This window comes from Triticum urartu, chromosome 6 (genome assembly GCF_003073215.2).
Source record: "Triticum urartu cultivar G1812 chromosome 6, Tu2.1, whole genome shotgun sequence".
In the NCBI taxonomy this organism is placed as follows: Eukaryota; Viridiplantae; Streptophyta; class Magnoliopsida; order Poales; family Poaceae; genus Triticum; species Triticum urartu.
In genome coordinates, this window is record NC_053027.1 from 96,481,288 (window position 1) to 96,608,350 (window position 127,063).

At 46.0% G+C, this 127,063-nt stretch overlaps 4 protein-coding genes, 3 long non-coding RNA genes and 2 pseudogenes across 7 annotated transcripts; 5 read left to right on the top strand and 4 right to left on the bottom strand.

Moving 5' to 3' along the window:
* Positions 1-2,344: 2,344 nt before the first annotated feature.
* On the bottom strand, positions 2,345-5,040 carry LOC125515750 (annotated as a pseudogene).
* A 43,055-nt stretch (positions 5,041-48,095) lies between these two features.
* On the bottom strand, positions 48,096-49,317 carry LOC125515759. Its single transcript, XR_007287112.1, has 3 exons — positions 49,184-49,317; positions 48,770-49,079; positions 48,096-48,550 (listed from the first exon to the last, which is right to left on the bottom strand). It is a non-coding gene; the product is annotated as an uncharacterized LOC125515759 (long non-coding RNA).
* A 641-nt stretch (positions 49,318-49,958) lies between these two features.
* Positions 49,959-51,895, top strand: LOC125515757. Its single transcript, XM_048681260.1, has 2 exons — positions 49,959-51,578; positions 51,698-51,895. Exon 1 carries the CDS (start codon positions 49,965-49,967, stop codon positions 50,841-50,843), a length of 879 nt encoding a protein of 292 aa, XP_048537217.1. The 5' UTR covers positions 49,959-49,964; the 3' UTR covers positions 50,844-51,578; positions 51,698-51,895.
* A 667-nt stretch (positions 51,896-52,562) lies between these two features.
* Positions 52,563-56,201, bottom strand: LOC125515755 (receptor-like protein 2). Its single transcript, XM_048681258.1, has one exon. It carries the CDS (start codon positions 54,660-54,662, stop codon positions 52,563-52,565), a length of 2,100 nt encoding a protein of 699 aa, XP_048537215.1. The 5' UTR covers positions 54,663-56,201.
* An 8,770-nt stretch (positions 56,202-64,971) lies between these two features.
* Positions 64,972-65,634, top strand: LOC125515760. The gene is made up of 2 exons (XR_007287113.1): positions 64,972-65,332; positions 65,414-65,634. It is a non-coding gene; the product is annotated as an uncharacterized LOC125515760 (long non-coding RNA).
* Positions 65,635-65,910: 276 nt separating this feature from the next.
* LOC125515754 (receptor-like protein 2) lies at positions 65,911-68,584 on the bottom strand. Its single transcript, XM_048681257.1, has one exon. The coding sequence runs from the start codon at positions 68,153-68,155 to the stop codon at positions 66,020-66,022; it is 2,136 nt and encodes a 711-aa protein (XP_048537214.1). The 5' UTR covers positions 68,156-68,584; the 3' UTR covers positions 65,911-66,019.
* Positions 68,240-116,609, top strand: LOC125516608 (annotated as a pseudogene).
* Positions 68,592-73,345, top strand: LOC125515758. The gene is made up of 6 exons (XR_007287111.1): positions 68,592-70,023; positions 70,115-71,599; positions 71,781-71,882; positions 71,952-72,140; positions 72,253-72,360; positions 73,317-73,345. It is a non-coding gene; the product is annotated as an uncharacterized LOC125515758 (long non-coding RNA).
* LOC125515756 (protein FAR1-RELATED SEQUENCE 5-like) lies at positions 73,744-78,853 on the top strand. Its single transcript, XM_048681259.1, has 7 exons — positions 73,744-74,498; positions 74,586-74,942; positions 75,752-76,016; positions 76,115-76,804; positions 76,888-77,349; positions 77,422-77,709; positions 77,829-78,853. The coding sequence occupies exons 5-7, from the start codon at positions 76,930-76,932 to the stop codon at positions 78,546-78,548; spliced, it is 1,428 nt and encodes a 475-aa protein (XP_048537216.1). The 5' UTR covers positions 73,744-74,498; positions 74,586-74,942; positions 75,752-76,016; positions 76,115-76,804; positions 76,888-76,929; the 3' UTR covers positions 78,549-78,853.
* Positions 116,610-127,063: the final 10,454 nt, after the last annotated feature.

The window sequence follows — 127,063 nt, forward strand, 5'->3', positions numbered from 1 at the left end:
AGTGAGTGGTCATTGCACATAGTTTCTTGTAACTATGATCTGCAAGTGACCAGTGCAGTTGGTTGATGACATAATGGGTTGTAACTATCTCCATATGGCCTTGCGTAGCCTGTTTATACTGCTCAAAACCTAGTTCTTCTTCTCGGCATCCGGACTACCATCACTTCTATTGGCAGGGTAGATGCCATGCAAGCTAACTTGATCACATGATTTCCCCAGAAGTCCTGTCCTAGCTTTCTAATTTCATCTAATCAGTGTCATGTCGTTATCTTTTAACACATGTATAAAGACAATGCTGAAGCTATGCACACCTACCCACAACATCAACATCAGGTATATTGTTGGGGTTAATTGGGTTTGACTTGTTCTGGCCTGAACTTTTCATAACCTATTTAATGAGAGTTACATCTTTTTCTTAAACACAAAGAATAGCATCTTAGTAGTTGCAACTGAATCTGCTCGAGGTTAAATTTCCGCGCCATCTATCTAATTGTGTATAATAAACAAGTGGTGTTTTACTTTTTTTTCTAAAGATTGAATGAGAAGCAGCCTCATCTATTCTAATCCATGATAAGGACAAGACAATCTTTAATACACCTAGTGTTTTCTTTAGATTATAATCATACGAAGCAAATAACCAGCATAGGAAAATTTCCTATGGGTTTGAAATTGCTTTCAAGTGTTTTGGTTGATAATGTTTTGATGCTCTTCAGTATGTGTAGAGTCACTTCAATTCATTTCCAGTTGTTAATTAGCACAGAGGTATATGCAGTTAACCCCATCAAATATCTTTCTCTTTGCCTGGAACACGACGGGCAGGGCCGGAACTGACATTTCGATGGCCCAGGTGTCGTTGCTAAAACCGGCGGATCTCGGGTAGGAGGTCCCAAGCTGAAGATCTAAGCTAGATGGTGACACGAAGAAGGGGGACACGGTGTTTATCCAGGTTCGGGCCCTCTCAAAGAGGTAAAACCCTACGTCCTGCTCTTGTTATATTGATTGTGATGGGTACAAAGTACAGTATGATCTACCTCGAGATCGTATGAATGAGTTTCTAGCTCCAAGACCTTGAAATCGTGCCTCTATGGACTAAACCCCACGGTTTATATAGCCACCGAGGGTATCTAGGGTTTACACGTGGTTGGTTACCATATAGGGATAAACATAACTTTTATTTAAATACGCCTTGAAGTGTATGCTAGGTCTTCGGAGAACTCGATCTTGATCACGCCGAGGGCCAGGGAACAACTTCGTCATTTTAAGTCTTCGGCTTAGTGGACGAGTTCCGTTTCTTACATCGGCTTCCGATTCCGAGGACATGCTTGGTTCCGAGGTCCTTCTGGCTTTCACTATTGTAACCATGTGTTTTTATGTGACAATTGACCCCAGAAAATAGGGGATATCTTTTAACAAGAGCCTCCTTGGCCTAACTTATCATTCAATGGGATAGAAGTCTCCGTTAGCTTAGCCAACAAGAACACCTTAATCCACGCGTGCATATACTACATGATGTATTGGGAACTGGTGATTTTTTTGCGAGGCAAGGCGACCCTTGGCCTTTTACTGGCCTATATAGAGGGAGAGGGTAATTGATTCCATTTATGCTTCCATTCTCCTCCCCACCGCCCAAGCTTCTCGAGAGCTCAAACGTTCCAAGATTCACCCAAGTGCCTGGTAGCCACTTCGAAAGGGTGCTACTTTGAAGATTAACTCCTCACTTCAAGAGTTCTCGGGCGTGCCGAATACTACCTCCAATGTAATGCTTCCCAAGCCGCGTGCCTCCACTCCTAGCATGACACCTTTAAATATGGTACTACTGGGTTTGATGTTTGTCGGATAGATATGCATTTCCTTGACGATGTCGGCATAGATCAGATTGAGGCTGCTGCCGCAATCCATCAGGACACAGGTTAAATGAAACCCGTCCACAATGGGATCCAGAACCAATAATGCGGTCGTGCCTTGCTGACGGGGGCTTGCAGGCTGACCGCCGACGGCCAGGCGGCACATCCCGTGACCTGGCTCCGGCTGCTCTCCTCTTGGCTTCTGAGGTAAATGCCTCGAATTAAGCTCTTGTACAAATTACAGAGCGACATTGTGTACCAATTCGAGCATCTCCATTTGATAACTTTGTGTACATTTCTGAAATTTTCTCTCAGCGCGCGTTGTTTGAGTTCGATGGCAGCTGTATTGAGTTATAGGGTTCCACCCTGTTTTTTCCATGATGAATTAATTAATCTATTAAATTGCTAGTCTGCTTAATTGGTTTAAGTCTCAACTGCATGTTAGTATGCTAAACTGCAATTTTCTCATGGTTGTATGCTGTCCCTGGCGATTTTGCATGATATGTATTCATCACTGATCCTGGATGAACATTCAATCACCTTTATCAAAGTAAATAATGAAAGACTGGTTATATATTCTCTACAAAAAATAGTAGGATTACACACTCTTGATATTTCCTAACTCGCTAACTATTTTCATTTACATGCAGTACAGATTGAATGCCTGTAACTCGAGATACCGGATTTACCAGGGATGTTGATCTTGCTGGGGCAGGAGCCACTGGCATCGTCTTGCTGAACTGAGAAACACTTGAGCTCACATGGTTTGGGCAGTGAGAACAATCACAAGGCTTTAGCCAAAATATCTCGCTAAGACTATCTGATCATATAGGACTCCTACTCCAAAGAAAATACCAAAGGCGATCGCAAAGATAACCTCATTACCAATGTGTTTTGTGGAGACCGGACCTGCTTCTGCTGAACCACAATGGTTTGTGATCATAGGGCTACACAGTTTTGGGTTTCCACCAAAGCTAGAATCCGGAAATGTGCTGAATTGGCCCACGTTCGGAATAGGGCCTTCCAGGTCATTATTAGAAACATTGAATCTGGAAAGGAAATGCAGATTCTTCAGTGCAGCTGGAATTGTACCAGTGAGTTGATTACCAGACAAGTCAAGCACCTGCAGGTTCGTGAGGTTGCATATCTGCTCTGGCATCTCTCCAGATAATCTATTAGAGCTCAGGTTGAGTTAAATGAGTCCTTTTAACTGTCCGATCTCCTTTGGGATCACACCAGTGAAATTATTGATGGCTAGATTAAGCACCTTAGGAAAAGCACTGAGCATGAGGTACTGCATAAATGTGTTCTCGTTCCAAACAAGCAGCTCAAAGAAGACCTTTGGTGCAGTCTTGTCTGATCTCAGCATTGGCATCTCCATTAAGGCAGTTGGAATTTCCCCTGTAAAGCTGTTGTTTGATATGTCTAGATAGAAAAGCAAGTTCAGGCTGCTGATCCAGTCAGGTACCGGTCCAGTTAGTTGATTGCTTTGCAAAAATAGCATCCCCAAATTTGTGACCTTTGATAACCAATCAGGTATTTTTCTAGACAATGAACAATCACTCATAGAAAGAACCTGAAGATTCTCAAAACCACCAATATTGTCATCTTCTGGCATGGTCTCATGCAGGAAGTTGCACCCAATATAAAGGGTAGTGAGGCTCTTGGAACTACTAAGGATCTGAAGTGTTCTTGTGATATTTGTAAGAGAGTTGTTAGCAAGTGATAGGAACGAGAGGGACTTCAGATTGCCTATTTTTTCTGACAATTTACCATGGAATCGGTTGTAAGATAGTCGTAGTGCAGTCAGATTGGTGCAGGAGTATATGCTTTCTGGAATTATGCCGGTGAAGTCGTTGAAGAGAAGATCTAATTTTCTTAGGTTGGACAGGCTCGCGAACTTGACCTTGTTAAGTTCTCCACTGAAGTGGTTGGTGTTGAGGTCAATTGTTATGAGATTTGTGCATTTGCTTAGAGCTGTTGGCAGCTCCCCTGATATATTGTTGTGTTCCAAATGCAGCTCCTCCAATCTCTTCAAATCACCTATAGACTCTGGAATGTTGCCACTGAAACCATTCCCCCCAAGATCAAGGGTGACCATATTTGTGAGCTTGCCGATGCCATTGACAGGTCCGTCTAACCAATTGTTAGGCAAAGAGAGGTGCTCTAACGAGGTGACATTGAAGAGCTCGCCTGGAAGAGTCCCACAGAGGTTGTTGTAGCCAGCGCTGAGCATCTTCAGCACGGAGCAATTGCCGAGCCCTGGAGGGATATTTCCACTGAATTTGTTAAAATTGAGTTCAAGCACGGCTAAAGATGGCGAGCTCGCTACATGGCGTCGTTGGTATCTGCCCGGTAAAGCTGTTGTTGCTGGCATTGAGTGCGACCAAATTCTCCATTGCTCTCCATGTGGTCGATGGAAACTGTCCTGTGAATAAGTTGCTTGAGATGTTGAGTGCCTGCAGAGGCCGCGCAGGGGTTGAGGATGGCAGCTCATGCAGCGCTCCTGTCAGGCGGTTGAAGCTGACGTCAAGGACGATTATGCTGCCGGACGACACCAACTCCAGCGGAAGGCGCCGGACAGGGAGTTGCGCGACAGGTTGAGGCGCAAGAGTCCGGTGAGTTTGCCGAGGGACGGCGAGATGGACCCCTCGAGGCCTTGAGAAGCCAGCGAAACGTCGGTGACCTTCCCATCTTGGTTGCAGGTGATCCCTTCCCATGTGCAGCAGTCGGTGTTGCTCCGCCACGACGCGGCGAGGCCACCGTCCCGCGAGAGCCCGGCGAGGAGCTGGAGAAGGGAGCTCTTCTCATGGTCCGTGCAGGAGCTGGTCGGAGAGATCAAAGAGGCCAGCAGCATCAGAGCCAAGCCAAGGGAAGGCATGTGGAAGGAATTTCTTGGTGTGGTCGCTCTGTGGAGAAGTAGAACAGAGATGGCTGCGTGGTGTTGTGGTGAAAGCTAGCGTGGAAACCGGATTCTTGCTGCGCGGTGTGGTCTACTAATGAAGAAGGTAGAGCATGCCAAGTTGAGAACGGAAGTGCCATAGATTTTGTGATCCAATCAAACGTCGTGGGCGATCGGAACTTGCCATTTCTGTTGAATAGATTTTCCTCGGTGATGTCGTCTTTGTGGTGGTCGTGCCCAGGTAGGAAAGTCTCCCGTGGGTGGGTGTGGATCACGTGCAGATATGAGAGCGGCGGCGCACGTTGGTCATTGGTTGTGGCTGTTGCTGCTAGCCTCCTTCCTACTCGGATGCGATCTTCTCTTTCAGGATTGCAGATGCTCACCTACCACTCACACTCGCTGTCATCGTTCCATTTTAGGATTTTTTGGAGGCCTGAGAGCCCTCGTTATCTTCTACTCCTACAAGAAGTCCACCTCGCGCTTCCCCACTTGGCCACTTGGAAGGAGACCATCCTCAGTTGACGGGCTCCTACTTCTCTCCGTGGCCGCAAAGTCACTTTGCGCGCTAACGTTACCTTTTTTTTCAGGGTGCGTGGATTACCTTTTTTTTGCCGGGGAAATAGCAATGTATTACTCAATCACATCATCCTTACAATCCATCGATGCTATCTCCACTACTTGAACTGGACCAGCTCCTATCCAAGTCATGGTCCTACCTTGGGATCTAGCAAAACTAGCTAAACAATCACTAGCTTTATTTTAAGTTCTATTGACATGAGAAATACAAGTTTTCCGAAGACCCAATAAGTACTTAATCTCTCTAACAAGTGAAGCGTAAATAGAACGATCCATGTCCGGGCTTGATATGAGAGAGACCGCTTCGAGAGAATCCAACTCCACAGCAATTGGCAAATCACAACGCTGCAATGCAAGGGACAAGCCTTCCATGCATGCACACAGCTTCGCTTCAAGGGGGTCTCTGCACGCGTACAAAACCCTACATGCAGAAAAGTTAATAGCTCCAAGATGGTCATGCAAGATCATACCAGCACCAGCTTCATTAGAATTAACGAATGACCCATCTGTATTCAGCTTGCACCACCCTGGGTCCGGTACCATCCATCTCCGTTCCTCTTGAACAACGTTGCTTCTTCCCCTTCTTCTTGTGTCTCTCAACTCAATGTATGTTTTGCCTTTCGCTGGGTCAGCATCTGGATTCTGTTTAATACCGATCAAGGACTCTACGTAGCTTTGAAGAAATCTTGTCGAAGCTTCCATCGGTGGCGCAGGCTTAGCATGAACTAGCTCATTCCGAACATACCAACTCCTCCAGAAGATCATCAATAACATAGTACGTTCAAGAGCGGTAAGAGGACTGAGCACATGGAGCAACCATTCCTTTCCATTGTTTTGTATTGAGCTAATATCAGGCAGCCTCCACACTTTGGCCATGGCCAAAAACAGGTCGCGCCCAAACTGACACCAAACAAAAGGATGGAAATTATCTTCCTCCTCTGAACCACACACCGGACAAATACCTGCAGTTTCTAGTCCAATTCGATGTTTTCTCTGCCAAGTGGGCAGTGCATCGACGCCAAGCAAAATGCTTCACAGAAGGTGGAGCGTCACACTTCTAAATGTAGTCCCAGCAAGTGCGGCTCCCCGAGGGCGATGAACTGGACGCGGAAGCTGTACTGCGGAAGGCCTCGTCGAAGGCCAACTCGTATGCTGATTTAACTGTAAACATGCCATGCCGTCCAGGGCCCCATGCAATCACATCTTCCTCCTGTCTAAGTGAAGCTCTTATCTTCATTATCTCATGTACGTCTGCATCGACAAAGTAAGCCCGAAGGAGCTCAACATTCCAGGATCCATTTGTGTTTAGAAGTCCCGAAACGAACCGGATACGACATCATCCTTGTGGGGAAATTGGCTTATATGAAAAAGATCTCGGAATCCAACTATCTCGCCAAACCCTTATACTTGCTCCGTCTCCAACTCTCCACAGCAGTCCCTTTTTCAGCAGTTCCAAACCATGGCATATAGCAAGCCAAGAAGATGAACCATTACCAGAAAAAACTGCGTCTACCAACTTGCCATCTGGATAATACCGCGCTTTTAAAACCCTAGCACAAAGGCTATCCGGCTTGGTTAGCAGCCTCCAAGCCTGCCTAGCCAACAGGGCTTGGTTAAACATCCGGAAGTCGCGGAAACCAATTCCTCCCTTATCCTTGGGCTGCATGAGGTGATCCCAGCCCTTCCAATGCACCTTCCTCTTGCCCTCTGCCGAACCCCAATAGAAATTCCGAACCATGCGTGTAAGATCATCACACACCAAGAACGGCAGCTTAAAGACACCCATGATGTACGTTGGGAGCGCTTGAGCAACTGACTTGATTATCACTTCTCTCCCCGGCTGCGCCAAAAGGCCATCACCCCACTGAATCAGCCGTTTGGTGAGTCGGGTCTGCAAATTTTGAAAACGCCCTTTAGACATTCTACCCTCCGGTGTAGGCAGTCCCAGATATTTTTCCTCGAAGTGCAGGTTTGTAATCTGTAGTACCGATCGCACTTCCTCCTGGACCGTGGCGGGACAAGCATCACCAAACAAGATGGAGCACTTGTTGGGATTTAAGCTCTGGCCCGTCGCTCTACCATACATATCCAGAACACCTTTAATCTCTTCTGCTTGCACTCTCGGGGCCTCGAAAAATAGCAACGTATCATCAGCAAACAATAGGTGCGAAACACCCGGTCCTCTCCTCGAAACCTTCACTGGGGTGATAACACCCGTAGACACTTTACTTCTTAGTAGAGCTGATAGACCATCTGCTACAAGCAAAAATAGAAACGGAGAAAGCGGGTCTCCTTGCCGAAGCCCTCGCGTCGGCGCAAAAGAATCCAAGAGGGTTCCATTAAGTTTGACAGAATATCTCACCGTCGTGACGCACGACATTATCCAGTCAACCCAACGCTGAGAGAAACCCATCTTTTGCATCATCTGCCTCAAGAAGACCCAATCCACTGTATCATAAGCTTTTGAGAGATCCAATTTATACGCACAAAAACTTTTTGTAGGGTCTTTCTCCTGCTTGATGTAGTGGATACACTCAAAGGCAACTAGTGCATTGTCCGTGATCATTCTCCCTGGAATAAAAGCACTTTGCTCAGGCGATATGAGATCATCCAGTAGTGGCCTCGTCCTATTCACCAGGCACTTGGAAATGACTTTATAGATAACATTGCACAAGCTAATGGGTCTATAATCTGTGATTTTTACCGGGTTGGCGACCTTGGGAATAAGTACAATAGATGTAGAGTTTACCCCCTCTGGCATGATACCCGTAGTGAAAAAGTCCCTTACCGCTGCCAAAACCCCCTCCTTTAGAGTGCTCCAGTTCCTCTGAAAGAATCTAGCTGGGAAGCCGTCCGGACCCGGAGCTTTCAGAGGCCCAATTTGGAAGAAGGCATCCGAAATCTCTTTATCAGTGAAGGGTGCACATAACTTGACATTCTCCTCATCAGACACCACCGGATCAATTAGATCCAGAATTGGGGTAGCATTAAGCACGGGATCTGCTGAAAAAATATTATGAAAATACGCGTTAGCCAGTTCCCCCATAGAAGTAAGGTCGGTGTGGACTACACCCACGCTATCTGTAAGCTCACGAATCTTGTTCTTCCTCGCCCTCCATACTGCTTTACTCTGAAAATATTTCGTGTTTCTGTCCCCTTCCTTCAACCATGTGATACATGATCTTTGCGACCAAAGCATCTCCTATTGATACAGTAGCTCGTTCATTTTATCAGTCACCCTTGAAATATCCTGCCGGTCGGCGTTCATATTCATCAACTCCTCTAGCTGTGTGCGCGACTTGGCTAACTCCCGTGTGATATTACCAAATTTTTTGCTCCATACCCGTAGAGCTGTCATCATTTTAGTCAGAGCATCCCGCAGTTGTGCCATATTATGCACCTCCCCCACTGCCTCCCATGCCTCTCTGACCACCTCCGATAGCGATGTATCCCGCTCCCAGAACACCTCATATCTTCTCTGCTTTCCTCCCTTTGGCCCCGAATCGGCCTCTCCCTTTAGTACAAGAGCTACGTGATCCGAACACGGTGAGGGGACATGTAACACCGATGCATAGGCGAACAAGTTCCTCCATGTATTAGTGACAACTGCCCTGTCCAGCCTAACTTTGACATTGCCTCCTCCTCTCCTCTTGTTATCATAAGTGAATGGAACCCCCACAAAGCCTAGATCTACCAGGCCACAAATCTCCAAGGCATCCCTAAATGCAACCATTTGTGACTCGCCACGCTGTGAGGTAGACAGATGCTCAAAATCCCACATGCACTCATTGAAATCACCGACAACAAGCCAAGGCAGGTCGTTCATGGTTTTTAAGTGCGCTAGTTTCGTCCACATAATGTGCCTATTCTCAACTCGTGGTTCACCATAGACACATGTAATCCGCCACTGAACTGCCCCTTCCTGAACACGGACAAGTGCATCAATATAGTGCTCCTCCTTGTCCAGAATTTCCACTTCATAACTCTCATGCCAAAACAACGCCAGACCACCACTCATACCATTACTATCAACTCCGGCAAAACCCCTCAACCCAATTCTTCCTCGCACCTTTTTTCATTTTTTCTGCCTTCTGTCTTGTTTCACACAAAAACACCAGACTGGGGGAATGCGACTGACATATAGTCGCTAGCTCACGAACTGTCCGGGTATTCCCCCTCCCCGGCAGTTCCAACTTAAGACATTCATTGGGCTCGGCGGTCCTCCTCGAAGGAGGCCGCCTCTTCAGTCATTGTTGTATCACCATCATCTCCCTCTTCCCCTTGCTTCCTTCTCTTCACAATGGGCGCCTTACCCGGCGTAGACGTCGAGGGCTGCGCATTTGTCCCTGTATCATTCCCTCCTTCAAGCAACAGGACCGTACTTGGGACTTTGCCAGCTAGGTTTGGCACTGGTTGCCCTCGCACCATAACAACTCCATCCGCCCCCATGAGCCTCTTACGGGCCGAACGATTCTCATCATCACCAATATTTATATTCCCTGGGTTTGCATTCACCACCACATCCGTCCTACGCCCATCTTCATCTTCCTTCCTCGCTTGCTGCACTTCCTCTCCACCCCTACTTCCTGGACCCCCGGCACCTCTCCCTCCTCCTCTACCAGCCCACCTCACACCTCCCAACCCCTCACCTGTTGCCGTCCGGCCTCTTCCTCGCCCCCCACCACCGCCTGGCATAACCGGCTCGCTGCTCCAATGCAACCAATCCCCCCACTCACACCCTGCGGGATCATGGATACCGTCCCCGCATTCCTCTACCACATGCCCCATACAACCACAAAAGAAGCAGAAATCGGGCAGCTTCTCATAAGTAACAGGGTACCTTTTCATCTCCTTGAGAGTAATACGAACAAACCTCACCAATGGTTTCTGGACATTCACAAACACCCTAACCCTTAGATGGCTAGACGGGTTAATCCTCCCTTCATTAACTACCACCGTGAACGGCGGCTCTCCCACTTTTTTGGCTACCTTCTCTGCTAACTCCCTCTTTCTTGTAAGACCATCCGGCAGTCCTTTGATCCTCGCCCATAGCGGGTACATAACCAAAGCATAATCAGAAACAGTAGTGAAACCATCATATTCCACTATGACAACCGGATCTCGTCGAAATTGCCAAGGCCCTCCCTCCATGACACGTTTCCAATCACCCAAGCAGTGACACTGAGCCAAGAACAAGTTCGGCCCTTTAATGTTGAAAGTGACTCCTTGGGCACAAGCCCATGCATTCCTCATTGAATTCAGCAAAGCCGCGTGACTAAACGGCCTCATGGTATGAACCCGAAACGAGCATAACCAGCGGACATCCTTGATCAATTCATCAACCTCCCCAGATAGGTCTAGATCCTCCTCTTCCTCGCCATGAAGATTCAACCCCTCAAAGACGTCTTCCAACTCTGGATCTGGACCAAATTGATCCCATCCACTAGCAAACTCCTCCCGATCTGGATTTTCATCCTCCGGCCCCGTCTTCTCCGTGGATCCGCCTGCTACCGCACCCAAAGATGCCCCATCCTCCCTCCGTTTCCCTACATCAAACCCCTCATCTGCTCTAAACCCTACTTCGACTTTTCCTCCCTTCTTACCGCCCCCATCTTCTTGAGTTACCAGGTCTGCCATGCAACACCACGGGGTGGTTCCCGAGGGCCTGGCCTTGCGATTCGCCGGTCAAGAACGCCGATCGCGACGTTAGGTTTGTTGGGTGGACTCCGGCGGCGCCCGCCGAAGGAAGAGGTGGACTCTAGGGAAACCCTAGAGGAAACTGACTCCGGCGGCGCGGATTACCTAGCAGTACATCTTTCATCATTCATTTTCTCTAAGACCTGTGCGATTGGGGTCCCCTGTATATACATGTGTTGCACATTTCACCTTGTACGTATTTCAAGTCAAATCAGTGCGCGGCTTCTATCATAGTCAGGAAAAAGGACACATGCATAGTACACATCTTTCTCTCTTTTTTGACTGAGGCACATACTCTCCTTCTCTCTCTCTCTCTCTCTCTCTCTCTCTAAAATCCATCACTTTATTTTTCTTTATCATATTTTGGATGATTCGTATCTCTCTTAAACAAAAAATATGTTTATGATTTTATATATATATTTGAACTCCATGCGCCAAGACCTTCAGAATAAGGTCAATCCTTGGTACATTTGAAACACGTTTAATTTTTGATTTCACATTCCATCTGTGAAACAAACCTATTTCACTAGAAAAATGTAAAACTAACCTCTTTTTCGCTAGAAAAATGTGAAACCAACCTATTTCACTCGAAACCTATTTACCCCAAATGTGAAACTGAAATGTCAATTTGTGAAATTGATTATTTGAAAATGTGTAACAGTTTTTTTCAAAAGAGTGAAATATGTTATTTTAAAACATGTTCAATTGAAATAGGTGTGATTTTTTGTGAAACAAGCAGTGAAAAGTGAAATGTGGGTTTTGAAAATGAAAACAATATCAAATTGAAATATCAAATTTGTGAAAGTTGTGTGGAAGTTTATTTTAAAAGAGTGAAATATATCTTTCAAAAATGTGCAATTGAAAGATTAAACTCCTCTATGCTAGATTGCTAGGTCCTCTGCCGATCTCGCCCACTCGCCATTAATAGGAGCCAGCATGTCTGACAAGACAATCGGCGTGGTGCAGCCGGTGCTTCTATTTAGCATAAGAGGGGCCTCCCCTCCGATTTCCATTGATGAACCCATATGGTTCTCCTAATATAACAAACTAAAGAATAAAAGAAAACAGCAGCATCCAGTGTTTTAACATCCATTACATCAAATAGCCTGAGGACAAGATGAACCCAAAAGCTAGACTAGCCCCAGCAAAGCCAAGCGGGGAAACCGACGACAGCGAAAGCATAGTTTATATACATCACCAAAAGATAAGGGTGAAATTGGGAGCCCTTATGGCCTTATCTTCGATCTTTAGACACCAAGCTCGCGGACACCATATCTCCATCCATGCGACGCCTTGTACATCTCACTTTACATCATGAAAACATAAGCATCGTTGGTTGTATCGGTGTTGTTGCTTTGTAATACAAAGCGGGGGGAAACCCTTTTCGGTAAACTGGGAGCCAAACAAACACTACAAGCAGCTTCCAGCATGAACATAAACAAAGCTTCATCTTCGATCTTTAGACACCAAGCTCGCGGACACCATATCTCCATCCATGCGACGCCTTGTATATCTCACTTGCTACATGCTCGACAAGTTTTGTCCCCAACATCAATGCCTCTTTTTGCTCCTCATTTATCTGCAATATTGGGGGGTAATATTTACTAATGTTCCTGAATTCAAAAAATATTCATGAATTTAAGTCTCGGATTTCAAAACCGTTCCCAGATTTCCCCAAGGGTTTAGGGTTTTAAAAATAAAAAATGCTCCAAAACCTTCGCAAAACTAGTGGGAAAAAAGATACAAAAACGTATGAGCAAGGCCCCCACGACGCCACATATATTCTCTGCATGGTGGACCAAAACTGGCACAATTGGCTGATAAGGCCATAAGTGTGTGCATTTCTTTTATGGGCCACATGGTATCTACCTGGAAGGAGGATTTTGGGCATTCCATTGGGGACCTCCTATGTGTCGTGTTCTGCGACGTATTGTCGAGCAAACGCATAGGGGAGTCCACCCTGGGCCATTCTCTGCATGGTGGGTCAAAACTGGCATAATTGGCTGATAAGGCTCCACGTGTGTGCATTTCTTTTATGGGCCACATGGTATCTACCTGAAGGAGGATTTGGGGAATCAAACGTTTCTTTCAATGGATGCAGAGTTGATCTTGGGCATTCCATTAGGGAGAGATTCGAACCCACGTGCTTTTGCTCATGTAGTTGGGGCTTCAACCACTGCACCATGACAACATTGGCGTGTTATGTACGAAAACAGTTTTATTTGACCCCGAGTTCCTGCGGCAGTACAAATTATTTGGAAAAAGGGAACGAAAAATTGAACAAAGAATTCGCGAAATTTTAAAAACAGATCATCGATTATGAAAAGGCCGCGGACTTCAAAGAAATGTTCACAAAAAAGTTCATCATTTTTTTAAAAGTTCATCGGATTTTGAAAAAGGTTCATCGATTTTGAGAAAAAAAAAGTTCATGAATTCTCAAACAGTTCATGAATTTGAAAAAAATTAATCGATTTTCATAAAAAAGACCACAAATTTGAAAAAAGTTCATAGATTTAAAACAAGTTCATCACTTTTCATAAAAAAATTCATGGATATGAAAATAGTTCATCAAGTTTGAAAAAAAGTTCATCGAGTTTGAAAAAAGTTCATCAAATTTGAGAAAAAAGTTCATGGATATGAAAAAAGTTCATCGAGTTTGAAAAAGGTTCATCAAATTTGAGAAAAAAGTTCATGGATATGAAAAAAGTTCAACGAGTTTGAAAAAAAGTTCATCAAGTTTGAAAAAAGTTCATAGAATTTGAGAAAAAAGTTCATCGAGTTTCAAAAAAGTTCATCGAATTTCATAAAAACGTTCATCGAGATTGAAAAAAGTTCATCAAGTTTCAAAAAAGTTCATCAAGTTTCAAAAAAGTTCATCGAATTTGAAAAAAGTTCATCGAATCTGAGAAATTCATCGATTTTGTGTCGAACCAGGAAGAAAGAAAAAAGAAAAAGGAAAGAAGGAAAACAGAAAACGAAAAAAGGAAAAATGATAAAAGAAAAGTACAAGGAAAAAAAGAACTAGAAAAGGTGCACATAAGTAGAATAGGCTTGGTGGCGTGTTGGTTTGTGTAGTGTACGATGAAACAGCAGCTACCCATTTCGATTCCTAACGCACCTGCTTTTTTTTTTTTGCTTTTGCGCTTTAAAAACAGAAATAAAAGGGCTGGCCCATATAGCGACGATGTGAGATCGTGGGGTGTGCGCCCTGTACGAGCTGGCCTATATTCGGCGCTTAAGGCGCCGAATAGGATTTGGCTTCCATTAGGGACCTCTTCGAGGTATTGTCGAGCAAAAACGCACAGGGGAGTCCACCTTGGTCCGGCCCAGTAGTGAGTATGCACTCTAGCATGGTATCAAGACCCAAAAAAGTTGTGCCCTTGTGCGGTATCGAACCCAGCAGTCGTGCGCACGATGCTAGCCAACAGACCAAACAAACTTTGTTGACGCATAAGTAGCACTTTCCTTTAAGAACTATCTACTCGTACGGACATGATGTAGCTAAGTAAAAACATTTAGGAGTACTGTGGCTACTGCATCTTTTAAACACTTTTCTTTCAAATTTCGAAATGTTTCTTAAAAGCAAGTCTTTAAAAAATAATTTTTTTAAAAAATAAACATTTTTCCGAAAATGCGAAAATTTGTTCAAAAAAATTGAACATTTTATTTATTTTGAGAACATTTTTTTTAAAATTTACGGACATTTCTTTGAAATTCCCAAACATCGTTTGAATTTATGAGCAAATTTAGATGAACATTTTTTGCAAACATGAGCATTTTTCTAAATCTCCCGATCAAATTTGAACATGGGAACAATTTATGGAAACATGAATAGTTTTTTAAATTTGCAACAAATTTCAAATACACGAACAATTTTTGTTCATGTTTATAAAAAAAATATCAGTTTTTCAAAAAAAATGAATGTGTCACAAAATGTGCACACTTTTCAAATTTTGTGAACAAGTTTTGAAATAACTCAAACATTTCTATTAATATGAACATTTTTTTGAAGATAGAAACATTTTTTGAAATTAGAGCATTTTTGGAACTATTAACAAAATATGAAAACGTGGTTTTTTTTGGAAACATGCTGTGACGCCCCAAGACCGTTGCGCTAGGTGTCTTCCAGTTATTCGCCGACGTTGCCATGTCTTTTGTTTGCGTGTTGCATTTCATCATGTCATCATGTGCATTGCATCATCATGTTTTCAAAACCTGCATCCGCCCGGGTTCCCCAGTTCCGTCTGTTGTCCGTTCTGAGCCCAGACACCCTTGCACGCGTCCGCGGCACGTCCGAAATATTATTTTATAAGTGGCCGGGAAATGTTCTCGGATTGGGTTGAAAGTTGGCGTGTGGTCTTATTATAGTGTAGATAGACCGCCTGTTAAGTTTTATCACATTCGGAGTTCGTTTGATAACTCAACCGTTAAACTATAGCGGCATTATAGCCGGTCTTATCGTCGGACGTTTTCGGTCTCCGGAAACCGTGCCGGACTGCATCTCTCCCCTCTTCTCTCAGACAAACCCGCTCTCCACAGTCCACCTAGGCCCAGCCTACCCCTCTTTGCACAGTGCATCGACCCCTCGCGCGTGTCCGAGACTTACCCGGACCCGACTCGGACAGTTGTCACTGTTGGACCCGGATCATCCTCAAACGTCTACAAAACGTCTCCGTTTTCTTATTTGGGCCCTCTAGCTATTTTTTTCGCGACCGTCCGATTACGATCGGAGAGACCTAACCGCCCTAAGCTGATCTGACTTACTATTTATAGTCCACCCTTAGTCATTTTGGACAACCCTAAAAATTCTCCACCTTGTCCCATCCATCCCATTCCCCACGCCGCCGCCATTTTCCTTGTATTCATCGTCGATCCAACCAGCAACCCCCACCTCTCCCTCTCAGATCGACCCCGCGCTCGATCCCGATTAGATCGAGAGCCTCCTCCTCCCTCTTCGATCCAGAGGAGTGGAGATCCTCCTCGCTCTCCCGAAGCCCCTGCCTCCTCTCTCGTCCACCAGGAACAGTGTCGCCCCACTCTTTCCCGTGCTTCCTCTCCTCTCGCCCGTCCCTGACCTCTCTCTTCCCATTCGCAGGTGCTCTGTTCGCCATGGCCCCGAGCTCCGCCGCACCAAGTCCGTCCCCGCGTCGTCCCTGCACCGGCGCCGTCCAAGCATGTTCTCCGGCCTCCCTCATTTTCCACGCGTCACCGGAGATGGCGCCAAGTACAGCGCCGCCTCGTCCCTGTGTTGCAGCGAGCCGCCACCTGCGTTGACCCGCTGCTGCTCGTCTTCATCGAGTCGGCCAAGCCCCAGGAACGCCATGGCCGCCCCTCTTCTCCTCACGGGTCCTGGACCCCTGCGCCCCGTCACCGGCGTCTGGCGCCGCCATGGATTCGCGCCAAGGATTCCTCACCTCCGCCCGGTTCCTCTCACGCCGTCGCGCACCTACTCCCGGTGCTTCGAGGACGAGGACGACCAGCGACCAGTGCCCGAGTCGACTCCCCTGCATCGCCTGTTGCCGCGCCGAGACCCGCTGCCGCCTCGCCGTTGACCTTTTGTGCCGCATTCTGTCTCTATCAAGCAGAGGACGAAGGAGCGGTTCCTCGTTATCGCATTGACTGAGGCCCAGCAACGATCTTCGTTCCCCGGGCCGGCCCTTCTTCCTCAATCGGGCCAAGGCCCATGGTGAGGCAAACCCCCTAGTACCTCTCTTTTTTTTCCTTCCTTTGGCCCAGCTAGTTTCGGCACGTGTATTTTTTTTCCAGCGCCTGGGTTTTTGCTAATTATCAGAGACTGTAGGTTTTGCAGAGAACCCTTCCATTTTCATGCATTTAATAACTTCTAAACCGTGCATCGGATTAAAATACTTTATATATGTAAAATGCTTAGAATTATGTGTAGATTAATAATATGCCATTTTCATCCATGTTTAAAATGTTTAAAATGCTGTTTGTTTAAATTTTCTCCTATGTCATGTTAAAATGCTTTAATTCATAACTAATTAACCGTAGCTCCGAACTTAATAAACTTTATATGTAAATGGGGTGGAAAAATGCCTAGTTAAACATGGTGGCTTTACTTTGCATGTTTAACAACTCTAAAATATTGTTTAGGGCAGAATAGTAGCAAATCTATAATATGCTCATGAGATTTTTTCCGGACTTGTTGTTTTGTTGTTCCGGCCTCATTTAAACTTGCCTAGATAGATAGTTTCATCATGATTCACCTCTTGCCATGCTAACAACATTGAATATTGTTGGGTACATAAACGAGATCGAACTAAATAACTTGAATGTGGTGTTTCGTCAATATGCAACGGAGTCATACCTGACTCCTTACCTTCGTCGAGGTCCCAATCCTCAGAGTTGCGTTTAATTCTATCCAATAAATTCCATTTAAATTTAATAGTCTTCATCATAAAAGAGCCAGCACAAGAAGTATCGAGCATGGTGCGATTGTTTTCAGAAAGCCGAGCATAAAAACTTTGCATAATTATTTCTCTCGAGAGCTCATGATTGGGGCATGAATATAACATTGATTTAAGCCTCCCCCTAGCTTGAGCGATGCTTTCTCCTTTGCGAGGCCATAAATTATATATATAATTGCGATCACGATGAACAAGATGCATAGGGTAATACTTTTGATGAAATTCCAGCTTCAATCTTTTATAGTTCCATGATCTCATATCATCACATAGCCTGTACCATATCAATGTGTCTCCCTTCAAAGATAAAGGGAAGACCTTCTTCTTAGCAACATCATCGGGTATACCTGCAAGCTTAAATAATCCACAAACTTCATCCACATATATTAAGTGCTCATCAGGATGCTTTATTCCATCACCTGTAAAAGGGTTAGCTAGCAGTTTTTCCATCATACCCGAAGGAAATTCAAAAGGAGTTTCATTTTCAATAGGTTCAGTAGGTTGAGTAGCAACTCTTTGCTCTACTGGACGGGGTGAAGATACCCCGAACAAGCCCCTCAGAGAATTACTTTCCATAGTAACAAGTGACAGTAAATTTCAGCACACTATATAAATTTGTCCTTACCAAATTCCACCTACCAAAGGCGCTACACTCCCCGGCAACGGCGCCAGAAAAGAGTCTTGATGACCCACAAGTATAGGGGATCTATCGTAGTCCTTTCGATAAGTAAGAGTGTCGAACCCAACGAGGAGCAGAAGGAAATGATAAGCGGTTTTCAGCAAGGTATTCTCTGCAAGTACTGAAATAAGTGGTAACAGATAGTTTTGTGACAAGATAAATGGTAACGAGCAACAAGTAACAAAAGTAAATAAAGTGCAGCAAGATGGCCCAATCCTTTTGTAGCAAAGGACAAGTCATAACAAACTCTTATAATAGGCAAAGCGCTCCCGAGGACACATGGGAATATCGTCAAGCTAGTTTTCATCACGTTCATATGATTCGCGTTCGGTACTTTGATAATTTGATATGTGGGTGGACCGGTGCTTGGGTGCTGTTCTTACTTGAACAAGCATCCCACTTATGATGAACCTCTATTACAAGCATCCGCAACTACAACAAAAGTATTAAGGTAAACCTAACCATAGCATGAAACATGTGGATCCAAATCAGCCCCTTACGAAGCAACGCATAAACTAGGGTTTAAGCTTCTGTCACTCTAGCAACCCATCATCTAATTATTACTTCCCAATGCCTTCCTCTAGGCCCAAATAATGGTGAAGTGTTATGTAGTCGACGTTCACATAACACCACTAGAGGCTAGACAACATACATCTTATCAAAATATCAAACGAATACCAAATTCACATGACTACTAATAGCAAGACTTCTCCCTTGTCCTCGGGAACAAACGTAATTACTCACAAAGAATATTCATGTTCATAATCAGAGGGGTAATAATATGCATATAGGATCTGAACATATGATCTTCCACCAAATAAACCAACTAGCATCAACTACAAGGAGTAATCAACACTACTAGCAACCTACTAGCACCAATCCCGGGCTTTGAGACAAGAATTGGATACAAGAGATGAACTAGGGTTTGGAGATGAGATGGTGCTGGTGAAGATGTTGATGGAGATTGCCCTCTCCCGATGAGAGAAGCTTTGGTGATGACGATGGTGATGATTTCCCCCTCCCGGAGGGAAGTATCCCCGGCAGAACAGCTCTGCCGGAGCTCTAGATTGGTTTCGCCAAGGTTCCGCCTCGTGGCGGCGGAGTCTCGCCCCGAAAGGTTTCTTCTTTTTTTTTCTCATCGAAAGACTTCATATAGGAGAAGATGGACGTCGAAGACCCACCAGGGGGCCCACGAGGTAGGGGCGCGCCCTAGGAGGGGGCGCGCCCCCCACCCTTGTGAGCAGGGTCTGGACCCCCTGGCCTTCATCTTTGGCGAGGATTTTTCTTTATTTATTTTAAGATGTTCCGTGGAGTTTCAGGACTTTTGGAGTTGCGCAGAATAGGTCTCTAATATTTGCTCCTTTTCCAGCCCAGAATTCCAGCTGCCGGCATTCTCCCTCCTTATGTAAACCTTGTAAAATAAGAGAGAATAGCTATAAGTATTGTGACATAAAGTGAAATAACAGCCCATAATGCAATAAATATCGATATAAAAGCATGATGCAAAATGGACGTATCATGGTCCAACCTGTCAGCTGCCAGTGGCCACCAGGGGCAACTCTGGGCTGGCATACCGGAACCTTGGACAATCCGATGTGCCGTGAGATCGAGATATGTGCAGCTCCTATTGGGATTTGTCGGCACATTCGGGTGGCTTTGCTGGTCTTGTTTTACCATTGTCGAAATGTCTTGTAACCGGGATTCCGAGACTGATCGGGTCTTCCTGGGAGAAGGAATATCCTTCGTTGACCGTGAGAGCTTCTGATGGGCTAAGTTGGGACACCCCTGCAGGGATTTGAACTTTCGAAAGCCGTGCCCGCGGTTATGGGCAGATGGGAATTTGTTAATGTCCGGTTGTAGAAAACCTGAAACCTTAACTTATTTAAAATGCATCAACCGCGTGTGTTACCGTGATGGTCTCTTTCCGGCGGTGTCCGGGAAGTGAACACGGTGTTGGAGTTATGCTTGACGTAGGTTGTTCTAGGATCACTTCTTGATCATAGATTCTCGACCGCGCTTTTGCCTTCTCTTCTCGCTCTCATTTGCGTATGTTAGCCACCAAATATGCTAGTCGCTTGCTGCAGCTCCACCTCATACCTTTTACCCTACCTATTAGTTTATATAGTCTTGATCGCGAGGGTGTGAGAGTGCTGAGTCCCCGTGACTCACAGATACTTCCAAACCAGTTTGTTGGTGCTCGATGATGCCGTACAGGTGACGCAACCGAGCTCAAGGAGGAGCTCGATGAAGACCTTGTTCGTAGTGTTGTTTCGTTCCAGTTGATCAGTAGTGGAGCCCAGTTGGGACGATCGGGGATCTGTGTAGAATTTGGGGTAGTCTTCTTTTATTTTGGGTTCCGTAGTCGGACCTTGTTTGTATCTGGTTGATGTAATGCTTTATTCATGTATTGTGTGAAGTGGCGATTGTAAGCCAACTATGTATCTTTTTCCCTTATGTATTACATGGGTTGTGTGAAGATTACCTCACTTGCAACATTGCTTACAATGCGGTTATGCCTCTAAGCCGCGCTTCGACATGTGGGAGATATAGCCGCATTGTGGGTGTTACAAGTTGGTAATCAGAGCCTTCCCCGACTTAGGAGCCCCCTGCTTGATCGAATCACTGGCGTTGTTGAGTCTAGAAAAATGTTTTTTGAGTCTTTTAGGTTTATATATATATCGGAGAGTAAGATTCTTTTTACTCCTCAGTCCCTTCGTCGCTTTGGTGAGGCATCCTGACGTAGAGTTTTGACTCTTCTCTTCTCAAATTTCACTAAATTGTTTTAGGATCACGCGGGTATCTTGGAATTGTTCTGATGGTTTTGTGATGAGAACATTGTTCTTGGTGCCTCCTGACATTTAGGGGTTGTGGCAGTGTCCCGGGGAGTTGAGCTCCGAGGTGTTGTCGTCACAATTTTATCGTTGCAGTTCTGGAATACCTGAGTTTCGCCGACATCGAAAATCTCTTTTATGCAGTTGTTGGTGAGATAACCTCGACGCCACCCAGTACTGGGGCGGGAGTTCGGGAGTATTGCCATAACTCGTATAACGGATGCTTTTTGAAGGTTGAGGTAAATGATTTCCGAAGGTTTCTTGGTTATGTGTTGAAGGATGGATATAGCTGGATGTAGGATTTGTTAGTTTTGGGTGAGATATTATGCTTCCCCTATATCCCCAACACCTGATTGCATAAACGAAAAATTTCGGGAGTTTATAAGTGGGAATTCAAGTAGCTCTTAGGATATCTTTTCCGACAGATATATGATATGAAATTGGGGTTCGACGTCTAGTGGTCCGCCTATCCACGGTTGGTTTTACAGTGGTCTCGTTGTGTCTTAAAGAGTCCTTGGCTATGCTGACTCGGGGACGCTTCGTATGTCATGTGCACTACCTTGTACATGATGGTGCTGTACGATCGAGCCCGTGTAGGCCCCACCACAAAAACTTCGTACGAAATCTCTATCATATGTTTGTTCCGGCTTATTTTGCAAGCCAATCCTTTGTTTTGTTTTGAGTTGTGGTATTCGAGTTTCTTCGAAGTCAAGTGTTGATTCCATACCTTTCCTAAACGGTGTTCTCATACTCCGATGTGAATACTAATCCTTCCTAATTAATCGAGATTGTCATGTCAATCCTTTCCAACCGGTGTGATGCTCTTCAAGATGATCCTATCATTTTTTCCCCAAGATCTATTCTAAGCTCTCTCTCAACAGTGTTTGTTTCATCCTTCCTAAGTTGCCTTTGTTTTCCCACCCTCCCACCCTTTTCCCTTCAAGGACTACGATTTCTTAATTCGTTATCCATTTTAGGGATGTGAAGTCTCTTCTTTCTTTTCAAACAATGTTTTATCCGGTGATTCTCAGGAAGATTCTAACGGAGTTTCAATTTCGTCACTCTTCACTCATTTTCTTCCCGGTGGATTAAATTCAAGCTTTTGGTGTTGATCATATCCTTTCCTCGTTTCAATGCTTTCTCATGCCGGTGAACCTCTTAATCATCCACTTCTCGCCATTCATTTGTTCTGAAGTGCTGAAGATATCTCAAAGATTCATGTTTCCACTCCGCATTCAATCAACTTATTTCGAGAATGTTATCTCATTCAAGCCATTTAATTCAACCGGTGCAATCTCTCTTTTCAAGCAATCGTTCAACGGTGTTTCTTTTGAGTGGGCCCATAACCCACAGGTCTTTTCCCAGGATCTTACCTGACTCTTCTAATTTTTCCCGGAGTTACTCCCAAATTCTTTTCGAAGTTTGACGTAAGAATGATTCATCATCAGTCATATGTATTCCTCCAAGATTTTTCAAATTCTTTTCATCGTTGGCTCAACCTCTTCGCTTTTCATTCTCCTGGAGTATCTCAACAATTCATGGTGGTGTTTCTCGTCGTCATTCTCGGATTTTGAAGACCGAAGAAGATTTTTCTCTTAAATATTGCTCCATTCTCTTAAATATTCGTGATTCTAGCTTGTTGTCATCCTCCCATAATTGTATTCGATTGTGAGAATTCTTTCACCCATCCGGAGCAATTCAGGAGTCTTTTCAGTTTGTGCCTCCGAAGGCCATCATTTCGGATTTATTCATTCTCAGCTTTCAGCTCTCGTTCTCCAAATCTTACCGGTGCTTCATTCAAGTATCCCCTAATCAGCTCGGGCTCTCTTCGTTCACTTGTATGTAAATCTCCTCTAGTATCTTCATTCATTTCCCAAATTCTTCCCAGTGAATTGTGACTTTGCTATTTTCAATTTCAATTCTTACGGTGGTTTGCTCAAGATTCTCTTCCATGGTTATCATATTAATTTATTCGTTGTTCCAATCCTACCGGTGGTTCGTCGAAGACCTTCTCAAGATTACGCTATATCTATATTAATCCTTTCTACGAGAATAAGTAGTATGCCAAACCCGTTGCTTGTCATCAGTTTAAATTGGTGAAGGATAAGCATAATGTAATTCCTATTCTTGTTTCATCGAGTAAATGCAATTCCTTATCCCGGAGGTTCATCATGTCACATACTCGGTTCGAGATGCTTTATCTTTTCTATTCCCGGAGTTCCTAGCTCTCTCAATTATCTCATCGCGAAGCTCCATCTAAATCATTGCAAGGATTCACCTTGTGTTGTCAACTTCTCTTTCTTTCTATAATCATTTTGTTTACCGGAGTTCTTCATGGAGGCTCTACATGATGTTTCATCAAGGATTTAATTCCTTCTCGAAGTGTTCATTGAGATTCTTTTCAGAGGAGCTCAAGCATTCTTCATCTTGAAATCCGGAGTGAAATTGTTCTCCCTTATCTTTTGAGGTGGTAATATATCATTCTTCATTCACAAGAATGAGGTATTTAAACCCATCACTTTCTTCCATGGAGTTATGTTGGTATAGTTTTCACCTAAAGCCTTCCATTGGGAATGTAGCTCTTTGTGGTGATTATCTATGATCCAAGTTCTTCATCTATCCTCCCGGTGATAAGTTTCTCATCTCCTTGGTGATATAAATCCAATCTAATGTTTCGTTAGTGGCAGAGTTTCACCTCATAATTTTGGGATGTTTTCCAGAAGCCCACTACAAGCTTACTCTTTTCGTCGTTGGTTTTCCAACAACTCCGTTCGACCCTTCTCCTAAGGATGCCTTTTTCAAACTCTTTTGTGGCAGAAGTTGGCATTTTCTTCTCTATTCTTTTATTTCAATTATCTATCTTCTATTCTTTCTTCCGGAGGCATTGTGTTGTTGCTCTTTTCAACCCATCATCTTGTTTTGTCAAGATCATGTTTCTTTCTTTTGCTTATCCATTTAACTGGAGTGTTCTGTCCTCTGCTCAAGTTCTTTCATCTTATCAAGTCTTTCATCTCTTTTCAACCGGAGTACTACCCGAATCGGTTCTTTCTTATTCCTCTTTCTTAACGGAGTGCTTTCAACTTCGTTTATCCCCGTTGCATTCTTTCTTTCAATTTGTTCAACTTTTCAAGGTTCTTTGGTTTCACTCGTTTGTCAAAGAAGCAACTTAGTTTTACTGCTGCTCTTCCTCTTCCTTTTCCCTCCGGTGCCATTCTAGATCTCGGGACGAGATCCTCTTGTAGTGGTGGAGTGTTGTGACGGCCCGAGACCGTTGCGCCAGGTGTCTTCCAGTTATTCGCCGACGTTGCCATGTCTTTTACTTGCATGTTGAATTTCATCATGTCATCATGTGCATTGCATCATCATGTTTTCAAAACCTGCATCCGTCCGGGTTCCCCCAGTTCTGTCCGTTGTCCGTTCTGAGCCCAGACACCCTTGCACGCGCCCGCGGCACGTCTGAAATATTATTTTATAAGTGGCCGGGAAATGTTCTCGGATTGGGTTAAAAGTTGGCGTGTGGTCTTATTATAGTGTAGATAGACCGCCTGTCAAGTTTCATCACATTCAGAGTTCGTTTGATAGCCCAACCGTTAAACTATAGCGGCATTATAGCCGGTCTTATCGTCGGACGTTTTCGGTCTCCGGAAACCGTGCCGGGCTGCATCTCTCCCCTCTTCTCTCAGACAAACCCACTCTCCATAGTCCACCTAGGCCCAGCCTACCCCTCTTTGCACAGTGCATCGACCCCTCGCGCGTGTCCGAGACTTACCCGAACCCGACCTGGACAGTCGTCACCGTTGGACCCGGATCATCCCCAAACGTCTACAAAACGTCTCTGTTTTCTTATTTGGGCCCCCTAGCTATTTTATTCGCGATCGTCCGATTATGATCGGAGAGACCTAACCGCCCTAAGCTGATTTGACTTACTATTTATAGTCCACCCTTAGTCATTTTGGACAACCCTAAAAATTCTCCACCTTGTCCCATCCATCCCATTCCCCGCGCCGCCGCCATTTTCCTTGTATTCAGCGTCGATCCAACCAGCAACCCCCACCTCTCCCTCTCAGATCGACCCCGCGCTTGATCCCGATTGGGTCGAGAGCCTCCTCCTCCCTCTTCGATCCAGAGGAGTGGAGATCATCCTCTCTCTCCCGAAGCCCCTGCCTCCTCTCTCGTCCTCCAGGAATAGTGCCGCCCCACTCCTTCCCGTGCTTCCTCTCCTCTCGCCCGTCCCTAACCTCTCTCTTCCCCTTCGCAGGTGCTCCGTTCGCCATGGCCCCGAGCTCCGCCGCACCAAGTCCGTCCCCGCGTCGTCCCTGCATCGGCGCCGTCCAAGCATGTTCTCCGGCCTCCCTCGTTTTTCCCGTGTCACCGGAGATCGCGCCAAGTACAGCACCGCCTCGTCCCTGCGTTGCAGCGAGCCGCCGCCTGCATTTACCCGCTGCTGCTCATCTTCATCGAGCCGGCCAAGCCCCAGGAACGCCATGGCCACCCCTCTTCTCCTCACGGGTCCTGGACCCCTGCGCCCCGTCACCGGCGTTCGGCGCCGCCATGGATTCGCGCCAAGGATTCCTCACCTCCGCCCAGTTCCTCTCGCGCCGTCACGCACCTACTCCCGCTGCTTCGAGGACGAGGACGACCAGTGACCAGCGCCCGAGTCGACTCCCCTGCATCACCTATTGCCGCGCCGAGACCCGCTGCCGCCTCGCCGTTGACCTTCTGTGCCGCGTTCTGTCTCTGTCGAGCAGAGGACGAAGGAGTGGTTCCTCGTTATCGCATTGACTGAGGCCCAGTAACGATCTTCGTTCCCCAGGCCGGCCCTTCTTCCTCAATCGGGCCAAGGCCCATGGTGAGGCAAACCCCCTAGTGCCTCTCTTTTTTCCCTTCCTTTGGCCCAGCTAGTTTCGGCCCGTGTATTTTTTTCCAGCGCCTGGGTTTTTGCTAATTATCAGAGACTGTAGGTTTTGCAGAAAACCCCTCCATGTTCATGCATTTAATAACTTCTAAAACATGCATAGGATTAAAATACTTTATATATATAATGCTTAGAATTATGTGTAGATTAATAATATGCCATTTTCATCCATGTTTAAAATGTTGTTTGTTTAAATTTGCTCCTATGTCATGTTAAAATGCTTTAATTCATAACTAATTAACCGTAGCTCCGAACTTAATAAACTTTATATGTAAATGGGGTGGAAAAATGCCTAGTTAAACATGGTGGCTTTACTTTGCATGTTTAAAAACTCTAAAATATTGTTTAGGGCAGAACAGTACCAAATCTATAATATGCTCATGAGGATTTTTCCGGACTTGTTGTTTTGTTGTTCCGGCCTCATTTAAACTTTCCTAGATAGATAGTTTCATCATGATTCACCTCTTGCCATGTTAACAACATTGAATATTGTTGGGTACATAAACGAGATCGAACGAAATAACTTGAATGTGGTGTTTCGTCAATATGCAACGGAGTTGCATATTGAGCTCCACTTAATTTGTAGGGTTGTTTGTGCACTTTGCCATGCCATGCCTCATTAAACCGGACATGCATCATACTTGATTGTGCATCATGCCATGATTATGTGATGTTTGTTTACTATGTTGTTTGCTTTCTTTCCGGTGTACTTCTTCTCGGTAATCCGATAACGTTGCGTTTGTGAGGATCCATTGGCTACGTCCATTTGTCTTCTTCATGGACTCGTTCTTCTTCCTTGTGGGATCTCAGGCAAGATGACCATACCCTTGAAATCACTTCTATCTTTGCTTGCTAGATGCTCGCTCTTTTGCTATGCCTATGCTACGGTACCTACCACTTGCTTATCATGCCTCCCATATTGCTAAGCCAAGCCTCTAACCCACCTTGTCCTAGCAAACTGTTGTTTGGCTATGTTACCGCTTTGCTCAGCCCCTCTTATAGCGTTGTTAGTTGTAGGTGAAGATTGGAGCTTGTTCCATGTTTGGAACATGGTTATTTTGTTGGGATATCACAATATCTCTTATTAATTAATGCATCTATATACTTGGTAAAGGGTGGAAGGCTCGGCCTTATGCCTGGTGTTTTATTCCACTCTTGCCGCCCTAGTTTCTGTCATATCGGTGTTATGTTCCCGGATTTTGTGTTCCTTACACGGTTGGGTTATAATGGGAACCCCATGACAGTTCGCCTTGAATAAAACTCCTCCAGCAAGACCCAACATTGGTTTTACCATTTGCCACCTAGCCTTTTCTTTCCCTTGGGTAGGCCTGCCCAAGGGTCATCTTTATTTAAACCCCCGGGCTAGTGCTCCTCTGAGTGTTGGTCCAACCTGTTAGCTGCCGGTGGCCACCAGGGGCAACTCTGGGCTGGCCTACCGGAACCTTGGACAATCCGGTGTGCCCTGAGAACGAGATATGTGCAGCTCCTATCGGGATTTGTTGGCACATTCGGGTGGCTTTGCTGGTCTTGTTTTACCATTGTCGAAATGTCTTGTAACCGGGATTCCGATCCTGATCGGGTCTTCCTGGGAGAAGGAATATCCGTCGTTGACCGTGAGAGCTTGTGATGGACTAAGTTGGGACACCCTTGCAGGGATTTGAACTTTCGAAAGCCATGCCCGCGGTTATGGGCAGATGGGAATTTGTTAATGTCCGGTTGTAGAAAACCTGAAACCTTAACTTATTTAAAATGCATCAACTGCGTGTGTTACCGTGATGGTCTCTTTTTGGCGGTGTCCGGGAAGTGAACACGGTGTTGGAGTTATGCTTGACGTAGGTTGTTCTAGGATCACTTCTTGATCATAGATTCTCGACCGTGCTTTTGCCTTCTCTTCTCGCTCTCATTTGTGTATGTTAGCCACCAAATATGCTAGTCGCTTGCTGCAGCTCCACCTCATACATTTTACCCTACCTATTAGCTTAAATAGTCTTGATCGCGAGGGTGTGAGATTGCTGAGTCCTCGTGACTCATAGATACTTCCAAACCATTTTGCAGGTGCTCAATGATGCCGTACAGGTGACGCAACCGAGCTCAAGGAGGAGCTCGATGAAGACCTTGTTCGTAGTGTTGTTTCATTCCAGTTGATCAGTAGTGGAGCCCAGTTGAGACGATCGGGGATCTGTGTAGCATTTGGGGTAGTCTTCTTTTATTTTGGGTTCCGTAGTCGGACCTTGTTTGTATCTGGTTGATGTAATGCTTTATTCATGTATTATGTGAAGTGGCGAATGTAAGCCAACTATGTATCTTTTTCCCTTATGTATTACATGGGTTGTGTGAAGATTACCTCACTTGCAACATTGCTTACAATGCGGTTATGCCTCTAAGTCGTGCTTCGACACGTGGGAGATATAGCCGCATCGTGGGCATTACACACGCACATTTGTTTTGAAACTCCCCCGAATAAATTGAAAACAATATGAACATTTTTTAGAAATTACGAACAATTTTTGAAAAGAAAAACATTTTTTTGCAAACGTAAACATTGTTGAAACTCCCGAACAAATTTGAAAACATGAATGATTTTTGGTAACGCGGACATTTTGTGAATAATGTTTTAAAACACGAACATATAAACAAACAATTGGAAGAAGGAAAAAACAAAAACTGAAGGAAAACGAAACAAAAAGGAGGGAAAAGGAAACATAAACAAAAAAAAGGTTCAGCAACCTCCTAGAAGGTTCCTATAACCGGAAAAACTATCTGGGAACCTCTAGAAGGTTGCAAAACCGGGATCGCTGCAACAATTAACGGCCGGCCTAGATCGTGTCGCTCGCTCGTGAAACCTACGCGAAGCCTCGACAGCTTGACACAACGTGCGCCTTGTAGGATTTTCCATTCCATTGTGCATACACAACATCAATGACTTTTTAATCATGGGCACGTGGGAAGAAAGAGCATTTTTTGGTGTGTTCTGCATATAACATGTTGATTCAAACTATTCAGGAACACGAAGGTTGGCTATTCCACCGGGCAGGTTCCTTAAATAGGTTCGAATCAAAATATTGGATCAAACTCTGGAATAACCTGTCCCAATGAAGCTAAGGTTTTTTGGTGGTGTCTTGCTAGGCATTCGATGCCGACACATGACATTCTACGAGATAGAGACATGGAGGTCACCCATAACTGTCCTTTATGCGGTAACCAGGATTCTTGAAGTCACGCATTGATCAACTGTTCTACGTCCAGATGTGTTTGGGCCCTCTCAAAAGATGAAGTGGTGGAGCATATGATCAAAACAAAGGAAGGGAATGGTTGTTCGCATATTGCGTATGGATTTCTTGCTGGTATGTGTCACACTTTGGACAATTTGGATGGCTAGTCGAAAGGCTATTCATGAAAATATTTTTCATCCACAAATGTCCACCCAAATGTTTGTCAAAAGTTTCATTGATGAACTTGATCAAATCACTAAGGAGATGACACCTAATGCTACAATGCATGAAATGGATCGGCTACCTTGGTCTCCCTCATGCACCAGGCTATCTTAAAATCAATGTAGACGATGTTGTTAGTAAACAGGGTGACCACCTGTGGTCTGCCCGTATCACGATGAAAAATTCATGGGATCATCTTATATTAGTATAAATGGATCACTGACGTGACAATCCTTGAGGTATTGGCTTGTAGGGAAGCTTAAGCTTTAGTAAACGATCTTATGATGATGCGCATATTCATCTCTTCTGATAGCAGTTCAGTAATCAAGGACATTGAAGTCAACATGGGGGAGCAAGCTGCTGGAATTTTGTCTACTTTGGGCCTAGCCCAATAACAGTTTCAGAAATTCCTAGTAAATCCTAAAGGTCCACTTAGCTCATTTGTGCAAGGCAAGGGATACTACTAAAGTTTAGTCCCACATTGCTAGTTGAGTGGGAGTTGGACCTCCTTATAAGGGAGGTTCTTTCCCCACTTGTATGAGCATGAGAACAAGAGGGATATCCACACACGCTCCTCCTCCGCCGCCCGCCACGCCTCGACGCGACGCGCCGCGGGTTGCGGGAATGAGCCGATATCTAAATTTTTGCCACGCGCTACAGGTATACGAAAGGTCACACGGAAGCTGAAAAGATTTTTGTGAAAGTGGAGTTCGAATGCGAACGGTGCAGCCCTTCGGCTGCTGGCTGTTCGCTTCGCCTCCATCTCTTCGTTTCGCCTCCCGTCGCTACCCTCTCGCCTCCTTCTCTTGTGCCTATAAAAGGGAGGTCGCTCCTCCCAGGGAGACGCACCAGAACCTCTTCCTCCTCTCGCCACAAGTTCCTGAGCACTGCGCTGCCGCTACGATCTTCCCCATCCCAGCTTGCGGCGTGCACCGCAAGTCAGGACAGTAGGCCTCCGAAACCGCACCTTTTGAGTCCTGTACGGGAGAAGGATGATAAGGTTTTTGGGGAGCGCTCAGCGCGACTACTGGCTGCTTCATCACGGACGATCCGGTCGCCGACGACTACTTCCCCGCTGACGACTTCTTCCCCGACGTCCACGATCTCCTCGACGACATGGCAGGCGAGGACACCGACCCCAAGTCCAGCACTTCCACTATTGTTGTCCCGTACGTGTTCTTACTCTTTCTGTTAGATGTCATGACACAGTTCTTTGCTCTACTTTCCGTCCTACATGTGTTAGGTTCTACTTCATATATGCAACTTCATCTAGTGTCTATTCTAGATGTGTTTAGTTCAAGTTCATATATGCAGATGCTCTTTACCTTCTCTCTGTCCGAACGCATGACTTGTTTTATCTCTACTATATTAGTCATGCTTTATCTAGTATTTCTGTTAATAAAATCATTCGGTAAATTGCTCATATTTCCAACAATCCAAAAACCTTACTATAGGCAATTTACCCCAAGTGGTTTTGCTGCTTCCATGAGACCTCCTATGTTTGAGGGTATCCACTATAAGAGGTGGCGCGTGAGAGCAGTTTTGTGGTTTCAAACCATGAGTTGCTATGATGCCACGCTTGGCAAGCCTGAAGGGGAGCTTGATGCCCAACAGGAACAAGCGTTTCAGAAAATGGATACTCTGTTTAAGGCTGCTCTCTTGAGTGTTCTTGGTGAGAACATAGTTGATGCTTATGCGTCAATTGATAATGGAAAAGATATGTGGGACGCACTCGAGGCCAAGTTTGGGGTCTCGGATGCAGGCACTGAGCTGTACATCCTGAAGCAATTCTATGATTACAGGATGACTGAAGAGCGCTCCGTGGTTGAGCAAGCTCATGAGATACAGTCATTTGCTAGAGAACTTGAGCACTTCAATTGTATGCTACCGGACAAGTTTGTTGCCGGAGGTATCATCACTAAGCTTCCTCCTTCGTGGAGGAACTTTGCTACCTTACTGAAGCATAAGAGGCAGGATTTTTCCATTCCGGATCTCATTGGCACTCTTGATGTGGAAGAAAAGGCGAGAGCAAAGGACACACATGCTCGAGGTATTGAGGGAGGATCTAGTGCCAATGTGGTACAGAAGCAGAACTTCCAGCCCAACAAGTTCAAGAACAAGGGCAAGTTTGATGGTAAAGCAAAGTTTGATGGGAAGAACAAGGCTGTCCAGCACAAGAACTTCAAGAAGAAGAATGACAAGAAGAAAGGTGTCTGTCATGTGTGTGGGGATACTGATCATTGGGCTCCTAGTTGCCCTAATCGCTATGACAAGCGTCATCCTGGGAAAGGCGGCAAGACCGCTAATGTTGTCATTGGAGACACTGACATGAAGGATGCTGGGTATGGTATATTCCCCACTATTCTTTCAGTATGTCATTCTCCTGATTGGTTGATTGACACGGGTGCTAATGTGCATGTATGCGGTGATATTTCCATGTTTTCGTCTTATCAGACCGCAGGGACTTCAACCGTGTTGATGGGCAACGGTTCAAGTGCTTCTGTTCGTGGTGTTGGCACGGTCGATCTGAAGTTTACTTCAGGGAAGATCGTGCAGCTGAAGAACGTGCATTATGTCCCCTCCGTCAATAAAAATCTTGTTAGCGGATCCCTTCTGTGTAGAGATGGCTACAAGCTTGTCTTTGAGTCGAATAAATTTGTAATATCCAAGTATGGAATCTTTGTTGGTAAAGGCTATGAGTCAGGAGGTCTGTTTCATTTATCCTTATGAGACGTTTGCAATAAAGTTGTTAAGCATGTTTGCAACAATAGTGAATCAAATGTGTGGCATTCACGTCTTTGTCATGTTAACTTTGGTTGCATGTCGCGACTAGCAAAGTTGAACTTAATCCCTAGTTTCACCACTGTCAAGGGATCTAAGTGTCAAGTGTGTGTGCAAGCTAAGCAACCTCGTAAGTCTCACACGACTGCGGAAACGAGAAATCTTGCACCACTAGAGCTCATACATTCAGATCTACATGAAATGAATGGTGTTTTGACAAAAGGTGGAAAGAAATATTTCATGACGTTAATTGACGACTCCACTAGATACTGCCGTGTGTATCTTCTGAAATCTAAGGATGAGGCTTTGAACTTTTTCAAGATCTATAAAGCTGAAGTGGAAAACCAACTTAATCAAAAAATCAAGAGGCTTAGGTACGGCCGTGGTGGAGAGTATTTTTCCAATGAGTTTGATGCTTTTTGTGCGGAACATTGTATAATCCATGAGAGGACGCCCCCTACTCACCTCAGTCAAATGGGGTGGCCGAAAGAAAGAACCGTACTCTAACTGATTTGGTTAACGCCATGTTAGACACATCGGGTCTCTCCAAGGCATGGTGGGGGGAGGCGATATTGACAGCATGTCATGTCCTGAACCGAGTCCCCACAAAGAACAAAGAGATAACTCCATTCGAGGAATGGGAGAAGAAAAGGTTAAAAATCTCTTATCTGCGAACATGGGGTTGTTTGGCGAAAGTCAATGCTCCAATTTCAAAGAAGCGGAAGCTTGGACCAAAGACTGTGGATTGTGTTTTCCTGGGATATGCTTTTCATAGCATTGGCTATAGATTCTTGGTTGTAAAATCTGAGGTACCTGACATGCATGTCGGTACGATCATGGAGTCGAATGATGCGACTTTCTTTGAAGATATCTTTCCCATGAAGGATATGGCTACCTCATCTAATCAGGAGATGCCTAGTTCATCGAATCAGGAACCAGTTACAATTACCAAACCTTCCATTTCGATAGAACACTTTGAAAGTCCTGTGGAGGAGAACAATGAAGTTCCTACTAAGAGCAAGAGACAGAGGATTGCAAAGTCCTTTGGTGATGATTTTCTTGTGTATCTCATAGATGACACTCCCAGTTCTATTTCAGAGGCCTATGCATCTGAAGATGCTGACTACTGGAAGGAAGCGGTTCGTAGCGAGATGGGTTCCATCTTGGCGAATGAAACTTGGGAGATAACTGATCGTCCTTATGGGTACAAACCTATAGGATGCAAATGGGTATTCAAGAAGAAGCTTAGGCCTGATGGTACTATTGAAAAGTACAAGGCTCGGCTCGTGGCAAAGGGTTATACCCAAAAGGAAGGTGAAGACTTCTTTGATACTTACTCACCTGTGGCTCGACTGACCACTATTCGAGTTCTACTTTCACTAGCTGCCTCACATGGTCTTCTCGTTCATCAAATGGATGTTAAGACTGCTTTCCTAAATGGAGAGTTGGACGAGGAAATTTATATGGAACAACTAGATGGGTTTGTACTAGATGGTGAGGAAGGAAAAGTGTGCAAGTTGCTAAATTCTTTGTACGGACTCAAGCAAGCACCCAAACAGTGGCGTGAGAAGTTTGAAAGAACTTTCACAGCTGCAGGCTTTGTTGTAAACAAAGCTGACAAATGTGTGTACTATCGCCATGGTGGGGGCGAGGAGTTATCCTTTGCTTGTATGTTGATGACATACTGATTTTCGGAACAAATCTGAATGTTATTAAGGAGGTCAAGAATTTCCTATCTCGCTGTTTTGAGATGAAGGATTTAGGAGTGGCTGATGTCATTCTGAACATCAAGTTGTTGAGAGACGATGATGGTGGGATTACATTGCTTCAATCTCACTATGTGGAAAAGATATTGAGTCGCTTTGGCTATAGTGACTACAAGCCCTCTCCAACACCATATGATGTGAGTGTGTTACTTCGAAAGAATCGAAGAATTGCTAGAGATCAATTGAAATATTCTCAGATTATTGGCTCACTTATGTACTTAGCCAGTGCTACAAGACCTGACATCTCTTTTGCAGTTAGCAAACTAAGTCGGTTTGTCTCAAAACCAGGAGATGTGCATTGGCAAGCTCTAGAGAGAGTTTTGCATTATTTGAAAGGCACTGTGAATTATGGAATTCACTACACCAGGCACCCAAAGTTGCTTGAAGGGTATAGTGACTCAAACTGGATCTCATATGCTGATGAGATAAAGGCCACGAGCGGTTATGTATTCACTCATGGAGGTGGCGCTGTTTCTTGGAAATCTTGCAAGCAGACCATCTTAACGAGGTCAACAATGGAAGCAGAACTCACAGCACTAGATACATCTATGGTCGAAGCAGACTGGCTTCGCCAGCTCTTGAATGACTTGCCGGTTGTTGAGAAACCTGTACCGGGTATCCTTATGAACTGCGATAATCAAACTGTGATCACAAAAGTGAGCAGCTCAAAGGATAACATGAAGTCATCAAGACACATTCAGAGAAGGTTAAAGTCTGTCAGGAAAATGAAAAACTCTGGAGTTATTGCATTGGATTATATCCAAACGTCTAAAAATCTGGTAGATCCTTTTACTAAGGGTCTATCACGTAATGTGATAGATAATGCATCGAGGGAGATGGGTATGAGACCCACAATATGAGTTGTTCATAGTGGTAACCTATTCTTTGTGATCAGAGATCCCGTGAATTAGATGTGGAAGACAAGCTGTTGGTCAACTAAGAGGAGAGTATCCTTACTATTCACAATACCACTCCATGAAGATGCAATACTCTCCTAATATGCATGGCAGGTTGATATATATCTTAATGTGTTCTAAGTGGCTCATTAAAGCAGAGATGTTACCTGTAGAACATCTTTTGAAGAACACACCTATATGAATATGATTGTCAAATGTCGCAATCTATGAGAGTAGGGTTCTCTCTAGTAAACTCATGAAAGGTCACGAAGTATGACGTATAAGCTCCACCCGCGGGGAAGACCCACAGTAGCCACGTATCGGTCAAGACTTTATGTGAAGCTAGATTCGTAGAAAACTTGCAGTTCAAGGCCCAGTCCACTGTTCCAGTTGCTTACTAGTGTAGCATAGAGTTCTAGGTGGAAGTTCAACTTAACAGTCTCCACTGCAGTACCGGTATATAAAACAGTGTTTTGGAACCAAAGGCAATTTTTGTGTGCCTCTGGGATCTGGTGGGGGATTGCTGGAATTTTGTCTATTTTGGGCCTAGCCCAATAGCAGTTTCAGAAATTCCTAATAAATCCTAGAGTCCCACTTAGCCCATTTGTGCAAGGCAATGGATACTACTAAAGTTTAGTCCCACTGTCAGTGTCAAAACCGGCGGATCTCGGGTAGGGGGTCCCGGACTGTGCGTCCAAGGCGGATGGTAACAGGAGGCAGGGAACACGATGTTTTACCCAGGTTCGGGCCCTCTTGATGGAGGTAAAACCCTACGTCCTGCTTGATTAATATTGATGATATGGGTAGTACAAGAGTAGATCTACCACGAGATCAGAGAGGCTAAACCCTAGAAGCTAGCCTATGGTATGATTGTTTGTTGTCCTACGGACTAAAACCCTCCGGTTTATATAGACACCGGAAAGGGCTAGGGTTACACAAGGTCGGTTACAAAGGAGGAGATATACATATCCGTATTGCCTAGCTTGCCTTCCACGCCAAGTAGAGTCCCATCCGGACACGAGACGAAGTCTTCAATCTTGTATCTTCATAGTCTAACAGTCCGGCTGTCCGGAGACCCCCTAATCCAGCACTCCCTCAGTAGCCCCTGAACCAGGCTTTCAATGACGATGAGTCTGGCGCGCAGTATTGTTTTCGACATTGCAAGGCGGGTTCCTCCTCCGAATACACCACGGAAGAATTTGAATACAAGGATAGTGTCCGACCCTACAAAATAAGTTCCACATACCACCGTAGAGAGAATAATATTTTCGCAAATCTAATTTGCTGACTTGTTTTGGCAACACGACATTATGTCATGGCCCGGCGATTATTCGAACTGTTTCCTTTAACTAGCCCCGCAAATAACGCGAGGCAGTTTTTTGACACGTCTCGTCAAAGCAGAGATCATGTCCCCTTATCACGGGATTCTCATCAATACGGGTGTGGGTAACCCAATCACGCCATCGATTACGGCGCTTGGGGGATAAGCAAGTTTTACCAGGCTAGTGGGGACGCATAGTTTCGTCCGCCCATATAAAGGGATAAGGATTTACCTTTTCATCCACGCCTTCTTCCTCCTTTGCTCATCCATTTTCGCACACTCGAGCTCCAGCGCCCAAGTCTGCATTTCCCACCTCAACCCTCTCCAACCATGTCCGGAGCCGGAGGCAGGTGGATGGTCTCCTCCGTCACGGAGGGACACATCAAGAAGCTGAGGAGAGCCGGATACCTGCCCGGCGACATCGCGCACCGGCTCCCAGAAGAGGGGCAACTCATCCCCACCCCCAGGCCCCATGAGAGGGTAGTGTTCCTTACCCATTTCCTCCGCGGACTGGGATTCCCTCTCCACCCATTCGTCCGGGGGCTCATATTCTACTACGGCCTAGATTTCCATGATCTGGCCCCGAACTTCATCCTCAACATCTCGGCGTTTATCGTCGTGTGCGAGGCCTTCCTCCGCATCAAGCCCCACTTCGGCTTATGGCTGAAGACCTTCAATGTCAAGCCGAAGGTAGTGAGCGGCCGCCAGGCGGAGTGCGGAGGCGCCATGGTGGGCAAGATGCCCAACGTCACATGGCTCGAGGGCTCCTTCATGGAGACCATAAAGGGGTGGCAATCGGGGTGGTTCTACATCACCGAGCCGCGTGACCCTAAATGGGCAGCGGCCCCGAGTTCCGATCTAGCATCCCCACGCGGATCACCTCCTGGCAAGAGAAGGGTCAGTCCTGGGGTAGTTCGGAAGAGCTGACCGGACTCCAAACATGTATTCAAAACATGGTGAACAAGAAGCTCAAACTTGTCAACATAGTCCAGGTCATGCTCATCCGCCGGATCCTCCTGTGCCAACAACGAGCTTTCAACTTGTGGGAGTTCGACCCGGCCCAGCACCGAACTCTGAACAGGCTCTTCGACACAACTCACGAAGATGCCTGGAAGGTGCTATTCAAGAGCGCCGAGGTTCCCCCTCCCACTACCGAGGACCGCGGATTCTGCGCGAAGCGCCAAGCCAGCGTGGTAAGCTGTTTTACCTCTCACAGGATACTTGTTTTCCATAGTTTGATTCTATGCGGGATCTAAGCTCCCGTGCCTTTGACAGGACTAGCAAGAGACAGCCGGACAGATCGATTGTCCGGCTCCTTTGCCCGAAGGCCCAGCAGACGCTCTCCTGGCGAAGATGCTGACTCCGGCTCCTTATACGGTGTCGGAGAAGACCAAGAAGGCCAAGGGAGCCCGAAAGAGTTCCCGATGCCAGGCGTCATCGGACTCACCATCTGATGACTCTATGGCACACTCCTCCCCGAAGATGAGGAGGCAGAAGAAGATGCTCCCCTCCAGATGGAAGAGACAAGAAGAGGAAGGTCGCCCCAACTGGGGAGGCCGAAGGGTCCAAGAAGGGAAGGACTCTCCTTCCGGACAGTTCTACCACCGCCGCCGACGGCGAAGACGAGTGGCTGCCCAGGGCCAAGCCCCTGGGGAAGTCGTAAGTATTCAGATACTAGAGTGACTCATAGCATTCCTCTGTTGCACTGCTTCCCCTAACGCCGAATATGATTATGCAGGCCGCCACGAGCCCGTATCGATGTATCGTCGGACGGCTCCCTGGGCTCGTCGGATATGGATAGCGATCCACTTTCGACCGCCACCTCCCCTTACCCTGCGGACGACGCCGAGGTATTGTCTCAAGAGGCACCGGGCCGAGGGGAGACAATTCCGGAGGCACCTCAAGGCGACCTTCCGGACTCCGGGAGCAGAGGGGACAGGGCCCCTGAGGGCTCCGAGTTCGGCCCTCAGCCCAACACCGCGCCGGAACCTCCAGTGGTTCCGGACTCGGGCAGGCAGCCTTCTTCCAAGAGGGGCAAGACGCCTGTACCGGTGACCTCTGCCCATCCAGAGGCGTCGGACAATCTGCTGGAAGCGCTTCGCAGCGCTTCCATCGACGAGGAGCACCGTACTATTATGAGTGCGGTGGTCCAGAAGGTTCAGTCCGCCAAGAGCGAACTGATTGAAGCCTGTGCCAGCCTTCTAACAGGCTTTGAGGTAAGTGTTTAAAATATAGGAAAAATATTACCGCATAGACAGTAGCCCCTGATGCTCTGTTCGGTGTTCACAAAGAAAAGCCGAACAGAGGATCAAACAATATCGCAGGAGTCTAATATAAGTATGTCAATATGCATATGCAGGCTTCGCTGCTGGCATCTGCCGCACTGACTGCGGAGGTTGCCGTACTGAAGCAGGACCTTAAAGGGTCCCAGGACGAGCTCGGCCTTGCCAAGAGGCAGCTCGAGGAGAACAAAGGTAAGTAATACCTAGTTTATGGATATGTATAAAAAGAATGCAATTGCAAAATGACAGGATCATCATGAATTTGCCAGGGGCCACGACCGAAGTGGCGACCCTAAGGCAAGCGCTATCTGAGGCCGAAAATAAAGCGGCCAAGGAGCGCACCGAGCGGGAAAGGCAAGAGGCTCGGGTGGGCGAGGTGCAGCAAGAGCTCCAGGCTCTCGTGACGAAGCATGAGGCGTTGGAGCTTGACTCGAAGACGCGAGAGTCTGAGCTTGCCGCGACCCTCGAGAGCGCAAAAAGTGCCAAGGCCGAAGCCCAAAAGGCCCTCCGGGAGATTGACGCGATGAAGAAAATAGCGGCGGTAAGGCATTCTATATGCAAAGCAAGCATGTGAAAGTAAATTACTTATTACTTACCCGAATCCGGAGCTCTCCAGGAGCATTCACAGATTTGCCCTGCAGCGTGTCGGATGCCACACAGTTTTACCAGGCCGAGGAGGGAAGCTCAACGGAGAAGCTGTTCTGGTCTCAGTATACTGGGACCGAACACCCGGTGCCTATGAGCGACCAGCTGAAGCAGCTGGTCGAGCTACACAAAGCGGCCGAACAGGCCATGAAGGGCTTTATAGTCCGGCTGTGGCCTGGCGACGCTCTTCCGAACAGCTACTTCGGCCTGGTGAGGCGGCTTGTGGACGCCTGCCCATGGCTAGAGGTCGTCAAGCGGTCTGTCTGCATCGAAAGTGCACGCCAGGCTTTCGCCCGCGTGAAGGTGCAATGGGCCAAGCTAGACGCCGTGAAGCTGATCAAGGAGGGACCGTCGCAGGGCAAGGAGCATCGCACCCCCAAAATTTATTATGAGGGTGTCCTGAAGGGTGCCCTTCTTGTAGTGGACGAATGTTCAAAGGATGTAATATTTGAGTAAACTTGCTCGTGTGATCCTATATGATGAAAACTTGTTTCATATGCGCTATGTAACGCTTGTTTGAATTTAAATATTACCTTCTATTTGGCTGTTTATCCAATCTGAAAGATGGCTAGTCCTCGGCTTCTGCCCCCATGCCGCGAGTGCTGGGGTGTTCGGGATAAACCTGAGCACTCTTGTTCCCATTTTTGGGTCCTTCGAGGGAGGTGCTTAGCACAGCGAACAAGGCAACCGGACTAATAATGCTTTATCACTCTCACTTAGCCATAGAATTCTATAATTTTAAATTTCGGCGAAGCCCCTGGTATTCGGAAGGCTGAATTCGGGGCGCGATACACGCCTTTAAGCCGGACAGGACCGGCTCCTCGCTCTAAGCGGCATAAGTCTTTAGGGACTCGAAACCTCGCCGAACAGCGACCAGTCTCTCGCCTTATCATGACAGTCAGTTTTAGCTTTCTCTACTGAGGTTCTTAGCCCAGCAGAACCGGGGCACAATCGAAGTAGTTCTCCTAGCGCTACCTTAGCCGATAGAGCGGAATGTAAGGTACCAAAACATAGGAGCCGGGCAAACCCAACATTTGACCAAAGACATGATTCGGAGCTGATGCATATAATGCTATAAGTTCGGGGTGCCGCACTTATGAAAGTGTTTGGACTTCTCACACCATATTGTGGGGTACTTAAGCCCCTGGTGTGTTGGCCGTACCAAAGTGTACGGTTGCAAGGTGTCATTAATGAACACATATATATAAAACAAGAACGCAATAATAGTCGTAATGTTATGCATTGTTTATTCAAAGAGGTGCGTTAAAGCAGAATGATACAGATAGTGCGATAAGCAAAAAGTAGGACTATGTCCCTTCCAAGGGCAAGCTAAGGAATAGTATTAAAGCAAATATTTCACTCGTTATCGTAATCCACCTAGGAGTTCCATGGTGTGACGTAGCTTTCTGCCTCTCTTGGTTGCTGCATCATGTGTTCGGCAATCATGCTGCCGGACAAGGTTTCCAGAGATTAAAGTCCTGAAAGAGAAAAATAACAAAGCGGGAAGCCCCTAGTGCGGTTTAGGCCGCGTCTTGGAGCGTGCCGTAGTTGTGCCCCCCTCCCCACCTGTGCCCATGGTATTTCTAATGCGTAATTATGTACGCGTGGCACGGATTTCACCGTTTGGCTGGGACTGGGGCAGGGGCCGCATTGCTACGCGAGCTCAGATCGTGCCAGGCGGTCTAGTTGCCGATTACTCCGAGCGCTCTTGAAGGTGTCCGGGTCTTGAAACGTCAAACTGGTGGATTGCCTTGAGAGGTTGCTTTGCGCTTCTACTGCGAAGGCCGCAGTGTGCTCCTCCATTCGGAGAGAGCGCTCTGTGTTTCCATTAACTATAATAACCCCACGAGGTCCTAGCATATTGAGCTTGAGGTATGCGTGATGTGGTACTGCATTGAATCTCGCAAATGCGGTTCGCCCGAGCAGTGCATGATAACCACTGCGGAACGGGACTATATCGAAGATTAACTCTTCGCTTCGGAAGTTATCTGGGGATCCGAAGACCACTTCCAGTGTAATTGAGCCTGTGCAATAGGCCTCTACGCCTGGAATGACGCCTTTAAAGGTCGTTTTTGTGGGTTTGATCCTTGAGGGGTCTATACCCATTTTGCGCACTGTGTCCTGATAAAGCAGGTTCAGGCTGCTGCCGCCATCCATAAGGACTCGAATGAGGTGAAATCCGTCAATGATTGGGTCCAGAACCAGTGCGGCGAATCCGCCATGACGGATACTAGTGGGATGGTCCCTGCGATCGAAAGTGATCGGATAGGAGGACCATGGGTTGAACTTTGGGGTGACTGGCTCCAACGCATATACGTCCCTGAGCGCAAGCTTCCGCTCCCTCTTGGGGATGTGGGTTGCGTATATCATGTTCACTGTCCGCACTTGTGGGGGAAACCTTTTTTGTCCTCTGATGTGTGGCTGCCGGGGCTCCTCCTCGCCATCGCTATGTGGCCCCTTGTCCTTGTTTTCGGCAATTAACTTGTCGGCCTGCTTGAACACCCGACAATCCCTGTTGGTGTGGTTGGCTGGCTTGTCGGGGGTGCCGTGTATTTGACACGAGCGATCGAGTATACGGTCCAAACTGGACGGGCCCGGAGTGCTTCTTTTGAATGGCTTTTTCCGCTAACCGGGTTTAGAGCCTTTGAATATGGCATTGACTGCCGTATCTTCAGTATTATCGCTGTTAATGCGGCGCTTATGTTTGTTGCGACGTGACCTGCTATTGCCGTCCTTGGTATCCGAAGTACCATGGTTTTTTGACATATTGTTACTAAAAGTGCAACTATCCCTGGGTGGTTTTGGTAATTCCTAACAACATATAGCTCATTGAGCTAACATTATTCCAAGATTAATATTTCAGGAAAAGCTTAATGAATGGCATGGCATGGATGAGGAAAGTGGATCCCTCAAAATTCTAAGGACAAAAAGTTTGGCTCAAGCTTCAAGATCAAGACTCTACATTTTATATTTTAGTGATCCAAGATCACATTGAGTCTATAGGAAAAGCCAATACTATCAAGGAGGGATGAGGTGTTGCTTAATGGCTTGCTTGCTCAAAGTGCTTAGTGATATGCTCCAAAATCCTCAAGTACTCTCCCCATCCACATATGACCTAAACCAAAAGTCAAACTCGGCCCCACCAATTCTTTCTATCTGGCGCCATCGAGTTTCAAATGTCATAGCCACTGCCACAAACCCTAGGCAAATCGGTCTCACCGATAGGGATCTCGGTCTCACCGAGATGGGATTGTAATCTCTCTGTTTCCCTTCGTAACGTTTCGGTCTTACCGAGATGAGCAATTGGTCCCACCGAGATTGCAATGTAAACTCTCTGTTTCCCTTTTGTAACATTTCGGTCTCACCGAGATGAGCGAATCGGTCCCACCGAGTTTACCTGACCAACTCTCTGGTTAGCTTATTACCAAAATCGGTCCCACCGAGTTTGTGTAATCGGTCACACCGAGATTACTTTATGCCCTAACCCTAACCATATCGATCCTACCGAGTTGCATCTCAGTCCCACCTGAAATCCTAACGGTCACTAGGTTTGCTGAATCGGTCCGACCGAGTTTAACCATTCGGTCCCACCGAGTTTGGCAAATTGTGTGTAACGGTTAGATTCTGTGTGGAGGCTATATATACCCCTCCACCCACTCTTCATTCGTGGAGAGAGCCATCAGAACATACCTAAACTTCCAATACACATTTTCTGAGAGAGAACCACCTACACTTGTGTTGAGGTCAAGATATTCCATTCCAACCATATGAATCTTGATCTCTAGCCTTCCCAAGTTGCTTTCTACTCAAATCTTCTTTCCACCAAATCCAAATCCTGTGAGAGAGAGTTGAGTGTTGGGGAGACTATCATTTGAAGCATAAGAGCAAGGAGTTCATCATCAACACACCATTTGTTACTTCTTGGAGAGTGGTGTCTCCTAGATTGGCTAGGTGTCACTTGGGAGCCTCCGACAAGATTGTGGAGTTAAACCAAGGAGTTTGTAAGGGCAAGGAGATCGCCTACTTCGTGAAGATCTACCGCTAGTGAGGCAAGTCCTTCGTGGGCGACGGCCGTGATGGAATAGACAAGGTTGCTTCTTCGTGGACCCTTCGTGGGTGGAGCCCTCCGTGGACTCGCGCAACCGTTACCCTCCGTGGGTTGAAGTCTCCATCAACGTGGATGTACGATAGCACCACCTATCGGAACCACGACAAAAACATCCATGTCTCCAATTGCGTTTGAATCCTCCAAACCCTTCCCTTTACATTCTTGCAAGTTGCATGCTTTACTTTCCGCTGCTCATATACTCTTTTGCATGCTTGCTTGAATTGTGTGGAGATTGCTTGACTTGTGCTAAGATAGCTAAAATCTACCAAGAACTAAAATTGGGAAAAGGCTAGATTTTTATTTGGTCAAGTAGTCTAATCACCCCCCTCTAGACATACTTTCGATCCTACAGTTACTGCGAGCCAGCCAGCTGTCTTCTCGCGCACAAAAGCGGGTCATGAGTGTCGTAAGGGCTGCCATAGATTTCGGCTTTTCCTGACCAAGGTGCCGGGCTAGCCACTCGTCGCGGATGTTGTGTTTGAAAGCTTCTAGGGCCTCTGCATCCGGACAGTCGACGATTTGATTTTTCTTTGTTAGGAACCGAGTCCAGAATTGCCTGGGCGATTCTTCTGGCTGCTGAATTATGTGGCTCAAGTCATCGGTGTCTGGTGGTCGCACATAAGTGCCCTGAAAGTTGTCAAGGAATGCGGCCTCCAGATCTTCCCAACAGCTAATGGACTCTGCTGGCAGGCTGTTAAGCCAATGCCGCGCTGGTCCTTTGAGCTTTAGTGGGAGGTATTTGATGGCGTGTAAGTCATCACCACGGGCCATGTGGATGTGGAGGAGGTAATCCTCGATCCATACCGCAGGATCTGTTGTGCCGTCGTATGATTCAATATTTACAGGTTTGAAACCTTCTGGGATTTGATGATCCATTACTTCGTCTGTGAAGCATAAGGGGTGTGCGGCGCCTCTGTATTGGGCTATATCGCGACGCAGCTCGAATGGGTCTTGCCCGCTGTGTTCGGCCCGACCGGATTTACTTTTACTGTATCCTGCGTGACGTTTATCGTCTCGCATAGTGGCGCGCCCTCGTGATCCGTAGATCGATCTTGCATGTTTTGCTTTGTCCTCCAATACGCCTCGCAGGTCTGGTGTGTTTCCCCATGCTTTTTTATTTGAATGGCGTCGGGGTGCCGGCTGAGCTTTTGGCTGGAATGCCTCTCTATCACGGCCACGAGGTGGCCGATCAGCCGCGTCATATGCTTCTTCCTCCAGTCGAGGTAGCAACCTGCATTTTGGGTAACTCTTGGAGGGTGCTCGAGTTTATATTCCTCGGCCGTGAGGACTTCAGTCCATCTGTCAGCTAGCAGATCTTGTTTAGCTTGAAGCTGCTGCTGCTTTTTCTTAAGGCTATTTGTTGTGGCCATAAGCCGGCGCTTGAAGCGCTCTTGTTCGACGGGATCCTCTGGCACGGCAAATTCGTCATCGCCGAGGCTTGCCTCGTCTTTGGAGGGGGGCATGTAATTATCATCCTCAGTTTCTCCATCTGCCGCTCTCTCAGGAGGGCTGGCTCCTCCATCCTCCTGCTCTAACTCTTGCTGGAGGGGGTTGTTGTTGTCTTCGGCACTATCTAGAGTGTTATTACCTCCTGTGCCGGTATCACCACTTTTGCTTTGGCGGGACTTAGAGCGGCGCCGCTGACGTCGGCGCTTGGGTTGCTTCTTGGAGGGGTCATCCTCCGCTGTCTCGTCGCCATTGCCTTCTTTGGGTGTATCCACCATGTATATATCGTATGATAAGGTGGCTGTCCAGTGCCCTGCGGGCAGTGGTTCCTCTTCGTCTCCCACATCGTCCTCCATACTGTCGATGTCTTCGGAGTCAAAGTCGAGCATGTCGGTTAACTCATCGACAGTGGCTACTAAGTGGGTGGTGGGTGGGCCGCGAATTTCTTCGTCGTCCGCATCCCAGTCCTGCCAGACATAGTTCGGCCAGGATCCTCCTGACAAGGAGAGAGACCTTAATGAGTTCAGTATATCGCCGAAGGGCGAGTGCTGAAAGATATCCGCGGAGGTAAAATCCATGATCGGCGCTCAATCGGATTCGATAGGAACGGGCGCAGGCGGTTCGGAGTCCGTGGCTGGAGAAAGATCTGGCAGTTTAACAATACGGCTCTCGTGCAAGGTAAGGTCGATGTTCGGCTCGATCGCCGCTGAGGGTAAGGCCTCCGTGGCGGGGTCCATCCACCCGTCCATGGACGGCGCAACTGGCTCCGAATTGAGGGTCGGAGCGGCTGCCGGTGCGATCTCTTGAACACTGTCTGATGGTAGAGCTAAATCGTACTCATCGTGACTGCCTGACGCACAAGGCAGAGGCTCGAATCCGTCGAAGATCAAGTCTCCGCGGACATCGGCCGTGTAGTTTAAGCTTCCAAACCTGACCTGGTGGCCAGGGGCGTAGCTTTCAATCTACTCCAGATGGCCAAGCGAATTGGCCCGCAGTGCAAAGCCGCCGAACACAAAGATCTGTCCGGGGAGGAAAGTCTCACCCTGGACTGCATCGCTATCGATAATAGTAGGAGCCATCAAGCCTAACGGCGACGACACAGAGGAACTCTCAATGAAAGCACCAATGTCGGTGTCAAAACCGGCGGATCTCGGGTAGGGGGTCCCGGACTGTGCGTCTAAGGCGGATGGTAACAGGAGGCAGGGAACATGATGTTTTACCCAGGTTCGGGCCCTCTTGATGGAGGTAAAACCCTACGTCCTGCTTGATTAATATTGATGATATGGGTAGTACAAGAGTAGATCTACCACGAGATCAGAGATGCTATACCCTAGAAGCTAGCCTAAGGTATGATTGTCTGTTGTCCTATGGACTAAAACCCTCCGGTTTATATAGACACCAGAAAGGGCTAGGGTTACACAAGGTCAGTTACAAAGGAGGAGATATACATATCTGTATTGCCTAGCTTGCCTTCCATGCCAAGTAGAGTCCCATCCGGACACGAGACGAAGTCTTCAATCTTGTATCTTCATAGTCTAACAGTCAGGCCGAAAGATATAGTTCGGCTGTCCGGAGACTCCCTAATCCAGGACTCCCTCACCCACATTGCTAGTTGAGTGGGAGTTGGACCTCCTTATAAGGGAGGTTCTTTCCCCACTTGTATGAGCATGAGAACAAGAGGGATATCCACACGCGCTCCTCCTCCGCCGCCCGCCTCGCCACGCCACGCCTCGTCACGACGTGCCGCGGGTTGCGGGAATGAGCCGAGCCAATTTCTAAATTTTTGCCACGCACTACGGGTATACGAAAGGTCACACGGAAGCTGAAAAGATTTTTGCAAAAGTGGAGTTCGAATGCGAACGGTGCAGCCCTTCGGCTGCTGGCTGTTCGCTTCGCCTCCGTCTCTTCGTTTCGCCTCCCGTCGTTGCCCTCTCGCCTCCTTCTCTTGTGCCTATAAAAGGGAGGTCGCTCCTCCCAGAGAGACGCACCAGAACCTCTTCCTCCTCTCGCCACAAGTTCCTGAGCACTGCGTTGCTGCTACGATCTTCCCCATCCCGGCTTGCGGCGTGCACCGCAGGTCGGGACAGTAGGCCTCCGAAACCGCACCTTTTGAGTCCTGTACGGGAGAAGGGTGATAAGGTTTTTGGAGAGCGCTCAGCGCGACTACTGGCTGCTTCATCACGGACGATCCGGTCGCCGACGACTACTTCCCCGACGACGACTTCTTCCCCGACGTCCACGATCTCCTCGACGACATGGAAGGCGAGGACACCGACCCCAAGTCCAGCACTTCCACTGCTGCTATCTCGTACGTGTTCTTACTCTTTCTGTTAGATGTCATGACACAGTTCTTTGCTCTACTTTCCGTCCTACATGTGTTAGGTTCTACTTCATATATGCAATTTCATCTAGTGTCTGTTCTAGATGTGTTTAGTTCAAGTTCATATATACAGATGCTCTTTACCTTCTCTCTGTCCGAACGCTAGATGTGTTTAGTTCAAGTTCATATATGAAATTCTCTTTACCTTCTCTCTGTCCGAACGCATGACTTGTTTTATCTCTACTATATTAGTCATGCTTTATCTAGTATTTCTGTTAATAAAATCATTCGGTAAATTGCTCATATTTCCAACACAAGTGGTGCGGTGATAATGAATTTGAACGCGAGAAAGAAATGATTTTGAGTCATGCCATTTTATGTACGACTAGACGTAGAAATTATGAAGCAGATAGTTTTGCTAAATTTTCTCTGTACCTAGATTTGGTGAGCATGTGTGGCTTGGCTACGCACATGATTCTGTAACAATTCCTTTGACCATTGTTGTCGAATGAAGTGGGATGAGGCTTTCTCAAAAAAAAATGTACCTGATGCAACGAATGGAATAGAGTTACTTACTTGAACACAATCCCCTAAAAAACTTACATTTTTGCAAAAATGAATCAGATCTATTATAAAAATTCATCAGAAATAAAAAAGAACTTATTTGAACACAATGTTTTTCATCTTCCTTCTCTAACAAAAAGAGTTCGTCTTTTGCGGGGCTCACAAATAGTTTGTTTCCCTATTTTGCGAGGGATGAACCAGCAGAGAAAGACAACGTTGGACTACTTAGATTATTACACAGCCAATGGCCCGTGGAAGTGATATATATGTGATCATTGGCGGAGCTATGTGTTGGGAAAATGGGTCATGGCCCGCCCAACACATAGCAAATACAATGTAGGACCGAGAGTAAACTAGGTCATGTGGGTAAAAATAGTTGGCTTCCTTTGTGCCGGCCCATCCAACTTTTCTTGCATAGCTCCGCCACTCTATGTGGTCATGCATGCATTTCTATTATACCATACCATCACTCTAATAGCACAACAAAACATGACCAGCAATGAGTACAAGTGGCACAGAGTGCAGACTCAAAACTCCAGGAAATGATGACAACGAAGGGTGAAATTGTTTCAGGAACAGGACAAAATTATTCAGAATACAATGATCTAGATATATACATAGCCGCTTATATGGCAACCTCATCAGAAAAATGGACATAAAGATCTTCCCATAACCAAGCAGCACATACACTTGTTGGTCAAAACTATCACATATACAACCCATTATTCAACAAACAGGACACAATTATCCAAAATATCATAATTGAAAAAATACAATGATGTAGATTTATGAATAGCTGCTCATATGGCATATCCCAGTCTTAAACTACAAGTATATAGATGGCGCCAAAGTGTACAATTGTTCAAGGAACAGGACAAAAATTATCCAAATTGTTATGAGTCAAACTACAAGTATATAGAGATACGCGTAGCTGCTCAATATGGCATATCACAGTCTCAAAACTCCCCAGAAGGATAAACGGCCCAAAGTTGATTAAAACCACATCATCTTCTACCCATCCATGCCCTCGAATCTCCGGCATCTCGTCTTGTTTCCTGCAGTATGCTCAATATACCTAAAAGCCTCTGCATTTCGGCAGGAGGATGGTATCCAGAGCGCTGCAAATAAAGAGCAATAGCCAGGGTTACTTAATAAACTTTCAACATATACAATGACCACAATACAGCAAAAATGCAATTTACTCTGCTCTCAAGACAAGACAGTAAAAATGCAATTTACTCTGCTCTCAAGACAATACAACAAAAATGCAATTTACTCTGCTCTCAACAGGACAAACAATATGTGGTGATACAAAGAAGGCACAATAATTGCAGTACCGCTAACAAGTGTTTTCTGAAAGCACAAGATGAAGAAACTCTTCTTCCAGAGATCCAATCGGTGACAGAACTTCCCAGGAGGAATTCAATGGCTGGCTGTCATTCATCTGTCTGTCCAAACAAGTTAGTAACTGAGAGAGAATATGTGGGCATGCAACAGGACACTGGATGAATGTCTATCGTAGCACTTCAAATATTGAGTTGTTTTCTGAAGATTCAAGACGATAAACTTCATTCAGAGATACAAGAAGTTGTGGAACTTCCCAGAATTTGTTCCATATGCCAAGGCCACATGGAACATTTGAAACACCTGCAAGCAAAGAAATGGAGGAATTTCATGCTGAGGTAGCTTCAATCTGTAGCTGCTTCTCATGCATTTCATCAAACACTTGACAAACGCACCAATTGCCTTACCTTTGTCCATAGCCACGAGGAATCCCACGAATAGGAAGTAGGCGAGGATGATGCTGATCTCGTCGCGTGCTTGGCTTTGTGAAGGTTGGAGGCTCCATCCGTGGAGCAGTCAGCTGCAGCCGCCGAGGAAGACCAGCGATCAGCGCAGGAGGAAAGCGAGAACCCTGGCCGGCATCTCGCCGCTGCGCTACTTCTGGTCCCTCTCCGGGGCTCTTCCAGCTGCGACTCGTGCGCCGGCGCGGTAGCAGAGGTCCGCGGCCACAAGCCCACAACGGTCGCGATGCCGAGGTAAGGTAAGGATGGCACCCGGCGGCGGGATGCCGGTGCAGACGCGCCACCGCGGGGGACGCCCTGGAGAAGTTCGAGGCGTGGGGTCCAGGCCACCGACGAAGAGGAGGAGAGACCGGATACGGTGCGTCGCTGGTGGCTCCGGCGGTTGGACCACGGGCGGCGGCGGCGGCGGCGGCGGTTACGAGTCGAACTCGGATTGCGTGGTTTCTACGCGACGGGGTTTCGGGGGTCGATCTATATCAGCCGGGCTGCGGGGATAGATCGCACTTTTCCTTCGATCCGACGAGCAAGCCGCCTCCTTGATTGATCACGCGCGACGTTCTCCCGGCGACCTAACAACCCGGCGACGGCGAGCAAAGAATCCGGCGAGCTTCTCTCCTTTTTTTCCGATCATTTGAATTTTAGCATCGCAATTGTTCTAGTATTACTTGTTTTGTCTGTGCAATCACTTGGTCTCTCTGTTCTTTGCTGCGCTCTTTGTTTTGCAGAGATGGCTAGCCATGTCGCTGCGACTCTGCCGCCGCCGTTACCTACCCCGGCGCGCTGCCTCCTCCTGACGCCTCCTCCGGCGGTGTACACGGCTCGTGTAGAGCTGGACACCAAGAAGCAGCAGCCTGGACGTGCCTCTATGAGCCGAAGTTGGATCAGAGACAAGATCGACCTTTCCGGACGTGCTTCCCGGAGCTCCAGCTGGCTCACTGACAAGACGCTCCGCCGTGTCGGGACTTTGAACGGCGGCGTCGAGCGCTTCGGCCGCGGGGAGATGCCGAGGGAGAACTGGAAGAGGCCGGCGAACCGTACGCCATCAGTCGACCGGTGCGAGAAGAAGCTGAGGCCTCCGACCGAGATAGTGGCAGCCTCGGAGGCATCACTCCTCGTCGGCCCGGCGCCGTCAGTCGGCCGGTTCGAGAAGAAGGAGACGCCTATGACTGAGATGGTGGCAGACTCGGTGGTGGCATCCTTCGATGGCCCTGCTCCGTCGATCGACCTGTCGGAGAAGAAAGCAGAGCCTACGACTGAGATGGTGGCAGACTCGGAGGCGACACTCTTTGCTGGTCCTGTGGCGTCGGAGAAGAAGCCGACCCCTCCTACCGTGGTGGCACCCTTCGCTGGCCTCGCTCCGTTGATGGACCGGCCCGAGAAGAAGCCGAAGGCTCTGGCTAAGATGGAGGTGGACTCGGAGGCATCCTTGTTCGCTGGCCCGACATTCATGGTGTCGCCGGACCCGAGCGAGCTGCCCATGCCGACCTTCATCATGTCACCGGACCCGAGCGAGCTGTCCATGCCAACCTTCCTCTATAAGCACAAGGTGGCTAAAGTGTTAGCTAGACTAGTCGCTCCGATGCTCATTGATCAGCAAGAAGATTGAAGCCGCTTTCAGTATGTAGTAGCTAGGTGGAGTATACTGATCAGCAAGATTGAAAGCTGTTTTCAGTATGTAACTAGGTGGACATGATTAATACAATTGCCACCATTTATTCCTGAGGTTGGCACTGATCTTATCTGCGGTGGAATGAAATGATCGTGTTCTGCAAATAAGCTTCAGTCGACACGGCATACTGTGCAAAGTGCAAACAGAGACATTCTCGCAAACACCTTCAGGGCGTGAGTACGACAGGCTCCTTCCAGGGCCAAGCTCTGGGCCAGGCACCTTGGGCCGCGTCGCCATCCTTTGGATGAGCTCCGTCCAACTGCTTCATCGCCTCGGCTGCATATCTGTCTCTCTCCCTCCGGCGGTGCTGCTGACCCGGCGCATCTGTCGCCGCGTTCCTCCCCGCCGCGTCGCCGTACAACCGGCGGCTCTCCCCGTCGCTGCGGCTCCCGGCTCACCCGCAGGCGGCGTCTCACGTCGCCCAGCGGCCAGATCCCCCCCAACGCCGCCGACCGCCGCTCGCCCTCCTCGCCATCTTCAAGCTCTGACCCGTGGCAGTGCACTTCAACCTGGGGCCAACGACCCAGCGGCCTGCGGCAGCGGTGGCTATGGCCGGCTGCTGCTGCTGCTAGGAGCCCGGCCCGCAGCCACAATAGCACGCCGACCAGCCATCATGTCTGTTGAATCAATGTCTCTCACTAACACTGGGAAACCGAATTATGCAAGTGGAAGGTGAATTTTCCACATCTCCTGACACAGCCTTTACGCCATCCCAATACAATTCTATTCATATATGATTCATGCCATGTTGGAAGTAGGAAATGAAGTTTAACATTGTCGAGTCAGCGCAGCTTATTGCAGGAAGAGGAGATACGAAATTTAATATTGTCGAGTCAGCGCAGCAGATTTTGGAAGAGGGGAAGCTCAACCAGGCATTTCTAGCCAACCACAGTACCTTGCTTGACCTGCTTGAAATCCCCCAACTTATGGACATATTTGTTTTGTATTTGAAGTTGATTGATATTTTTATATGACATTTGGTGCTCACATATGCAAAATTTTCAGGTTCCATGGTACATCTGCTGTCACATGATCTTCTTGATGCATATTCACAATCAAAAATAGATTTTGTGCCTACTTGCTTTCTTATGCACCGTGCTGTTAGCTCGTGGGAGAATCAGTAAAAATAATTCTGACATGAAACTGTATATGATTGTTCTGAAATTAGTGGTTCCACGGTGTCTATATATCTAACGTATTTACATTAGCAGTTCAGGAGGATGCTTTTGGGCGATACACCCTACTTATGTAGGAAGAAATGAAGTCAGCCTGCACCAGGGGTGCACTTGACAACAACAGGGACACAAAGTTGGTCTGATTGGCAAGGCTTCTGGTTAGCTCTTTACACATGGTAATTTAAACATCTGAAAATCAAGATTTATTTCTGGTTATCACTAAAGAGAAGTATTCTTGCTAAATCAGCTTTAGCTAGGAGAGAATGGAAAGAAATGTTCTTTACCTAATCAGCTTTAGGCAGGAGAGGCTACAAAGGAGACGAAAAATGGCATTTTTGTCATAAGATATCATTGGAGCGCCTCTTGTGTGCTTTCCCTGTAGATTCCCTTTGCTGGACTGCAGAGTCAAATGTTCTTATTTTCTAAACTCGATATTTACAAATATTAACCATTTGTGAGCAGTGATAACGGTTACATGGTTTTAGCCAAAATGTCTAGCTAAGACTTTCTGATCATATAGGACTCCTACTACAAAGAAAACACAGAAGGCGGTCATAAAGATGATGGCCTCACTACCAATCTGTTTTATGGGGTCAATGGAAACTGAACTTGCTTTTGCCGAACCACAATGGTTTGCAACCATAGAGCCACACAGTTTGGGGTTTCCACCAAAGCTAGAATCCGGAAACGTGCTAAACTGGCCCGCGTTTGGAATAGTGCCTTCCAGGTCATTATTAGAAATGTTGAATCTGGAAAGGAAGTGCAGATTGTTCAATGCAGCTGGAATCTTACCAGTGAGATGATTACCGGACAAGTCGAGCATCTGCAGGTTCGTGAGGTTGCAGATCTGTTCTGGTATCTCTCCAGATAATCTGTTGGAGCTCAAGTTAAGTGAAAATAGTCCTTGTAACTGACCGATCTCCTCCGGAATCATACCAGTGAAATTATTCATGGCTAGATTAAGCTCTTTAGGAAAAGCACTGGGCGTGAGGTATTGCAGAAATTGGTTCTTGTTCCAAACAGGCAGCTCAAAGAATACCTTTGGTGCAGTACTATCTAATTCTAGCATTGGCATCTCCATTAAAGCACTTGGAATTTCCCCTGTAAGGCTGTTGTTTGATATATCTAGAGAGAAGAGAAATTTTAGGCTGCTGATCCATTCAGGTATGGGCCCAGTTAGTTTATTGCCTTGCAAAAATAGCATCCCCAAATTCGGTAGCTTCGATAACCAATCAGGTATTTTTCCAGACAATGAACAATGATTTATATAAAGAACCTGGAGATTCTTGAAACCATCAATGCTGACATCCTCTGGCATGGTCTCATGCAGGAAGTTGAACCCAAGATAAAGGGTGGTGAGGCTCCTGGAACTGCTTAGGATCCGAAGTGTTCTTGTGATATTTGTAAGAGAGTTATTAGCAAGTGATAGGAATGACAGGGACTTCAGATTGCCTATTTCTTCTGACAATTGACCATGGAAAGGATTGTAAGATAGCCGTAGTGCAGTCAGCTTGCTGCAGGAGTATATGCTTTCTGGAACTGTGCCGGTGAAGTTATTGGAAAGAAGATCTAGTTTTTTTAGATTGGGCAGACTTACGAAGTTGACCTTGGTAAGTTCTCCGCTAAATTGGTTTGCCTGGAGGTCAATTGTTACAAGATTTGTGCAGTTGCTTAGAGCTGCTGGCAGCTCCCCTGACATGTTGTTGTGTTCCAAATGCAGCTCCTCCAATCTCTTCACATCACCTATAGACTCTGGAATATTGCCGCTGAGCTCATTCCCCCCAAGATCAAGGGTGACCAGATTTGTGAGCTTGCTGATGCCATCAAGAGCTCCTTCTAACCTATTGTTAGGCAATGAGAGGTGCTCTAACGAGATTACCTTGAAGAGTTCATCTGGAAGTGTACCACTGAGGTTGTTGTAGCCAGCACCAAGCAATTTCAGCGCCGAGCAATTACTGAGCCCTGGAGGGATGTTTCCACTGAGTTGGTTGAAACTGAGCTCAAGCACGGCAAAAGATGGGGCGCTAAAACATGGTGTAGTTGGTATCTGACCAGTAAACCTGTTGCTGCTGGCATTAAGAACGACCAGGCTCTTCATCGCCTCCCATGTTGTGGATGGAAAACTGCCTGTAAACAAGTTGCTTGAGATGTTGAGTACCTGCAGAGGCCGCACAGGGGTTGAAGATGGCAGCTCACCCAGGCCTCCTGTCAGGCGGTTGAAGCTGACATCAAGAACAAGGATGCTGCTGGATGATATTAACTCCAGTGGCAAGCCACCGGACAGCGAGTTCCGGGACAGGTTGAGGCGCAAAAGCCCGGTGAGGTTGCCAAGGAACGGCGAGATGGGCCCCTCGAGGCCTCGAGAAGCCAGTGAAACATCAGTAACCTTCCTATCTTGGTTGCAGGTGATCCCTTCCCATGTGCAGCAGTCAGTGTCGTGCCGCCATGACGCCGTGAGGCCGCCGTTCCACGATAGCACGGTGAGGAGCTGGAGAAGGGAGCTCTTCTCCTGCTCGATGCAAGAGCTGGTGGGAGAGACCAAATAGAGCAGCAGCACCAGAGCCAAGCTAAATGGAGGCATGCTAAAATTCTTGGTGTGCTTGTTGTATGAAATGTAGTGGCTGCACGGTATTGTGGTGAAACTGGCAATGGCCTAATGAAGAAAGAGCGTGCAAACGGAACTGTGTTACAAATTATTCTGTTTGTGACGTACAGAAGCATGACAGCAGACTTTGAAGATTGCAACTGCACTCGTACTCCACTTTAGGATTTTGTGAGAGCTCCGGAGCTACTCAAGTTCTTATTGCTTTGTACAAAAAGTCCACCTCACAGAGTCACAGTTTCCCACTTGGAAGGAGACGATCGTCAGTTGACGGGCATGTGTCTGTGAGCACTTACGTAGAAGCTCATCTCTGATTCTCTTCTTTTGAGTTATAATTATTTGACATCAACCAAAATCTCACTAAGACGACCAAATGGGTGAAGGTGGACTTTAGAAGGAGAAAGAAGGCCTCGAGGAGGGAGAAGAACCCTTTGGACATGGAATGAGAGTGGCTGGAGGCGATTTCAGAGTCAAATAAAGGTAAAGTCAAAATTATTTGCTCCAGCTTATTCTCTCAACTTCAATAGAATGCTGCTGGATTCTCGTGAGGCCGCCATCCCGAGAGAGCCCGGCGAGGAGCTAGAGAAGGGAGATCTTCTCCAGCTCGGTGCAGGAGCTGGTCGCAGAGACCAAAGAGAGCAGCAGCACCAGAGCCAAGCTAAATGAATCCATGTGTTAAAATTCTTAGTGTACTTGTTGTGTGAAAAATAGTGGATGCACGGTGTCGTGGTGAAACTAGCAACGGTCTAGTGAAGAAAGAGCGTGCGAACGGAACTGTCCATTCTGAATATTTTTGTTTGACAGTTTCCTGAAACTGTACATTCCGAAAGCACACTAAACTGCCATTTCCTAAACAAAAAATAAGAGCTGTCCATTCGGATTCTGTCAGTTTTGTTATATATTTTCTGTTTGAAATTTTCGGTGATGTCATTATGACGCGGCCTATTTTTTTTCTTCTGAGCTGCTAATAATATGCAGTGTTAAGTCGAGTGTCGAGTACCGATGTCTCACTGGTAGTCGAGTGGCTAATAATATCTTGTGTCAAGTAGAGTGTCATTGTATTTCAATGGAGTGCATATATGTCATGGATCATTGTACAGGTGACTAATAACATTTCCTATTAAATCAAGCGTCGATGCTATTAAGGTTTGCTGCTACTCGGATGCAATCTTCTCTTACAAATTACTCTGATCATTATGACGTACAAAAACATGACAACAGACTTTGAAGATTACGACTGCACGTGTACCACTTTACGACTTTGTGGAGGTCTCGAATTCTTACTGCTTTGTACAAAAAGTCCACCTCAAATTCTTAGTATTGCTTTGTGCAAAAAGTCCACCCAAGAGAGTCATTGTTCCCCACTTGGAAGGAGATGATCGTCAGCTGAGGGGCATGTCGTTTTCTTTGAAGATTGTGATCTCATCAAAAATTTCATTGTAAAAAGACAAAACAGGTGAAGATGAACTTCAGATAGGGAAAGCAGGTCTCGAGTAGAGAGATGAACCCTTTGCACACTGGCTAAAGGCGATTTTAGTATAAAAAAGGTAAAGTAAAAATAATTAGCTTATTCTCTCTACTTCAATTGACCGCTGTTGGATTTAATATATTTAGTATGACTTGGTGATCAGAACACCTATCAGTATAACTTCTAAAAGGTTATTAAAAAGGGGGTAATTTTAATGGGCATGTGTTCTTTTTCTAGGTAGTAGTTGGACTGGGCTTAGTTGAGGTAGCTCATTTGAGAGTGTCATGCTTTGTCAATATCTATTGCGGGACTTGTCATTTTTTGTTACTAGAGCTATCAATCTCTCAGTTAAACAACTTGCCGGAAACACAAGACATCAATCTCAATCTCTCAGTTGGTATGAAATTCTAAATTATTTTTGACTTCTACATGCACATATGTGGTCTCTAGGTTAAGATATGTACAGTTGAGTTAGTCTAGGTCAACTCCCAGAAGTTCATACAACAGTGCAACTAGCTTAGGTTAGCGAGAAAAGGTTCATACCAACTTTTCTCTAGCTCAGCTGGGCTAAATACAAGGCAACCAATTTGTATATACACTTAATATTATAGGGGTGTATATCATTGCGTGTAAATGCACACTTGTGTCATATCTTGGAACCAACTTCATTAGTTTAAAAGTAAAATAAAAGAATTTTTATGTGTATACTCAAAACACTAGCACTATTTGCAAAGCTTGTAAGCCTATTTTTTATTAGTAGGAAAAAAGTTTGTCAGAAACCGATCATTTTCTTAAAAATCGAAATTGATCATTTGTGGACGACCAAAAGGGACATATACAATAAGTTTGGCTAAGATAAGTTGCCATGCAAATGTTGACACTCCTACAATATCATATTGTATGCTGGCTGGCAATCCCCCCGAGGATATTGTTATGCTGGCTTGGCAATACCCCACTAGTGCAGAACCGGGCAATAGCACCGGTTCGTAAGGCCCTTTAGGGCCGGTTTGGTAACCGGCGCTAAAATGTAGGCACTAAAGCCCCCCCCCCCTTTAGTATCGGTTCAGCACGAACCGGTGCTAAAGGGCAACCACGTGGCACGAGCCAGCTTCGGGGGCAGGGAGACCTTTAGTACCGGTTGGTGTCACCAACCGGTATTAAAAGGTTGGGGGGGGGGTTTGGGTTTATGATTTCTTTTTCATTTAATTTTGTGTTTTCCATTTAATTATTTTTCGTTTGCTGGTATTTTACGATACTACATATTGTACACGTTATGCATATATATAAATAGAATTTCTAGTAGAACCGATCATAATATATATATATATATATATATATATATATATCATCGAATGTCTCACAACCACCATTAATTAATTCACACATAGGTGCCTTCGGAGCCAGTGGCATTAGCCTAGCTAATTGGTGCCTTCGGAGCACGATAACAATTGGAAGTGGTTCATGGGGGCGGTAGCGAGTAATAGTATTCTCCTTTGGGATCTATAACCTGGTCGAGCAAAAATCCCGATATTTCCTCTTGAATTGCTTCTATGCGGTCCTGTGCTAGGAGCTTGTCCCGCACCTCTTTGAACTGTTAAGAAGGAGATCAATATACATGTGTATTAGTTGTGTGACTAGATATCGATAATGGTGTAAAAATTGTGAATAGTGTTCTGACAATCGATATCGTACTCATTCCTGTCTTTGAGATTTGCTCCTTTCGGACGCCATCATGCGAATGTTCTCGCAAACGTAGTATGCACATAGATCATTCCCCGGCGCCTGCTTCAGGGCCTTTACGAGAATGAAATTTGATCAGATAATAATTAATCAAGCATGATAATTAAAGAGATGGCAGCTAGCTAGTACTACTTAATTACTTACCTTGGGTCGATACCATTTCAGATTTTGTTTCCATGGGCCTGGAGTGGCCCTGATGAACTTTGCCCAAGCCCTGCCCGCCGACAAAGAAAATGAATAAATGGGTTATTAAATAGTTATTATCAGGAAATGACGAACTAATTAAATAGGCCGAGATATAGTTAATAATGATTAAAATTACCTGTTGACTATCCCCTTCACGATGGTGTAGTCACTTGCTTTCTTAAGTAGTGAGTCTAGTACTTCAACTGTTCCTTCATCAATTTTAATGATTAACAAGATCCAGTGAAATCTGCATGCACACACGTTTGCATGTCTTAATTAAGCGGGCATATGTAAGCAAAAACATGTAGTTATAGCTAGTAGGGAAAAACAGAATTTGTAGTACAAGACAGTGTGACTCACTGGAAGTTGTAAGGAAGTAGTATATCTTCATTGTATTTGAGTTCCTTGAAGAACTGTAGCATGCTTTTCTCTACACTTTTTTCGTGATATGGATCTATTTTCCATGTGTATTCATTAATGGTATTTGGGGTCAACGAACCCAATGCCATAGCGTTCACCTTTTCTCATTTCATAAATCTTCATCCTGCATAATATCACAGAAAAGAATATAGTGAAGATAATTACAGGTAATGATTGATCAAAATGATCACTACAGCTAGCTTGAGACTTAAATTACAGAAAGAAACCACTTACAGACAATAGCAACTGACGATAGATTTGTCGAGTGCGTCTTTATTGTATAGCTGAAATAGTTCTGAATACTCAACGGTCACAGCTTTCTCATGGTAGTAATGCTCCTTGTTGACATTCACCATGAGGGACTCTCGATTGAAAATCTTGGTAATGTCCATGTACCATTGATGCAATTCATACATTCTCGTTGGGAGCTTATTGACTTCCTCTGGCTCGACCAAAGGTTGGCCCCGAGCATATTTCCGTTTTATTTCCTCCTCTCTAGTCGGAGACATGGGCTCGATATCGAGGAGTTGTCCAACAGTGATCCCGATCGATTCAGCCTGCGCAATATGCTCCTCGGTTATTACCACATCGCCCACCCCGGGAACGTTAACGGTTTGCCCACAATAATATTGGGCGCGCCTACTCTCATGTGTTGTTGGCACAACAAGCGGGGGGATTGATTGCGCCGCCTGTTCTCCCAGCTGGGGAATGGTTTTACCGCTCCTTTTGCCAGCTGATTTGCTCGAGCTCGAGCTCGCCTCTTTCTGTAGACGTGCTCGATTTAACTTCTTGATGTGGCGCTCATAGTCTGTATCAATAGGCTTGGGAGCTGGTGCTCTAGCCATACGAATGAAGTGGTCAATCTTTTCCACAGGCACTCTCTCCCTTGGCGGCGGTGGCGGTTTCGGTGCAAAATGGGCTTCCACCTCGGCCTTCGATATGGCTACGTTTTCCTCCTCGGACTTGTCGTAAGGCCTCTGTGGAAGAGGCGCGAGGCTTGGACCATATTGAAATTGCTTGCCTCCGTCTGTACCTCCAGTACTACCTCGACTTGTACCACTATGCACCATAGCTGAGGCGACTCTCTTCCGTGATTGCTGAGGCGGCGAAGACGGCTGACGTGGCTGAGTTGGAGGAGGAGGAGTGGCCTGAAGCTGTGCCGGACTTGGAGGAGGAGTGGCCTGAAGCTGTGCAGGACTTGGAGGAGGAGTGGCCTGACGCTTTGCCGGACTTGAAGGAGGAGGAGTGGCCTGAAGCTGTGCCGGACTTGGAGGAGGAGTGGCCTGACGCGTTGGTGGACTTGGAGGAGCGGGAGTCTGCTGACTCGGTGGCGGACTGCGACGAGGAGTCGGATGACGCGGTGTCGGTGGCCTTCGAAAGATGATGCAATCCTTTCTCCATAGGATGATACGATGGTTGGCCTCTCCTAATGTGTGCTCATCGTCATCTCCAGGAATGTCAAGCTCTAGCCCCGAATATTGGTCCACCACCTCATCAACCAAGACACGAGTATAGCCCGCTGGAATCGGGTTGCAATGGAAAGTTGCCTCGGGGGGATTTGTAAAAGTAAGGGCGTCCGCCACCTTCATGGATATGTTCTTCATTTTGACCCATTTGCACCGAAACAAAGGGACCTTCAAACCACGTCGATAGTCAAGTTCCCATATGTCCTGTATATAACTATAATATGTTTCCTTTCCCGTCTTGGTTTCTGCATCAAAGCGGACACCACTGTTTTGGTTGGTGCTCTTCTTATCTTGGGCGATCGTGTAAAATGTATTACCATTTATCTCGTACCCTTTAAAAGTCATTATATTCGAAGATGGTAACTGGGACAGCAAATACAGGTCATCTTCAATAAAGGTGTCATGCATGGTACGTGTCTACAACCAGCTGGCGAAACTCCTGATTTGTTCACGTGTAATCCAGTCATCAGACCGCTCCGGGTGTTTGGAGCGTAGCAAATTCTTGTGTTTATCCATATACGGAGCCACCAAGGCGGAATTCTGTAGAACTATGTAGTGTGCTTCAGTGAGAGAATGTCCGTCCATACATATTATTTGTTCCCCTCCTAGCGTGCCTTTTCCATCCAGTCTGCCCTTATGCCGCGATTCAGGAACACCAATCGGCTTAAGGTCAGGAATAAAGTCAATACAAAACTCAATGACCTCCTCATTTTCATGGCCCTTGGAGATGCTTCCTTCTGCCCTAGCACGGTTATGAACATATTTCTTTAAGACTCCCATGTACCTCTTAAAGAGGAACATATTGTGTAGAAATACAGGACCCAAAACGTTAATCTCTTCGCATAGGTGAACTAGGACGTGCGTCATGATGTTGAAGAAGGATGGTGGGAACACCAACTCGAAACTGACAAGACATTGCACCAAATCATTCTCTAACATTGGTATGATTTCTGGATCGATTACCTTCTGAGAGATTGCATTGAGAAATGCACATAGCTTCACAATGGCTAATCGAACGTTTTCCGGTAGAAGCCCCCTCAATGCAACTGGAAGCAGTTGCGTCATAATCACGTGGCAGTCATGAGACTTTAGGTTCTGGAACTTTTTCTCTGCCATGTTTATTATTCCCTTTATATTCGACGAGAAGTCAGACGGTATCTTAATACTGAGCAGGCATTTAAAGAAGATTTCCTTCTCTTCTTTGGTAAGAGCGTAGCTTGCATGACCCTGATGTATGCCGTCTTTTCCGTGCATACGTTACTGGTCCTCCCGTGCCTCAGGTGTATCTTTTGTCTTTCCATACACGCCCAAGAAGCCAAGCAGGGTCACACAAAGATTCTTCGTCACGTGCATCACGTCGATTGCAGAGCGGACCTCTAGGTCTTTCCAATAGGGCAGGTCCCAAAATATAGATTTCTTCTTTCACATGGGTGCGCGGCCGTTAGCGTCATTCGGAACAGGTTGTCCACCAGGACCCTTTCCAAAGACCACCTTCAAATCCTTGACCATATCATGTACATTAGCACCAGTATGGTGGCGAGGCTTCGTCCGGTGATCCGCCTCACCTTTGAAATGCTTGCCTTTCTTTCTTACGGGATGCCTGCTCGGAAGAAATCGACGATGTCCCTACACATTCTTCTTACAATTAGCCAAATATATACTGTCGGTATCGTCTAAACAGTGCGTGCATGCGCGGTATCCCTTGTTTGTCTGTCCTGAAAGGTTACTGAGAGCAGGCCAATCATTGATGGTCACGAACAACAACACCTTTAGGTCAACTTCTTCCCCCATGTGCTCATCCCACGCACGTACACCTGTTCCATTCCATAGTTGTAAGAGTTTTTCAACTAATGGCCTTAGGTACACATCAATGTCGTTGCCGGGTTGCTTAGGGCCTTGGATGAGCACTGGCATCATAATGAACTTCAGCTTCATGCACAACCAAGGAGGAAGGTTATATAAACATAGAGTCACAGGCCAGGTGCTATGGTTGCTACTCTGCTCCCCAAAAGGATTAATGCCATCTGCGCTTAGACCAAACCATACATTCCTTGCGTCATCTGCAAACTCCTTCCCGTACTTTCTTTCGATTTTTCTCCACTGCGACCCGTCAGCGGGTACTCTCAACTTTCCGTCTTTCTTACGGTCTTCTCTGTGCCATCGCATCGCCTTGGCATGCTCTTTGTTTTGAAACAAACGTTTCAACCGTGGTATTATAGGAGCATACCACATCATCTTGGCAGGAATCTTCTTCCTGGGGCGCTCACCCTCGACATCACCAGGGTCATCGCGGCTGATCTTATAGCGCAATGCACCGCATACCGGGCAAGTGTTCAAATCCTCGTACTCACCGCGGTAGAGGATGCAATCATTAGGGCATGCATGTATCTTCTGCACCTCTAACCCTAGAGGGCAGACAGCCTTCTTTACTTCGTACGTACTCTCGGGCAATTCGTTGTCCTTTGGAAGCATATCCTTTATCATTACTAGCAATTTTCCAAATCCCTTGTCAGATACACCATTCTCTGCCTTCCATTGCAGCAATTCCAGTGTGGTGCCCAGCTTTTTCTTGTCACCTACGCAATTCGGGTACAACAATTTTTTGTGATCCTCTAACATGCGCTGCAACTTCTTCTTCTCCAAATCACTTGCACAGTTTCTCTTTGCATCGGCAATAGCCCGACCTAGATCATCAACGGGCTCATCCGATGCCTCTTCTTAAGCTTCTTCCCGCATTGCCGGCTCAGCTTCTTCCCGCATTACCGGCTCAGCTTCTTCCCTCATTGTTGTATCATCGTATTCAGGGAACCCATGGCCAGGATAGCTGTCGTCGTCCTCTTCTCCTTCATTGTCTTCCATCATAACCCCTCTTTCTCCATGCTTGGTCCAAACATTATAGTGGGGCATGAAACCGGACTCAAACAGGTGGACGTGAATGGTTCTTGACATAAAGTAATTGTGACCATTCTTACAGCCAGCACATGGACAATGCATAAAACCATCCGCTCGCTTGTTTGCCTCAGTCGCAAGCAGAAAAGTACGCACGCCATTAATGAACTCGGGAGAGCATCGGTCATCGTACATCCATTGCCGGCTCATCTTCAATACACAGCACCGAAAACATCAAATTAATACAATACATAAAGTTCATACATAAAGATCATACAACACTTAAATGCAACAAACAAATAACTCTCTAGCTAAAGAATTTAAATGCAACAACAAATGCGATCAAGATCGCAACTGAGGTAACAATTGATCCAACAGCATAATGATACCAAGCCTCACTATGAATGGCATATTTTCTAATCTTTCTAATCTTCAAGCGCATTTTCTCCATCTTAATCTTGTGATCATCGACGACATCGGCAACATGCAACTCCAATTCCATCTTCTTCCCCTCAATTCTTTTCAATTTTTTCTTCAAATCCTCGTTTTCTCTTTCAACTAAATTTAACCTCTCGACAATAGGGTCGGTTGGAATTTCTGGTTCAACTACCTCCTACATACAAATATTTATGTCAACTTGATGGGCATAATTTGTCATAAACATGAAATGCAATGAATAGTTTTAAAAGAGAATATACCACATCCGAATCATAACCCGGACGAGGGCCGACGGGGACGGATATCAAAACCATGTCACTATGTATAACAAACAACGTATGGGTAAGATAATTATACGAGTAACTATATATCCAAATCACACAAACATCAATTTTTTATATAAAACTTCATGAACAAGAGGCTCACCACAAGGTGGTGCCGGCGACGGGACGTTGCGAGCGATCGACGGTGGTTACGACGGAGATTTAGAAGGTACTAAGTAAACCACACCTACATATGCAAACTAAGTGTTATTTTTGACCTCAGATTGCATATAAATCAAATACTACCACATATATATAATTCCTCCTAAATTACTAAACTCAAAAATCAATCACTATATAAAGCATTGCACGAGCTAATCTAGCAATGAGAGATGAAAGGAAAAAGTTGCTAACCTTTTTGATCATTTGAATGGATGCGGGCCTTCTAATCTTGGGCAAAATGTGTGATGAGCTTGAGAGGAAGAGGAAAAAGAACAGAGAGGAGAGGAGAAAGGGGAAGAACAGAGCGAGCTCGAGTGGACGAAGGGTCTATGTAGGACGACCTTTAGTACCGGTTCGTGATACGACCCGGTACTAAAGGTGCTGTAGGGGCCCCGGACTGACAACATCCTGCCACCACTCACTTTAGTACCGGTTCGTGGCACGAACCGGTGCTAAAGGTTCGCCACGAACCGGTACTAATGAGAGCGGCCCGGCTAGCCGTTGGAACCGGCAGTGCCGGCTCAAATTCAAACCGGCACTAATGTGCTTCATGTTTGACCCTTTTTCTACTAGTGCCCTAGGCTTCATTTGGTTCATAGGATAGGATTATCGTAGGAATATGAATTTTGTAGGAAATGAGATGACATGTATCTCAAATTCTATGAGTAGGAATAGGAAACGAGATGTCATTTGGTTGACACCAAAGGAAATTTTCCATTGAGTCTAGGCTCATTTTTATTTTCCTATGAAATGTGGAGGATAGGAACCAATCCTATATAGGAATAGGAATCCATTCCTATGAACCAAAGGGCTCTAAAAAAAATCCTATAAGAATCTTATCCTCTAGAATTCCTATGAAATTCCAACAAACCAAAGGAGGCCTAGAGGTTTTGCTACCATTGTAGCTGCTGATTGTAAGCATCCTATTTGAGTATGAAAGTTCCTTTCCCACAAAAAAAGAGCACGTACAATTTTGTCCCTTTTTGGAGAATCCAATTTTATTCCTTTTTGAGGGACATGCACAAATTTATCTCTTTTTTTTTGAGAAATAATTTTATCTTTTTGTAGGCATGTAGTACAATTTTATCTTTTTTTAGGGGAATGCAGTACAATTTTATCTACATTGAAGCATCTCTAAGCCCACCCAATTTGAAGCCCAAGATGAAGCCAGCCCAAACTGTTATCTGCAAGCCAACCCAAATATTGCACCCATAAGGCCCAACGTCGAGTTCTGCCCAACTCAGTGCGCCGGCGTCTCGAGGCTTGGCCGCACCGCCGCACTGGTGCTCCCGCAGTCCCACTTCCAGTGGCCAGAGCCCAGAGGCCAGGCAGAAATCGAACCAAGCCTCCCCCTCCCGGAGCTCCCCGGCGAGGGGGATGCAGCGACTCGCGGCGACCCGGCGTGGCGGCGGGCCGGCTGCTCCAGGTTCGCTAAGCGCGCTGGAGGACGGCGGCGTGCGGCGGCTCGTGTCCCGCCTCCGTTGGTCCGAGGAGGCCAGGCAGGCAGGGGATGGGAGATTCGACCAAGGCCCGGCGTACCGTGAGCCCTTCACCGAGGTATTATGGAAACCAGGGAGCAGCTGCTTAATTCCACATCGTAGTGCTAGCTTCGTTGACATTTCTGAATTTTTCTCTCAGCGCGTTTTTTTCCTCTCTGGATAATTGCGACCCTGGGTTGGAGTTAGATGGCTAGACTGCAAAGCGAGTCTGCAAATAGTTACACAATTTTTTCTCTCAGCGCGTGTTTTTCTGCATCGAGCTTTAGGTTCCTTCACTGCAGATTGCTGGACTGCAAATAGTTACAGATTTCAGTTTGCCAGACTGCAGATTGCTTATGTGCGCGTTGGCGATTTTGCTTATTATATGTCCTCTGGTCAACTACCAAAAGAAACATTCATCACCCTATGCATAGGTATCAAAGTAAATACTGGCAAATACTTTGGTCGATGTTGGTTTTCAGTAATGAAAATCGGAAGGGGGAAGCCCTTCTTTGATAAAAAAAATCAAAGTAAATACTGAACAAATAGTTACATGGAGTACAATGATGCTCACTGTTAACGTTGCTCACTTGCTAATCATGTTTCTGTTACATGGAGTACAACAATGAAACGTCACTAATTCAAGATAGCAGGTTTACAAGGGATGTTGTTCTTGCTGGGGCTGGAGCCACTGACATGGTCTTGCTGAACTGGGAACTACTTGAGATCACGTAACGGTTTGGGCAGTGATAGCAGTTACAAGGTTTTAGCCAAAATATCTGGCTAAGACCATCTGATCATATAGGACTCCTACTGCAAAGAAAGCACCAAAGGCGATTGCAAAGGTGACTTTACGGCCAATCTCTTTGCTGGTGTTGATGAACTCTGGACCCGCTTCTGCTGAATCACAATGGTTTGCAATCATAGGACCACACAATTTTGGGTTCCCATCAAAGCTAGAATCTGGAAACGTGCTAAGCTGGCCCGCAGTTGGAATATGGCCTTCGAAGTCATTATTAGAAATGTTGAATTTGGAAAGAAAGTGCAGATTGTTTAGTGCGGCCGGAATTGTACCAGTAAGATGATTGCTGGACAAGTCGAGCATCTGCAGATTCGTGAGGGTGCAGATTGGTTCTGGGATCTCTCCTGATAATTTGTTGTAGCTCAAATTAAGTGAAACAAGTGCTGTTAATTGGCCCATCTCCCCCGGGATCACACCAGCGAATTTATTGACGGCTAGATTAAGCACTTTCGGACATGCACCAGCATTAATGTATTGGATAAATGGACTGAAAACATAAACAGGCAGCTCAAAGAAGGCCTTTGCTGCAATCTTATCTGATTTTAGCATTGGCATCTCCGCTAAGGCAGTTGAAATTCCCCCTGTAAAACTGTTGTTTGATATGTCTAGATGGAAGAGAAAGTTTAGGGTGCTAATCCAGTCAGGTATTGGCCCAGTTAGTTGATTGCCTTGCAAAAATAACATCCCCAAATTTGTGACCTTTGATAACCAATCAGGTATTGTTCCAGACATTGAACAATAACTCATAGAAAGAACTTGAAGATTCTCAAAACCATCAATGATGCCATCCTCTGGCATGGTCTCATGCAGGAAGTTGAACCCAATAAAAAGGGTGGTGAGGCTCCTGGAACTCTCAAGGATCTTAAGTGTTCTCGTGATATTTGTAAGGGAGAGGTTAACAAGTGATAGAAAGCGGAGAGACTTCAGATTGCCTATCTTTTCTGACAATTGGCCATGGAAATGATTGTAAGATAGCCTTAGTGCAGTCAGCTTGCTGCAGGAGTATATGCTTTCTGGAATTGTGCCAGTGAAGTTGTTGAAAACAAGATCTAATTTTCTTAGCTTGGACAGGCTTACAAAGTTGACTTTGGTAAGTTCTCCGCTGAATTGGTTTGCCTTGAGGTCAACCGTTATGAGATTTGTGCAGTTGCTGAGAGCTGATGGCAGCTCCCCTGACATGTTGTTGTGGCCCAAATGGATCTCTTCCAATCCCTTCAGCTCACCTATGGAATCTGGAATATTTCCACTGAGCTCATTCTTCCCAAGATCAAGGGTGACAAGATTTGTGAGTTTGATGATGCCATTTAGCGCTCCTTGTAACCGATTGTTAGGTAACGAGATGTACTGTAATGACCTGACCTTAAAGAGTTCATCTGGAAGTGTCCCATTGAGGTTGTTGTAGCCAGCACAGAGGAATTTCAACGCCAAGCAATTACCGAGTCCTGGAGGGATGTTTCCACTGAGTTGGTTGAAACTGAGTTCAAGCACAGCAAAAGATGGCGCGCTAACACAGGGCGTAGTGGGTATCTGCCCAGTGAAACTGTTGGTGCTAGCATTAAGCACGGCCAGGCTCTTCATCACCTCCCATGTTGTGGATGGAAACCTTCCTGTAAAAAAGTTACTTGAGATGTTCAGTACCTGTAGAGGCCGTGCAGGGGTTGAAGATGGCAACTCACTCAGGCCTCCTGTCAGGCAGTTGAAGCTGACATCAAGAACAAGGATGCTGCTGGATGACACTAATTCCAGTGGCAACCCACCGGACAGCGAGTTCTGGGACAGGTTGAGGCGCAAAAGGCCAGTGAGGTTGCCAAGGAACGGCGAGATGGACCCCTTAAGGCCTCGAGATGCCAGCGAAACATCAGTGACTGTCCTATCTTGGTTGCAGGTGATCCCTTCCCACGTGCAACAGTCAGTGTCGATTTGCCATGATGCTGTGAGGCCGCCATCGCTCGAGAGCCCAGTGAGGAGCTGGAGTAGGGAGCTCTTCTCCTGGTCTGTGCAGGAACTGGTGGGAGAATCCAAGCAAACCAGTAGCACAAGAGCCAAACCGAAGAAAGGAACGGGAAAACCGTTCCTGTGTGAGTGACTGAGTGGATGCATGGTTTCCTCGAGAATCTAGCTTGGAAACCACAGACTTAAGCTTTTGTCTGTCAGGATGAAGTGCCAAACTATCTGATGAAGAAAGAGCGAGACGGGAAAGGAACAACCTGCTCTGTTCTTTAGTTTGTTTGATCCGGTCTGGTTGTAGTGAGCAGTGATGAAAATAAAATTTGGGTCAACACCTCAACGGTTAGCTGATGTTGCATATCTAATGTGGTTTATTTGTAAGTTTGACTTCCGAGGACGTTGATGTGTTAATACTTAATCTGACCATTTCTCCTACCAGTTTTGCTATGCCTGAGGTACTGACATTTGGTGGCAGAAGAGAAAATTCACCTTGTGATGATCCCTATTTTTTGTTGGCAGATTCGCGAGATGTGATCTGTGATGGACGCATTCGCGTACATGATTTGGAGAAGAGCACATGAGGTAGGTGAAGGGGTGTTTACTGAACATTTTTTTGCATTTTCTTACAATTTTGATTTGCATTATTAGGTTGATGGAATAGGTGCAGTTATAGTTAAAATACCTATCAGCAGTAAGTGGTCAGTACTCACTACAGTTGGTTGATGGAATAATTTGTTGTAACTACGATCAGTAAGTGGCCACTGGCCAGTGCAGTTGGTTGATGGAATAATTTGTTAGCGATCATCATATGGCCTCGACTAGCTCTTCAAGTGTGCACGTTCTCAGCATCCAGCATCCCTTCACTTGCGTTGGCAGGGTGTATGCCGTGCGAGCTAGCTTGGTCAAATGATTTCCCCAGAAGTCTTGTCCTATCTTCCTAGTTTCATTTAGTCGGTATCAATTCATACATAAAGAAAAGATAATGCAGAAGCTATGCACACCTACCCACAACAGCAACATCATGTATGTAGCAGGCCTACAGGGGTTAGATTGGGTTTGACTTGAGCAGGTCAAAACTACTTTCCTACTTATTTGTCGAACAGCTACATCCTTTTCCTTAAACCGGGTGCAACTGAATCAGCAGGAGGTTGAAATTCTGTGGCATCTAATCTTTACCATGCACAGTAAACAAGTGGTGTATGTTGTTCTCTTTTCCAATTATTGGATGAGAAGCTGTGCCATTTCATCTAATCTGTAATAAAGGTTTTATTCTTTTTCTAAGACTTAACAAGAATCACTGTCACTTACTAGTTTAATCAATAATTAAGGTATCCACGTCATGTGCACTATGTCATTTTCTTGATATTCTGATCTTATTATTATACAACAACCTAAATTCTTTAAAGCAAAGCTTTGCTATTTAGAGGTCTTGAGCACACACCCTTACGAGCCGTCCGATCAGGATCCCGATCGCCAGGTGTTCCGTGGTCGGGTTTTACGGAGCGAAGGGAAACGCAAACGAACAACACACAGTGGAAGTGGGCCCCAACCAAACCCACACTCTCACATCCACAAGCGCATGCCTGTTTCTTCTCCCAAATCCACCGCTGCGTTCGTCGATCCGCGGCGCCGGCCGCGCCGCACTCCGCGAGCGCCTGCTTGTCTCCCTAGCCGGCGTCAGGGGCCAAGGTGACAAATCCACAGGCTTCTCCCCCGCCCCAGATTTTCGCTCGCCGAATCCGTCGGCTCCTTGCTGCCGTCGTCTTCGCGGTCGCCGCGATTCTCGACTCCGGCGACCTCCTCCCAGCCTCCCGCGACAAGGCCGTGTCCGTGTTGGCCGCCTTCGCGTCCTCCGAAGGCGAGCGCGCACCCATCTCCACGAGGAAGGCGAGCGCGCACCACCCCCACGCTCCTCGTTCAGTGGCGCTGGCACCGACGCCGTTGTAGCGGGCCTCTTCCTCTCAAGCATCTCGCCGCAGGCCACATCAGGGATGGCCTCGACCTCCTGCTGCTAGCTGCTGGTGCACCTCCTTCTCCCTACTGCTATCTCCTGCTGCATCCTACAGCTGCCCCAGCTCCGATGTCTGAACTTTTACTTGTGACCGTGTACAGGTGCTGGCTGTAGCTTGAACTGGAGGTCTGGAGCAGAAAAATTGCACCGAGGTAGCAGGTGGATGATGGTGTTGGTGCCTTTCTCTTGAATTGTTGCTGGTGATGGCTGCAATTTAAAGGAGTATTTTTTTCCTTTCTCTCCTTCCATTTCTGTAATTGTGCTTCCCCTATGCGTGATGATGTTTCTTAGCACAAGGTGCATTGGCTTGGGTTGATCTGCTGTGATAGTTCGGAGAGATGATAGTAGCAAGTATAAACTCTCTACTATGATTATATTCATAACACATGGCAAAAAAGAGACTGCATTATTAAGTAATCTGTTGTTTCGTTATCATTCTAATTCTTTTTTAGCCACTATACATGTGTCATGTATGAGAACTTGATAGATATTTGCTTATCTGTGTCCAAGTGATTACAGCATATAATAAAGCGGGGAAAACAAGATTTATATTGAGCATTGTTTTTAAGGCGGTAAGGCGACCTAAGGCGAGCACCACCCGCTCTAGCGCCTAGGCGACGCCTAAGGCGGGCATATTTGTAAGGCGCTGCCCGGGCGCCTTGTCGCTTAAGCGTCGCCTAAGCGTCCAATGCAGGACGCCTTAAAAACAATGATATTGAGCTATTATACTCATTTCTTCTATTGGACTTGCTCAAACTTGCATGATTTTTTTGTTAGTAGTTGCCTTGTTCCTGCTATTGGACTTGCTTAATGGGTCGACGGGCTGTTTGTATCCACTATTTTATTTTCTTCGGAAAGCAAGCTAATGAGTTGGCTGCAGAATCTATGGAAATTGTCTACAAACCCAGTATGAGTTGCTGCCTTTTAATCCCTTCTCTAAAGAAAACCTGGTTTGCTTGGATATAGTATGCAATTTGCTTAGATTAGAGCACAACTTGCCTGCAATAACTAAAGCATTTGTCCATGGGACACAACACAACTTGATGTTCCGCATAATATAGGTCCACATTTATTTGCCTGAAACTTGTATGCAAATTGCCTACAAACCAAGTTGTAGTTGCTCCTGACTTTCGCTATTTATTTTAATTCGGCTAGCAAGCTGATGAGGTTGCTACATTATCTATGGAAATTGCCTACAAACCCAATACGAGTTGCTACCTTTCAATCATTTTTTATATGTGGTGCATATACTGGTTAGTAGTCTCCATGTGTTTGTTATTTTTTCATAATAATTGCCTCAAATTTCGTATGTAGTTGCCTCAAATAACACATGAACCTTGCTCTTCATTTATTTTCCTTAACATTTCATAATAATTGGGGTAATTTTATACTTGAAGTTTAAATGTGACAACACATTATCATTGTATGTTTTATCTCTTGTTTTGCTACATTGGGATTTTTTTAATTGGGGGTGCCGAATGGGGGTATTCTCCCCCCTGTTTTTTACAGCCACGTGCTTTCATTTTTGAGGCGCCTCATGTCAACGACAACACATGCCTTAGATGATTTTGTCCATGATGATCTGGGTACGTTAACAACAACAGATGCCTCAGATGAGTCATGTTTTTATTATTTTTCGGTGTGCATTGGAAGGCGATTCGCCTGTTTTTTTGGGTTTACTTGCCTGGAATTGGTATGTGAGTTGCCAGTATCCGAGGGACGATATCCAGAAAGTCATCTGAATGCACTCTTTTTCTTTTTGTGTAGTAGGAACTAATGGATGAACCAAGCAAAAATGGCATTCAAGAAGATCATTATGCAGTTAATCGTGATGCTGATCCCTCACATGTGATTGAAGATCATCACGAGGTGTGTCCGAAAAAAGATTCAATAAACTTGTTGTGTGTTCTTTTAACTTGTTGCGTGTTCTTGTTGCAGGGCTAGAGAAGCACACCCTTTATTGGGTACCAGCGTTGAGGAAGAAAGGAGATTGCTGCCAGTGGCAAACGTCTGTTGGACATCAACAGCAATTCGAGTGTTTCCACATATGGTGATTGAAATTCTAAGAAAGACACTGTCGTGGAACAACCATCAAAAGCAAAATGTCAAAAGACCGGATCTAACGAGGTAATACACAGTTGCTTCACTTTTGATCAAAACTTGCCCAAGTTCTGATGTCAAGTTGCCTAACTGTCCAGGAAATACACATGTTTCATCTGTTGTTGTATTTTTCTTCTAGAATAAGAGAACAGGGCATCGCCTGCAAGGCTTTTCAAGCTGAATAAACTTCTTGTACCTGTTCAACAAGGCCAAGCTCAAGTCACTTTCAGTCAATTTCTGACACCAGGTACCATAAATCTATCTCTATATGACAACAGTTGTTGCATAGTAGTAATCCTTTCTTGCCTAACCTTATTTTTCTTCAACCATCTTTTTTTTACATTCATTTCTTTCTTTCTTAATCATGACATGTAAGTTGCCTAAACATATCACCAAAGTTGCCGAAAACACATGAAATTTTGCTTCAGAAGAATACCCATGCCAGTTTCATGTTTGATTCACAGTACTACTGAATTTGCACAAAACAAGCCCTAAAACTTTGCCTACCATTGTTTTCTTGCAACCAGTTTTGTTACACATCATGTTCATCCTTTGCTTAAACATAACATGTAAGTTGCCTAAAACATACTCCGTCCATCCGAAAAAGCTTGTCCCTCAAATGGATGTATCTAGCGCCAAGTTAGTGCTAGATACATCCATTTGAGAGACAAGTTTGGGACAAGCTTTTTCATACGGAGGAAGTAGCACTTAGCTGGCTAAAAACATCTGGAGTTTTGCTTCATAATACCCATACCGGTATTTCTTGCTTCACATTTGTCCTAATTTTGCCCAAACAAACCCTCAAACTTGCCTACCATTATTTTCCTTCAACCAGCCTTTTTTACATTGACTCCCCACCCTTTTTGCTTAATCTTAACATGTAAGTTGCCTAACCATAACACTTAACTTGCTTTAAACAACCAGTTGTGGCACAACACTCCTGGATTTGCCCCAATAGGGCTTGAAGCTTGCCTAAACATCTACACGCACCTTGCTTACGATCTACAGTTGCTCAAAACAGGCCAAGCAAGTTGCTTTACCAGCAACATACTTGTGTTTCTACCAACTTATTAAGCAGAACAACAAATCCATCAAAGCCAATTGGGCAAAAATCTGACATTTGCAGCAATTAACAGCACCTATGCAACTTTGTATTTCTGTTTTTTATCTAGTACATATCTTACACATTTTTTCGAACTGCAGCCTTGTGCAGATCATGGGGAAAGGGAAAGAAGGCTTGTGTTCTTCAGTAACCCAGGGGACAAGGATGAAAGAGGCACACCAATCATGGGGGGAAAGTGAAAAGGCTAAATCTGACCTTTTTCTGTGCTTTTTCTACCCTTAGTCAATAGGAATTGCCTGGAGAACAATCCTAACCAACCACCATTGGAGGATTGTGGAGAGTTTTCTGTATCTGGGAGTTGTCCCTTTGTGGGTTGGGAGAGGAAGAAGATGGGGCTGGGCGATTTGGTGGGGAGACGCCCAGGGGGTGGAGGAGGGAAACACGTGGGAGGGAGGATCACGTGAGTTCCGTGGCTTCGATGGTGCGAGGAATCGGGAGCGGGGGCCACAGGTACTTTCCTATCCTAGACAGGGGACAGAAAATTACTATTTTGGAAGGCTGCCAGGGAACGCGTCCTGTAATACATGTCAAGCTGCAGAAATAAGGGCCTCTCCAATCTATGGGCCTTTTCTTTTCTGAACGGTAGAGAGGCATGATTTTTCCACGTGGTAATGTGAATGTTTGGTCATGTCGGAGCTGTGAAGACTTGCAAAGTTGCAAGTCAAGCAGAGCAGACATGCAGCAGCATCAATAATTCACCCTCCACTCATTGGTGGGTCCGAGCAGTAATTTCTCTTGCGCAGGGAACCAATAATTCACCCTCCACTCATTGGTGGCTTGGTGTTCCTGTTCCCTCTTCCGGTCTTCCCCTCCTCGGTCGCTCCATTCAGACTTCCAGACACGAGAGCGGCCTTCCTGCACGCAGCGGCAGATGCACGCAGCGCATCGACGGCCGCGGCGCGCGAGGTGATGTGTGCAAAGAAAACGTGAAAGTAATTAAACGGGCATACATTCGATGGATACACGCAAATACAGCGCACACGTCGCTTTCGGCGGGGTCGCCTCGTACTGTTTTGCCGTACGCGGGGGCCAGTCCGCTCAGAGCGTGCAGGGCGGTACATTATTAATTTTAACAGGCGGGCCCTGGCTAGGTGGAGTGTGACCAGGTTCGGCCCTTGTCCTACGTCTAGCATGGGGTTCCTTTTCACATCTGTGCGAAGGACCGCTACGAGCCGGAGGCAGTGGTGGCGCCCCGTGGTTCGTCATTTTCTGCTCATGGCGATTTTCGAAACGGCGACGCCGGCGAGCGGCGCAGAATCTGGGTGAGTGAGATCTCTGTTCCTTTATAATTTTTGCAGTTAGCATATAGTATACAACTAACGATGTTGGTACGCTCGCCGGTGTTGCAGATCGACGTCGGCGGCCAGAGATCCAGGAGGGCGCTTGGGGGCGTCCATCTCGGGCGGCGGCGTCGCCGCGGCGGCCGCCTTGGTCGTAGGCTCCTCGGATGCAGTCGTGCAAGCGTTCTCTCCTGACATCCATCCGCCGGATCAGGGGGGCGCGCAGCGGGGGGCAGAGAGGGGTTCTCCTGATGTAGAGTTCTCCGGCGGGTCCTATACCACTTTCAGCTCTGGTGGAGGCGATGTGGCGTCCAGGAGCGCCGCTGGGTCGGCGCCACCCGTCGTCTCACGTGGCTCGGTATAGTCCTCCCCCCACTGTGCCCGAGCAGCCGCAAGCACCACCATCAGAGTTGGCTGGAAGCGCAGGTATATCGTTGATGTTCTTACGCTCGTGCGAAAACCATTTTTATTGATTGCCAGGCATTCTTGCATCTAGGCATTAGTTATCTGGCGGATTTCAATCTTTGCAACATCTGGTTTGATTTAGTATATTTTGTACATGCCTTGGTGTCAACTCATGCTGGGGGGGGGAGGGGGGTTCTGTAGTTAGATCCAATCATTTTGCCAAATCGTATTATATGGGATTAATGAAAAAGGCGTGAAAGTATGACGATTAAGGCCTTTAGCCAAACATAGCCAGGATAGCAATATATTACCACAAAGTTCCCGAATTTGCAGCTCCCAGGCAACAACGGTCTTGCTGGAGTGGATGGCCTTGGCAATCGCACTCCGTTCAGTTATAGTTTGGGTTCCACTTTCAGGATGTTGGCCGGACAACGCGCCTGCGGTAGTTTTGATCACTGGTCCGGTAATCTGAATCCAGACTAGTAGGGGCAACCTCGGCGAATTGGCACATTAGTCTAGCTGGGTTTTGTATTTTCCTATCACGAACACATAAGGCTGGGGACATGAGCTGAGGGTGGTTACAAGTAATGCTCAGGTTAACCTAGTTGCCGCGAAAACCGCAAATTGCGTAGTACTAAACTAGTGTCCTTGCAGGGGTTAGTTTCAGGGGGAATGGTGTCCCGTTTTCATTACACTTGCCGTCACACTGGCCACGACTTATTGATTTTTATGAATGAAATGAAAATGCAAAATTGAAATGAAAAATAGTTATCCCCAATACCGGCATGCTTTCGTGTTTTTCTTACTTGTTCTCCTGCTAATGTTGGCAGGGCAAGAGGGCCACAAGGACCAGACGAGCGGTCGGTAGTAGTTGATCGTGTGCCGGCACTAGAGGCTGCCATAAGAGGATTTGCTGACAGGGGGACTAATGTAGTTGTCAACCCCGCGCTTGGCATAATTTTCGATTCTCTGCCATAGGCGTATGAATTTTACAATCTTTATTCGTGGGAAGTTGGCTTTGGGATTCGTTACGGCAAGAGCAGGCAAAATGTCAATGGGACCAAGTGTATGCAGGAGATCGTATGCGGCTGTGCTGTAAGATACTAACCTGCTTTTGAGAAAGTGCAACTTGTTCTCTACAGAAGGAAGCTGACATTTTTTTTGGGTGAATTTCCTGTTGAAATGAATTGCAGGGCAAACCAGAGAGGGAGAACAACTCATCCATGAGGAGCAATTGTGCCGCCATGCTGCGTCTACACCGGATGGATGACGGGGGGGGGTATGTATCGGAGAACCGTGCTTCTCACAACCATGAACTCCTTCGGACTTGTGCGGAGAAGCTGCACTGGCCATCACACCGGCGCATTGACACGTACACCAGGGACCTTGTGAAGCAGTTGCGGCAGAACAATGTTAATCTGGGGAAGGTGTACAACATCATTGGTAGTCTGTTTGGGAGAATGGAGAACGTGCCATTTACGAAGAGGTGCCTTAGAACTTTCTGTGGAAAGCTTAGTAGGGAGCAGGCAGACGATGATGTGCGCAAGACTATGGATGCATTCTCCGAGCTGGGGTCAAATGATCCAGAGTTCTCGTATGTGGTTGAGGTTGATAAAGAAAGCAAGATAAAAACCCTGCTGTGGACTAATGGTAGAAGCAAGATGCAGTACCACAATTTCGGTGATGTCATAACATTTGACACAACTTACAAGACAAATCTATATGACATGCCTTTCGGGTTGTTTGTGGGGGTGAACAATCACTTCCAGAGCATCATCATGGGGGGGGCATGATGAGGGAAGAAACAATTGAGAGTTTTAATTGGGTATTCACCGAGTTTATTAGACTGATGGGTGGAAGGCCTCCAAAAACAATACTAACAGGTTGGTTTACTACCGCACCATTCCCCTGATTTATGTTTTTTTTGCATTTGGTATGAAGCCTGATAAGGATTTGGTATTTGCAGATCAAGCGCGGGCTATGGAGGTCGCTATATATAGAACAAACGATGCCTGGTACCACACACCGCTGGTGTAAGTGGCATGTGCTTCGGAAGGCGAAAGAGCACCTCGGGCCGCATTACACGAAACGGAGTGATTTTAGGGCGGCGTTGCACAAGGTTGTCAATGAAATGCTAACTGTCGATGAGTTCGAAGCTGCTTGGGCTGATCTGCTTGACAGATACAAGCTCCACAACAACACCTTCCTGATCCAGATTTTCGAGGTTATGCACAAGTGGGCAAAACCTTATTTTAGTGGCAAGTTCTGTGCGAAGCAAACTAGTACACAAAGGAGCGAAAGTGCGAACCATTTGTTGAAGGGCTACATTCCCCCGGCTTGCCCCATGAACCTATTTGTGAAACAATACAGCAAGTTTCAGTTCGACCGAGAAGCTGAAGAAGGGTTCCAAGAGAAGAGAACAAGGCTGGTATGTGCGACCAGAACTTAACCGTGCGTTACTGTCTTTTTTGCTAACAAGTTTCGGCTGGCTTCCTGGCAGGGCGGTGTAGTTCTCCGATACAATTTTCCTCGGGAAGAGCATGCGAGCCAGGTGTACACCCGGACGATGTTTGAGATGTTTGGTCAGGCTTTGTACCATGCGGTAAGATATGATGTCGAGGAAGTCGAACGAGGCACGAGGTACCATGTGCGGCACATTGAAGCTGAGAAGCGAGAGAAGTGGTGCCGCGAGATGCATACTGTCGATGTCCATGAAGGTGGCGCTCGGTACACAGGCGAATGCGGCTTGTTTGAGCACATGGGGATGCTTTGTTGCCATGATATCAAGGTTATCCCTGACTCTACCACCTCTATGCGAATTCCTTCAATTGAAAAAAAATTTGTGACCCATCTTTTTATCTTCATGTCTGAATGTTATCCAACAACCCGACCTGTCTTTACATCTAGGTTCTTCTTCATTTGGGGGTGCGGAAGATACCTAGCTTTCATGTAATGAAGCGATGGACAATAGATGCCTGCGACAACTTGCCGCTTCACCTCATCCATTACCAGAAAGATCAAGGCCCTCCGCGGTTGTCATCCTACCGGCATACTGCACTACACCTGACAGCACTCGAGTTTGTGCAGCTCGGTGACAGCAATGTTGATGCATTCGATAGAGCAATGGACATTTTAATTGCAGGCAAGGCTGAACTGACCGTTTTGGCAGCGATCAAAGATGGGAAAAGTTTGGTTGACCAAACCCAAGTTGGAGAGTCAGCCAATCCAACCATGACTATGATGGCAGACGGCGCGCATCAAGAAGATGAGCGTTCTGAGATGTTCATCTCAACTGAATGTGGCCTTGGATCTGTCTCTGTGGGAGGTGATTCCAGGCATCCATTATCCACTTTATTGGCCCCTGATAGGAAGAAGCAGAAGGGTAGGCCGACAACGGTGAGGGACAAGCCTGGATATGAGATCAAATACGCGCGATCAAGATTTTGCACTGTTTGTAGAGAGAAAGGGCACAAGAGCACGACGTGCCCCCGCAGGGGGGACCTTCTTAAGAAACCCCGCAAAATCCCTACATGTGGCAATTGCGGTGTGGCTGGGCACAAGAAAACAAGTTGTTTCAACCCAGTGTTGCCGTTTGTGAAGAGGCCTCGCGACGGACCAGTGGAATGATGTCCATTCCATGATATGATGCAAACTTTGATTGAATCAGTCGAGAGTATTATGTTTTCTGCTTGTTAGGACTGTTGGCTTGTAATTCTAATAAAAGTTGTGCCTGTCTTTGGGGGACTGGACGTAGGTTGCTATTTTTTAGCTGTTATTTCGGTGTTTTAGTTTCTGAGCCTCAGGATGTGCTGTAGGTTTGTTAACTTTTCAAGTGATGTTTAATTTCAGCTACTTAGGACTCATTTGGGTTTGCTGTGAGGTGGTTTGGTTTAAAAAACGACATGCTAGCTCGCTGTGTGGTTTGCTGTAGATGGAAGCTTGTTTTTGTCATCTGAAATTATGATATGTGCCTACCTTTTGAACAGCTTGTGCAGTCGTACGCATATGCTGGGGCCGTTCCAGAATTGATGGCTCGGGTATGTGTGCAAAGTCGTATATTCGTGCTTGCGGTTTTTCAAATTTTTGAATTGTTGTGGGGCTGGGGGTGTGTGTGTGTGTGGGGGGGGGGGGGAATGGCCGGGGGGCTTTTTAACACAATCGCGGGGGGCTGGGTGATGCTGGTAGGCAGCTCTTCTCCACTGGTCGACCTCTTCCTCACTTTGGTTCTCCTTCCTCGGTCATTCAGACTCCCAGATCTGCATGGTGCCCCCTGTAGCTTTCTCCTCTGTAGTTGGTTTTAGCTGCCTGCTTCGCCCGCACATTCGGTTCCAGCGCAGGGCGTCGGTCCTGAGAGCACGCGGGCTGTTGAGGCACTAACGCAGGGCAGTTGAAAGTGCAACTATCCCTAGGTGGTTTTGGTAATTCATAACAACATATAGCTCATTGAGCTAATGCTATTCCAAGATGATTATTTTCAGGAAAGCTCATGAATTGGCATGGCATGGATGTGAAAGTGGAACCCTCAAAACGCTAAGGACAAAGAATTGGCTCAAGCTCAAAAGTTCAAGACTCTTCATTTTATATTTTAGTGATCCAAGATCACATTGAGTCTTTAGGAAAAGCCAATACTATCAAGGAGGGATGAGGTGTTGCTTAATGAGCCTCTTGCTTCATGTGCTTAGTGATATACTCCAAAAACCCTCAACTACTTTCCCATATCCACATATGACCTAAACCCTAAGCCAAACTCGGGCCTACCGATTCTTCCTATCCGGCGCCACCGAGTTTCACTTGTCATAAGCCACTGCCAAACCCTAGCAATTCGGTTCTACCGATAAGGATCTCGGTCTCACCGAGATGGGGTTGCAAACTCTCTGTTTCCCTTTCGTAACTTTTCGGTCCTCACCGAAAGAGCGAATCGGTCGCACCAAGATTGCAATGTAAACTCAGTGTTTCCCCCTTGTAACTTTCGTCTCACCGAGTTCCACTCGGTCTCACCGAAAGAGCAAATCGGTCCCACCGAGTTTGCCTGACCAACTCTCTGGTTAGCTAATTACCAAATTCGGTCTCACCGAGTTTGTGTAATCGGTCTCACCGAGATTACGTTATGCCCAAACCCTAACCATATCGGTCCTACCGAGTGCATGTCAGTCCCACCGAAAATCTCTAACGGTCACTAGGTTTACTTTTTCGGTTTGACCGAGCTTATTGATTCGGTCCCACCGAGATTGGAAAACTGTGTAACGGTTGGATTTTGTGTGGAGGCTATATATACCCCTCCACCTTCTTCTCATTCGACGAGAGAGCCATCAGAACACACACACCATTCCAACTCATATGTTCTGAGAGAGAACCACCTACTCATGTGTTGAGACCAAGACATTCCATTCCTACCATATGAATCTTGATCTCTAGCCTTCCCAAGTTGCTTTCCACTCAAACTTCTTTCCACCAAATCCAAATCCTATGAGAGAGAGTTGAGTGTTGGGGAGACTATCATTTGAAGCACAAGAGCAAGGAGTTCATTACCTACACACCATTTGTTACTTCTTGGAGAGTGGTGTCTCCTAGATTGGCTAGGTGTCACTTGGGAGCCTCCGACAAGATTGTGGAGTTGAACCAAGGAGTTTGTAAGGGCAAGGAGATCTGCCTACTTCGTGAAGATCTACCGCTAGTGAGGCAAGTCCTGTGTGGGCGATGGCCATGGTGGGATAGACAAGGTTGCTTCTTCGTGGACCCTTTGTGGGTGGTTGCTTCTTCGTGGACCCTTCGTGGGTGGAGCCCTGTGTGGACTCGCGCAACCGTTACCCTTGGGTGGAGCCCTGTGTGGACTCGCGCAACCGTTAGCCTTCGTGGGTTGAAGTCTCCATCAACGTGGATGTAGGATAGCACCACCTATCCGAACCACGGGAAAAACATCCGTGTCTCCAATAGCGTTTGAATTCTCCAAACCCTTCCCTTTACATTCTTGCAAGTTGCATGCTTTACTTTCCGCTGCCAATATACTCTTTGCATGCTTGCTTGAATCATGTGATGATTGCTTGACTTGTCCTAAATTAGCTAAAATCTGCCAAGAACTAAAATTGGGAAAAGGTTAAGTTTTTATTTGGTCAAGTAGTCTAATCACCCCCCCTCTAGACATACTTTCGATCCTACAAGTGGTATCAGAGCTTTGGTCTCCATTTGCTTGATCTCCATAGCTTTTGGTGGTCATAGCCTTGGTTTCACAACCTAGGAGAGTATGGCATCTAGCGAGGGAAATTATCACCGTAGAGGTCCTTACTTTGATGGTATTAATTTTGCTAGTTGGAAGCATAAAATGAAAATGCATATTCTTGGACATAACCCCGCCGTTTGGGCTATTGTGTGTGTTGGTTTGCAAGGTGACTTCTTTGATGGGAAAGAACCAAACCGTGAAGCTACCGCGGATGAGTTGAAGATGTTACAATACAATGCTCAAGCTTGTGATATTCTCTTCAACGGATTGTGCCCCGAAGAATTCAACAAAATCAGCCGTCTTGAGAATGCAAAGGAAATTTGGGACACTTTGATTGATATGCACGAAGGTACCGACTCCGTCAAGGAATCCAAGTTGGATGTGCTTCAAAGCCAACTTGACAAGTTCAAGATGAAGGATGGTGAAGGTGTCGCTGAAATGTACTCTAGGCTTGCTCTCATCACAAATGAGATTGCCGGCTTAGGAAGTGAAGAGATGACCGACAGATTCATCATCAAGAAGATTCTAAGAGCCTTGGATGGAAAATATGATACCGTATGCACATTGATCCAAATGATGCCCAATTACAAAGATCTCAAGCCAATGGAGGTGATTGGAAGAATTGTTGCTCATGAGATGTCACTTAAGGATAAAGAGGAACTTCACAACAAATCAAGTGGTGCCTATAAAGCCTCATGTGAAGCCCCTACATCATCAAGTGAGAAACAAGACTTCAATGAAGAATTGAGCTTAATGGTGAAGAACTTCAACAAGTTCTACAAGAGTAGAAGCAAAGATAGAAGCTTCAAGTCAAGGTCCTACAATGACAAAAGATCTTCTAGTCGAGAGCAAAACTGCTACAATTGTGGAAGACCCGGACACTATTCCAATGAGTGTACGGCTCCCTACAAGAGAAGAGAAGATTCTCCAAAAGGAAGAAGCAAAGGATCACCATCAAGAGAGAGAAGGAGTAAAGATGATCGTTATGAACGAAGATACTCACGGAGAAGCAAGGATTCGGAAAGGAAGGAAAAATCATCAAGGAGCTACACAAGAAGAAGACATCAAGCTCATGTTGGTGAATGGGTATCCGGCTCCGACTCCGATAGCCACTCCGAGAGAAGTTATCACTCCGACTCCGAAGATACTCAAGATGAAGGTGTTGCCGGTCTAGCACTTGTGTCAACCAACTCCTACGACATATTTGACTCACCAAATGAAGGAATTGGAAGATGCTTCATGGCCAAAGGTCCTAAGGTAACACACCCCAAGTATGTTGATTTCAATAGTGATGAAGATGACTTGTTAGGTGATGATTTGCTTGTTGACAACTCTAGTGATGAATACTATGATGAAAGACCAATTAATCATGCTAATCAAGGTAAAACGAATGACAATGATAAGGAGAAGATTGAGGCTCTAACTAAAGAACTAAAAACTCTTAAGTTAGCTCATGACACTATCTTCGAAGATCATCGAGAACTTTTAAGAGCTCATGAGAAATTACGCTTTGAAAAGCTCAATCTTGAGCAAGAGCATGAGTTCTTAAAGGCAATCAATGATGATCTCCGCAAGAAAAGTTCTTCTTACATTGCCAAGCGTTTACTCTTATCCACTTACATGCCTCAAGTCAAGTCTAGTAACAAGAAAGATTCTTCCTCTAGCAGTAACAATGATCATGTTAAATCCAATATTGTTGCTTCTAGTAGTTCTCTTGATTCCACTAATGATTCTCTTAGCCAAGTTACACTTGAGCAAGAAAATAGTTTATTGAAGAGAATTATAGAGAAAGGAGTGTACAAAAGCCTTGCCGGGAGTAAGCAATTCGAGGAAATTGTGCGCAAGCAAGGAATGCACCGGAAGAATCAAGGTGTTGGTTTTGAACGAAAGTTCAATGCCAATGGAGTTGAGTGGGAAGAAGATCAATACCCCAAGACAAAGTTTGTCCCTCAACAAGAGAAGTATGATGCTTCTTTCAAGGGGACACAAGCTCAAGATGATCTTCCACCACAAGACTACGAGCAAAAAGGCAAGGACAAGCTTCAAGAGGAAATTGATGCATTTGAAGAAGCTCCTAAGACCTTAGTCAAGTGGATTCCCAAGACTACTTCAAGTTCCACTTCATCAAGTACGACTACAACTCCAAGGATTCCCATCAAGATGATGTGGATCCAAAAGAAGAAGAACTAGAGAGTTCTTGAGGGTGACTCCGCCAACATATTTCACTCTTATCATTTTGGCAAGAAAAAGTGCAATCAACTTCCACATCTTGCACTAGTTCAAGGAGTCACAAACCCTCTTGTTGGTAAGACAAGGGACAAGGTAACCTAAAAGTTCTCATGGACATCATCTTTTGTGTGCATAACTCTATGTCTATGGATATCCTTGTTTGTTCCTTGTGGGACTAACCCATGTAGGTATTGAAAGTGCAATTCACTCAAATGGATAGCTCCAAGAGATCAACATCAACATTGAGCATCCACATCTTCAATATCTACATGAAGTCATGATCGACAAAAACCCAAGGTTAGTTCATCCCTCTTAGGGGAGATATCATATCTAGGGGGAGCTTTACTCTAAGACTTGAGCTAAAGAAACTCTAAAGATGTGAACACAACAATGCTTTATGTAAAAGTGGTAACCCCACTTGAGCTTAAACGATGAGTATGACCTATGATCAAGTGTTCTCACTTGGCTCCTAAGTCAATATACTCATATATAGATGACCTAGTCATCGCAAATTGCTTGATAGATGCTAGAATTGGTTGTGCATGCCTTGTCACATATTTCATTTGCCATCTTATTGTGTGAGCATGCCGGTTGCATATTTTACTCATTCGAGGACATCCACTTGTTGTTTTGATTGTTCGGTTTTATCTTCTTTTGCCAAGTGGATGGACAAGGATGCCTAAGAACCTCCTCTAGCTATCTATGCTTTTCTCGTCTCAAACTCTATTCATGCTGCATCACAAAATTTGATCAAGTCAGATTCGAACCACTCTGTGTGAGGAGCACTCGGAGTCCCCGATTCGTCATAGACTTAAACTTCCAAAACCTCTTTATGATTCTCAGTCTGACCGATACTCCACTTTCGGTCCTACCGAGATCATTAAGTTGATCTAGGTTTTCGATCTCGGTGCAACCGATTTGAACCTTTCGGTCACACCGAGTTTCAGTGACTGCACGCAGTTATGAATCTCGGTGCCACCGAGTCGTTCCACTCGGTCACACCGACAGGGTCGGGCTATATATAGTCACGGGCAAAATTTGGAAATTTCTCCGAACCCCTTCGCCCGCGCGATAGCCTGCTCTGCCCTCGTGGTCTCCGGATCATCTTCTCGCCGCCAGCCGCCTCCAGTAGCTGGTCTCCGTCGCCGTCAACGGGAATTCTGCCCCACCCTTGCCGCCGTAGCAAGTCCCCGCCGAACTAGGGTATGGACTTGATCTTTGTGCTATTCCTCAATCTGATTCCTAGCACATTGTGTTCTTCATGATTCTTGCCACGATTGACACACTCCTATCCAGTCAAAACGCCCGTAGATTAGGTTTGATTCGAAAATTCTAGGTTTAGGTTTCCGTCGAAACCATCTCGGACCCACCGAGTTGAAAAACTCGGTCCCACCGATTTGGCTTATGCCATTGCACAAGTGAGACTCGGTCTGACCGAGAATTACTTATCGGTGTGACCGATTTTTGAACTCAGTGAAACCCTAGCAGTCTCGGTGCCACCGAACCATGACTCGGTCCTACCGAGTTCACTAGTTTAGGTTCCAAAACTGCTTCGGTATCACCGAGTTTGAAAATCGGTAGATCCGAGATGATTTTAGTAGGAAACTAAAACTAAGTTTTTGGATCATTCTTTTTGCAAAAATCTCTGCATTTTGTGATGCTCATCTTTTCTATCTCATCTATAATCTATTCACAGGGTCAGCAGTCAGTTTGCAGCATGTCTGATCAAAGTGATAGCCAAAATATGTCAGAGCAGCAAGTGGTGATGAGTGAGGGCACTAGTCCCTCCAGTTCATCTGATGAAGGCAGCAGGAGCACTCCTAGCAATTTGCCAAAGGCTGCCACGAGACAAAGGAAGAAGAGAACTTCAGATTCCGAAGATGAGGACTATGTGGCAGAGGAAGAGGCCACTTCCAAGAGAGTTGAGCCAGCTCAAGGCACTAAGCCAGGTCTGAAAATCAAAAGGCCAGCAGGCAGGCAGCCCATGTCAAAGGCAAGAGCCTCAACCGAGAAGCCCACTCCCCAAGAGCCAACTGCAGCTGAGGGCAAGAAAAGAAAGGAAAGGGTGAAGAAGACTGTGGCTAGAGTTCTTGGCAAAGCTTCCATCATGGAAGAAGAAGAGGAAGAAGAGGTAGCTGCACCAGCGCCCAAGGCACCCAAGCTAATGGGAGATGCCATAAGGTCAGGGGCTACTACATCTAAGCCCAAAGCTGCCTCCAAGCCAAAACCAAAGAGGAATACACGGAGCATCCCTGCAGCTGAGAAGAACAAGGCCCCAGTGCCTGAAACTGTTACTGAAGAAGAGGAAGAGAATGTTCTGAGAAAGCTAAAGCCCAAGATCCCAGACCACAACGATGCTCATCCTGTGGCTGAGGACATGAAGCTCAGGAGAGATTCAGGGCTGAGGAAGTGGAGAGAAGCAGACCCGTATGCTTCAAGGAGAAGGACTGCCGTGGACTACAGGTTTCACACCAAGGAGCAGCAAGATTTTTATGAGACAGTGCTGCTAGATAAGAAGCCCATTGTCTGTGATATGCGAAGGGTTGATTGGACGTACATCAAGGACAATGAGGAACACTACCCAGGAGTATATGACAGCTTTAATGCTTGTGGAGTAGCTGACTTTGTTGGGCAGAAGCTCACCAAGTGGAACGAGGAACTGATCATGCAATTCTACTCCACGGCACACTTTTATCCAGATGGGAGGATCACATGGATGTCTGAGGGTACAAGGTACCAATCTACAGTGGCTGAGTGGGCACAGATCATAAATGCCCCAGAGGAGCAAGATGATGACTTGGATATCTATGCCAAGAAGAAAATGGACCACAACTCAATGTCAAATATGTACAAGGAGATCCCAAATGAAGCACTTGATACCTTCAAGTTTGGCTCAGTACATTACCTTCTGTCAGGGCTCTCGACTATCAATTGGATCTTGAGGCACACCTTATTGCCTAAGTCTGGAGATCACAAGATGATCAGAGGCCATGCTATCAACTTGCTACATGTGTTTGATGTGCCTCAGAAGTTCAAGGTGATGAGCCTCATAGTGGAAACAATCAAGAGGACTGCAGCAGACCAGAAGAGGAGCTGCGGATATGCCCCTCAGATTCAGGAGCTCATCAACTCCAAGATGGGCACGGGCATATATTTATTGGACAAGGAACATTTGCCCATCCATCCAGATTTTGAGAACAATGAAGTTGTGATGACTGAGAACGAGCCATCGTCTGCACAAGCTTACGCAAAGAAGGAGAAGGCAAGGAAGGAGAAAGCTGCCAAGATGCCAACTCAAGAGGAGGCATCTGAATACTTCTTGAAGACCAAACAAGATCAGCTTGGTTACTTGATTGCATCCATGCTGAGGATTGAGCAAAGTCTGGCCACCCTCACTCAAAATCAGCAGAGCCTAGAGAGAATCATGGAACAGAAGTTCTATGACTTGGATGTCAAGGTAACGGAAGTTCAGTCTGCAGTGGAGCAGCTCCAGGAGGACATGCAGGAGAGGAGAGGCAGGACTACCACTCATGCCTTTGCCAGAGTGCCAAGAGGCCCGAGGTCATCTGCCGTACCAGTTGCTGACACAAGAGCCACCACTTCAGCACCAGCTACAGCCTCAGTTCCACCAGCTCCAGCATCTACTTCAGCTCCAACTCCAGCGTCTACTTCAGCATCTACTGAAGCCTTCGTCCTTGGAGTGATCCGGACTCCACCACCACCTGAAGATCAAGCCTGAGCGTCGATCTAGTGCTATGCATTTTCTAGGAACTTTTTGGTAACTTGTTGCCAAAGGGGGAGAAAATGTATAGATCATAGGCTTCGAGAGAGAGAGAGAGAGAGAGAGTTGCTTTTCTCTCTTGCTTTATTTGGTGGTTTTTCGAACTTGTTTGCTTTTGAGTGTTTGAGATACTACGTCATTATTTGTGAGACATTGATGATCATGTGTTTGATCATAAGCTACACTTAATACTTTTATCTTATCTATCTTATCTGATCATTCATTATTCTTGGTGATGACTGCATGTATTTCATTCTTATCATTTTAAGCGCTCCACCAAGATGTATGTGACATGGAAGAGTAACCCATGACTCTAACTCCTTGTGCATTTGCAGTCCAAAGAAATTTTTTAAATATGCACAAATTTAGGGGGAGCTCTTACTTATCACATACTTCTCAAAGCGACGATATATTTCATGCTTACTATCATTTGTCAAAGCTTTGATCTATATGTTGTCATCAATTACCAAAAAGGGGGAGATTGAAAGTGCAACTATCCCTAGGTGGTTTTGGTAATTCATAACAACATATAGCTCATTGAGCTAATGCTATTCCAAGATGATTATTTCAGGAAAACTCAATGATTGGCATGGCATGGATGTGAAAGTGGAACCCTCAAAATGCTAAGGACAAAGGATTGGCTCAAGCTCAAAAGCTCAAGACTCTTCATTTTATATTTTAGTGATCCAAGATCACATTGAGTCCATAGGAAAAGCCAATACTATCAAGGAGGGATGAGGTGTTGCTTAATGAGCCTCTTGCTTCATGTGCTTAGTGATATGCTCCAAAACCCTCAGCTACTTTCCCATATCCACATATGACCTAAACCCTAAGACAAACTTGGTCCTACCGATTCTTCCTATCCGGCGCCACCGAGTTTCACTTGTCATTAGCCACTGCCAAACCCTAGCAATTCGGTTCTACCGATAAGGATCTCGGTCTCACCGAGATGGGGTTGCAAACTCTCTGTTTCCCTTTCGTAACTTTTCGGTCTCACCGAAAGAGCGAATCGGTCGCACCGAGATTGCAATGTAAACTCAGTGTTTCCCCTTTGTAACTTTTTCGGTCTCACCGAAAGAGCAAATCGGTCCCACCGAGTTTGCCTGACCAACTCTCTGGTTAGCTAATTACCAAATTCGGTCTCACCGAGTTTGTGTAATCGGTCTCACCGAGATTACGTTATGCCCAAACCCTAACCATATCGGTCCTACCGAGTTGCATGTCAGTCCCACCGAAAATCTCTAACGGTCACTAGGTTTACTTTTTCGGTTCGACCGAGCTTATTGATTCGGTCCCACCGAGATTGGAAAACTGTGTAACGGTTGGATTTTGTGTGGAGGCTATATATACCCCTCCACCTTCTTCTCATTCGACGAGAGAGCCATCAGAACACACACACCATTCCAACTCATATGTTCTGAGAGAGAACCACCTACTCATGTGTTGAGACCAAGACATTCCATTCCTACCATATGAATCTTGATCTCTAGCCTTCCCAAGTTGCTTTCCACTCAAACCTTCTTTCCACCAAATCCAAATCCTATGAGAGAGAGTTGAGTGTTGGGGAGACTATCATTTGAAGCACAAGAGCAAGGAGTTCATTACCTACACACCATTTGTTACTTCTTGGAGAGTGGTGTCTCCTAGATTGGCTAGGTGTCACTTGGGAGCCTCCGACAAGATTGTGGAGTTGAACCAAGGAGTTTGTAAGGGCAAGGAGATCGCCTACTTCGTGAAGATCTACCGCTAGTGAGGCAAGTCCTGTGTGGGCGATGGCCATGGTGGGATAGACAAGGTTGCTTCTTCATGGACCCTTTGTGGGTGGTTGCTTCTTCGTGGACCCTTCGTGGGTGGAGCCCCGTGTGGACTCGCGCAACCGTTACCCTTGGGTGGAGTCCTGTGTGGACTCGCGCAACCGTTACCCTTCGTGGGTTGAAGTCTCCATCAACGTGGATGTAGGATAGCACCACCTATCCGAACCACGGGAAAAACATCCGTGTCTCCAATAGCGTTTGAATTCTCCAAACCCTTCCCTTTACATTTTTGCAAGTTGCATGCTTTACTTTCCGCTGCCAATATACTCTTTGCATGCTTGCTTGAATCATGTGATGATTGCTTGACTTGTCCTAAATTAGCTAAAATCTGCCAAGAACTAAAATTGGGAAAAGGTTAAGTTTTTATTTGGTCAAGTAGTCTAATCACCCCCCCTCTAGACATACTTTCGATCCTACAGCAGTCCCTGCACTGGCTAGCGCGGCGACGAGCAAGGTGATATATTCATCCACTGCTACACAAAAAATGCCTGAATCGGAAAAAAACATCTTCTTCTGAGACACATTTTCTCCAACACTTTTCCATCTGCATATAAACTATCAGTATTTGCTATGTTTTCTGTCTCCGTGCTAACGAGTAATGTTTCCATTTTTGCACGGGCCAGGGTGCGGCAACCAACATGGTGTACGATCAGGTCGGGGACCACGACCCCCTCATCAACGTAGGCGGCGGCTTGCGTGCGACCTGCTCGCAAGCAGGGGATGCCTCGTCCGGTGTGTATGACGAGGCCGCTGCTTTTAACCCTGACCGAGACGTAGACGAAGCGAGCAGCTCTGGCTTAAATGCTCCTGTTTAGTAATTTAGGATCTTGTCTTATGTGTGTGTGCTGTTTGTATGTCAGACTTTAAGTTTGATTTATCCGAAAAATGTGTTGTACGTCTGTTCTGGAATAAAATGTAGGTAAATTTCAAATATACTCCTCGATGGAAACATGCTACGAGCAACTCTTTCAATGCGACCCAAACAGACTGTGCTTTTTCTTTTTTTTTCCTTCTTGTGTCAGCCGCCCTCCCGCCCTCCCGCCGTCCGCTCCGTTTTTTTAGAAAAAGGGGCCGCAACCATATAATGCCTGCGGCGCGTGTCGACACCGATAACCAATGCCGAAAATCATGGTTATTTGGAGAAACACCGTAAGGGTCGTGCGGGCCATCGTGCCCCCCGTGGTCATTCCAGCACGCATGTCGGCATACCGAAAGGGTGTGTCGGCCTGCATCATTTCGAAACACGCCCTTCTACAGTGACGGCACGGGTGTTGAGATCCGCCTTCACGGTCTCCATGCTCTGGCCCCATTGCGGCATTTGGGTCGATGGGGGGAGGCGCGGGACGTGGTTGGCCCCACCACGCTCAGGGGTGGCCGGTGTAGCGTTGACTAGGCCATGCTAGCGAGCAACTAACCCTAGCATGTACAACGCCTCCCTCGTGCCGCCGCGGAATGGGCACCCTTGACGTCCAGGTGCACGGCGGTGTCGACGGCGGCCACTGTTATGGCTTCGTCCCCCGCGTTCGGTGCGTGCCTCAGGCACTTCCTCGTCACCGAATTGGCATATCTCATGCCGGACGAGGCGAGGTTGGTGAGGCCGGCGGCGGATATGAGGTGGTCATTCATGGATCCGGGCGGGAACGAGGAGCGCGCGCGAACAGGATGCTTCCGGGGGAAATGTATGAAAATGTTGGAGGCTCGTCTCGTGCCCGCGCCGCAGCAAGTCCAGCTCAAATGTGAAGGTTCGCTTTCGTTTGGCTCGGCACATTGCACCGATTTCCCTGTCTACGCCGACCCAAATGGACACGTACGGACGAAATGCGTCACCCGGTTGTAGTTTTTCTAATCAAGTGCGTGTGCGCGTCGATCGATATTTATCTCGCACGGTGATACGGTGCAGACACATGCATGCGCACCATGATGGCATTTTCGAGCATCTATTCTGCTCTCCCGCAACAGCTACGAGCAGCTACTCCACATACTGCGCGACCGCGACGACTGATTAGACGCTACCGGGCCCGGTACGTCCTTCCGTGCAGATGCGCCTCCACAAGCGAGGTAATGTGGGATCAGTTTCAATGCATGCTCTCGTCTGGACGCCTCGCATCGCAACGATTGTTTGTGCGTGTTTTAACTGGCGGCTGCTTACCACGTGTGTGTTGCTGTGAGCGTTTCCACCTACTGCCGCGCCTGGACTCGTGTATTTTTTGTAGATGCAAAAGTAACCTTTCAGAAAATCGTAGGGGAGGAAATGGATTGATGATGCACTGGTGTGGTTGGGCAGGCGTAGTAATGCAAGGTTCCTTGCCATGCATGACAAATAGTGTTCGGACACAAATCTTCTCGCTCTGTCGTCTTCCAAAAGCCACGTTGCTAGCGCGTCTGCTGCAAAAGCAGAGGAGGGATTATACGCTGCAACCCCGTCCCCAGGAGCTTCACTTCTCGTCCGCAACACTCTCCTCCACCCTCGCCCAGCCTGCTCGCTCCCCATCCCACCGCCGAGGAGTACTCCGTCAAGATCCAAGTGCCAGGCCGACGAACGCAAGGTATCGTCTTTCGCCTCACCACCTCTATGTTGGCGCTGGCTTGCTCGCTCCCACATCCATTCTGACTGGTTTGTGCACGCTTGTTCGCACTTGCAGTTCTTGTTTGCTGCCATGTCGCGTCTTGGGACGCGCTCGACTGGCGCCGCGACCGGCAGCAGCTCTACGGCTGTGCCAGGCACGAACATTGCTTCCCTCGTGCCGCCGGTGGGCGCAGACGACGATCCAAGCAACGAGTCCAATGCAAACTGCGGCAAGATCCAGGTTTGGAGCTACCTAGCCCCTAGGATAGTGAATGAAGTCGTTGCCGCCCTGACGGAACCACAAAAAAGCTTTTCGTTGAGAGGGGCCTTGGCGCCATGTTGTCACTCCCTGAACTTGTGAACATAGACCGTCAGTACAGTTTCTGGAATGCTACTAGGATAGATCCGGTTAGGAAAACAGTCAGGCTCGGTGATGGCAGTTCTCGGCTGGTGATGGCTAACGCTGTTAGGGATGTAGTAGGTCTGGGGACGGGTGACAGGGAGATTCCCTTCCCCCATGAGCCTATCTGCGTCGATCGTGATATCTTCAGGGACGTGTGTGCCGGTTTGGGACTAGATGAGACGCTGGATAAGATAAGCTTGCAAATGCTGCGGTCCGTGCTTGCTTCCCTGGGTGATCTAAGTGTCGATTTTGAGTCCAACCGGCAATGTGCTGCATTTGTTCTCCTTTGCACTGCTTGCTTGTTCAATCCTAGAGTGAATCGGAAGGACGACCCGATCAGCCCGGAAGTGTTCATTGCTGTGCGTGATCCATCGAAGATGTTTGAGTTTGATTGGTGTGGATACATAAAAGCTGTTATCATGGCTGGTGTGACTAAGATGCACGCTGATCTCAATGCTGGGGCGACGACGGTTCAGTTGCAAGGGTTCCTGATGGTTCCTCAGGTACCCTCATCTCACATACTATGTTTCATATACATTTGCCGCGTTTTTTGCATACCTATCCCATAAGGCTGAATTGTTGCTTTCCATCCTGTACTGTCCCAGGTAATCACATTTGATGCAATGGTGGCTGGGCGGGGGTTGCAACCGGGGCACCCCCGCATAACATTGTACAAGGCTGAGGACTTCCAGCTGCTCGCTGGTTTGGACGCTGATCGTCGAAGTATTGGTGGACACAGGCTATACGGCAAGGCGAGGGTGAGTAGACACTTACTGTCATATGGGATAGCTGTTTTTTATCAATATGAATTCTGCACATATGCTTGCCCCCGGGTGTTGTATTATCCCTATTTGATCCACATTTCCTTGCCAAATAAGGTCTGTCGGCGAAGGTGTCGCCATAGGGGACTCGGCGAACCAGAGGTTGCCTCCTGTTGTGGACGTTGACGCTGCTCCAGTTGTTGCCCCAGCTGAAACTGTCGTTTCACTGTCAGAAGTGGCCGGGTGGCAGACTGAGGTACAATCTATGGCACATAATCGTATATATTTTGCTGCCGGCGTGTCTTGCCGCTCCCTACTGTGCATAATCACTAATGGGATGAGCTACTTTGCCCCCCAGGTGGTTGACTATTTGAGTGCAGTGATGAATGCACACATCTCGTCTGTTACTGAGGAGAATATGAACTTGAGGAACCATGCTGAGTCTTGCATGACCAGCTTGCTTGCGATGATTGACAGTCATAACGCAAACAATGTCAACTCCTGTAATGAGATGATCGGGTGTGCGGTTTCAAAAGTAGCTGATTTCAAGCTGAGGGTAGCTGGTGGTGAGATTTCCTTTGTTAAGAGTCATGGTGACACTTGCTCCTTTGACATCATTTTGATATATTCCATTTCAAAAAAAAGGCTTGCCTAATGGTTTCGTTTCAGATTCTAACACGGGTGCTGTGCCTGATGTCAAAGTGAAAAGCCATGTACCAGAGGCAGAAGGTATGTGTGTGCTGTTGCCAGCTTTGTGTGGGTTAAGTTGGTTATTTGTTGTGATGGCTTGTGGCAAACCGGCATAAATTTTCCCTTGTGACAGGTCCATCAACTTCTAGGCTCGTGAACCCGAATATTAGGAAGCGGCTTGGCACGGATCTACTATCAAGCTTGGGTGCTGCCGCTGGTGAGTCTATTAGTTTTTTGATATCTACTCGCTAAAACATGCTATATGAGAATGTCATCCAGTAGGGGTGGTCAAGCATGCATTTTTATGTGTGTGTAGGTGTTGTGCACGCTCGTGGAAGCGCAAGTGGTAATACTGGGCAGAGCGATGTGATCCCTGATGCACGGACGCTCTTTGGACCGTTCCCAAGCCCAGAAAGCCTTGACTTGAACCGTAGGGCATCATTGAGGGAAGTTGGTTCAACCAGTGTCGGAATTGGTAAGCTTCCAACTGGATAAACTTCTCTGAGTTCCTGTGCAGCAAAATGTATAAAAAACAAGCTAAATCCTAACTATTATTTTGTTACTGAGGGGCGGGGTGTTGCTGTCGCTGTCTATTTTGTAGGGAATGTGGCCAGGCGCCTTGATTTAAATTTGGTGAATGACGTTTGTGATTTCATAAATGGGACACCATTTGTTGGACCGATGAACCCTATGCCCGTCGACACAAATTTAACCATTGGTCCTTCCCCATTCAGAGAACCAACTGCAGTTTTGCGCCCCCCCGGTATGTGGCCCTCCCTCCCCGACCATGTCTCTATCTCCCTATTTTATTATGAATTATTTGTTTTCCACCCAAGTGATTGTTATGGTGGCTTTTAATCCCCTGTACTTACCCCCTGTTTTCATGTGTGTCCAGCACTCACGCAGAGCAATTTGTTTGGGTGGTTTGCTGTAGCTCCGCCAAATAAACGCCCAAGGATGACTACTGACTACTCGATTGCAAACCCGGTTGGAGTAGCTGTTTCTGAGATGGAGGGGCGGAGAAGAGATGAGCTTTTCTATGCAATGGCCATGGATTCATCGGTCAATGATTTATCTAGGTACGTGCAAACATGGTGGACACTTGTTTCGACATATTTGTTGATCGGATAACCATCGCGTGTGTGCGCACTGCGACAATCTGCATAACATGAACGTAATGGATTTTGTTCCGTGTGCAGGGTGTGGTTCAAGCATGGGCGCCCATATCTCATTGAGATGACTGGTGAGGAGGTGCTGGAAGAGTTCTGCGTCGATAAAACACTTGCCCAAAAAGGCCTTGACTCCATTCTGCATTTGGGGATCTGCCCCCCGGCATCTGGGAGACTGATCATTGGGCCTGATTGGGCGGTGAGTGTGTGTCCACATCAATTAACTTGTTTTCCTTGGCTTTGTTTAGTAGCAGTTGTCTGGATGAAGTGTAAATGTTTTCTGCTTGTAGTTCAAAGTTTCATACACTAGGGGGCACTGGAGGAGAGCGGATGTCCGCGCAATGTTTAACCAACTACCACCGGGAGTCAAGTGCGAACTGGTTAGTGATCAGATTTTCCCCTTCCATATAGTGGATGTGTTGCATCAAGCACCGCCTTTTCGTAGCTATCTTGTTGGCTTTGTTAGTCTAACTGAATCAACAAACATGGGCTGGTTGTGGTGTACCTTGGTCAAGGGTGGAGTCTGTATGTCTTTGACACGCTGCGAAGGGTTCTTCATGTAATTGATCCGAACATTTGCAAGCCTGCTGAGAGCCAGATGAAAGCAAAGCACTTGCAGAATGCAGAGGAGCTGTTGGATGCATTGGTGAAGTGTGGTGACATGTTCTGGGGGGAGGGAAAGGTGCCACACAATGGATGGTCTTATTGTTTCCATGCTACGTGCACCTATGAGAGGTTAGTTTTGCTTGCCGCAAAACAATTTGTTCCTTTTCTACCTTCATATGTTCTAACAAACTAGTTTTTTCGTGTTGGGGTTCAGCTCTGACACGGCTATGCAGGTTGTGCACCACATAATCAACTTTGTCCCTGGGCAGCATCCGATGAACTTGACTGCGGTGCGTAGCTGCAAATTATCTTATGGTGGGGCATGAAAAATGTTTTGGTATGATGTTTCGCTTGACCTTTTTGTTCTGTCGCAGTCTTCTTCAGTTGCTCTCAAGAAGAAGCTTCTTCGGGCTATCCTCATGATGGTGGGTAACACTGGCAGCCTACCCCGCCGTGTTGAAGCATGATTATCATCCCAAAAGCCCTGGGTAACCACACAGATTAATTCTGTGCCCCTCCATATATTGCAAAAGCAGGGACTTTATCTTAAGTTGGTCACCGTATGTTTGGTGTATCCTCCCCTTCAGCTACTAGATGATTGTGGTCCGGGAAACATAAGATATTATAATATTATCATTATTGCCCAGTTCCTATCCAAGTTGGGCGGGTGTTTTAAGTATTTGCGAACCTATAATATTGTAACCGTTTCAGTGCGGAACGGATAAAACCATAAAAATATTTCGCGAGTTTGTTGCTTCTTTGCTACCTGTAGTGTTATGATTTTGTTTTTCCAATTTCTGACTGGTAGTTTATTGAGACAAGTTGGTGGGCGACATTGCTGAATAGTTCAATACGGTGGCTGTACTTTCAGCTCGTACTGGTTATTTCATGTCTTTGGTTAAATAAGGTGGCTGTAATTTCAGCTCGTAAGGATTGATAATGATTTAAGATCGTCCATGGGGGTCCTGCTGCGGGTGACAAGTTTTCGAACAGATTGGGTTTGTTTGTGCCTTTTTGATATATGTAATTTGATATATAAAATTCTGCCTGGGTGGTGGCAGGGCCATAGTTGCCGGATGGTGTACAGTGCCTGATTCAGGCTTTGTGGTGGCACTAACGTATTTGCCGGATGAGGCACAGTAACTGCTTCCATCCCCAGGCGGTTGTGCTTGTGGCTCGTTATGTGCCCACTTCGCTCATTCTGGTGCGGGAAAAAAATGCGCGAATGTGGAGTTTATTGTGCCCACTTCACTCATTCTGGTGCGGGAAAAATGAGCGAATGTGGAGTTTAATGGAAATGACATGTTGGGCAGACGACAAAACTTTTGGCAGATTTGCACTTGGCTTAAAATTACATGGCTGTCCTGGGAGCATCTTCCATAGTTCAATTATTCTACAACGGAGAAAAAATATAAGTTGGTTCAGTACCTAGAATTGGGTCATCTCCTGGATGGTGGTTCTGTTGTGTAAAGTGACCAGATTGCATTGTAGTCAATGAAAATCTCGAAAATTACCAAATTGTTATTGTTTGCACACTGCGATATTCAGGGGAATGTAAATGTTGCTGATTACAAGAAAATATAGTTAATAGTAGATACATAATGAGCGACCACTGGACACTTGTTCTACAATATTATCCAGTGCCGTCCTAGATACATTATAACGAACACTCTTCGGCACAACTAAACCCCTAAGTCTTTCATCGTCTCATTCAGAGCGTCGGCGACGGTGTCGAGTCCTTCTAGCTGCAGAGGGGCGGTGTTGCCTTCCATGTGGATCAGCTCGATGAGGAGCGAGCCCCTTTCGTTGGCAATAGCTGCCTGTATATATGGCCATTCATGTAATTAGAATTGTCTCTCCGGATAAAGTTGTCTATTTAGTGTGAATTGTTCATAAGTACTGACCCTGGTAAGTGGTATTTGCCAGTGAATTCACTTTGAATTGTCTTAGTAGGTGGACGACACACATGGCACTCTCTGGCCTGTGCACAAAACGCGTTGTCGAGAATCATAAAAATGGCTAGCGGTCAGGAAGAAAGGATCACATGGTTGACAAACAAAAATGAACAAGTGTTGGGTAGTAGTTGATGGAAATATGCCCTAGAGGCAATAATAAAAGGATTATTATTATATTTCCTTGTTCATGATAATTGTCTTTTATTCATGCTATAATTGTGTTATCCGGAAATCGTAATACATGTGTGAATACTTAGACACCAACATGTCCCTAGTAAGCCTCTAGTTAACTAGCTCGTTGATCAACAGATAGTCATGGTTTCCTGACTATGGACATTGGATGTCATTGATAACGAGATCACATCATTAGGAGAATGATGTGATGGACAAGACCCGATCCTAAACATAGCACAAGATCGTATAGTTCGTTTGCTAGAGTTTTTCCAATGTCAAGTATCTTTTCCTTAGACCATGAGATCGTGTAACTCCCGGATACCGTAGGAGTGCTTTGGGTGTACCAAACGTCACAACGTAACTGGGTGACTATAAAGGTATACTACGGGTATCTCCGAAAGTGTCTGTTGGGTTGACACGGATCAAGACTGGGATGTGTCACTCCGTATGACGGAGAGGTATCTCTGGGCCCACTCGGTAATGCATCATCATAATGAGCTCAAAGTGACCAAGTGTCTGGTCATGGGATCATGCATTACGGTACGAGTAAAGTGACTTGCCGGTAACGAGATTGAACGAGGTATTGGGATACCGACGATCGAATCTCGGGCAAGTAACGTACCGATTGACAAAGGGAATTGTATACGGGGTTGCTTGAATCGACATCATGGTTCATCCGATGAGATCATCGAGGAGCATGTGGGAGCCAACATGGGTATCCAGATCCCGCTGTTGGTTATTGACCGGAGAGCCATCTCGGTCATGTCTACATGTCTCCCGAACCCGTAGGGTCTACACACTTAAGGTTCGGTGACGCTAGGGTTGTAGAGATATGAATATGCAGTAACCCGAAAGATTTTCGGAGTCCCGAATGAGATCTCGGACGTCACGAGGAGTTCCGGAATGGTCCGGAGGTGAAGAATTATATATAGGAAGTGCAGTTTCGGCCATCGGGAGAGTTTCGGGGGTCACCGGTATTGTACCGGGACCACCGGAAGGGTCCCGGGGGTCCACCGGGTGGGGCCACCCATCCCGGAGGGCCCCATGGACTGAAGTGGGGTGGGGAACAAGCCCATAGTGGGCTGGTGCGCCCCCCTTGGCCCACCCCCTGCGCCTAGGGTTGGAAACCCTAGGATGGGGGGGGCGCCCCACTTGCCTTGGGGGCCACTCCACCCTTGGCCGCCCCCCTAGGAGATCCCATCTCCTAGGGCCGGCGCCCCCCTAGGGGAGCCTATATAAAGGGGGGAGGGCGGGGCAGCCAGACCCTTGAGTCTTGGCGCCTCCCTCTCCCCTGCTACACCTCTCCCTCTCGCAGAAGAACAGCGAAGCCCTGCTGCGGTGACTGCTGCATCCTGAAGGAAATATGCCCTAGAGGCAATAATAAAGTTATTATTTATTTCCTTATATCATGATAAATGTTTATTATTCATGCTAGAATTGTATTAACCGGAAACATAATACATGTGTGAATACATAGACAAACTTAGTGTCACTAGTATGCCTCTACTTGACTAGCTCGTTGATCAAAGATGGTTATGTTTCCTAACCATGAACAAAGTGTTGTTATTTGATTAACGAGGTCACATCATTAGTTGAATGATCTGATTGACATGACCCATTTCATTAGCTTAGCACCCGATAGTTTAGTATGTTGCTATTGCTTTCTTCATGACTTATACATGTTCCTATGACTATGAGATTATGCAACTCCCGTTTACCGGAGGAACACTTTGTGTGCTACCAAACGTCACAACGTTACTGGGTGATTATAAAGGAGCTCTACAGGTGTCTCCAAAGGTAGATGTTGGGTTGGCGTATTTCGAGATTAGGATTTGTCACTCCGATTGTCGGAGAGGTATCTCTGGGCCCTCTCGGTAATGCACATCACATAAGCCTTGCAAGCATTGCAACTAATGAGTTAGTTGCGAGATGATGTATTACGGAACAAGTAAAGAGACTTGCCGGTAACGAGATTGAACTAGGTATTGGATACCGACGATCGAATCTCGGGCAAGTAACATACCGATGACAAAGGGAACAATGTATGTTGTTATGCGGTCTGACCGATAAAGATCTTCGTTGAATATGTAGGAGCCAATATGGGCATCCAGGTCCCGCTATTGGTTATTGACCGGAGATGTGTCTCAGTCATGTCTGCATTATTCTCGAACCGTAGGGTCCGCACGCTTAACGTTACGATGACAGTTATTATGAGTTTATGCATTTTGATGTACCGAAGTTAGTTCGGAGTCCCGGATGTGATCACGGACATGACGAGGAGTCTCGAAATGGTCGAGACATATAGATTGATATATTGGAAGCCTATGTTTGGATATCGGAAGTGTTCCGGGTGAAATCGAGATTTTACCGGAGTACCGGGAGGTTACCGGAACCCCCCGGGAGCTATATGGGCCTTAGTGGGCTTTAGTGGAAAGGAGAAGGGGGCAGCCTAAGGTGGGCCGCGCGCCTCCCCCCTCCCCTAGTCCTATTAGGACAAGGAGAGGTGGCCGGCCCCCCTCTCTCTCTTTCCCCCTCGGGGAATCCTATTCCAACTAGGATTGGGGGGGGGCGGAGTCCTACTCCCGGTAGGAGTAGGACTCCTCCTGCGCCCTCCTCCTGGCCGGCCGCCCCCTCCCCCTTGGATCCTTTATATACGGGGGCAGGGGGGCACCTCTAGACACACAAGTTGATCCTTGAGATCGTTCCTTAGCCGTGTGCGGTGCCCCCTGCCACCATATTCCACCTCGATCATATTGTAGCGGTGCTTAGGCGAAGCCCTGTGACAGTAGAACATCAAGATCGTCACCACGCCGTCGTGCTGACGGAACTCCTCCCCGACGCTTTGCTGGATCGGAGCCCGGGGATCATCATCGAGCTGTACGTGTGCTAAGAACTCGAAGGTGCCGGAGTAACGGTGCTTGGATCGGTCGGATCGGGAAGGCGTACGACTACTTCCTCTATGTTGCGTCAACGCTTCCACAGTCGGTCTGCATAGGTACGTAGACAACACTCTCCCCTCTCGTTGCAATGCATCACCATGATCTTGCGTGTGCGTAGGAATTTTTTTGAAATTACTGCGTTCCCCAACAGTGGCATCCGAGCCTAGGTTTTATGTGTTGATGTTATATGCACGAGTAGAACACAAGTGAGTTGTGGGCGATATAAGTCATACTTCTTACCAGCATGTCATACTTTGGTTCGGCGGTATTGTTGGATGAAGCGGCCCGGACCGACATTACGCGTACGCTTACGCGAGACCGGTTCTCCCGACGTGCTTTGCACAAAGGTGGCTAGCGGGTGACAGTTTCTCCAAATTTAGTTGAACCGATTGTGGCTACGCCCGGTCCTTGCGAAGGTTAAAACAGCACCAACTTGACAAACTATCGTTGTGGTTTTGATGCGTAGGTAAGATTGGTTCTTGCTTAAGCCCGTAGCAGCCACGTAAAACTTGCAACAACAAAGTAGAGGACGTCTAACTTGTTTTTGCAGGGCATGTTGTGATGTGATATGGTCAAGACATGATGCTAAATTTTATTGTATGAGATGATCATGTTTTGTTGAAGTTATCGGCAACTGGCAAAAGCCTTATGGTTGTCTCTTTATTGCATAAGATGCAAGCGTCCAATAATTGCTTTACTTTATCGCTATGCGATAGCAATAGTTGCAAGAGCAATTGTTGGCGAGACGACCACGCGACGACACATTGATATAGATCAAGATGATGGAGATCATGGTGTCATGCCGGTGACGATATAGATCATAACAGTACTTTGGAGATGGAGATCAAAGAAGCAAGATGATGATGGCCATATCATGTCACATACTTTGATTGCATATGATGTTTATCTTTTATGCATCTTATCTTGCTTTGATTGACGGTAGCATTATAAGATGATCTCTCACTAAATTATCAAGAAGTGTTCTCCCTGAGTATGCACCGTTGCCAAAGTTCGTCGTGCCCAGACACCACGTGATGATCGGGTGTGATAAGCTCTACGTCCATCTACAACGGGTGCAAGCCAATTTTTGCACACGCAGAATACTCGGGTTATACTTGATGAGCCTAGCATATGCAGATATGGCCTCGAAACACAGAGACCGAAAGGTCGAGCGTGAATCATATAGTAGATATGATCAACATAGTGATGTTCACCAATGAAACTACTCCATCTCACGTGATGATCGGACATGGTTTAGTTGATTTGGATCACGTGATCACTTAGAGGATTAGAGGGATGTCTATCTAAGTGGGAGTTCTTAAGTAATATGATTAATTGAACTTTGATTTATCATGAACTTAGTCCTGGTAGTATTAGCATATCTATGTTGTGGATCAATAGCTCGCATTGTTGCTTTCATGTGTCTATTTTGATATGTTCGTAGAGAAAATTGTGTTGAAAGATGTTAGTAGCAAAGATGCGGATTGGATCCTTGATCTGAGGTTTATCCTCATTGCTGCACAGAAGAATTATGTCCTTGATGCACCGCTAGGTGACAGACCTATTGCAGGAGCAGATGCAGACGTTATGAACGTTTGGCTAGCTCAATATGATGACTACTTGATAGTTTAGTGCACCATGCTTAACGGCTTAGAATCGGGACTTCAAAGACGTTTTGAACGTCATGGACCATATGAGATGTTCCTGGAGTTGAAGTTAATATTTCAAGCAAATACCCGAGTTGAGAGATATGAAGTCTCCAACAAGTTCTGTAGCTAAAAGATGGAGTAGAAATCGCTCAACTAGTGAGCATGTGCCCAGATTGTCTGAGTACAACAATCGCTTGAATCAAGTGGGAGTTAATCTTCCAGATAAGATAGTGATTGACAGAATTCTCTAGTCACCATCACCAAGTTAGTAGAACTTCGTGATGAACTATAATATGCAAGGGATAATGGAAACAACTCCCAAGCTCTTCGTGATGCTGAAATCAACGAAGGTAGAAATCAAGAAAAACATCAAGTGTTGATGGTTGACAAGACCACTAGTTTCAAGAAAAGGGCAAAGGGAAGAAGGGGAACTTCAAGAAGAACGGCAAGCAAGTTGCTGCTCAAGTGAAGAAGCCCAAGTCTGATCCTAAGCCTAAGACTTAGTGCTTCTACTGCAAAGGGACTGGTCACTGGAAGCGGAACTACCCCAAGTGATTGGCGGATAAGAAGGATGGCAAAGTGAACTTAAGTATATTTGATATACATGTTATTGATGTGTACTTTACTAGTGTTTATAGCAACCCCTCAGTATTTGATACTGGATCAGTTGCTAAGATTAGTAACTCGAAACGGGAGGTGCAGAATAAACAGAGACTAGTTAAGGGTGAAGTGACGATGTGTGTTGGAAGTGGTTCCAAGATTGATATGATCATCATCGCACACTCCCTATACTTTCGGGATTAATGTTGAACCTGAATAAGTGTTATTTGGTGTTTGCGTTAAGCATGAATATGATTTGATCATGTTTATTGTAATACGGTTATTCATTTAAGTAAGAGAATAAATTGTTGTTCTGTTTACATGAATAAAACCTTATATGGTTACACACCCAATGAAAATAGTTCGTTGGATCTCGATCGTAGTGATACACATAATCATAATATTGAAACCAAAAGATGCAAAGTTAATAATGATGGTGCAACTTATTTGTGGCACTACCGTTTAGGTCATATTGGTGTAAAGCGCATGAAGAAACTCCATGCTGATGGGCTTTTGGAATCACTTGATTATGAATCAGTTGATGCTTGCGAACCATGCCTCATGGGCAAGATGACTAAGACTCTGTTCTTCGGAACAATGGAGCGAGCAAAAGATTTGTTGGAAATCATACATACTGATGTATGTGGTCCGATGAATATTGAGGCTCGCGACAAGTATCATTATTTTCTGATCTTCACAGATGATTTGAGCAGATATGAGTATATCTACTTGATGAAACATAAGTCTGAAACATTTGAAAAGTTCAAAGAATTTCAGAGTGAAGTGAAAAATCATCATAACAAGAAAATAAAGTTTCTACGATCTGATCATAGAGAAGAGTATTTGAGTTATGAGTTTGGCCTTCAGTTAAAAACAATGTGAAATAGTTTCACTACTCACGCCACCTGGAACACCACAATGTAATGGTGTGTCCGAACGTCATAACCGTACTTTATTAGATATGGTGCGATCTATGATGTCTCTTACCGATCTACCACTAGCATTTTGGGGTTATGCATTAGAGACAGCTACATTCACGTTAAAAGGGCACCATCTAAATCTGTTGAGACGACACCGTATGAACTATGGTTTGGCAAGAAACCAAAGTTGTCGTTTCTTAAAGTTTGGGGTTGCGATGCTTATATGAAAAAGTTTCATCCTGATAAGCTCAAACTCAAATCGGAGAAATGCGTCTTCATAGAATACCCAAAAGAAAATGTTGGGTACACCTTCTATCATAGATCCGAAGGCAAGATATTCGTTGCTTAGAATGGATCCTTTCCAGAGAAGGAGTTTCTCTCGAAAGAAGTGAGTGGGAGGAAAGTAGAACTTGATAAGGTAATTGTACCTTCTCCCTTATTGGAAAGTAGTTCATCACAGAAATCTGTTCCTGTGGCTACTACACCAATTAGTGAGGAAGTTAATGATGATGATCATGTAACTTCAGATCAAGTTACTACCAAATCTCGTAGGTAAACCAGAGTGAGATCTGCACCAGAGTGGTACGGTAATCCTGTTCTCGAGGTCATGCTACTTGACTATGACGAACCTACGAACTATGAAGAAGCGATGGTGAGCCCAGATTCCGCAAAATGGCTTGAGGCCATGAAATCTGAGATGGGATCCATGTATGAGAACAAAGTATGGACTTTGGTTGACTTGCCCGATGATCGGCAAGCAATTGAGAATAAATGGATCTTCAAGAGGAAGACGAACGCTGATAGTAGTGTTACTATCTACAAAGCTAGAATTGTCGCAAAAGGTTTTCGACAAGTTCAAGGTGTTGACTACGATGAGAGTTTCTCACTCGTATCTATGCTTAAATCTGTCCGAATCATGTTAGCAATTGCCACATTTTATGAAATCTGGCAAATGGATAAACAAAACTGCATTCCTTAAATAGATTTATTAAAGAAGAGTTGTATATGATACAACCAGAAGGTTTTGTCAATCCTAAAGGTGCTAACAAAATATGCAAGCTCCAGCGATCCATCTATGGACTGGTGCAAGCATCTCGGAGTTGGAATATACGCTTTGATAAGTTGATCAAAGCATATAGTTTTATACAGACTTGCGATGAAGCCTGTATTTACAAGAAAGTGAGTGGGATCACTACAACATTTCTGATAAGTATATGTGAATGACATATTGTTGATCGGAAATAATGTAGAATTATTCTGCAAAGCATAAAGGAGTGTTTGAAAGGAATGTTTCAAAGAAAGACCTCGGTAAAGCTGCTTACATATTGAGCATCAAGATCTATAGAGATAGATCAAGACGCTTGATAAGTTTTTTCAATGAGTACATACCTTGACAAGATTTTGAAGTAGTTCAAAATGGAACAGTCAAAGAAAGAGTTCTTGCCTGTGTTGCAAGGTGTGAAATTGAGTAAGACTCAAAGGCCGACCACGGCAGAAGATAGAAATAGAATGAAAGTCATTCCCTATGCCTCAGCCATAGGTTCTATAAAGTATGCCATGTTGTGTACCAGATCTATTGTATACCCTACACTGTGTTAAGCAAGGGAGTACAATAGTGATCTAAGAGTAGATCACTGGACAACGGTCAAAATTATCCTTAGTGGAATAAGGAAATATTTCTCAAGTATGGAGGTGACAAAAAGGTTCGTCGTAAAAGTTACCTTGATGCAAGTTTTGACACGGATCTGGATGACTCTAAGTCTCGATCTAGATACATATTGAAAGTAGGAGCAATGAGCTAGAGTAGCTCCGTGCAGAGCATTGTTGACATAGAAATTCGCAAAATACTTACGGATCTGAATGTGACAGACCCATTGACTAAAATTATCTCACAAGCAAAACATGATCACACCTTAGTACTCTTTGGGTGTTAATCACATATCGATGTGAACTATGGGTGTTAATCACATGGTGATGTGAACTATTGATGTTAAATCACATGGCGATGTGATCTAGATTATTGACTCTAGTGCAAGTGGGAGACTGAAGGAAATATTCCCGAGAGGCAATAATAAAGTTATTATTTATTTCCTTATATCATGATAAATGTTTATTATTCATGCTAGAATTGTATTAACCGGAAACATAATACATGTGTGAATACATAGACAAACTTAGTGTCACTAGTATGCCTCTACTTGACTAGCTCGTTGATCAAAGATGGTTATGTTTCCTAACCATGAACAAAGTGTTGTTATTTGATTAACGAGGTCACATCATTAGTTGAATGATCTGATTGACATGACCCATTTCATTAGCTTAGCACCCGATCGTTTAGTATGTTGCTATTGCTTTCTTCATGACTTATACATGTTCCTATGACTATGAGATTATGCAACTCCCGTTTACCGGAGGAACACTTTGTGTGCTACCAAACGTCACAACGTTACTGGGTGATTATAAAGGAGCTCTACAGGTGTCTCCAAAGGTAGATGTTGGGTTGGCGTATTTCGAGATTAGGATTTGTCACTCCGATTGTCGGAGAGGTATCTCTGGGCCCTCTCGGTAATGCACATCACATAAGCCTTGCAAGCATTGCAACTAATGAGTTAGTTGCGAGATGATGTATTACGGAACGAGTAAAGAGACTTGCCGGTAACGAGATTGAACTAGGTATTGGATACCGACGATCGAATCTCGGGCAAGTAACATACCGATGACAAAGGGAACAACGTATGTTGTTATGCGGTCTGACCGATAAAGATCTTCGTTGAATATGTAGGAGCCAATATGGGCATCCAGGTCCCGCTATTGGTTATTGACCGGAGATGTGTCTCAGTCATGTCTGCATTATTCTCGAACCGTAGGGTCCGCACGCTTAACGTTACGATGACAGTTATTATGAGTTTATGCATTTTGATGTACCGAAGTTAGTTCGGAGTCCCGGATGTGATCACGGACATGATGAGGAGTCTCAAAATGGTCGATACATAAAGATTGATATATTGGAAGCCTATGTTTGGATATCGGAAGTGTTCCGGGTGAAATCGAGATTTTACCGGAGTACCGGGAGGTTACCGGAACCCCCCGGGAGCTATATGGGCCTTAGTGGGCTTTAGTGGAAAGGAGAAAGGGGCAGCCTAAGGTGGGCCGCGCGCCTCCCCCCTCCCCTAGTCCTATTAGGACAAGGAGAGGTGGCCGGCCCCCTTCTCTCTCTTTCCCCCTCGGGGAATCCTATTCCAACTAGGATTGGGGGGGGGAGTCCTACTCCCGGTAGGAGTAGGACTCCTCCTGCGCCCTCCTCCTGGCCGGCCGCCCCCTCCCCCTTGGATCCTTTATATACGGGGGCAGGGGGGCACCTCTAGACACACAAGTTGATCCTTGAGATCGTTCCTTAGCCGTGTGCGGTGCCCCCTGCCACCATATTCCACCTCGATCATATTATAGCGGTGCTTAGGCGAAGCCCTGCGACAGTAGAACATCAAGATCGTCACCACGCCGTCGTGCTGACGGAACTCCTCCCCGACGCTTTGCTGGATCGGAGCCCGGGGATCGTCATCGAGCTGTACGTGTGCTAAGAACTCGGAGGTGCCGGAGTAACGGTGCTTGGATCGGTCGGATCGGGAAGACGTACGACTACTTCCTCTACGTTGCGTCAACGCTTCCGCAGTCGGTCTGCGTAGGTACGTAGACAACACTCTCCCCTCTCGTTGCAATGCATCACCATGATCTTGCGTGTGCGTAGGAATTTTTTTGAAATTACTGCGTTCCCCAACACAACCACCACCACGTCGTCGTGCTGCTGGATCTTCATCAACCTCTCCTCCCCCCTTTCTGGATCAAGAAGGAGGAGACGCCACGCTGACCGTACGTGTGTTGAACACGGAGGTGCCGTCCGTTCGGCGCTAGGATCTCCGGTTATTTGGATCACGTCGAGTACGACTTCCTCATCCCCGTTCTTTGAACGCTTCCGCGTGTGATCTACAAAGGTATGTAGATGCAATCCGATCACTCGTTGCTAGATGAACTCATAGATGGATCTTGGAGAAACCGTAGGAAAATTTTTGTTTTCTGCAACGTTCCCCAACAGTAGTTTGGCTTCAACATGCGTACCTTGTGAATGTTGTGGTAGACAATAGAGGTGTCTTCTTCGTCCATGAATGTCTGCTGCAGTGCCACTCGGTGAAGAATTCTTCAATGCAATCAAAAAGAGCGTCATGTATCTTGTCGGCCGCGTACATAAGGCAAGTTTTCCTTGTTGTGTCCTCTGTCTAGTATGCCATTGGGTCCATTATGGTTATCACGTGGGCCATCATGTCCCAGTTGAAGCAGCACCAACCATGTTGCATGACGGCGGGGATTGTAACCTGTTACATAGGGTGAGAAAGATGGAAGTTAGGCGTATGTCAAGCGTCGGCATTGCTTGGGTTCTGATGCAGTTCTACCCACTGTAAGAACAGAGAAATTTGGATGAAAACAACTCTGGAGACATTACCATCCGACAGTTTGCGATGTTGCACTTCACTTCATTTCCGATGAATTGCCTTTGTATTGACATGATTCTTGTGGTATTTCCCCGTGCAATGGCGTGACACTAGCATGTCACCCAATATAAGAAAAAAAGGTTAGGATATTTCTAGAACTATGGCAAGAAAGTGGGCAGTGTGCTGTAGTTGTGATTTCATACCGCAAAATCAGGCTCGAGGAGCAACCGGTAAAGTTCGTCTGGGCTGGCACGGTGTGCATGTGACTCCATCTGTCCAATTCACCGGACAATCAAGGACCCAAGCTCGTGGTCCAATTCAGAACAATCGCATATTTGTGACTTGATGGCATTGCCGCTGACTGCAATGATCCGTGGGTCAGGGTGTGAGACCCAATCCCTGTGAAAATGGCATCGGGGGGAAACAAGTCAGCTTAATCTACTGGGCGCGGCAGGGTCGTCGCGCCCTCCACACTTGCTTATCTTTGGAAAGTACCTAGTATTGCTTACCTTGCTAGGTCATAGGGTGTTCTTGATCGCATCCATTCTCTGATGGCTTTTAGGACGCCCGGCCCGTGTGTGCGCACCAGACGGTTGCTCGACCATGGGTCTTTGGTGAAACCGGTGTGGGTAGCTTTGATCTTTGTTACAGCCATGTCGTTGACTTGACCAAAGACAATATGTCCCTTGTTGTCTCCAATCTCATCGTTAAGCATCATTAGCTGGCCCACTAGGTGGTCTGAGTGTCTTCGTCGCCAAGGTAGGTGAAATCAGAGTGGCCTTTCCATCCTTCTTAACAGGCGTACTGGCTTCGTTGTGTCCGTCTATGTCCAATTCGAATGATGGTGCGTCTGCGAGCATTGGTGATTTTATTGCTCTAATGTACTTGCATGGACAACCTATGAGAACTTCATATTATCAATGGAGGAAAACATTGACAACCTATTACCTGGCGCGTCGTATGCCCTTGCTCGCTTTTGGCCCCTAGTAGGTGTTGTGGACAATTGGTCGGCGGTGGTCAAGACCACTGGTTTGGCGCGTTCAACGGGCGTCAAGGATGGAGATGACAACTCCAGCCTTCGTCCAACTATTTGATGTGCGAGTCTGCTCGGTGCTTCTGCATTGTGTGAACCTGCATAAACAACACAGTTTAGTTCAGGCTGTGTGGAAAAAAGGACAGCTATTTTAGAGTCATCACGGCCGGGTGTGTGTGTGGGGGGGGGGGGGGGGGGGGGGGGGGGGGGTGGAGAGTACCTGCACCACTGACGCCTGGTGCGGGTTTGACAGCGCGATAAGATGCATTGGGTGCGGGTGTTGTCAAATTTGGTTTGACAGTGTACACCTGTAGCAGTTTTTTTGTGAATCGAATGTTCTCATTTGCAATGTTCCTTCTCATTTCATTTGCGATATGCACACACTTTGCGTTGTGCTCTTTAAGTGCCCATCCTAATGGAGAAGCGGCCTGCAAAATGTAGGCAGATGTTAGGTTGTTGTGTGGAGGTGGCCCGCACCAATCCCAGTCTAAAACAAAGATTTTTTTTGTCTTTGGTATGTGGTGAGTGTGGATTGTGTCTCACCAGCTCTGGGTTTTGCATCTGGATCCAGCGAGCGTAGTCGCCGGGGCTGAATTCGATGCTGCTTTTATGTGTCTGTGGAAGGTTGCTTGTGTCCGCATTGGTATACTCTCCCCGTCGAGTGGTCTCTGGGTTATGACTGACGAGTGCATACTGATTTGCTGAGCCTTCAGCCTTGTGCTCCATTGCTTTCTTCTTGCCATGCTTCTCGTTCAGCCAGTTGTGCCATGTGTAGCACATGGCATTCCAGTGTCTTGCCTGCATAAGGTTGCGCGTAGTTTAGTATGTGTCGCGCTATCATAGTTGTGGTTAAACATACATAGCTGTTACCTCAGGGACTATGAAGATTGTTCTCCCTAGCTTTCTTGCTGAGCACACGAGGATCATCCGTTTCAGGGTCTCCCCGTCGAATAATTGTATCCGTGGCATTGTCGTTTGCTTCAAGTTCATCATGCCCAGTTCGACATTATCTAGCACGAACACCTGTCGACATGAAAAGCACATATTGATTATGTTAGTGCAGAGCTTCAAAAAAATCGCCAAAAAGAGCATTCTGTAACTTTGGGGGTTTTATTTTAGTGAATTTGGCCTATCCAACTGTGATTTTGATGGATTTACCTGAAAGAAAAGGTGACACCCAGAGAGGTGGTTGGGTGTTATGTTTGCATCTGTTTCCAACTTCAGTTTGCAGACTGCTTCTAGTAAAAAATTGAATGAATATTTGCACCAATTGAAGAGGGAGATGTTTTCCGCATCCTTGATGGCGCCCCAGTAGTCGATGGTTGAGTGATCATGTTTGGTGCACGGTGCGAACAGACTGCCCATCACAAACACAACAAACGCCATCTTGAAGGAATCCTTTTCTAGACGACTGGATAGTTCGTTTATTTCCTTGCCGATGAACACTTCGAGCAAACTTAAGCTGCGATCAGATTTCTCTGTCCACCCTATAGAGTTCCTGATGAACTCGATTGCTTCAGATGTGATGTCTGCATCTTTCCCATGGATGTCTCGTTGACCACATGGGATGCCAAACACTTTGTGGAAATCCTCTGGATAAAAAGTAATTGGCGTTCCGCCGTCTCTCAGGATGATGCAATGCTATTTCACATCCACCTTGGTCATGAGGAACTTGCTGAACTTGATATTGATTTTCTGAATCATGGGGATACGCAGTACACCCTCGAAGCCAATCTCCTCAACAAGGAATCTTTTGTAATCCGATAATGCAGCAACGACCTCTGTTACTTTCTGAATACCTATCCTAGATGTGTGTTTAGTGGACCTGCTTGTCGATCCCGACAGAGCTGCTGCTTCTATTTCTTCTCCATCTCTTTCCATTGTGGGCGGGGTCTGGATCTGCCGTCTGACTTGCTGTTCTCCTTCTTCCATCGATCTGTGCGAAAACCTGCAGGGGAGAAGGCACGGGGGGAGATGTTTCAGCTATAGTTTGATTGTTGTGCCGGCGACCTCGGAGATGTGGTTCAGAACTTACCTCGCTGCACGGCGAACCCCCGGCTGCTCCATCGCCTGAATCCGCCGGCGAGACCCTCGTTTCTCTGTTTTGCTAATGGATACTGCTTTCGATCTGCTGTGTCTGTGCGCGTGCGAGGGGTGCGTGGCGTGTGGGTACAACGTCTTAACTCTCTACGGCATAACGTGGTTGGGGGTTGGGGGTTGGGTTCTACCGCGTGTAGCACTTGCCCCCCCTACGCACCCGTGGGTTCGCTTTTTGCCGGTGGGAGCGTTGGAATTTTTGTCTCTGCACGTCTTGGCTGATGCGTGTGGTGCACGCCGCACAGGTGATCATTAGCTACATATGAATTTATTTGCCGTGCGAGATTACAAATGTTTGGACTGCACCGTACTATGGCCTCAGTCAAACCTAGTAAACTACATAACCCATGCTGTCAGGGAGAAGAAATTAAAAATCTTGATCAGGTCGCGCTCCGTCATGGCATCTGGTACGCCACACTGCTCAGTACTGCCCGCCGGCTGACTTGGCAAGCACCACGAAGAGCATTAGCAAGCAGATCATCATGGTGTTCCTCGCCACGTTGCGTATGTCGTCCATGGCGCGGCCCATTCCGAACATGACGTTGCTCCCTCCTCCGGCAGCCTCGATGAGTAGGTTAATGCCAACCTCGGTGATGTAGAATGCGTATTGGTCCTCCCACAGCCAAAAATAGTAGGGGCCTCCGTCCTGCGCGTGGTTACAAAACTAATCTCCTGCTGGATGTGCGTTCTGTGATACTTACTGCCTGGTTCGGGCACTTGTAGAACCGGATGCCCAGGTTACGATCCGTCCCGGACACGAACCACCTGGTCCTCGTCCCGGTGCACCTTGGGCACATGATCAATGGCAGCGGCGGGGGAGGTTCCCGGAGACACCGCGCCGACGATGAACTGCTCGACATCTTGGCACAGCGGCGGGGGGTGGATGGGAGTGAGAGATGTTTGTGCGTGCTTGACTGAGGCCGTGCGCTTGCTGGTTCCTGTCCAGCAGTTGCATGGTCTTTAAATACATCAAAGCCAAGAAATGTTTGGCCTCCTTTGGTTTAGAGGAACTTCATAGGAATTTTAGAGGATAGGATTCTTATAGGATTTTTTCCTTTAGAGCACTTTGGTTCATAGGAATGGATTCCTATTCCTACATAGGATTGGTTCCTATCCTCCACATTTCATAGGAAAATAAAAAAAAGCCTAGAATCAATGGAAAAATTCTTTTGGTGTCAACCAAATGACATCTTGTTTCTTATTCCTACTCATAGGATTTGAGATACATGTCATCTCATTTCCTACAAGATTACTATTCCTATGATAATCCTATCCTATGAACCAAAAGAGGCCTATACGTTATACAGTGTCTCATGCAACGGTAGTATTCCGTCCTCCTCCCTGCGATGTACAGTCATACGAGCAGCGGCTTGTCAGACTGATCTGTCAGGTTGGTCCATCTAAATACATGAATACGAACCATGCCGCTCTCCCGTTTCTCTATATACGCCAAGTAGCAAGGCAGCTCGCCCCGCATCGCGACGCTCTGCCCATCGTAGATGCGCTGCGTGCATCTGTCGCTCGGTGCAGCGATGCACTTCTCTTCCAGACACAGCCAACTTCACTCCATTGGCCAGCCTACTCAGCTCCCCTGATTCCGTTCGTCACCGCCGCTGCTCTCCTCCTGTAGTTTGCTCCCCCCACCTGTGCCGGCGCAGCGGCTCCGGACGCCAATCATCTTTGTGCAGGAGCAGCAGGTACGTACGCTGTGACTAGAATCTAGATGTATAATGTATTCCCCTTCACAGAGATGTGTAGTGTACTGAACTTGGTTTCTCTGCCTCCAGATGCAGATGGGTTTTGCAGCTTGTAGAAGCGGGGGCTGAAGGCTGGTATTCCATCCTCTCTGATTCTGTCCAGCCGCACCTCTCTGGCATTCTTCCGCAAGATCTGAAGGCCCAACGCCTTGTGTAAGTGAACCATTCTGTTCCTCTGGCCTCAGGCAGCGAGATTACCAGTAGTGTTGCTGCTGCTTCTTTTCCCCCCTTTGCTATTTGGTAGTGACTAACTGCAAGAACATTCCTATTGATGCGTGCAGCTTGCAGCATCTCAACACACTCACCAGCAGCGTGAGGATGGCCACCGCTATCAGTGCGGCAGTGTGGGCATTGCGCAAGGCGCTGGCTCCCGTTACGGATGACTTGCTCAAGGATTGGGCGGCCAGCGACAGTCTCGGCCCCAACATCACCGCCCTCAAGATGGAGCTGCTGCGCGCACAGGGGATCCTCTATAACGCGCACGACAGGGAGATCACCAACCCTGCGCTCCAGGACCTGTTGCACATGTTGCGGCAGCTGGCGGACGGGGCCGAAGACGTGCTTGACGAACTGGACTACTTCCGCATCCAGGACAAGCTCGACAGCACCTACCATGCAGCTGATAAGCATGCCGGTGGCTGCACCCATGGCCTCGCTCTGAACGCGCGGCACACTGCCAGAGCCGTTGCCAACAAATTCAAGTTCTCCTCGCGCGGCAACAAGCAGACACCAAAATTGAAGTTTGATCGTGTGGATATGTCTAAAAGGATGGCAGACATTGTACAACAGCTGGATCCTATATGTGCTAAGGTGAAGGAAATCCTTGATCTAGAGCTTCGGAACCTCAAACCTGCCCAAGGCAACAGACCCAAAACCACGTCAGCAATAATAGAGCCAGAGTTATTCGGGAGGAATGTCCAAAAAAAGAACATTGTGGATGACATTACCCATGGAAAATATTATGCCAATGGACTTACTGTGCTTCAAATTGTTGGCCCAGGGGGTATTGGAAAGACGACTTTCACACTACACGTATATCAAGAGGTGAATAGCTTGTTTGATATTATGATTTGGTTATGTGTTTCTCTTAATTTTGATGCAAATAGGTTGACACAAGAGATTGTGAAAAATATCCCCAAAGTTAATGATGAAAAAGAGAATGCTAGTGAAGAAGAACTCATCGAACATAGATTAAAGCATAAGAGGTTCTTGCTAGTCTTGGATGATGTGTGGACATATCACGAGGATGAGTGGAAAAAACTGTTAGCTCCGTTCAGAAAAGGAGAGGCAAGAGGTAACATGGTTATTGTCACAACTCGAATCCCAGAGGCAGTAAGAATGGTAAAAACAGTGGATTATTCAATAGAACTCAATCGCTTAGGAACTGAAGATTTTATGCATTTGTTTGAAGCATATGTATTTGGTCACCAACAGCCATGGAAAGACTATCCTGAATTACTTGATGTTGGAAGAGCAATAGTGGGGCATCTGAAGGGTTTCCCTCTTGCAGCAAAAACTGTAGGTAGATTACTGAGAAACCAACTTACATTGGACAGTTGGACAAGTGTTCTTGAAAGCAAAGAATGGGAGTTACAAACCAGCGACTATGACATTATGCCAGCTCTAAAGCTTAGTTATGATTATCTCCCTTTCCATCTGCAACAATGTTTTTCCTATGGTGCTTTGTTTCCTGAAGATTATGAGCAAAGAGTTGGTTCAATTATGGATAGGGCTGGATATTTTAGATTCATGTGATCAGAGGAAAAGACTTGAAGATGTTGGGCTGTGCTATTTAAATGACTTGGTTAATTGTGGATTTTTCAAGAAAAATGAAAAAGAAGATGGCAGTTCTTGTTATGTTATGCATGACCTACTGCATGAGTTAGCAGTGAAGGTTTCCTCATCAGAGTGTCTTCGCATATGTAGTTCTAATGTGAAATATATACAATCTCCTCCATCTGTACGCCACTTGTCTATCATTATAGATGACGGAGATGTCAATGATAGATTGGCTTTTGAAGATTTTAAGAGGGATTTAAGTTCATTGGGTGAAAAATTGAAAGTTGAAAACCTAAAAACTTTGATGTTATTTGGAGAATACCAAGGATGCTTTGCCAAGAGTTTTGGTGCTTTGTTTGCAGAAGCAAAATCTCTTCGTGTTATTCTTTTATCTGGGGCATATTATAGGTATATTGTGGAGGATGTTTTACACAACCTTCCGAGACTTGTCCATCTTCGCTACCTGAGGATAACACCTTCTGCAAGACTGAACAGAAACATCTCAAGATTGTATCACCTGAGAGTTATAGATGTTGACAAAAACAGTGTCCATCTTGATTTTCCAAGAGATATGAGCAACCTTATAAATGTTCGCCATTTTCTTGTCCAAGACAGGGACCTTCAGTATAGAACTAGAACTTTTGGTGTGGGAAAACTGGAATTACTTCAAGACTTAAGAAGCTTTATGGTTAAAAAGGAAGATATAGGTTTTGAATTTAGGCAGATTGGTCGGTTGGCAGAGTTTGGTGAGTCACTGAGAATTCACGGCATTGAGAATGTTGAGCGACAGAAAGAGGCAAATGAAGCTAAACTGATGCACAAAATCAACTTACAGAAGCTAATGTTACAATGGGGTATTGATCGACATAATAAGGATCCTGCACAAGAAGATCATGTTCTTGAAAATCTTAAGCCCCATAGAAGTCTTGTAGATCTACACATTGGAGGGCATGGAGGTGCTACTTGCCCTTCATGGTTAGGTGAGAACCTCTCAGTTAAAATATTGGAATCTCTTTGTCTGGTTGATGTTGCTTGGAGCAATTTTCCACCTCTAGGGGAGTTGTGGTTTGCTAATGAGCTTGGTGAAGAGCATCTGAGTGGTATCCCAAGCCAGAGCTTTCAAAATTTGAAAAAGCTAAAATTGGTTAAGATACCAAGGTTGAGAAAATGCGTTGGAAATAGCACTTGTCATTTGTTCTCTCACCTAGAAGTGCTCATTGTTAAAGTTTGCGCTGAACTCTTGGAGCTGCCGTTTCCAGGCTGTAAATCAAAGCAAGAGGCAAACACGACTTGGTTCCCTAGATTACGGAAGCTAGAGATTGAAGACTGCCCAAAGCTGTTGATATTGCCCCCTGTTCCTTGGACTCGTGATCCATGCTCTGCCACGATAGCACGAGCTGGATCGTGTTTTGAGGAGCTGAGTTATTATAGTGAGAAGTCTAGATCGACATTGAGTGTCAAGGGGAAGGAGGGTGGTCTAAGCGATAGCAAGTTCTGGAATGTGCTGGCATTGCGTAATTTAACTGATCTTGAAGAGCTGGAGATGAGTAAATGCCCTCCTCTGCCATTAGATCACCTCCAAATGCTAACATCTCTGAAGATTCTCAAAATATATCGTTCGGATATTTTTTTGCCACTGAGTGATGTCATGTACCAGTTACCAATTGATACCCTGCATATTTGGCGGTGTGGTGCTACCGGGAAGGAGTTGACACAGTTGCTCACTCACTTCATGAATCTCAGCAAGTTGGAAATATCCTATTGTGAGAAGATAACAATGGTTGGTGTGATGGAGCAACAGGAGACGACAAGAACTGCATCATCTTCAGATAATAAAGCGGAGCAAGCACAAATTGAGCAGCAGCAGCAGCAACAGACAAGAGAAGAGGAGGAAATAGCAACAGCAGTAGGAGAAGGACTTCTGCTCTTGCCTCCCCAGCTGCAGGAATTGGAGATTGGCAATTGCCCAGAGCTGGCCCTACTCTCCAGTTCGCTCAACGATGGCGGACAAGGAGGGGGATGGCTCCAAGGCCTCCGCTCCTGTCGCGCCTGCATATGCCCTTAGTCAACATACGCAGCGGACTGAACAAGTGCAAGTTCAGAGTTACCCAGACCGATGGATTGGGCAGGAAGGAAATAGAATATGAATTAAACACTCTCTCCCCCACCTTGCTCCTCACCTGCTCCCTTCTCTTCTCCTCCCCAAATTCTAGATCGAGATCCAGGGCATTACAATCTGGTATTCAGAGTCAATTTTTTTTCTCGATCCACGCCGCGCTGCCGCTCTCCTATCCTCTTGATCGTCCGGTAACATCCACTGAGCCAGGTACGAGCCGCTCCGGCAAACTCGCCCAAAATCCTTCTCAGGGTTCGGATCGATTCGGAGCGAGATGACGGCGCTGCCATCCAAACCCTCGGCGCAGACTCGCCGTGTCCTGGACGCGATGACGGAGACCACCGACAAGCTTCAGAGCCTGCTCGAGACGGTGATTCGCCGGCTGGACGCGAGCCAGAAGACCGCGGACGAACGCCACCAGACGCAGCTCTCCTACAACGACCAAGTCTCCGCCGAGCTCAAGCTCCTGTCCAAGCAGATCGACCTCACGCAAGCCGATGTGGACGAGGCCCGCAAGGCTGCGCCGACCGTGGATCCCGCGGCGACCGTCTCCGGCGCCGCATCTCCATCGGGCGTCACGGCCATCGGGGACTCCTCCGCACACCGTCCACCACCCCCACAACCACCACCGCCACCACCGAGTCGCCCTCTGCCGCTGCCCCTCTACACCGACGATGCAGCACAGCTTCCGTTTGCCCGCCTCGTCAACCACGGTCCGCCGCTGCTCACCGCGCGGTCACCATCGTCCTAGGAGCTTGACCGCCATGGCGACCACTACATCAAGCCGCCCAAGCACGATTTCCCGCGGTTCGACGGCGACGCCCCGCGCATCTGGCTGGACCGCTGCACCACCTACTTCGAGCTATACCGCGTGCTACAACACAACTGGGTCACCACCGTCGCGCTGTACATGGACGGCCTGGCCGCAATGTGGCTCCAGGCCTATCGACAGACACACCCTGGGGTCAATTGGCAACAATTCAGAGCTGTGGTGCAAGAGGAATTTGGTCCAGAGGAGTTCGAGGTTCAGATGCACAACTTCATTCAGTTAAGGCAGACAGGAAGTGTTCAGGATTATCGCCATCAGTTCGAGACAACCATGTACCATCTGCTCGCTCTGGATCCGACCTTGAGCACCAAATTCTTCATCTCACAATTTCTGATCGGTCTCAAGGACAAGTTGCGCCTCGGCGTGCGATTACAAGCACCTACCAGCATAACTCGGGCCGCAGTGTTCGCGCGTATTCAGGAAGAAGAGTTGGAGAACCAGCGCACAGCGTGTCCGCGCATCACACCAGTGGGGCGACTGATACGCTGATACGTCTCCGTCGTATCTACTTTTCCAAACACTTTTGTCCTTGTTTTGGACTCTAACTTGTATGATTTGAATGGAACTAACCCGGACTGACGCTGTTTTCAACAGAATTACCATGGTGTTGTTTTATGTGCAGAAAACAAATATTCTCGGAATGACCTGAAACTCCACGGAACATCTTAGAAAAAACAATAAAAAATCCTCGCCAAAGATGAAGACCAGGGGGCCCACACCCTTCTCACGAGGGTGGGGGCGCCCCCCCTAGGGCGCGCCCCCCTACCTCGTGGGCCCCCTGTTGCGTCTCCGACTCCAACTCCACCTCCATATATTGAGTTTCGATGAGAAAAAAATCAGAGAGAAGAAATCATCATGTTTACGATACGGAGCCGCCGCCAAGCCCTAAAACCTCTCGGGAGGGCTGATCTGGAGTCCGTTCGGGGCTCCGGAGAGGGGAATCCGTCGCCATCGTCATCATCAACCATCCTCATCACCAATTTCATGATGCTCCGCCGTGCGTGAGTAATTCCATCGTAGGCTTGCTGGACGGTGATGGGTTGGATGAGATTTATCATGTAATCGAGTTAGTTTTGTTAGGGTTTGATCCCTAGTATCCATTATGTTCTGAGATTGATGTTGCTATGACTTTGCTATGCTTAATGCTTGTCACTAGGGCCCGAGTGCCATGATTTCAGATCTGAACCTATTATGTTTTATGAATATATGTGAGTTCTTGATCCTATCTTGCAAGTCTATAGTCACCTACTATGTGTTATGATCCAGTAACCCCGAAGTGACAATAATCGGGACCACTCCCGGTGATGACCTAGTTTGAGGAGTTCATGTATTCACTATGTGCTAATGCTTTGTCCGGTCTCTATTAAAAGGAGGCCTTAATATCCCTTAGTTTCCAATAGGACCCCGCTGCCACGGGAGGGTAGGACAAAAGATGTCATGCAAGTTCTTTTCCATAAGCACGTATGACTATATATGGAATACATGCCTACATTACATTGATGAATTGGAGCTAGTTCTGTGTCACCCTATGTTATGACTGTTACATGATGAACCGCATCCGGCATAATTATCCATCACTCATCCGGTGCCTACGAGTTTTCCATATACTTATACTAGTTCTCGCTTATTTACTTTCCCGCTGCTACTGTTACAATCACTACAAAATACCAAAAACATTACTTTTGCTGTCTTTACTTTCGTTGCCGCTACCGCCACTATCATATTACTTTGCTACTAAACACTTTGCTGCAGATACTAAGTTTCCAGGTGTGGTTGAATTGACAACTCAGCTGCTAATACTTGAGAATATTCTTTGGCTCCCCTTGTGTCGAATCAATAAATTTGGGTTGAATACTCTACCCTCGAAAGCTGTTGCGATCCCCTATACTTATGGGTTATGAAGACTAATTTCTGGCGCCGTTGCCAGGGAGCATAGCTCTATTCTTTGAGTCACTTGGGATTTATATCTGTTGAACACTATGAAGAACTTGAGAGATCCAAAAACCAAGATCTATCCCTCAACTACGAGGGGAGAGATTACCTGGATAGTTGTGCTGGTTCTCTTTTCAGGGAAAGAACACCGGATGAAGCTGAAATTCTTTTGAAGAATATGTTGCAAATGAACATAATTGGGCACCTCCTGAGCCAACTCCTGCTCCAGTTACTGAGCCTATTCCTAAACCAACTCCGAAGAAGAGAGGTGTTCTATTTCTCAGTCCCGAAGATATGCAAGAGGCAAAGAAATCTATGAAGAAAAACGCATTAAAGCTGAAGACGTTAAGAATTTACCTCCTATTGAAGAAATACATGGTCTTAATTCACCGCCTGTTGAAGAAACATATGATCTTAATTATTTATTTACTGAAGAACCTCTCGATCCCGATATCCAGACACAGGTGGTAAAGGTAAATTCTCTCTATAGATATGATAAAGCTGAAGTCCCTTTTACTAAAATTGCTAGTCAGTGCTTGGATGAGTCTGATAACTTTATGTTTAAGCAAGACGACTTCAATGCTTATTTTGGTAGACAATTAAAAGAAAATGCTTATATGATTAGACGCTTGGGTGATTATATGGCTAATATTAAAGGTGAACTTAAACTTGTTAGTAAACATGATTCTATGGTTACCACTCAAGTAGAACAAGTACTTAAGGCTTAAAAAGAAGTGCTAAATGAAATGAATAGTAAGAAAAATGATTATGCTGTTAGAGTGGCTACTAGAACTGGTAGAATGACTCAGGAACCTTTGTATCCTGAAGGCCACCCTAAGAGAATCGAGCAAGATTCTGAAATAATATTGATGTTCCTAGTTCTTCTAAAAAGAAGAAGAAGAAAAAAAATGATAGAACTGTGCAAACTTCTAGTGAACCTATTGCTGAACCACCTGATAATCCAAATGATATATCTATGTATGATGCTGAAACACAATCTGGTAATGAACATGAACCTAGTAAAAATATTAATGAGGATGTTCACGATGATGCTCAACCTAGTAATGATAATGATGTAGAAATTGAACCTGCTGTTGATCTTGATAACCCACAATCAAAGAATCAACATTATGATAAAAGAGACTTTGTTGCTAGGAAACATGGTAAAGAAAGGGAACCTTGGGTTCAGAAACCCATGCCTTTTCCTCCGAAACCATTCAAGAAAAAGGATGATGAGGATTGAGAGCTTTGCTAAAATGATTAGGCCTATCTTTTTGCGTATGCGATTAAATGATGTGCTGAAAACAAATCCTTATGCTAAATATATGAAAGATATCATTACTAATAAAAGAAAGATACCAGAAGCTGTGATTTTCACCATGCTTGCTAATTATACTTTTAAGGGTGGAATACCAAAGAAACTTGGAGACCCCGGAGTACCTACTATACCTTGCTCCATTAAAAGAAATTATATTAAAACTGCTTTATGTGATCTTGGAGCCGGTGTTAGTGTTATGCCTCTCTCTTTATATCGTAGACTTGACTTGAATAAGTTGACACCTACTAAAATATCTTTGCAAATGGCTGATAAATCAACTGCTATACCTGTCGGTATCTGTGAGGATGTGCCTGTTGTGGTTGCAAACGTTACTATTTTAACGGACTTTGTTATACTTGATATTCCCGAGGATGATAGTATGTCTATTATTCTTGGAAGACCTTTTCTTAATACTGCAGGGGCTGTTATTGATTGCAACAAAGGCAATGTCACTTTTCATGTTAATGGTAATGAGCATACGGTACACTTTCCGAGGCAACAACCTCAAGTTCATAGTATCAACTCTATTGGAAAAATTCCGTCGATTATATTTGGAGATTTTGAATTTCCTCTTCCTACTGTCAAAAATAAATATGATATACTTATTATTGGGGATGTGCATATCCCCGTTGAGGTAACATAGTGTTATTCGAAATTTCTCCGGTTTCATGATTATCGGAATGAGTTTGTTAACAAGACTTGATCAACCCTGTTAGTGGATACTTTTTTATTAGAATGAGATGGATGAAACTAGAAGCACAACCTTCTGTACCCCACTTTTACTTTCTGTTATTTATATTAAATAAAGTAAAAATAGTATTTTCTATCTGTTTTCTGACTTGTCCCTGCAATATAAAAATATCCCGAAAATAAAAGTCCTCAGAATGCCATGCCAATTTAATATGATTTTTTCGGGAATATTTGAGGATTTACTGTGCAAAAATTACTACGGGAGGAGCTGCCACCTGGCCACGAGGGTGGTGGGCGCCCCCCCTATAGGGCGCGCCCCCTGCCTCGTGGGCCCACGGTGGCCCTCCTCCACTGATAACCCACAAGTATAGGGGATCGCAACAACTTTCGAGGGTAGAGTATTCAACCCAAATTTATTGATTCGACACAAGGGGAGCCAAAGAATATTCTCAAGTATTAGCAGCTGAGTTGTCAATTCAACCACACCCGGAAACTTAGTATCTGCAGCAAAGTGTTTAGTAGAAAAGTAATATGATAGTGACGGTAGCGGCAACAAAAGTAAAGACAGCAAAAGTAATGTTTTTGGTATTTTGTAGTGATTGTAACAGTAGCAACGAGAAAGTAAATAAGCGAGAACCAGTATATGGAAAACTCGTAGGCACCGGATCAGTGATGGATAATTATGCCGGATGCGGTTTATCATGTAACAGTCATAACATAGGGTGACACAGAACTAGCTCCAATTCGTCAATGTAATGTAGGCGTGTATTCCGTATATAGTCATACGTGCTTATGAAAAAGAACTTGCATGACATCTTTTGTCCTACCCTCCCGTGGCAGCGGGGTCCTATAGGAAACTAAGGGATATTAAGGCCTCCTTTTAATAGAGAACCGGAACAAAGCATTAGCACATAGTGAATACATGAACTTCTCAAACTATGGTCATCACCGGGAGTGGTCCCGATTATTGTCACTCCGTGGTTGCCGGATCATAACACATAGTAGGTGACTATAGACTTGCAAGATAGGATCAAGAACTCACATATATTCATGAAAACATAATAGGTTCAGATCTGAAATCATGGCACTCAGGCCCTAGTGACAAGCATTAAGCATAGCAAAGTCATAGCAACATCAATCTCAGAACATAATGGATACTAGGGATCAAACCCTAACAAAACTAACTCGATGACATGATAAATCTCATCCAACCCATCACCGTCCAGCAAGCCTACGATGCAATTATTCACGCACGGCGGTGAGAATCATAAAATTGGTGATGGAGGATGGTTGATGATGATGACAGCGACGAACCCCCCTCTCCGGAGCCCCGAACGGACTCTAGATCAGCCCTCCCGAGAGGTTTTAGGGCTTGGCGGCGGCTCCGTATCGTAAAACGCGATGATTTCTTCTCCCTGGTTTTTTTCTCATCGAAACTCAATATATGGAGGTGGAGTTGGAGTCGGAGACGCAACAGGGGGCCCACGAGGTAGGGGGCGCGCCCTAGGGGGGCACCCCCCACCCTTGTGAGAAGGGTCTGGCCCCCTGGTCTTCATCTTTGATGAGGATTTTTTATTGTTTTTTCTAATATGTTCTGTGGAGTTTCAGGTCATTCCGAGAATATTTGTTTCATGCAGATAAAACAACACCATGTTAATTCTGCTGAAAACAGCGTCAGTCCGGGTTAGTTCCATTCAAATCATACAAGTTAGAGTCCAAAACAAGGGCAAAAGTGTTTGGAAAAGTAGATACGACGTAGACGTATCATCCATTTATCCCAGCACCCATCTTCTTCCTCTGTCTCACACAAACCCGAAAAACCAACTCAAGCACGAGTTCCAGCCACTTTTGCTGTGATTTTCGATCTCCTTGCTCAAAGCACCTCTCGCAAAACTGCTTGGGGAGATTGTTCCTTGCTATGTGACTCCTCCATTGGTCCAATTAGTTTTTGTTCTAGTGCTTTATTCTTTGCAAATTTTTGCTGCATAGGTGACCATGTTCTTGAGCTTGCATGTCAAATTTATATGGTTCTAAGTAGTTCTAATGCTTGATATAGGCTCTAGGCACTTGTAGGAGTAGCTGCTATCAATATTATTGAGTTTGGTTCACTTTTGTTTGAAGTTACTAAAAATTTTAGATTATTTCAGAAAAATAACGAGGAGATTTTTGAGGGGCTCATCAAGCCAAAGCTCAAAGGAAAAGGCACCGAAGCCTAAGTATAATTTGCCGCGCACCGCGGAGATTCGGGCGTGTGAATGGCCTTCTGATGATTTCTTGAGAGCAGCCGGTATCGATGAAGATTTTCATGAATTGACTCACAATACAGGCCTCACCGCTTTCCTCCACGACCAATGCGATCAGTATCTCTTACTCACAAATACTTTTGTGCAAAACTTTCATTTTCATTCTAGGAACTCACCATCTACGGTGGAGTTTCATTTATATGATGAGCATAAGGAGATGTCACTTTATAATTTCTGTCAGATTTGTTTAATCCCTTTTGAGGGCAAGACAGAAGAACCACATCATGATGATGTGGCTGGGTTTATTGATACTATCACTGTAGGAGAAACTAGAAAGGTTTCCGATGCACGAATCACTAGCATACATTTTCCTGTTTTACGTTACTTTGCATTATTTGCTAGTTGTTGTTTAATTGGACGCGGAAACAGTGGAAACCTGAGTATCCCTGATATAATTATTCTGCACCACGGTTTATACAGTGATAACACTTTTAGTATGGGCGGTATTATTGCTAGACGGTTAAGTATGAACCGTACTAAGGGTCCCATCTTTGGAGGCGTCTATGCCACACGCCTAGCTGCACATTTTAACATACCTATTAAGCATGCTAAGAAGGAAGAAAAGGTGCTGCCCCGTCTTTATCTAGATCATAAAAGTATGGTGGCACATGATTTTATTGTTAAAATAGGGCAGGAGAGCTTAAATATCAATTGTTGTTTAACAAACATCATCCTGAGACTATTATCCTGCCTTCTCCTTATTTGTTTAATTTTGTAGGACCCTACCTCGTTACGTGGGCTGCCGTCCAAGCTTACAAGAATCCTACACCAGCCCCGGAACAGGAACCACAAGATGAGCCTCCACGACAATCTGTTTATTCTTGGGATCCAGAGATGACTGTCAGCCAGTGGCAGTCAGAGTCTTCTTCCTCATCACAGTACGACCCCAACAACTATTATTATGGATATCCGCCAGGCCAGCCGTGGCTATAGACCAACTTAGGCCAAAAACCTAAGCTTGGGGGAGTACATATTTCTCACCGACGTTACATTTATGCTCACACACACTCATTGCTAGATGTCGGTGCTCATACTTTTTCACTGTAATATCCATGCTAGTTTATTTTCTTTTTCCCGCTTTCTTCTTGTGTGATTGTTAAACCTTAAGAAAAACCAAAAAAAATTAGTAGTAGTTTATTTTTCTGCTGTAGTAGTAATAATTAAAAAGAAAACCCAAAAATATTTCCCGTTCTTCTTTTGCTTGTTGGGAGCTTTCCCGTGTAAATAGTTTTATTTCTTTTCTTTTCTTTGGGGGTCAGCAGGAGAAGACCATAATTAAATTGTTGAAGTGGCTCTTATATGCATTATTGATTGATTTAACCCATAGCCCATATTTCCTTGTCTTCTCCTGTTTATTGAATGCTCGCAGATTCCAGCTTAATCCAATGCACGTGCACTCTTATTATTATTCACACCGTTCGGTCGTGCAAGTGAAAGGCAATTATGATGATATATGATGGACTGACTGAGATGAGAAAAGCTGGTATGAACTCGACCTCTTTTGTTTTTGTAAATATGATGAGTCCCTCGTTCTTGATTCAGCTTATTATGAATAAACATGTTTGCAATGACAATTAGAGATCATAGTTGCTTGTGACATGCTTGATTAGCTATGAGTTATAATGAGCTGAGGTTTTAGGCCTTGGCGGCGGTTCCGTATCGTAAAACGCGATGATTTCTTCTCCCTGGTTTTTTTCTCACCAAAACTCAATATATGGAGGTGGAGTTGGAGTCGGAGACGCAACAGGGGGGCCACGAGGTAGGGGGCGCGCCCTAGGGGGGTGCCCCCACCCTCGTGAGAAGGGTGTGGGCCCCCTGGTCTTCATCTTTGGCGATGATTTTTTATTGCTTTTTCTAGGATGTTCCGTGGAGTTTCAGGTCATTCCGAGAATATTTGTTTTCTGCACATAAAACAACACCATGGCAATTCTGCTAAAACAGCGCCAGTCCGGGTTAGTTCCATTCAAATCATACAAGTTAGAGTCCAAAAAAGGGCAAAAGTGTTTGGAAAAGTAGATACGACGGAGACGTATCAACTCCCCCAAGCTTAAACCCTTGCTTGTCCTCAAGCAATTCAGTTGACAAACTAAAAGAAAGAAAGAAAAACTTTTACAAACTCTGTTTGCTCTTGTTGTTGTAACTATGTCAAGCCAACATTCAAGTTTTCAGCATAGATCATAACTAACCATATTTGCAATAATTCTCAGGTCTCACAATTACTCATATCAATAGCATAATCAACTAGCAAGTCATAATAATAAATCTCGGATGACAACACTTTCTCAAAACAATCTCGGATGAAGTACCCACAGATTGGTGTGGAAAGTGTGCCCCGACACTTCCCATGGCAAGGATCTGACGATCTTGTCACGCTGCAGGTGTTGGCCATTCACCACCCGGACAGAGACAGACGGTAGGGATTCAGGTTGAACAGACAACCTTGAGATGAAAGACTCTCTTATGAAACTGTGGGTGCTGCCGGAATCGACCAGCAACAGCATCACCTGATCCCCCACTTGAGCTCAGAGGCGCATGGTGGATGGTGTTTCCTCCCTGGAGACGACATGGTGGGAGAGCGAACAACACTCTGGTTCTTGAACTGCTGGTGGGTCCAGCAGTTGCAGTGCGTGTATTGTATCATCTGACAGAATTTTGCCATAGTCGCCCACTTCGATCATCAAGATCTGGCCGGTGCGTTTGCAATGATGCTCTCTGGAGTACTTGTCCCCGCAGCGAAAACAGAGGCCGTTCGCCCTTCTGAACTTGCGCAGTTGGCGCTCTCGTGCATAATCATCGCCCCCTTGCCGTGGTGCGGGTGCGGCGCGGGCTGGAGCAGCAGCTGGTGGTGGTGTAGCTGGTGGTGGTCGCTGATAACCCACAAGTATAGGCGATCGCAACAGCTTTCGAGGGTAGAGTATTCAACCCAAATTTATTAATTCGACACAAGGGGAGCCAAAGAATATTCTCAAGTATTAGCAGCTGAGTTGTCAATTCAACCACACCTGGAAACTTAGTATCTGCAGCAAAGTGTTTAGTAGCAAAGTAATATGATAGTGGCGGTAGCGGCAACGAAAGTAAAGACAGCAAAAGTAATGTTTTTGGTATTTTGTAGTGATTGTAACAGTAGCAGCGGGAAAGTAAATAAGCGAGAACTAGTATATGGAAAACTCGTAGGCACCGGATCAGTGATGGATAATTATGCCGGATGCGGTTCATCATGTAACAGTCATAACATAGGGTGACACAGAACTAGCTCCAATTCATCAATGTAATGTAGGCATGTGTTCCATATATAGTCATACGTGCTTATGGAAAAGAACTTGCATGACAT

What these genes read in the sequence shown, in the direction of transcription:
- LOC125515757 (XM_048681260.1), top strand. Translation starts at nt 49,965, where the DNA reads ATGGCTAGCCATGTCGCTGCGACTCTGCCGCCGCCGTTACCTACCCCG.
- LOC125515755 (XM_048681258.1), bottom strand. Translation starts at nt 54,662, where the DNA reads ATGCCTCCATTTAGCTTGGCTCTGGTGCTGCTGCTCTATTTGGTCTCT.
- LOC125515756 (XM_048681259.1), top strand. Translation starts at nt 76,930, where the DNA reads ATGCCTGGTACCACACACCGCTGGTGTAAGTGGCATGTGCTTCGGAAG. An exon ending in AAGAGAAGAGAACAAGGCTG is followed by an intron (nt 77,350 to 77,421) that starts GTATGTGCGACC and finishes GCTTCCTGGCAG; the next exon opens with GGCGGTGTAGTTCTCCGATA. An exon ending in TTTGTTGCCATGATATCAAG is followed by an intron (nt 77,710 to 77,828) that starts GTTATCCCTGAC and finishes CTTTACATCTAG; the next exon opens with GTTCTTCTTCATTTGGGGGT.
- LOC125515754 (XM_048681257.1), bottom strand. Translation starts at nt 68,155, where the DNA reads ATGCATCCACTCAGTCACTCACACAGGAACGGTTTTCCCGTTCCTTTC.